Source organism: Thamnophis sirtalis, unplaced genomic scaffold (genome assembly GCF_051295495.1).
Source record: "Thamnophis sirtalis isolate CommonGarterSnake01/CBP01778 unplaced genomic scaffold, rThaSir2_p1.2 scaffold_7, whole genome shotgun sequence".
NCBI classification, from domain to species: domain Eukaryota; kingdom Metazoa; phylum Chordata; class Lepidosauria; order Squamata; family Natricidae; genus Thamnophis; species Thamnophis sirtalis.
Genome location: NW_028261387.1, coordinates 45414568 through 45547179, shown reverse-complemented (window position 1 = coordinate 45547179; position 132612 = coordinate 45414568). Strand labels below are relative to the sequence as shown.

The window sequence follows — 132612 nt, the reverse complement described above, 5'->3', positions numbered from 1 at the left end:
CCTCCTAGAAGCTCAGAGAGTATTTTGATTAGAAACTACTCTAGTAGTCATTACTGGACTCATGAGAATGTATGATTTGGCTGAGGGAATTTAGACAAAATTGGTAATTATTTCTCAAACATCATCAATATTCTATGACTATTATTTCTTTAACTGGATATTCCTGAATTTATTTGAATGGTAATTTCAACTCTATACATTAGTATCATTTCCCCATAGTATCATTGTCAGGGTGTTAACATCCACATTTTAAAAAAACCAGTCTGATATCTATATTATCAATGTTATACTGTAATTTTCACCAAGTTAGGACCAAGCTACTCCTATATAAAGATAATGCTGGAAAAGAAGGAGGGAGGGAAGGAAGGAAGGAAGGACTGTATTTTACAAAATAAATTAGCAGATCTTGATCAAATTTATCAAGTGGTGAAAGCACAGAGATGTATTCTAGTCAATGTTGTTAATCTTATTTAAGTTTAGTTGCAAATGTATTTTTAGTTATTATTCCACCTTGCTTTCCAAGAATGTCAAGAGGAGAGCATAGTACTGCAGATACATTATACATCATTTGGAAGTAGGGAAGTCTCCCTCACTATTTAGCCACCTGTTGTTTAATGCATAACTGATAACTTCCATCCTACAATCTTCACACCTTCAGACCAAACTATTTCTTCATTGAAATAGACAGTCAAAAGTAGCAGAAAGCTCCAGTGGAAGACTAAGTTGTTGCAGGAAGTACTTAGTAACAATGACTCAAAAGGTGTGGCCCTCTTTGTGAATCATAGTGTGGCACTTCACAAGAGTATCGATGAGGGGTGTTATGCCTGCTCTTTCTTTTCCAAAGCCTTCACATGAGTCTTGCATTCCTGGGGGGCTCATTTGGTGGAGTTGCCTGAAAATGGAGGTCCTTAAATTTGAGTAGAACATCTAAGGTACTTAAGCCATCAACAGAATTCTTGCTTCATCCAGGGTTAAGTTAGGTAGAGTGAGAGCCTTCACTTCCTGTCCTCATGTGACATTCATGGTTATTACTGTCGGGTGTAGGATGATGCCTTCCAAGTCACCATGAATCATACATGTAGGTGTGGAAGGAAGGCTGGGAGATGTTTTGTACATGTGAGCTGTAATTAATTGTTATTGTTATTCTGATTAATTGTAAAGGGAAAGACACATATAAATCTTGATGGTTTCTGAGGTTTTTCCCCTCCCCCACCTTTATTTAATATGAACCATTGTTATAATAATACAGAAGCCTTTTCTAACCTGGTTTCCTCCAGATATGTTAGGCTATAACTCCTATCATCCTCAGCCAGCCCTTAGCATGACACATTTGAAAAACACTATTCCAGGAAAGGGCAATTTATAGAGAAACGAAGGCACCTGGATGAAAATTGCAATGTTACAGTCAAAGTTTGTTACAGTTTGTGATGACCTCCTACAAGAGGAGTGTAAGAATATTATTCAGATAAGTACAAATGTACTGCAGCAACTCAGAACATAAGAAGTAAACAGATCACCCATACAACATCTGCCAACAAAATGGATACTCTCACAACTTTATTTAAAAAATACCTGATCACTCAACCACTACAGTACAACCAACACAAGCTATGAAATGGATAATGCTACCATACTTCAGAAAAATCTGCAAACTATTGCAACTACCTGGCATTACTGTAGCATACAAACCATCTAAAACCCTCCAAAACATCTTAAGTAAACCAAAAGACCCAGTAGCCCAAAAACAAAAATCAAGAGTTACCTACAACATACTGTGTAAGAACTGTAGTAACCACTATGTAGGGCAGAGAAGCAGAAGACGAGCACCGTGCATCCAAACAGCAACCAGAAGACATAATGAAAACTCTTTAACTTCACAATACTTGGACAAACTCAACCGTCATTTAACTGGGGAACTGTGGGCATCCCAGATGAAACCAAATCCAAAAAGCTAGATTCCTTAAAGCTTGACATTCAGACAATCAGCCACCAATAGACACAGAGAAATCACATTTACACTCCATTCAAAAGAAATAATAAAAAAGTTAAGAAGGAAACACAAATCACCAGATCTTATCCCCTCCAATAAGAATAGATTAACACCAGACAAACAAGCAGAAAACAATGCCATAATCCAGAAATTACCAAGGAGAAAACCATACACCCTCCAACACTGGCAGGGCAAGCTACAGGGAGAAAGCCCCACACTCACCATCACTGATGATGGTACCTATTTGAGTAATGAAATGTCTGCAAACAAACAAGCAAGTTCAGAGAGTACCAAAGACTCCATAGTTCAACCGTAAGCTACTTATATTATCTTGTTTGTAATGAAGTATTCGATAAGTACATTTGTCTTGGGTCATTAGTCCCCATAAGCAATTACTTTTGAAACTGTCTGTTATGTAATTTTTGAAAAATTATCACATTTTAAGGCTACATCCAAGACAAGAGATTGACCCAATGGAGAAAGCATTCAAACTCCATGATACCTAAAAGCAAAACATGAAAAAAATCAATGGAAAAATGTCCTTCTATGAATTAACTTCTTCACAGTCAGACATCGTAGTGGTCCATCATTAATAACATGATTAGCTCTCTTCAATCTGACATAATTTATCAAAGAGAACCATTGGAAGAGAACCTTGTCAGGTGTGAAAAATCAGGTACACACTGTGAAAGTCCAATTAAATTGATTTATTACTACTCATGCCTATGCACAGGAATATTCTCAACTAATAGTTAGCACCTAACAGGAGTTAGATAAGAGCCAACAGAATTCAAGGGGGAGGGGGTCTTAGTTTGTTGGACTTAGTTTGCTTGTGGCAATGTAGAGATTCTTGGCTCTTTTAATTCTACCTCCAGGTTCTGGTACTCCGTCCCCTACAAACCCTGAAGTTGCCCAACAATAATTTTATTAGCACCAATAGTGCCATGAACAAATTCTTCAGCAGTTTTTTTTTCTCCAGCAGTTCTCATTCAATTTGATAAAAGTGGATTTGTTTTTGAAATTTCCTGCAAAGGTTAAAAGAATGTTAATTGATTTCTCATGGATCGTGTGTGTGTGTGTGTGTGTGTGTGTGTGTGTGTGTGTGTGTGTGTGTGTGTGTGTGTGGTGTGTGTGTGTGTGTGTTATTTGTTGTTGTTTTTTTAAAAAAGTTTATGAAAGAGTTTTCCAAGCAATACAAGACGAGTTGCAAAGAAAAAAGAAGTGAAGATAAAAAGAGCAGAAAACAAAAGAACAAAAAAGAAAGGATAAAAAAAATAAAAGTAGAAAAAAATGAATGACTTCCAACCTTCTTTGCAATAGAAATTAGCAAATCCAGCCTCCCTCAAAATTACAAAAATCCTTCAACCCCCTTTAGTCTTTTCCAATAAATTAAATCCATACATCATCACTTTACTTTGTTTTCAGCAAAAAAAATAAAAATAAAAAATCAATAAAAGGCTTCCAGTCTATTTTTTTAAAGTACTTATTGTTTTATTCTGACTAAACAGGTCAGTTTTGAAATTTCTGACAATTCCAACATCTTCACAACTCATTTCTCCATTGTGGGAATTTCAGTATTCCTCCCCTGTTGTGCAGATAATAGCCTTGCTGGAATAACCAGGTGTGAAATTAGTCTTCCATGAATTTTTCAAGCATCTATAAATTCCAACAAGAAAACATCTGGCTTTTTCTCAATATTTTTCAGTATTAACTTTTATGACTTTTTATATCATTGTATGTATTTGTATCCAGAATTTTCTAGATTTTTCATAAATCCACCATGCTTAATAAAATGTCCCTTCATGCTCTTAGCATTTCTAACATTGATTTGAGGTACCTTGATATAGCTTTGATCCTTTCCCTGGTGTCATATGTCAATAATAACGTTTTATTTTAAAAAAACTTCTCTTCAGTTATAACAAAATGTGAATGTTACTCCATTTATCTACATTCTTTTCTGTGTATCCATTTATATAACGAAAATTCACAATCCTTTTTATCATGTAATTGTAATACTTAGCTTGTTCTTTCTCGGTTTCAAACCTTAATAAAACCTTGTACACTTTTTAAATCACATGTTCATCATTTGTGAATAATTCAGTTTCCAATTCCAATTTAAATTGATTAATTCCAGTTACTTTCAACCTATATTACATATTTTTTTTAATTGAGCACGTGAAAACCATTGGAAAGTATATTCTCCTGCTGTCATTTCTTTTCTTGACTTTGTCTTAAATTCTCCTACCTGTGTTAGCAAGTCTTGATATATTACCCATTTTTCTCTATATTTGTATAGGTAGTCCTCAACTTACAACATTTTGTTTTGTGATTATTCAAAGTTACAATGGCACTAAAAAAATGCTTATGACTGTTTTTCACATGACCGTTGCAGCATCCCTATGGTCATGTGATCAAAATTCAGATGCTTGGCAACCAGTGGTGGATTCCGGATCGCGTTGCAACCGGTACGCTGCAATGGGGCCCGGCACCCACCACGTGAACGTGCGTGCATGCATACTTACTGCCCGCGACGCTCCAGCTGCTCGGCAGAGCACCGTGCAGGCGCCATATGTTCCGTGCGCGTAAGCCCCAATTGGCTCAAATAGTGATAAGAAGAGCGGATGGGCAGGTGGGTGGGCCCTCCGGAGCATCATACCGGAACGGTACCTGTGCTTCCAGCAGGCACTGGTATGCCCATACTGGGGCATACTGGCCGTATCCCACCACTGTTGGCAACTGACTTGATATTTATGATGGTTGCAATATCCTGGGGTCATGTGATCACCTTTTGCAGCATTCTGAGAAGCAAAGTTAATGGGAAAGCCAGATTCACTTAACAACCGTGTTATTAACTTACCAATTGCAGCTATTCACTTAACAACTGTGGCAAAAAAGGTTGTAAAATGGGGCAAAATTCACTTAACAAATGTCTCACTTAGCAACATAAATGTTGGGCTCAATTGTGGTCATAGGTCGAGGACTACCTGTATTTTATAAGTTGCTCAGAGTCTACTGGAGTAGATGGCCATAAGAAACCTGAAAAACAATAATGGTTATAACTTGAATGCACTGGGCATTGACAACATCACCATAAATAAATTGCAAAAGGCATTTTATATGGAACAGCTTACATCATACAGTGATATTTTTTATACCATCAAACAACATCTGCCTATCGCCAGTTCTGGGAAGGACTCAATAGGTGCATAAAAATGCCAAATCCACCCTAGACATCCGGCTGACTGCAACAAGCCATAATAATTTTTAAAGTCACAAGTCAAAAAGGTTAAACCTTTCCAAAAGATATCAAAGTATGCACATTAAAATGAGTAAGTTTTTTCATGTTTACCTGGCACCTGAATAATTTCAAATTAATCTCTTTGGGGTTTACATGATCAGGTATCATTGCCAAGCAATTCTTTCTGTGACCATGGGACATAGCTCATCTTCCCTTTGATGAAAGCATTTCTTAGAGAAATGTTTCAGGAAACGTTCTTAGAACAAAGGCAGAAACAGATTCTGTCCCTGTAAAATCTTAAAAGGATATTGCAAAAATTTGCCAGGAGGAACTCAAGATCCAATCAGTCCTAAATACTCCTAGTTTTCTACTACGTCTTCTCTCCTCAAATAGGTGCAGTGGAGATCACCTATTTGCCTAGTATAGTTTTTTCACCTTTACTTAAGTGTTAGGACAGAGATGATTTGTCAAACCGAACAACCCTGAAAATATATTAAAATCGTTTGAAACAGTGTTGTGTCCTCCAGGTAGAAATGTTCCATTAGATACATTAATTAAGCATATTAGGATTATGCATGGCAAAGAAATATATCCGATCATCTCTAAAAATGATACCTGTTCTATACTGACAACACAGGCATATTAGGTTTGCAGAAATCGCAAACAGAGTTGCAGTGGTTGAAGAGGCATAAAGATCTTGATAAATAAATAAATGATAAAAGACATTTTCCTTTTCTTGCGGTTTACTTTTAAATTCATTCCACAATAAAGCTTCAATAGTCTTCCCTAAATCTCCTGGCGATTAAAATATCTTTCTGCTTTGTGGGAGTGGCTTGCCAGCCATGTGACTGAGTGGGAATGGCTTGGCAGTCATGTGACTGGGTGGGCATGACCAACTTGTAAAATGTGGTGAAACTCACTTAATGACGCTCTTTCTTAGCAATCATAATGTTGGCTCAGAAACTCATTTGAAGCACGCAAGACTTAAAGCTGTCAAGTTACAAGACCCTTGCACCCCTATCCCTTTAGAAAAAAACCCCTAGGGGTGTTCAAACTTGACAGCTTTAAGACTTGTGGGTTTCAACTCCCAGAATTCCTCCTCTCACTCTTCATCTTGATGATGTGCGGACGGGCGGGGGGAGGGAGCTGGAACCGGTTCTAAATGGCACTGTAGATTTGTGGAACCTCTTCTATAGAAGAGGTTAGAACTGGCAGGAACCCACCCTTGGTCTGGTACCATGAGAGCCACTGGTGTGGCTGGTGATAAATCTAGCAGGACCTCTTCACAAACTTTGGTTCACACAAACAAATATGCTAATAAAATTTCTGGTGATAACCCAAGAAGTTGGGAGGGAAGTTTTCTGAAGAACAAACAACCAAATACAAACCTTTTCTGAATGCCTGAATGAAAGTAACAAAAGAGAATAAGACTGCTTCCTTTCCTTATATAGCCCACTCTGTATATCTGATCTCCTGGCATCATGGAAGCTACTTCCTGCACTCCCTGCAGATGGCAGTTTCAAAACTTCAACAACTGAAGATTGCAGGGGTAAGAACCTTTAGGGTGAAGATTCACATAAGAAACAAGGACAAGAAAATTCTTGCTCTTGGACAACGTGAAATATATACTACATCTTTGCCCTCAAAGTCTTCAAATTAACAAACACAGACAAAATGTGTTTATCAAATGAAAAGCAAGGAAGAAAAAGAAAACATGTTGTTAAATATCCCAAACAGTGACTATGACCAGTATATGTTGAATAAAATATTAAATACTTCAGTAATTAATGCTTATGTAAGAGTAACAGTAAAATATATACACAGGTCACATAATAAATACAGGAAACAAAAATTAAATTTGGTTTCTTTGATTGTTGAGTTCTCAGAATCACTGTATTCTGTTCAGTAAGTCTAGATGTGATTATTTTTTAATTGAAAAGTATATATGGTATCAATAATTAGCAGAGTTTCATTAACACATACTCTTACACATCACTCTTGCACAGTCCATGGAAATACAATGCCATGAAGAGAAATTTTGGGAATCTCTGTATTAAAGTAATATAAACTTTAATGTAAATATAATACAATATATGTATTATAGTGCTATGTTTCCTCCTTGCTCAAACATTTGATACATTTTTTTGAGACTCCAGTCTCTTCTGTTGCACAGAATGGCTTTTACCAGGTAGATCAACATAAATCTATCTGGAGCCATATTCCTATATTCCTCACTCCCATCTTATGAGGACTGAGCCTTGATTTACTGACCTTCATCAACATATAACCATGGTCAACATATAACCATGGTCAGAAAATATGATGAAAAATCATGACAGCTGATTACACTGAACTTAATATTTGAATAAACTCATTCAGATATTTTGGATGTTGAATGTCCTGTAGTACAAAACTGAACCAGTGCTACAATAATTGATATTGCACTATTTCAGAGTATATTCCACCATAATCCCATACTAATTGAACAGAAACCTATCATTTCTGATTTCTGAAAAAAGCTGTTTTTTTATAGACCTGGTTATAAATACTGTTTACATCACTGTTCTATCTACTCTAAATTAGAAATCTCCTCAAAAGGATGTCATGGTCAATGGGACTGGAAGCACAGCCCAGAAGAATCAACAAAATTTGAAATTTTTACATTTTGTCATACTGCATATCACACTAAACCATGTTTAATTATTTCATTGTATGTACTTATGGCAAAAAGATTCCATTGATGACGTAGATATGGTACGTAGAACTAGTTTGGTCTAGTGGTTAAGACACCAAGCTGGAAAGCAGGACACCATGAGTTCAAGTCCCACCTTAGCCATGAAAGCCAGCTGGGTGACTTTGGGCCAGTCACTCAGTTTCTCACAGCCCAACCCATCTCACGGGGTTGTGGTTGTGGGAAAAATAGAAGGAGGAAGATGTGTTGGATATGTTCTCCACCTTGAGTTATTTGTAAAAATAATAAATGCGGGATACAAATTAAATAAACAAATAAACTCAGAAAAGTACTACGGTAAATAATAGAAACTCTAACTACATTGGAAACTAACAGACATTCAACAGGATAATTAGATGGAAATGACTTTGGTATAGAAAATCAATCTAGCCCTTAAGAAAAAAGTTGAAAATAAATTATGAATATATTTTTTAGTGTTCCTGTCAAAGGGGCAAAAGGATGCCTATGTGTTTTTGGGCCAGTAACAAATAGATGACTCTGAGAACAATCACCAGAAACCTGTTATTATGACACCTCCAGCCCACTCAGCTAAGTGGCTGATTAAGGTGATGATTTCAAGATCCAGTGCAAGCTGTTAAACTAGCAATAGTCCAGTCCATCCAAAGAGCTCAAGGTTGATACAAGCTGAACTACCATAGGTTTTTGTACATCACATTTATGCTGATGCGCAGAAAAATGTATAACCCAAATACCCAAATATCTTGAGCAAGTTAAGATGATTAAGTGTGTTCCTTTAGAGTGTCCTGGGGGGTACATATGAATCCGTTCGGCAAGTTAACAAAACCTCTTCTTCCCTATTTCATTCACTAACATCATTTGCCAAAATGATTTATGTGGGTGCTGGCTTGATATGCAAAAAGGCCAACAAAGATGTTGGTTCAGGTTTGTTGCCATTGACAATAAGGAACAAGATAGTCTTTGTTGATTCACAAGCCATTCAAATGTTTCTAATATGGTACCTTTGAATCCTTCTTCCTATACTAATATAAAGTCTATGTTTACTGCAGTTAGTAATTTCCCTTCTGTCCTTAAGCACTAACATCATAGTATAGCAATGTATTATGACTCATTACAAAATACAGTGCAAAATGTGTATATTTACATAAACACCGCTTTGTCTATTAGGGATCACCCTCTACTAAGAGTATTTAGAATTGAAGTCTTAGGGCATTTATTCATAGCAGCCCTTAAGCTTCTTATATAATCTGGAAATGAAGTTGGCATAAGATGCTGGTGCCCAGATTTCAAGCTTTGGCAACAGTGCTGGCAAGGTAATTCTATGCAGATGGTGGTTACTATGGCTCCTGATTGGTGGATTATTCAGCTTCTTTACTCCTCCCTCCTCTGCTAGTTACTTTCTGTGAGGAGGCCTTTGAGGACACAATTACATGACCGTACAGAGTTCATCTCGTCCAACCTCTTCTTCAATGCATGTGTTGCTCATTCAGTGAGCAATTTACCAGTTTACCGTTGGACTGGGGAAAAACATCCTCTGGCCCACACACACATAATGTTGTAATTCTTGTTCTCCTTTGAACAAGAAAGGGAAAATGGCAAATCCTTCTCTGAGTGATGTTGAGTTTGCAATATCCACCAAGACAGCTTCAATAAGCCAGAAATATTACTGAATTTAAGTCCAGGCTGGTGTGGCACTTGGACTAGGGAGCATATCTGTATTGGAGGAGAAAAGGGAAGTGCATTTTTAAATTTTCCATTTCTTTATAATTATCAGGAAAAATTAGCAGTTTACTTGCTTCTTTGTTGTTCTTACCAGCTTGAATGTACACACACACACTTCACAGTTTCACCTTGTCTTCTTCTTGCAGCCTTCCTTGCCCCACCATTCCTTGCCCCACCAGACACTCCCAGCTTCCTGTCCCTCCTCCATGTTCTTGCTTTTAATTCTCTACTGGCCAGTTTAAATTGGAAAGAAAGAGATGAGGAGAGGGAAGGGGAGAGGAGGAGTTAACAATGTACCATACCAAAACTACAGTAAAGATAAAATCAACATCAGTTATATTGACAAAAATCCAAATTGAAACTGAAGTTTGAATTGAAAATAATTTAAATGAGGCAGAATTATATCTGCAGCTGTTTTAGGCAGAAAAATGTGCATATGATAGATAAATTAGGTGGTGCAATGGTTAGAATACAGTATTGCAGGCTAATTCTGCCGACTTCCAAGAATTCAATCCTGACCAGCTGCCTGTCTCCAGTTGTTTCCTATTATCTAGTATGTTCAAACTGAGCAAATGCTCTCCAGATCCCTTCCATTAAATTTATGGTTTTAAAAAATCCCTTCTCGCCCCTGTGGGTGGTATGTGACTTCCTCAATCTTTGGTCCTCTACTAAAGGACTGGGAATTTGAAGGTTCTGTGAAGTGTCTTAGCAGTTCCTAACACTGAACCTTTCTGGACAAAGAGCCCTGATGTAGTTCCTGGGATGTGTTGGTCCATTCTACCAGTTTAGGAGTCATAGCCCAGTGATGGGTTGCAGGCGGTATGGAGCCTCCCCAGAGCACCGGGTACCGCTCCAGTACGGTGCTCCAGAGGGCCCACCTACCCTCCTTACCTGTCTTTAAAGTCTTCGGCACTTCCACGCATGCGCACAGTGCATACAACACCTGCACGACGCTCCACCGGGCAGCTGGTTCCCATTGCGTGTGTCCATGTGGACAACCATGGGCCAGTTCCAACCATACCGATTGGAACAGGATCTGGAACCCACCACTGTCATAGCCCCAAGTGCTCTTACCACCACTTTAGCCTTTTCTTTCCACATCCTCTCTCATTCCTCCTTCAAGACCTGGTACTTCTTCAGCTTCCCATACCCATCTTTCTGCTATCACTACATCTATTATCACTGCTGTCTTCTAGTTGTTATCTACTTCCACAATGCCTGATTTATTGACCAATACCTTCCTGGAGATCTGGATCTGGAAGTCTTATAAGATCTTATTCTCCACGGCCTCCTGTGGAATCTCTCATCTGGAATTGAGAAGACCTAGTCCAGGGGTAGTCAACCTTTTTATACCTACCGCCCACTTTTGTATCTCTGTTAGTAGTAAAAGTTTCTAACCGCCCACCAGTTCCACAATAATGGTGATTTATAAAGTAGGGAAAGTGCTTCAGTATCAGACAAAACCCCTACCACCCACCATGAAAGCTGGAACGCCCACAAGTGGGCGGCAGGGACCAGGTTGACTACCACTGATCTAGTCCATACATTGTGCAGATGTTCCTATATATAGTGCCAGTTACTTGGTGGTAGTGTATGCTGTTCCTGACTGCATCTTACACCCTGCCACTTTATGTTGGACTGTCTCTGAGGCCTCGCTGAGTGTGTAGTAAAACAAAAAAAAATAAAGATAAAATCAAAATCAGTCAAACCAAATGTACCAGGTTCATTGTAATGGCGGTTATTTCATTGCTTAACAGAGGTAAAACTGGAAGCTCAAAGATCCATTCACCACAAGGCTGTGTTCACATTTATCCTAACCCCGTGATGGCGAACCTGTGGCATGTGTCTCACTGGTGGCACGCAGTGCCTTCTCTGTGGGCACCTGAGCCGTCGCCCTAGTTCAGCTCCAGCACGCATGCACACATGCCTCCCGCCGGCCAGCTGGTCATCGGATCTCTGCTGTCATATGTGTGAAGGGCATTGTATTTTGAGGGTTTGGCCACAAGTGCGCTCGCGCTTTGGGCACTCAGTCCGGAAAAGGGTAGCCATCACTGCCCTACTCTATGGTCACTCAGTTATTTAAATGAAATATAACTGTTTGGGTTTGTACAATGCATTGAGCTATAAACTAGTCATCTATGCTTTAACATAGGGGGCCCTAACCTCCAGCCCACAGCCTGCTAGTGTGTCAGCCTATTAGGAACCAGGCTGCTGAAGCAGCAGGTGAGGGTGGAATTTAGATTGTGTGTGCAAAACTATTCTCCACCACCACCAAAGCCACTTAACTGCAGCCACCGGTCCAGAGAACCAAAAAGGTTGGGGACTCCTGCCTTAGCATACAATGTTTTATAAGCACTGCCGTAGCTGAAGAGTGGAAGGCTTCTATGCATTGGAATTGATGTCACCTACGCAAGCTGCCTGTTGGCTTCTCGGGGCCAGAAACTAAGAATTGTTGTCTGGCAAACTTTCGGTTTTGAGTTCAAGTGGTTTCTGAACTGCACCATTGTGGGTTATGACTCTTGTCCCCTGAGTTTTTGGTGATTACCCTAAACCAAGCTCTGACAATATGTCATGATAGAGATTGGGTCATTTCCTTTTTGAAAGATTAGAAAAAAAGCTATTTGTAATATATTTAAGTACAGGATGCTTTGCCTCAGAAAAAGATTTGAATTAGATAAGTGGTTACTAAATCATGATTTGCTGATCAAGATGGTAATAAGATTCTGCCACAAATGCAAAATATATAATTTTGACCATGTTAGTGGTAAGCTCTAAGTCTGACAATAGGGCTTCATGTATTATTTTTGGAAGAAAGTATCTGCAGCAAAAAGAAATGTTTGATTTTTCATTAGTATTAATACCAAGTCATCACAAACTATATTTATTTTTCTGGGCTAGGCTAAAAGAAGAATCTATATTTACTGGTAATTTTCTGGATGAATTTGTTATCAATCAGCAAAAAAATCTTGACAGTCAGTAATCCCAAATGGTCTCGGTGTGAAAGGAGAGAAAACTTTGGTCAATTGAGTATTGAAAACAGTATTTTCTATACAAACTTTAGTCTGGGTGGTGGATCTCACGTTTTAATAAAGGCAAATCAAAAAGAAAAGTAAGCCCAATGATCCTTTTTCCTTCTTCTATACAAAACTTTAAAATAAAGTCTCCCTTAAATTAAGCTCACTTTTAGGACACTACAGCAGGGAGACATCCATATCAGAGGTGGGTTTCTGCCGGTTTGCCCCAGATTAGGCGAACCGGTAACGGCAGTGGTGGGAGGCTCCGCCCACCCACCCGGATGCTTCTGAGCATGTGTAGAAGTGTCGCGCATGCATGCACAAGTGGACCAGTAGTAAAATAAATTGAAACCCACCACTGATCCATACGGTGTACTGGTTTGCGATACAAATATCAAACAGGTCTGACCTTGATAGCTTTTTCACTATCCACCAAGGCTTATTAATATTAATTGCCAATATATATATTTGCATTTACCAGCCTGATAATTTCTTCATCTGAAATTCCTTGTTGTAAGCCCATTTGGGGAGTCTTTTGATGAGAAAGAAGTCAAACCTTAAGTACTCATTAACTTCAGCTCTCAGTCATAATTTCATCAAAACCAAGACTTACCCAGAGATAACTGAAGTTCTAGAGACAGGGGTTCAGGAGTGATTGTTTGCAAGTAAAACTTTATTAAGTGCTTGGTGCTCTCTGAACTTGATTGTTTTCTTGCAGACATTGGATCTATCTACCCTCCTCCTCCTCCTCCACCTCCTCCTCCTTCCTCCTCCTCCATCTATTGGACTTAAAATATGTGTACATACATATATATACTGAGTAGCTCCCCTTTTTTCTTTTGTTTTTCTTCCTATTTTGTTTTTCTTTTTAATTCTTAATTGTTTTGCTTTTTGTATTATTTCTTCAATAGATGCATATGTGATCTTAAGCAGAAATGCAAACATTTGAAATGTTCATATTTTAAATATCTATTCTGAATAATTAAGAAAAAAATAATTTCAGGGGAAATTGATAAACAATGATGTACACATAAATATCTTTCATTTTAATTTTTTGTTATGTTAACTTTCTAGCCAAAGCGATGACCCATTTTAAAATGCCACTGATCCAATGAATCACGGAACAGTATCTGATTTCGGCCAAGCTACTTTGCTGTTGCTCAGCTTCTACTGTTTGGATTCCTTTGTTCCTGATCTCCTAGACCTAATCCTTCTTGGAACATCACCTGGTATTATTAGCTTAATTTCTCTTAGATTTCCTGACCTTTGTACTCTTGCTTGACCTAAATTGCCTGTTGGTCATCTTGAACTATAGTGGAACAAGCACATACAGCTATCTAAGTTAGAAGTGATGCTCACATAAAGTCAGATGCAAAACGAACAAAACTCCAATAAAGTAATTGCTCGACCTTTTAAACTAACTTCCTATTCTATGGGAGGAGGGAATTGAAAACCATTTTAAAAAAATAGAACATCTATCTGTTCCCTTTGAAACTCAGTTATTACTATTTTTTCTACCTCATTTACTATATTGTTTTCGGATGTTAAAAGTATTAGAAACCTCACTTTTTAATTTGATTTTAGTTTCTTTAAACCTTACAGGTTGTTTTAGGCCCTCTGTTAGCTGAGATGGCAATGCTATTGCAGGTTTCAGTCTATCTGCTTTGCATATCTTTATTCTTACAAGCTGTGACAATAGGGCTGACCTGGTTTCTTCTCTCACCTTGTTGTGCTCATGTCTCCCCTAACCACACCCTCTCTTTCACTCACTCATTGCAGCTTTGATGCCACTTCTTTTTTTACAAGAATCCCAAAGCTTCTATTTTCAAAGCTCAAAGCACAAAGACAAAAAGTGCTATCAACTGCTTTTGAATTCAGATGGTATATTAAAATCATATTAAACACAATGATGATTCATACATTGTAGTATGCCATGATTTCCTAAACTATGACTTAAAAACTATAAGCCAGATTTCCACATTTGGATTTCCAAAATTATGGTTTACTAAGGGGAATGGATGGATTCATACCAGGGGTGGGTTGCTGCTGGCTTTACCACCGGTTCGGTGTGCAAAAAATTTTAGCGCAAAAAAAAAAAAAGATTGTTCTGTGCATGCGCAGAAATAAAAATCAAGATGGCGGCCAATGTTCCCTCTAATTTTTTTTCAGTGTGTGCAGAAAAGTATAGTGTTTGAGAGGCACATTTTCATGCCTGAGTACCTGAATTTTTTTCACAGATGTTTCACAGAGCAATTGATTTATAGGATCCGAATTGGAATGGAGAAAAATGGTTTTGTGCATGTGTGAGTGTGTGTGTGTGTGTGTGTGTGTTTGTGTGTGTGTATGTGTGTGTGTGTTTGAGTGAGCGAGGGATCCGGTAAGGGAACTGCACCTATTTAGAAAAGGTAAATTATTGCAAACATGATCAGTCGAAGATAAGTATGGGGACAGATTGGGTGGTAGAGAGAAAGTGATAAAAGAGTGGGAGAGAGGAAGAGAGGAAGAAAAAAGAGGGAAGAGAGACAGAAAGAGACAAAGAAGGAGAGAGAAAGTGACAGAAGAGTGGGAAAGAAGGAGAGAGAAGGAGAGACAAAGAGAAAGAGGGTGAGAGAGACAGAAAGAGACAAAGAGGAGACAGAAGGGAGAAGGAGAGAGAAAGTGAAGGAAGAATGGAAAAGAGAAAGAGAAGAGAGACAAAGAGAAAGAGAATGAAAGAGACAGAGAGAGAAGAGAGGAAGAGGAAAGAGTAAGAGAGAACATCTCATTTCAACCCTGAGGTGCAAATATTCTCTTTGATTGGTAATTTTATTTGTCCATTTACTACCCAATACTCTCATTTCTCCTTAAGTTCATCAAGAATTTCCTTTTTATTGAATTTATCACAATACCTTGATAACAACTTTTTCAGCATAGCTTTACAGCTATTTAAAATATATAGTAATTTAGGTCAGGTTTTCAGAACATTAGTCTATTTATAAGTCACTAAGTGCAAAGAAACGTAATTCAGAAAGTTGGCTTCCCTTTTTGTAATTGCCTATTGTCTGCTTAATTTTCTACCTACATTTTTGATAACTGATATTCACTGTTGACCCAAGAAGCCCATCGTAGAAAGAAACCCTCCCTATGAACTTTGTTGGGTTTCCATGGAATGAAGTTTGATCTTTTTCTCAACCATACAGTAGCATATTCTTTCTAAGGAGGATATAATCAAGAAAGTCCATAATTGCCTATCAATCTAACAGTATGGCGATTGTCAATCTGTTTATATTTCAACTCTAACTCTTTCAGTCTTAAAGGTTTGGTGAGGAGAAATCTAAAAATTCTTTTAAAGAGGAAAAAAAATGCTTGCACAATTGCACCCATTGAGACATGTATATATACACCACACAGAGAAACAAACTTAACAAAGTGCTAAGTCTGCCCACTAACTAACTAACTAACTAACTAACTAACTAACTAACTAACTAACTAACTAACTAACTAACTAACTAACTCTATCTCTTTTAATGAGAGAGAGAGAGAGAGAGAGAGAGAGGGAGGGAGGGAGGGAGGGAGGGAGAGAGAGAGAGAGGGAGAGAGAATCCCTCCTTCCTTCAGCCCAACACTCTCGCTGGCATCCCGGCCGGATGAGAGGGACTGTAGAGGGTCTCCCACATCTAGGGCCGTGAGACATTCGATGGGAAACTTGCCTCTTAGAAGGAATGACCTGGCTTGGCTCCCACTTTCGATCTGCCGCCCAACGACCAAACAGAGAAGTGAAGAGGCAGGAGAGATGAGGCAGGAGAGACAAAACAGGAGCCAAGCCAGATCATTCCTTCCAAGAGGCAACTTTCCCATCAAATGACTCGCTGCCCTAGACTCAAGGAGACCCTCTGCAGTCCCTCTCATCTGGCCGGGATGCCAGCGAGAGTGTTGGGCTGAAGGAAGAAGGGATACACACGCTGGCGCTCTCTCCGTCCCTCCCCCCTCTCTCTCTCGCAAATGGCAAATCCGAGCAGCCGCTGCTGGGAGCCCGTCCCATATCTTCTCCCAACCCCCAAACCCCTTCTCTCAGCTACTTTCTGCCTTGTGAACCTAGAACTGATTGCTGTCTCCAGCAATCAGGAGAGGCTCTCCTCTCCTATTATTGTGGAAGGCGTCTCACAAAAACCACTGCGAGGCAGTTGGAAACTGCTGCACGGTGTTTTGTTGCCACGTGCGCGGCTGTGCACCCGCGCAGCTTAGAGGGAACATTAATGGCGGCGCTGACAATAGAACCAGTTCAGGGGTGTGGCAGGCTGAGTTACTATTTACTTGGCAGAACTGGTCTGAATCGGTAGGAACCCACCTCTGGTTCATACCTTGTATACCTAAACCAGAGGTGGGTTCCTACCAGTTCGGACCAATTTAGCCAAGTAGGTAGTAACTCGGCCAGACACACTCCTGAATTGGTTGTATCGGCGGCGTCATAGGTGCTGCCATCTTGTTTTTTGCTTCTGTGCATGCACATGTAGCACGCATCAAGTGTGTCCTCGAGCAAACCGGCAGTAACAGAAGTCGGAACCCTGATGTCAACTCAAATCAACCATAACTTGTTATGAGTTTAGTATGCTGCATGAAATCAAGAACAGTTGGGTTCTCAAAAGAAAAGACAGGTATAAATAATGCTTCTACCTGCCTGACCATAAAAGAACCACAACAACAGTGTTGTTAGAATGGAGTATTGCAGGCTGACTCTGCTCACTTCCAGGAGTTCAATCCCGATGGCTCAGGTTGACTCAGCCTTCCATCCTTCCAAAGCTGGTCAATGAGGACCCAGATTGTTGGAGGCCATACGCTGTCTCTGTTAACTACGGTACTTAAAGAGGGCTGAAAAGCACTGTGAAGCGGTATATAAGTCTAAGTGCTATTGCTAATGCAGATGCAGTATTGCAAATGACCAACTAGCAAAATAAAGATTTATTTTCAGTCAGTCTGATTGGTGAATCTCCTCCCACCTACTAAGGATTGTGAGGGTTTTTCAGCCAGATGGTGTTCCCTCTCCTGAACATACCAAATGTACAAGTGTTTCTCATTTGTTCAGTATTGTTGAGATCTTGTCCTTGAAATCAAAAGTATTGTCACTGAGCTGGTGAAAGCAGCCTTTCCTAGCCTGATGATCTGCAACTCCTTGCAGTCCCACCATCATGTCTTGTCTGGGAGTTGCATTCCTGGCACAACTGGAAAATGTAAGCTGGAGAAAGCAAAGAATTCAAAGCTCAGTAATGTGTAATTGAAAAACACAGTCCTTTCTCAAACAGTGCAACAATTCTGCATGTTTTTTAAAAGTTTTATTTGTCACTTTTAATATTGGATAAGGTAAGAAAAACATGAATATACAGTAACAACCCCCAAACAATATGTCTCAGCATTCAGTCATCAATTACATATATCTGGAGGTGATACGTTACTGTTTTGGCATAATTTATGTCAGCATTCCAGTGGTGGGTTCCTACTGGTTCGGACCATTTCGGCCAAACCGGTAGTAGTTTGGCAGCCTGGGTCGCTGGAACTGGCAGCGATCCAGGCATACCACTCCCCTGAACTGGTTCTCCGGGCGGTGCCATAGGCACCGCCATCTTGTTTTTTGCTTCTGCGCAGAACACTTTTTATTGCACTGCACATGCATGCATCAAGCACATGCACATGCAGCACACATCAAGCACATGCGTGCCAGGGGTGGGTTTCTCGCCCCATTCCAACCGGATCGGTTGGAACGAGGCCGGCGGCGTCCTCACGCACGCACGCAGCGCGTGTGCACGCACGCGGCGCGCGCATGCGTATTAGCGTCTGCGCGATGCTCCAGCTGCTCCTGGAGGATCGCGCAGGCGTTCTGCGCATGCGTGGAAAGCGCGAAATTCAAAAAAACTGGGTAAGGAGCGGGCGCGGGTGTGTGGGCGCGCGTGGGCGCGGGGGGGGGGGGCTTTGCCGTTCCCGGAAGTTACTTACTTCCGGGTTCAGCGACCAACCGGATCGCAGGGACCGGTGCGAACCGGTTGAAACCCAGCCCTGATGCGTGCACACGTACACACACAAGCGAACCAGCAGTAGTGCCTGCTGGAACCCACCCTTGCATCATTCCATTTCTAATAAAAATGCAATTCATCCGCCTGAGAAATGATATACAAATTTTACCAGTAATGTTTCTGCAAGACTGCTGTAGTTGATCATACTTCTAACACAATTATTCAGTGCCAGGGTATCCAAAAATTTCCATTTTTGAGCAATTATTAATTTTGCAGCCAATAAGCTCATTTTTGGTTAGAGTTATGTCACTCAAAAATGTGTAACAAACCTGACTTTGGACCACATTCTGCTTCACGTTTAGGTATAATTCTAATTTCTTTGAATATTGTCTTCCAATAAAGCAGCACTTTCTACAGGTCTGCTCCATAAGAAAAAAAAATTCCTTTCTGATTTCTACCTCTCCAACATTTTGATGAATAATTATGAGATATTTAAGCTAGTCTAGTTATCGTTAAATGACAGGTTAGAAACCAGGAGACCATGAGTTCAAAAGCCACTAGGAGACTTTGGGCCACTTACTCTCTGTCAGGCCAAATCCCTCACAGGCTTGCTGTTGTGGGGGAAATAAGAGAAGGAAGGAGTAGATTTGTTCACCCTCTTGCGTTCTTTATTATTTATTTAATGTTATCTATTAAAACAATAAAGGTGAGATTTAAAAAAATCTCAAAATAAATAAATAAATAAATTCCATCTCTTCCATTTGTTTTCCTAAATCTGCATCTATACAATATTTAATTATGTATTATTTTGATAACCATTAGGTTATTGTGTTTACCAAAAAGGAAAATGACTCTGGTTTAAAAATTCTACTCCGTCTTCTTGATGTTAAAATGAAACTTCTGTTAAAAGATCAAATGATTTGGGAAACAAAAAGTAGTCTATTTCTTTGGGAGGAAAATAATAATTCCAAATGAATATCACTGCTAATTAGCATAGTTTTCTCACTTTGACATTCCCGCGTAGGATCTTTTTATTTAGTTGTGGTTTAAGAGAGTGCAATTTTGGAGTGATGACTTAATGAAGTATTTTCTGTTTCTGCTTTCTTTTATTATATTTTTATTTATTCTATAGTATTTCTATTTTATTTTGTTTTAGTGTATTTTTATTTCATTTCTCCCTTTCTTTGATCTTTAAGCCTTAGTTTTTAGATTTTATAAGACTGCTACACTGTCTTGTTTATATTTAGTCATTACCACTTAAGATTTTTATTTATTTTTCTGGTTATGACCATAATTAAATCTATTTGATTTGATTTGACCTTGGGGGATAAGGTTGTGTGAATACTCGTTATACATTACATATTCTGGAAGTTAATTCTATGTTATGTGGCAAATACATTTTGCCCTGAATCTGTTGTCCATCAGTGTCATTCAAGGATACAAATTACAGATCTGTGAGCAGATTTTTTTTTAAAGAAATCATCATCAATGATCTATTTGCTCCACATATTAATTTATTTCATATACTTTATTGGCACTGCTTTGTTACGTTCTGTAGATAGAGATATCAACTAATCCAAATGATGGGACTTCTAAAGATATATATTAGCCTTTTTCAACATAACTCTTCCAATGTTTTTAGAATTTAATTATATATTAACAGCATTCTCGTCTAGAGTTGCACAAACATGAAATAAATGCTCTAATGCAGTTATGGTTATGCTCCTCTGAAGTGTTGGAAGAAATGACCTTCTGGGTTCGGCTCCAAGTGGGAAAAAAGACACTGGAGACATGGAGGCTGCTTGGAAAGATGGTTTTAATGGTGGACATGACTACACGGCTTGAGTCCTGAACAGAAAAGGTGATCACATGCTTCAATGTTGGGGAAGAGAAGGGAAGGGGAGAAGCTGAGTCCCTGGTTTTATGCTCTCTCTGGCCTTTGATCTTGAGCTAGTATTCTGATTGGTTGTCAGACTCCCATGGGCCCATGCAGGGGTAACTCTCTAGGCTGCATTTTGAATCCAGGTTTGGTTGAGTTCTCAGATGCCATGTGGCAAGTTGGGTAAAGGGCCAATATTATCATGCCTTAATCCCATCACTCTGGAGCTGAAGGGGATAACTCTTTATTATGTAAAGTGGACTAGCTCAGGTTTTAATGGCTCATTGACAAAGGGCAGGAAGCTGCAGGCAGCTATTCTGTCTTTTAAAACATGTTTCTTCCTTTTTCACATCCAGATAAATATTCTGCCTTTTCAATATTTCCTAGGATATATCATTTTTCTGGGAGAGGGCTGGGTGATAACTTCCTACAAAAGGAAGGGCCCATGAGGTTCCATACATTGGGGGAAGAGGCGAGAGGAGAAAAGGAGATGCAGGAAGACAAACACACAAAAAGGACAATTTATGGCAATCGAAGGGGATTATGAATGAAAATCAAGTCATGGGGAGAATGCATATTAGAACAAAACCTGAGGAATTCCTTTTCATGTTCATATGCAGCTATTTCTATGTGGCATTAGTATCAGAGATTCACTCAAGTATGTTCCAGATATTTATAAAACCTGGGGTTTAGCCTGACTTTTAAGAGATTAAGTAAGAATTTTTGTGGGATGCTTCTTTTAAAAATCTGGGTGTGATGCAGAATCAAATTCTTTTCTTTTCGGTACTGTACTTGATTTCCCTTCTACGTTTAAAAAAAAAACTCTGGCAGAACAGAATTCGGAGAAAGCGGCAAAAGCGCGACAGGCAGCTTTTCGGTGTTGTCGGATCCGTTTCCTCCAGCCCTCCCTTGGAGGAAGGGTGGAAGAAAATAAGATTTCAAATGTCTGACCGACTTCCTCTATTGTTGACTGCGGCTTGCTTGATTGCAATTAAGTGGTTTCGAACAAGCTGCGCGGCAAAGATCTATAGGTGGCGCTGCAGCAGGAGGCTCGGCGCGAGGTGTGGAAGGCTTTGTAACGAAACAGGAAACGAGTGCGACCGCTCCTTAGACTGTGACGTCAGCGTCAGAGTGCGGAGCTGAGATTTCGGAGCAGGCTGAGCGGAGGGTGGATAATACACCTTCACTGGAGTTCAGTGCCTGCTAGTTTGTCCTGTTTCTTCTCCAACATAGAGAAGAAACCTTTACCTCTTTAATCGTTACCTCTTTCTCACATATTAGACATAAGACAGGGGTCCCCAAACTTGGCAACTTGAAGACTTGTAGACTTCAACTCCCAGAATTCTCCAGTCAGCTATGCTGGCTGGAGAATTCTGGGAGTTGAAGTCCACAAGTCCTCAAGTTGCCAAGTTTGAAGACCTCTGCTTAAGAAAATGGCCACCCGTCCAACCTGTTCCAGACAGGTTAATCTACCTGTCCAGGTGGGACCTCCCTGCCCAGAGCCCACTCTCTCCAGAGACACAATCGCAATCTAAATCTGCTCGCTTTAGAAGTACTATCTGTAGCAATACAGCTTTACTGCATCGTTTATTGACTTCAAGAACAAAAAACCTTCATTTTATTCTGCCTTCCCATATGAATATCCTAGCATATTTATAACGAAGCAAACGCGGCTGAATTCATTTCATAGGGCTGCGGGCTGTCAAGGAAGTCTTCATATCGTCTTTTGGCAAAACAGGCTTTTGCCTGCTTGCCTGCCTGCCTACAAATCTGATCAGTGTTTATGATTGCTTTTTTTTGTTGCTAACATTTTACCGAAAGACTAGGTAGAAGGGTACCGGAATACTGGAAAGCTTGCACAATCTTTTGAGAAAATTGGTTAGATTTAGGTAATAAAGACATTATCCGACTATAGATTTGGGTTTTTGTTTTTTTGCCTCTTGGACCTCCCCGACTACAATGTTTAAAAATAAATAAATCTCAACCTGTGGAGTGAGTTAAGCAACCAATTTGAGGTTTTGTAGTGATTAATCAGGATTTGAAGTCAGTCTTCCCCTGATTAGATTTTGCGCCAGAATGTGCTTTTGAAAAAAAAAACAACACCAAAAAAGATAGAAGGCGTGTTGCTTTATGTACAGCGCCTTTTGCTATCCCCTCAAAGACGGATGAAACTCTTGACTCCATCAAACTTTTTCATGTACTCCATGCATAGCTTTTCCTCCTGCAAGCAGATCGCCCCCTCCCTTGCCCTCTTCCTCTTCGCTAGAAGTTAGTTTGTTAACGACCCAGCCTTTTCCAGTAAATCCATCCAGTAGCCTCCCAGCCCCCTTTCCGTCCTGCCTGAGGCTGAAACCCCCCCGCCCCCGTCTCCAAGCGAGACTCCTCCACCGAAGGAGGAGGAAGGTCTCCTCCTCCCCCAGCGACTGTGGTGGCGGAGGCTGTCCATCTGCGACAAGGGCGGAGGCTGACTCCTATTCTCCTTCCCTCCCTTCCCTCCTCCTCTTGCTCTCTTTCCAAGTTTCTGCTCCTCCCTCCTTCTCACAAACTTTCCCGTCGCTCTTGCTCGGCTCCCGGCTCGCTCCTCTCGGCTGAGCGGCGGATTCGCTTAGCCTGCCAGCCCGTCCCTTCGACCCTGCCCCGCTGCTCTGTCACGTCCACCCCGCGGACCGAACCGGACCTTCAAACAAGCGACGGCAGCGGCGGCGGCGGCGGGGGGGATTGGCACCCACCGTTTCCCGGACGGAGGATTTGAGTAAGTAAAGCGGCCAGCGAGCGCTCACCCGCTCCGGCCCTGGAAACTCTTTCCTTCGGAAGAGGAAAACGATTCGCTCGTCTCTGTTGCGCCCCCCTGGCTGTCCCGGCCGGTGCAGAGGGAGGCTGCACGGCCCACTTTCTCCGCCTTCTGTCCCTTCCCCTCTTCCCCCCCCCCCGACTAAAACCCCAGCCCTTCTTTCTCCCGCCCATAATGGTAGACAGGAAGAGGGGAAGGGGAAACCCCTTTTTCTTTTTACACCCCCCCCCGGGGTCCATCTCCCCCTCTCGGTTGCTGCTGAGTTGTGGGTTTTTTGGGGGGGGGAGGGGACTCTCCGGCCTTTATTCGCGGGCTCTTTTGGGCAACTCCTTCGACAAGTTTCGGTCTGCTCAGCAAACGTCGGGAGGTGGGGCGGGGGGCAGTTAAATGACTTTAAAACAAAAACCTCTAGTTTTTTCTTGGAAGGCGGCCAGTGATGTGCTGCTAAGATTCCTTACTTTCTGCCACGATCGCCTCTCTGTGCTTTTAAGTTTTGAAAATTTAGTGTGTAACTTGATTTAGATTAATTTTTTACCTACCCTTTGTCCATCCCGTTGGGATGTAGCTGTGGTGGTAGCCCATTGCATTTCTTGAGACGGTTTTCTTGTGAACTAGATTGTATATTCCGGAGAACTCAGGAAAGCATATTTTATGTATACAAGTATTGCGGTTCAATATGTATTTTTTTCCTTATCTCTCAGGTGGCCTTATTTTCCTTGGTTTATAGAGGGTTTGGAGAGTTTATATATTATAGAGAGTTTGGCCTTATAGAGAGTTTGGTGGAAGTGAGTGTTAAAATTATTTTTTATCATCATTCAGATTTGAAAAGATTTTTTAAAAATCAAAACAGTTTTGCTTCCTGCGTGACTGTGTGTGCTGGCAGCTTGTACATAGGCCATAGGGGCAGTGTTGACAACTCACCAATTGCATAAACACATTTCCTCAATTAATTACCTTTGTGTGTTATTGGCATAATGCCATATCTCTCACTCCTGGGTCACATGCACAAAAATAAGTGTTTTTGTAAACTTAGTGTGTACAGAAATTATACCGTTCTAACCCAAGTTATAATTGACATCGTATCATTCAGGTGGTTATGTTTCTGTGTGAATGGGAGAAGAACAAGCACTAGCTGTTTTGGGAAAGGAGAAGATCTTAAAAGACAGATTAAGGAAACAAGATGTATCAATCATAAGCAGGAATGTGGGGCTGAGATTGATTACGGTAGTTCTGGGCAGTTGACCTCCAGTGTTAATGAATCAACAAAGAGAACAAGACTATGAAACTAAAGAGCAAAGATCTAAAAATGAGATTCCAGAAGGGTGTCCTATTGTTTTTCAAGAATAAAACCCACACTACATTGAGAGTTACATTAGGATAGGATCAAGACAAACTCCTCCCTTTTCTTGATGGATTTTCCAAGACCATTTTCTCATGGTGGACCCTTTCAGGAGGGTTGTTGTTTGATCACAGTTTGCAGGGTTGGATATATGGTTGATTGTACATGTCCATACATGTAAATGCACTGTTTGAGGAAATAGCTGTCTAGAAAATATCACCTGGATTGCATGTTGTATTGCTGAAGAACACCTGATCTTTCAAATGCATTTCTTTGAAGAAATTAATTTAGATACTCTCTAAATAAATTACATTTGAATCACAGCCAATGTAAAAATAGTGCAGCTTTACCTTTAGGTTTACATCTCCTTAATTGTATATGGGGAAATTGGTGGACATGGTTTCAACATATTAATGATAATCCAATAGAGCACACTAAAAAGCTAGAAACAAGAAATTAAGTATTACTCCATAGATCTTAACTTTCTTCAAATTCAATCCAGAAATTCCCAGATTGTAATTTTGAGAATGAATTTATATATTCATTTGGGAGTAAATCATATTGTGCACAGTGGGAATTTATATAAACATATGGTATTTAAGATTGCACTGAAGTGGCCAGTATTAAAAATGTCAATGATACGCACATATCACTTACCAATTTTCATGAGACTAATCTAAAGAGCAATTAAACTTAGTGGTATTATAGAAAATAATTGTATTGTGGAAGAAAGTGTTCCTTAGATACCATCTAAGCCAAACTTAATTTGACAAGAATATGTTTGTAATCCATTTCCTATTGTTTCAGTTTAATAATTTAAATGTAATGCCAACCCATTCTGGTATGCTATGTCTGTAGCTTTGTCTTCAGCTTAATGATATCTGTATGTGAATATGTAAGTATAAATAGTTATTATTGGATCATTTACCAGTCCTATTTTTATATGCTTGAATATCTTGTTAGAATAGGTCCCTCTTCATAAGGATACACATGCATGTGTCTTCCTAACAAGTTTCTCTAAATGGGAGGTTAATACCTGTTGTGTGGATTCAAAATCTGTCTGATTTCCATTGAAGTCCAATTTTCGAACAGATGATTGCAGTTTTTCTGGGATGCAGGACCACTTTTAAATTTGGTGAATAAAAGTGTTTAATATTGTGAAAAAGATTTTGATGCAGTTATTAAATCTGCCGGCATGAAATATGCATATGGCTTTTTACATAGGATTTGCAAGACTTTGGAGTCAGAAGCAAAAAGGTACTGCACATAGCAACAGACCACAACACTTTAAATTAAATACATCTTCATAGAAATGACATTTTTGGTTTACAGTTGTAGATTGGTTCTACATTCATACCCTCATGGGCTCTGGAGTGTCTTTATAGCTTCAAATCCAAAATGTTACATACTCATATTTTTCGGAGTATAAGACGCACTGGAGTATAAGACACACCAAGGTTTTGAAGAGGCTTTTTTTTAAAAAAAAGTAGATAGGTAGATAGAGGGATAGAGAGGGAGAGAAAGAGAGAGGAATACAGTAGGGAAGGAGGGAGAGAGAGTAGGTTGGTTGGTAGAGGTAGAGGGATAGAGAGAGAAAAAGAGAGAGAAATATAGTAGGTGGGGGAGAGAGAGAGTAGGTAGATAGGTACATAGGTAGATGGGGGAGAGAGAGAGAAATACAGTAGATAGGGAGAGAGAGAGAGAGAAATACAGTAGGTAGGTAGGGAGAGAGAGTAGGTAGGTAAGTAGATGTTTCCAGGTGTATATCCATGTGCTGGAGAAGGAAATCGCTGACAATCTACAGCACCTAAGACTTTGTTTCTGTTGGCACAGCACTTGATCAATGTAATTCTCATCAATCAGTTAAAGAGCTTTCCAAAAGGGGGAAAAAGTTTTTGCACTCTGCAAATCTCCCAAAAGCAGCCCGTTTTTCATGAAAATGGCCCCATGGTTTTTTTTTAAAAGGCATGAATAGCTTTGGGGAGGCTTGCAGAGTGCTCCTGGGGGGGGGCAAAAATGAGCAAAAAATGGCCCATTTTTCATGAAAATGTGCCCATTTTTTGTCAAAAGAATTACATGCATAGCCATACGGAGACTTACAGAGTGCTGCTGGGGGTTGGGGGAGGGGGAAAGGCTTATTTTTGCTTATTTCTATCCTCTTGAGCCCCCAGGAGCTCTCTGAAAGCTTCCATAAGGCTATGCATGGCCATTTTGGTGAAGGGGCGGGGCTTCAGGAGGCAAAAAATGCTGTATTCGCTATATAAGACACACCCAGATTTTCAGCCTCTTTTTTGAGGGAAAAAGGTACATCTTATACTCCGAAAAATACAGTAGTTGAAATCTATATTTTCTGTTTGAATGCTTTCACTTCAGTTGTATTTAACACATACACTTGGCTCAAAAGGCTCATGTTTTGCTAGATGATAATTGTAACAGTGTAGCATACTGTCTAAAATTGATATTCCTTTCCATTCTGCTACAGAAATAATATCAAATACTACTAGTTTTATATTTTCAAAAGAAAACATCCTTTTTTCTTCTTCTTTTAGTATGGTATAAAATATGAATTAAAATTTGAGTTTCAAATCTCCATTTAGCCATGCAGAATCCAGTACTATTTTACTGAAAATAATTATCTTCAGCAAGGATAATTTTCAAGAAACTTTGCAAAGGATTTTTCCAAATTAAAAATCTATAAGCAAACATTTAAAATGTGAAGTGACCATATTAAGAGACCTTGATTTCAAGTTCTGCATATGTCTTTAGTGACTTCAAACTGAGGTAAACGTAATGGCAGTTGTTACAATCAGATAGCTTTTGTGAAACAAGTTTGACAGTTCTTGGTTCATTTTCTTTATGGAAAGTATGCTTGTCTTGCAGAAATCATCAACCCTACTGATGGTAACAGTTTCTTATTTGTAGTTTCAGTACAGAAAAGTGATCAGAAGTACCATTTTGTTGGGTTAGCATATTCAGAAATATCAGGTGGAAAATTTTTCTCCATGCTTCCTAATGAATTAATGGCTTCTTTCTAGAAGGAGCAAGCCAGAATGTTTGCTTTTCCCAAGTTTAAAACAAAACAATACATCATGCTGTATAATATCTGTACGTTATTAGTTGCAGATGCTTCTAGAAGGAACCAGCAGTCTGACCATTTCTGCAGTTTGAGCATGGTCACCAACATTTAGTACATTGGAGTTGCAATTGCTAAAAACAATTTGCACAACTATGCTAAACTCTGCAGCCATTTCTGTGCCATGGGCCATATTAGTGATACAACATTAGAAAGGGCTACACAAAAACTGAATTGGCTCAGTTTTTGGTCAGGGTTTGCACCTGTGCACTAATTCATAGTTTGGTGCAATAGATCTGTTGGGCTTACAAATATCAGACTATTCTGCTGGTGTGACAATGTAAATGAGCTGAAGTGAGTCACAAACTTGTATCTTCCTCCTGCTGTATTTGAAGACGGATGGTTGCAAATTTTCACCTACTTCTGGTAATGTGCTATTTTTGGTCTCCTCTAACTGGATCAACTGATTAATATTATCTATGGCTAATTTCAAATACACTAATTTCACATAGTAGTTTAAACTCCTCAACAGATTTAGCAAGAATTCTAGTATCTAATGAGATAGCAAATGTAGTAGTTAAATACAAATTTTGAAGGTCCTCTTCTCAGAGAGAGGGGTGCATATAAGACCAAAATGTATTGTTATTTGCTCCTGCTTGGTATTGCAGCTATTGCTAAATCTGCAGTTTAGTTTCACATAAGAAATGTTGTCATTTTTGTAATACTGTTGCTAAAAGATTAGTTGCTGCTTACTTCATATAAACTGCCAGGTACGTCTTTGATTGTGAGTATTGGTAGAGTAACCACTACAAGTATATTGAGATGACAGAAATCAGGGATTTACAAATTAGCATTATGAACTTATTTGCTTAATGAGGCTATGGAGAGTGTGGCTGCTAAATACAGGATAATATTTTGTTTAGCAAAATATTTTTGTTCAGCAAACATACAAAATGTGGCCCCTGTATATGTGTACGCACACAATCTAAATGTCCGCAATTTAAATGTCCACGTTCAATCATACAGCAATTTCTTGTTTTCCTACATTTCTTAATATAGATGTATTGTTTTCTGGCTAAAAGAATTATCTGTTTTGGGACAAGTATACTAAAATCTGGATATGAGTAATTTAAATATACGTATGAAAGATGCTTGTAAATTTCTGCATTATATCTTAAATGAAATACTTTAAAAATGTATGTGCAAACGTGTGCTTGATGTTCACACTTTATATACTGTATATAGAAGAGAAAACTCTGAAGTACTTACGATGTTTTTACAGTATAATGGATAGTACAGATATTTGTCAGTTTCTTTGATGTAGTGTGCTGAAATCTACCATAGAAAATGCATTTGATGGTCTAGTTATAGCAATGTAATATGGTGAATGATTTCCTAATTTATTTGTTCTGGGATATATGTGTGTATGCATATTTCTGCATATTTCTGTGTGAGAGAAATCTACTAATTATTGAATTGGTAAAGAATGCATTCCATTGGGTTGTTGGAGTGTATATGGGCTGTGGTTATATAGAATGCATTCAGTGTTGTTGCTCAGATTCTGTTTCCCATATTGGCAAAACAAAAGTTCCTGATTTAACTTTAATAATGCAATTTATTTCATTGTAATTGTTCTGTGAAGCTCCGTGTGGATTAGCTGTGAATGAATGAAGTAATATGAACATTAATTTCATTCATTCGTTCAATTTCTATAGCTGTGCAACTCAACTCAACCAAGTGACTCAGGGCGGCTTACAATTCTAAAATTATAAAACAATTTAAACAATTTAAAAACATTAAAACAATAAAAACATCCACAAAATAAATAAACAGCAGTCATGATAATTAATAACTGATGGTAAAGCCAAGTAACAGAATATTTAACACATTTCAAACTCCAGGCCCAGGCCCGGATATATTATAGCCAAGTTTTAGAACTTTGCGAAAAGCCAATAGAGTTGGGGCCATTTCCAAATGCTCTTCCAGGGCCCCCATGTAAAAAATGTTGCAGTAATCTTGAGGGGGGGGGGACTTACAAGGGCATGGATGACAGCGAGCAGGGCCTCCCAATCTAGGAATGGGCATAACTGGAGCACTACCTGAAGGTGTGCAAAGGCTCTCCTAGCTGCAGCTGCCACCTGCTCTTCAATTCATTGAGCCTTTTCAAAAGCTTAACCCAGATTTATCTAATGTGGCTTCTCAGGTTGTGATGTATGCTTTACAACATTTTGGCCTCTTACCTTGTGTCAAAGGTGAGCTTTGCTGAGCAATGACAGGCATACCTATTGGACAAAAGAATATTATTGACAAAGGGTTAGAAACTACTGTTCAAGCCTGTGATATACAGAGGTATCACAAATTGTTGAGGGAGAATGAGAGAAAATATTATAATATAATCTAGTCTAATTTTTATATAGAGAAAATAGGTTGTAAGAGTCAATACCAATTTGATGGTACATAGTTACTATTTATGTATTGTACTTAATATTATTTATTGGCCTTATTAGATGTTATGGCTATCCTATTGTTAGTTTACTGCAAGTAATTGTTCTTTGAGGAGTATAATTAGGGAACATAAGTATTAGTTGCACTTTTAATATACTCGATGTATAAGCTTAACACTTGTCAGCCTCATGTTATGTTAAAAATATTTAAAACTGCTGGCTTATACTGGCTGGCTTATGCAGCAGTCTGCAAAATCCTTCAATTACAGTGTAGTTTCCACATAAAGGAAGAGATTGGAAACAGGAACAAACTGGCTTGAGCTAACCTGAACCTGTAAGCTTGTTCTATAGAAGTAACAGGTAAAACCTTTCATGTTGTGGAGCTGGACATTACTGCCTTATCACTTTGTCTACATACTAGGTTTTAAAGACACTAAGAACAGGACCATTAAAATAGCTAACAATTTTTTTTCAGATATCAGGAACTATATACTTATTGCCATGTAAGACAAACCTCTGTTGTCTTACTCCAAGACAAGGTGCTCCAAGACTTCTAGTTTGGGCGCAAAAGACCCAGCACAGCTATGTTTCTGGAAACTGCTGTTATTTGAGAATATATCAGCTCAACAATTATCTAACCTTGATTAATAGGGAAAGGGCTGTGGCCATAATGTACACGGTGTGTGGAAGGGGCAAATGATACTGTATCATTTACACAAATGCTACAAGTATATACAATAATGGTATCTGGATTATTCTGGACTATAATTCCCTGGATTTCCAGGCAGCTGGGTTTACTGGTTTTATTGGGGGGGGGGGGGTGTTTTGGATTTTTAAATGTAGGACAGCTTTTGTCAATGTCTATACCTAGGGCTTATCTACAATCAAGAAAAAAAATCAGACTTAACATTCAATTTTGTCATCTGTGATTTCCAATTTAACTTTTCAGGATAGATAACTTCGGAAATAAAACAGTAACATCATTGAAAAATAGAATGAAATTAGTCAAGCAGTAGACCTAGAGTGTTAAAGCTTTAAAGGTTAAAACCAACACCTTTAATTATACGAAAACAATAATTGGAGACATGCAAATCAATCACTAAGCATAATAGGTTCACATTATGATACCAGATGTAGTAGCCCAGCAGCAATTTAAGTCACTGGACACTGGTAGATATTGTCCTGTAGAATTAAGCATCTTGTGCAACACACAGCTATGGATTATCTCCTTTGATTGGGTCAGTCTCTCTCTCTCTCTAGTCTAATCAAACAAGAGAGGGAAGCTCTTGCTTCTTTATCCTATCCGGATCCCCAATATTTACAAGTTACAAGAATCCAAATTGGATCAATGTTGCATCATCATCATTCCCTTACCCCAATCTTGGAGGCCAAATCTGATAAAAATTTTATCTGCAATGAATTATGGAGATGCTTAACAGAAACCGTCAGTTGCTCTAGCTCTACCAATTCAGGATCCTGGTGTCATATAGTGCAGGAAAAAGTGCCACCCAACTCTGAATGGGCCCAATGGAAACAGATGATGGTGATGGCTCCACTCACAGAAGGGTAGTCCAGGTAGACTTTAAGCCATGCTATGATTTGCCATGAGATTTTCTGCATTTAGCCATAAGATACTGCTCAATTTGCTTCAGTCCTTCATTTCCCTATTTAACTAGATGACAGGTTTTATTCTGCAACTAACAGAATAGTGCTGAAGAATGATGATATCTACTGTCCAGGCAATTGTTTAATCCTACAAATTGGCCAGGTTTCAGCATTACTAACAAGGAAACTGGAAAATCCCCAACTGCATTTGAATCCGTGAAACAATTGCAATGGATTGTTTTAACCAAGCTTCCACCTACAATATTTGTATAATTATGCATAATTCAGATAATTGCACAGATCAATTTTAGGAGAAACACTGCTCATATCTTATAAATGAGAGGATGATTCTGTAAAAATTTATATGTACATAATTAAAAATATTTTTTTAACTATACTATTTGGCTTGCATGTAAAGTTGTGTAAGTTTCATCAATTCATTAGTAATTATGCCTTTTGTTGGATAAGAAATCTGATATGTTATTAGTTATAGGTAGTCCTCATTTAGGCTCCTCATTTGGGACTAGCACTATAGCTGGTAAATGAAGTAGCTGCTAAGCAGAACTTTACTATTTTATTATCTTTCCTTTGCGTTGCTGACCTGTGAAAATCATAATGCAACGAGTAGTTGCAGAGGTACTTTTTCATTACCATCCTAATTTCAAATGGTCTCTAAATGAGGTGGTCACTAAATCAGGAGCACCTGTAAAGGAGAACTATTATAAGGCAAGACGTAGATATCTCCATCTACAATAACAGTATGTAGATTGTGTGTTGACTAAAAATGGTAGTATAATATTGGAGAATGAGTAGTTTGTATAAAAATATCTGTTGTTTTCTTTTAGCATAGTAACTTTAGCATGTTATCCTTTTACACCTTCTCAGTTCAAATCCTTCCACTAAAATGATTGTCTCAATTTTATTCATTTCCTCCATCAACACTTACCTACTGCTTCCTTTCAGCGTCCTCTAACACTAAAGCAGCTGATTCTTCTCCACCTCTACCAAGGTGGGTCCCCCCCTTTTCCATTTACTGAAAACCTGTAGCGCCAACTTAGATTTAAGTGAAATTCTGATCACATAGTATGTTGATTGTTTGGTACTATTATTTCCAAAGTGTTATTTGGCCCTTCTCAGCATTGCAGTTTGTGTGTCACTTAATAAAAGAAAACTCAAGGGAGGAGAAAATATTCAAGAGTTCATGTATTCATTTCTATTCAGACCACCCCAGTCTAGTTTTGCATCTCTCCAGCTGGTATACTTTTCTGACTGCTACCTGTATATTTCCTGTGCAGAGCTAATGTTCATAGGTTTTTCAGTGAAGTTCCAAAGGCATTTACAAAGTTTTAATGTCTCCTTAAAATAGTTAACTGTCAGAATATGTCGTCACTTTATTTTTATTCTTTTTTTCCTTCCCAAACCATTTATTGAATGACAGAAAATGAAAGTAATGTGATTCCAATAGAGAGCGAGCATTTAATTTCCCTCTATGTTTTGAATTGTACTATTGTTTTCTCTCTCTCAAAAATTCCAGCTTACGAAAACCTTTCCTTTTCTCAAATTATTACTTTTTTCCAGAACTGCACTTAAGAATTTAATCACATTTTTTTCAACAAATTTCTATACATTTGGTAAAACATAACTTTGTAATGTAGCTGCTTTTTGCATTCATTTATTATTAACTTAAAAGAAAAGAATCCACAATTTCTATTATTTTGTAATGTTACACATTAGTAGACACATTTCAAATGCTTCCCTTGGTATATGTGAACAAGAGTACTAGGATAACTCTTAATAAAAAATGAAGCCTGACATCTATAATATTTAAGTAATCTTAGCTTAATCTCGGATGCTGTCTGCAACTAATCAGGTCAGACCACCACTAAGAATTATCTATTTCTTTCCTGAGTCTCTGCTTGGGAAAGTTAGAAGGTGCCAGAAAAGTGAAAGAAAAAAAAAAGGAAAAAGAGCTGTCAGAAAGACAAAAAGGGATGTCAAAGAGAGTGAATCACTGCTCACTTTTTGGCTCTGGACTTACCAATGGATAGTGGCAGGCCCACCTTTGATAGGCCCCCCCCCAAAAGATTTTCCCATTTAGAACCAGGTTTAAAAAAAGAGTTTGCATACACCATCATATAAGGACAAGGTATTAGCAAAGTGCAGATATGCCAGAGCAAAAAACAGAGATTAGTTTCTTTTATTTTGAAAGGTTTTATTTCTTAGAATCTGGCATGTATTTTTTCAGAAATGTTCCTGTTCTTTTGAAAATGAAAGTTAAACTAGTGTGTATCAATCATGGTGAGATACCAGATGACTTTTAGCCTTTGCTTTCTCATTGTAAAGGCGATTCATGCCTTGTTTCTAAAATAAGCAGTCCAAGATGTGAAATTGCCCTGGCTCTTTCTTTATAATTCTGACACCAAAGATTTCATGGGTTACATTGAAATTAATATCAATTATAGTATGACTTCTTCTGTCACAGAGAGACCTAATAAACCTATTCTATGATTTTAAACATCCAGTTACCATCAATTAAAAATGCATTTCTGTGCCAGTTCTAATTGAGGCGCAACTTTAAATGACTATTCTACAAATCATTCTTTTCCAAGTGCTTCTAAATGGATTTCAATTCTTATAATTCCCCTAACCATAGTTAGCAATTAGAGTACTAAGATTTCATTGCTTTGTTTTAATTACAGCCTCTGTTAATATCTCTGTTTATAATATATGCTGAAAGGAATATTTACAATACATATTTATAACATATCTTGAGAGATACCATAGCAAGGTGAACTTATAAAACAACAGGTCAAGAGCCAAGCTAATGGACTAAAGCAGTCCAAGCAGCAGGAAGTCAAAGTCCAAGTTTCAGTCACCTGAAATCTATGATCAAGATAAAATGGTTAGAATAATTGATCCACTACAACATAGTCTAGTTTGAGTCTGCTGCAAACGAAAGATGTTATTTATTTTTTATTTTATTTATTATTCAACGTATACACTGGACACCCTGCCTAGAGGCAACTCTAAGTAGCTTACAAAATACTAAAACCAATAAAAACATTAAAACAATAAATAATATTAAATTAGTTTAAAATTAACAAGATGAGAAGGGAAGGGAGCAAAATGCACATGAGGGGGGAGGGGCGTGTCTTATCTAGCCTGTTAACTACCTCCAGAATGATGCACCCCCAGGCTAGTTCACCCAGACTGCAGACTTTTGAGGTATTCCTTTGAGACATACTAAGCACTTCCTCATATTCCAATTCTTTGATTTTGTACTCCAGACATCTAGGCTTCAGGAAGTTTGATAATGTTGGCTGTCAGGTATCCTCCTCCAGGTTCTTTTGAAGGCAGCCCCAGTGTCCCATCCCTTGTTATATTTGAGCTACTGGGTTTAGAGGAAAATTTATCCAGAAGGTTCAGGGATGACTTGGATAATTATAAAACTAATTACAGCATTTGATTAGATTTCTTTTGCATCAAGGCAAGTTTTAGAATGTTTTGTTAGTGTTGTACCACATGCACTGATTTCAGGTGAGTTAGATATACAATCACAAGCATTTATATTGAGCTGAACAATTAGATCATCTTTCTTTAAAAAAAAAACTTGCCTGCTGTGTAAATAAAAAAATTGTTCTGTTAGTTTATCTCAGCCTTCTCAAACCCAGGGTTTTTCCAGGAGTGTTGAAATATTATCCCCAGTCATCCTGGGTATTTAGAATAGCAAAAACTATATTCAATAAATCTGACATCACAACTTTTAGAAAGACTGACCCGTATCTTGTTAATTAACATATGTGAGTTGCATTTTGTTTGTTTTTATTGAAAATTTTAAAAAAGCTTTTACAAATATTTACCTTCCTTCCCCCCCCCCCCGAACCCAACCCCCCCAACCTCCCCCCCCCACTTCCCAGAGCAAATACAGGGTATAAATCTTTAACAGTCATAATCTAAAATAAACTAAAAGAAAGTTAGTATCATCTTTCATTTGTGCTTTAACTCCTCTTTTGTTAGGCTAACTCTAAACAGATTATATCATTCCTCGCTTTTTCAGTCATAAACTATCTGGAATTTCTTCGTCCCGTATTTATTTTGAATATAGTCAATCCATCTTCCCCACTCCAGTTTATATTTCTCATCTGACTGATCCTTAAGATATGCTGATATTTTAGCCATCTCTGCTAAGTTTGTTACTTTTAATGTCCATTCTTGAATAGTAGGCAAATCTTCCTTCTTCCAGTATTGCGCCATCAACAGTCTTGCTGCCGTTGTTAGGTACAAAATCAAGTTAGTCTCTATAACAGTACAATCAGTAGTTATACCTAACAAGAATAACTGAAGGGTAAACTTTATCCTCTTTTTAAAAATATTTTGTATAATCCACCATATTTTTATCCAGAATGCTTTAACCTTTTTACAAGTCCACCATATATGATAATATGTAGCATCAACACAATCACATCTCCAGCATTTAGGTTGTAAATTCAGATACATGCAAGCCAGTTTTTCAGGATCTAAATGCCATCTATAAAACATCTTATAAAAGTTCTCTCTCAGATTTTGGGCTTGTGTGAATTTTACATTTCTTACCCATATCTTTTCCCATGTATCCAGCATTATTGGTTCTTCAAAATTTTGTGCCCACTTTATCATACAGTCTTTAACTAATTCTGTTTCAGAATCCATTTCTATTAATACATTATATAACCTTTTTATATGCATTTGACTTTGATCCCTAATTTGTTTTAGTAGATTGTCCTCATTTTGCGTAATACCAATTTTCTGATCTTTTTTCCATCTGGCCTGTAACTGTCCATACTGAAACCATGTTTGGATTACCTTTTCCTCTTTTAGTACATTCAAGCGTTTTAGCTGTAATACACCTCTTTCTGTAGTATGTGAGTTGCATTTTGACATTGAACAGTGAAAACTATTTGCAAGGCCTTGTCACATGAAGCAGATGACAATTCTCAAAGTCTTCATTAAGAGTTGCTGTGAGTCACTATCTCTCAATTCTAGCCTGTATCGCAGATGTAGATAAAACCCGTAACAAACTTCAGTTTCAGGATATTAACTCATTAGCCTTTTTCTACAATATGGTCCTCCCCGTACCTATGATTTTGGTAGTTATGAACCTCATTAGATACTAGAAATGTCCTATGTAATTATGCATGTATGTTTATTTTTATAAAGGTAAAGATTCCTCTTGCTTATATGTGTTAGTCATTCCTGACTCTAGGGGGCGGTGCTCATCTCCATTTCAAAACCGAAGAGCCAGTGCTGTCTGAAGACATCTCTGTGGTCAAGTGGCTGGCATGACTAAACGCCAAAGGCGCATGGAACACTGTTACTTTCCCACCAAAGGTGGTTCCTATTTTTCTACTTGCATTTTTACATGCTTTCAAACTGCTAGGTTGGCAGAAGCTGGGACAAGTAATGGGAGCTCAATCCATTACGTGGCACTAGGGATTCAAACCGCCGAAATGCCGACCTTTCTGATCGACAAGCTCAGTGTCTTAGCCACTGAGCCACTGTGTCCCTTATGTTTATTTTTATACCCCCTTATTACTTTTTAAGTAACTTAAGATACCAAACATTCATCATAACCCTTTCTCCTCCTCTTTTCCCCCACAAGAACAACACTGATGTGAATTGGGCTGAGAATGAATGATTGGCCCAGTTACCCAGACAGTTTTTATGACTAAAGTGGGACTACGTAACATGTTCTTTAGTATTACAGTATTTCTCCATTCCTATGAGTGTGAAACAGTTACAGATTTCACTGTGAGGCAAATCTTACCCTCTTTTCCCCCCCTACCCACTGTTCCCTGTTCAGATTGCATTCATGGGCACTAACAGTGGTGCGTTACTATTGTGTCAAGTACGAGGAAGATTAGCAGGAAACATCCGTGTGCTATCTTCTTAGGTTCATACAGTGGTTGTTTTTTTAAACCAAAACTCAACATTTCCAGCATGTTTTGCTTGATCAATTCTTGAGGCTTAAACTTACACGAAAGAAACTGCAAGGAAAAATTTCCAAAAGATAGCTTATTACACATTGCCCTGTTAATCAGTCTTTCGCAAACTGTGTTGAAGGGCAAATTTCTCTCAGTTGAATGGTTTATTTAATATAGCATATCACAATTATTAGTATAGATTATATTTACTTTTTATAGAATGAAACAAATTAGCACATGTAACAACATTCTCCATTTTCTTTGGCCATTCACAAATTTCTTCCTGGCCAAACAGTTTGCAGCTGAGTGAAATAGGTCACCTTGCAAAATGTAAATATCCTTATGTACTAATAACACGCCAGAAGTCAAATTATGGGTTGTTGTGCCATGAACAATCGCACTTAGTCTTTTTGGCAATAAGTCCTGGCTTATCTGTACTGTATTCTAAAATTTCTCTAGGATTTCAAGGCATCAGGGTTTTAACACAAGAATATTATATATATATATATATGCTAGCCATACCCTTACTGGGATTAGAACCTGTGCTGTATTGCATCTTAGGCAGATGTGTTAACCATTAAGCCACAGAGTTCTTCTCCTTATCCTTTATATATATATAAAATACACACACACATATCAACTAGTTGTTCTTCAGATGCATTGCTTAGACAGAGGTGCTTTAATCTAAGCTTGTTTCACTTCATTGTAGCTTGACTGATTTACCATCATTATTGGTCTGTGTGGAGGGACGGGGAGTTAGTTATCTCTCTTTCTCTCTTTTCGGATTTTTAGCCAAATTATACTGAGAACATAATATTTTCAATCTCTATATTTCCTGATGTAAGTTTTACATGGACATTATTTGTTATAAGTCTGTGACCTATTCTGTGATAGAATGGGTAGGTGAGAGAACATAAAATAAATGATTTTATTTTTCAAGGTACAAAAATGTCTCCAATCTTCCTTATATAATCTGAGTTGAGACAATCAACTTTCTTTGGTTCAGTTTCCTTTTGAAGGCAACAGTGCCAGAATCAGTCTTTCAGGGGGAACATTGCAAATTCTAAAAGTTTACAAAGAGATATATTATTGTTTCTTGATGACTGTCTCCTCCCCCTCTTTCCAAATTAGTTCCAGCTGTTCACAATAGTTACTAATTTCCAGAAAAGATGCTCCAAGTTCACAGGCTTAGAATGTCTTCCAGTTAATGGAGGATGGGCTCGTACTTGCGTGCCAGCTCATCTAACCACTTTCTTCTCCCCCGCCCCTCCCAGAAGCAGGAAAAGCATAGAGCTGAATAAACTAGAAATCTCAGACAAGGCGAACTCTTTTCCTGCATCTGGGTAGCAGTTCCAGGCTCTGAAACAACTGAGTTATGAAAACACAGTACAGATCATCCTCCTACCAGGGCACCTCGAGAGATCAGATGAGGGAGATTTTCATCTGCTCTCTACAAAACAGGCTAAATGTGTTGTACTTATGTCAAAGAAATAAAATTTGTAGACATCCTAGATCAGAAAAGGGCTTTTTGGAGGAGAGGGTTACATTTCATTTTAAAAAATGCTGTCTGCATTTTTCCCTTAAAGCCATGCAAAGGAACATAATAGGCTATCTGACTGGGTAGGTTTTAAGAGGTGAAAATGAACAGCTTAAAGCTTCTATAAGGCACCCATTTTATCCATCACAGCCAACACACAACTTCCTTGAAAGACTGTCTGAAAATGCTGTTTTGCCCATACTGTGCATGTCCTGCAAAAGAAATACTTGGAATCTGCCTGCAAGCAGATTGCTATAAATGATAAAATCGTCAATCACATAACTGACCAGAGGGATGAGAACTGTGGATGTGATACTGCTATACAATTGCCAAAATAAGTCCAAGATAATGTCACAAATTTAACCCAGAAAACAGGGAATAAATTAAAAGAAAACAGAAAAGAGAAGTCATGAGGTTTTGTGGTTATTCTAAGTGACCATTGCAACATTCATTAGAATGTCTACTGCAATGCACCGCAAACCCTAGAGATGAGATCGTGGTTACTGAGGAGAGTCAAGGAGGGTCCTTGGGAGTCAAAGAAATTGCCTTCAGAAAATTGCTTCAGTGATAAGGACAAAGAGAAACACAAATCTAACCCTAATACAAAAACTGCAAGTTGACTTCATCACAAGATAAAATGTCTTCCGATAAATCAGTAACTGGTTAAAGAACAGAAATGGGAGAGGAAATAGTTTTTAAAAGGAGGGATGTAAGCAATAAGATCACCGAGGGTCTTAATTGTGTCTCTGTTTTCCTTTAAATAATTTAAAGCAGTGTTTCTCAAACTTTTTATTCTCGGGACCCTCTATCTACTTTTAAAAATTATGGAGGATCTCAAAATAGTTTTTGTTTGTATGGTTTATATTTATTTATGTTTACCATATTAAAATTTAAAATTGAGATGTTCGCTGCTGTTACTGTTTCTCATAATTGTTTTATTGATTTGATTTGATTTTTGAAGAAACTCTGAGAAATGACTATTTTGTCTGATTGGGTTGCTCCTAATAAAGAAAATGTCCCACTGTGGGCATTCTGAAATGACTCAAATACATTTGTTATTTCGAAAAACAAGTTAGAATGAGACTGATAGAGAATATAGCATATGAATGATGTAGCAAAAGCATATACCAAGAATGTTTTCTTCTTTTAATCTATTACTGCAAGCCAGTGAAGCTGAATGCTGGGAAGCTAAAAAAAAGAAAATGAATTCACACAGCATAGTAATGTAAATGAAAATTGGTGGTAGGGAAATCAGCCTTGCTCAGCTCTTGATCAGATAAGAACTGCCATTGTGCTAGTTTTCCGTCATGGCAATATAGAAATGCAGAATTTGGCACATCCCAGCTATAAGGAAGAATGCCCTTGCTCTGAATCATAATAGATTGAATATGGAAGCAGCAGGAGGAGACTGAGTATTTTTTGAATAATTACTCCTGGAGCTAATTAAATCCAGCATTTAAGGACAATAGGGAGTCAGCAAGATTTTGGAATAGTGGCACACTGTTCTTCCACCATCTTGTAAATTGTTCTATTCTGAAATTGCTGAAAAACTATTGGGCAATCTAGTAGTGTGCACACTGCATAATAATTTTCCCCAACTTTTATTAGATGGAATTTGTTTGCAGCCTCTCCTCGCCTGCCCACCCTGGCTCCTTAGGGCCTCAACAGGAAGCAGTTGTTGGAGCTAAGCAGCCATCATGAGAAAGAGTTGGCAAAACAGCTGACTCAGTTCAAATTGGATCTGACCGAAAAGGTGACTCAGCAGAAGCACCTCACTGAGGACTACGAGCATAGGCTTTCCAAGGAGAGGGAAGACCTGTGGGAGTGCAAGGCCAGGAACCGGCACCTGGAAGCTCAGCGGGCTGAGATGGTCAGCCAGTTTCAGGCCATGATGCAGTCCCAGAAACAAGGCCCTTTGGCTCTTCGCCACCAGCAGCGCTTCCTTCCAGTCTTCGCCCAAAGCCCCGCACTAGGAGGCTAAAGCAGACCCCCAAGTCAGAATTTCTGCCCCCTTCCAATCTGCACAAAAAGACTGCGAAGGGGAGACACTCTGCAGCTACACAAACATTCATTGCACATATCTGGCCCAGGGGCGTAGTTTGAGTACCCCTGATTTAGTGCAATATAAAAAATGCAAATACTTTTTCTATGAACTACCAAAATTTTCTCAGGGACCACCAGTTGGTGACCACTGTTTTAGAATATATGAGAATACAAATGCCAGTCTCACCAAGACTTTAAGTATATCAGACACAATACACATTTGGTAAAGCATGGACCATTGAACAAGGTTACGCTTGTCTTTCTTGTTTTAGAATCATTGTAATGAAGGATGTTGTTTAAAATATTCCCCTTTAGAAAGCTGGAAGCTAAATTATGTATTATGTAATTATGTCTTATGGAAATACATACTCACTTTAGTCGCTCTATTGCAGTGTTTTTCAACCTTTTTTGTGCAAAGGCACACTTTTTTCATGAAAAAATATCACGAGGCACACCACCATTAGAAAATGTTAAAAAAAATTAACTCTGTGGCTATATTGACTATATATAAAGTAATTTTCCCACGGCACACCTTACACTATGTCACGGCACACTAGTGTGCCGCGGCACAGTGGTTGAAAAACACTGCTCTATTGGAACTCCATTCAGATGTGAAAAAAGATGTGTCCTTTTTGCGATTTCCAAAGCACAACAGTTTTCCTAGATGTATCACTACATGGATACATCAAACTTTATATACATTGCTGGGGTTTTTGTTTAAGACTGTGAAGTGTTTTGTAAGAATTGAATGCGAAAGGTTAGATATGCAATTACTTGGCATACCAATTAAAGCAGGAGTTACTTTTGGTAAGGAATTTTGGAATTTGGATTTGGGCTTGTATTCACATATCTGAGCCGTATGAAGAGGAGTCCTGGTGTTGCAAAATGAGGTGGAAATGCCATATAATCTGGATATATAACTGCCCTAATGTTGCTGAGGCTGTGTGATTGAGAAAGTTTGTTTGGAGAGCGATAGCTGCAGTTAGTCTTTCAATAGTATTTTGCTATCTTGTATCTTGTTTGTTTATGCTTCATCCAAGATAGGCTTTTATAGATTGTAGTACTAAGTATCCTGGTTAGTTTTAGATTTTCACCAGGCCTACTTGTCAAGCCTTGATAGGAATTGCAAAAAATAAAATAAAAAATCAGTTCCTGAGATTCGTATTATCCAGTTGTTTTGTGTAAAAGGAGGGAGAAGAGGCACAGAGCCCAAAACAAAAGGTCTTCACCTCATAGGGGGAGTGTGCAGGCAAGAAGAATATATTTTGATAATTGCTTTTTAAATTGACTGCACAACACTAGCATTGCACGTAATCAGGAGTTAATGTTTTCAGGTTTTCCACTTTTACTCAGAAATTATTTCCAGCCTACTAAGGCATTGGGGTGAAGCATTATGGGGAAGCAGTTGAAGGACAACTGTAATAAACTGAAAGGTGTTTTTTAAAAAACACATTTTAGCTTCTCTTTCATTTAGATAAATTGGTTAACGAATAGTTAAAAACTGGGACTTTTCCCTTCTTGGAAAGGATGGTGTAATCTGTGTTGGGGATTGTGAAGCCAGTTGAAATGAATTTATTCAGAATGAACAATGGTATGCTGTGGTTTTGAGCATGTGGCTGCAATTGTTCACAGAATAAGGTGTGGAATAAAAGCTTTTAAAAGATGGAGTATGAGTTTTAATCCAGGCTAAATCAAAATCAGAGGCCTGGAATTTATTTTGAATTAATTTCCTGAAAACCAGTGATCCCAATATAAACACTGGTAATATGAATGATCTATGCCATAGGGATTTCTCAGAGTTAATGTAACTCTTAAGAGTCGTTTTTCTTTTCTCTTCCTGAATGGGCAACTTTGTTCTGACAGGTGCTATAGCTGTGGCATTTCAAGTTCTCTTTAGTTTTCTTCTCTCATTCACAGATCCACTATTTAAAAGGAACCTCTTACGTAGGTGTTGATTTACAGAACTCTTGAAGCCTGGATTTTATTTCTGAGTCCCAGAATGAAAGGGAATTTGCAGTCCCAATGTATGTAAAGTCTCTCCTGCTAATCCCAAGTATCTTCACTTTGAAAATGTAATTTCATTGTTGATATATCTTTTTAGGGAGATTAAAATAAATTTTAATATAATAAGAAGAGAAGAAGTATTGACTAACTATTATAACTATTTCCTGTCTTTTTACTTTACTCAGCTATTTGTTTTTAGTGCCTACAATGTTCTGGTTATAGCTCTGTAAATTGTTTTTTCCAAATATTGAATGTTTATCCTACTAATCTAAAAATACTATTTGTAGCAATCCTCCTTGACTTTCCTACAAAATGAAATCTTTAGATATTAGACCAGAGCTGATGGGATTCAGGTAGCATATAAATTTAAATAATAATATCAAATATTCTGCCAATTATTTTCCTGTTCTCTTCCAGATGGTACTTCTAGATTTTCCAATTTAGTTATTAGTATCTAAATTTGAATTAATATACTATTCAACTGGTTCCAACCCTTTAGCTCTTCCAAGTGATAAAACCCCTGGACCTAGCAGCAATTTGTGTCTTTCTACTTTCCTCTCCAATTTTAATTACATCAGCCAGCACACAGTTTGTATGTCAAGTTTGCCTTCAACTTATCTCAAACACAATGCAAAAGCCAGTTCATAAAAATTTAAATAATGTTTTTGTTGTATGATTATAAGCTGAGTGGTAGCAAAATTCTCATGCAGTTGTAAATTCAGTGGTAGTTCAACATCTCTGAGATACCTTCTTCAGGATACCACCACAAGATAGCCACAAAATGGGGTTGTCCCTTTTTGTTTGCTTATATTATTGTTTGTTTGTCATACCAGAGTGTGTCATCAAGACATTGCAGTAGATGTCACCTGTTATGATCTAAGGCAAGCATAGATAGAATTGGGTGTTCCTTTTGAAATGATTTCAGAAGGGGAAGTACAGCATTTGGAAGAAAGGTAAGTAATCAAGTTAGTTAAAAAAAATTGAAAGTTTCTTCCTTCTCCATCTCTAAAGATGAAGGCTGCAAGGTCAGTATGCTTTCTGGGCTTGCAATGCCAATTTTAAGTCTCATTTCTGGGCACAATAAAAGATTTTTCACCCATTATTTGATAATAGATGAAAGGCCCAAACTGAAGTTTGGATAGATTGTCTTGGTGGAGTTGATCTCATTCAGCACCAATATAGGCTGGAGGATCAAGTAGGTATGTTCTATTGTTTATAGAAAATCCATTGTCTTCAAGAGATAACTTTTCTACTGTGGCACCAGTTTTGAGGGTGTGTAATTTAGTAAGGGGCCAGAAAGATAATATAGGGTTATTGTTCACTGCACTTCCTGGCAACTTCCTGCATTGAGTGGTTAAGTGTTGGAAAATTGAGTGTTGGGAAAGGAGACTTGAACATCTCTTCATGTTTGTGATCAAGTATAGAGAAGATAATGTATTGCAGTGCACATGTTTCAAGATACTTTTGTTTATGGACAGACCACTTTTTCATAAGAATAAGATTGAAGATTGAAACATCTAACCATTCCTATACAGAAAAGGATCTGTTCAAATAGTTTGCCCCTGATATTTATGAGGTTTCCTGGCTGTTCTGAAAGAGAATTTTCTTTGTTCTTCATCCTAGTATTTTCCATGAGTGCAGGGCCCATTTTGGAATTATGCAGTATGGAATTGTTTTATTTTTTGTTTTCATTTTCTGAAATTATGAGATGAAAATGGATACTAACATGATTGCCCTAAATGCCCTTTATGGTATGTGGAACCTGTAATGAACCTTGCTCATAGGAGCATATTTGTGTGCTGAACAGGTTATAAAACAGCAAGAGAGTGCAGCAGTACAATTCTAAAGATGAATACAGCAGAGTACAATGGAAAATGCTATAATGAACTTGCTATATAACAATGATAAATGCACAAAACTCTTATTAATTTTTCTGCCCTGCACCCCCAACATGTGGTCCAGCAGAACTGTTTCAGGTACAGTTTCTGGGCAGTAACTCTTGAATCTTTGGTTGTCTGCTAAGTGCTTTGCAGAGAACGTTGCTTGCATCTGTCTGTGGGATGGTATGCTGTGGGAATCTGGGAAAAGGTCCAGACTGGTCATGCTTTGTTTTAGGAATAATTTCAGTTTCTAAATCTTAAGAATGTGGTTGAAATACTTGCATCTGTTTGGCCCATCATATGTAGTCACAAACCTTGCTGATATTGTCTATTAAGATCTCACCAATGACAGCTTGTATCCAGAGTGTGGTAAATCTCTTATGTCATCAGGAGGTGTTTTCCCCTATTTAAAAGAGACAGCATTGTTGGCTGCTCCTAAAGAGAGCATCCTTGTATCTGAAGGCACTTGGGAACTGTTGCTTAATTGCAGATATCCCATTCTTAGGCAAGGTGTTTGAGAAAATGGTAGCCATTCAGCTTCATACCTTCCTGAAGGGTATGCAGAACCATCGCAGTCCAGAATTGTTTTGTCACCAACATTGCTTTGATCACCTGATTAATGACTTGTTCCAAGCAAAAATGTAGAAGCACAACCATATTGATCTCCTGGGGCTCAGTGACTTTGAGTAACTGAATCTATGCCTGGACTTTGAAGTAGCCTTGATGAGAGTCAATAAACTGAACTGAATCCCAACAGGACAGAGATATTATGAATTGTATAGTTTCAGAACGTGGAAGGAGTTGCTTTTCTGCTGAAGGAGCCAGGTATGAAGCCTTGATATACTGTTCAATTCATCTCTGTTATTCAAAGAGCAGGAGAGCATCCACATGGCATGGAGTTTATTTAGCTAGCTGTGTATAATCTTGTGGCATTATACACAACTGTTCCTGAACAAGAATGGCCTACCACAGTATTCTGTCCTCTGATTCCTCCCAAATTGATTAGTGCAACGTGTTCTGTTAATATCTATCCTAAGGTGATTGTAAAATTGTAGCTAGGATAGAATGAAAATGTGATATTCTCTGAATAGTGGACGGTCTATACATTTTAAAAATAAATTAGAAAAGTCCCAGGTTACATAAATTTAATCCTAGTTTTTACTTGTATTGATGTCAATTTGATTTCTTGGTGCCATTTTAATTATTTACAGGGTTTGTTTTAATTGTTTTACTATTTGATGTGTTATATTAATTACTGTAACTTTGTTTATGAGAGATTTACCTAAATTAGTGTTCTCTAAACAGCCACCTTCCAGATATGTTGGAGTGAATTCCAGCCAGCATGACTGAAGGTTGTGTTGGTTGGAAAAATATGAGATTGAAGTCCAATACATCTGGAGGACATATGGTTGAAGAAACCTGTTCCAGACTGGAAATATATGTAATATAGGTACCTTTGTGGATATACTGCTTAGAAATTAGTTCAAGAAGGCTACCAAGCCATTGTACCAATGGACAATGATGGATTCTTTGCTTTGCTTTGTAGATAAAGGCGCTGCCATATAGTCTCATCCTATGCATTATTATTAATAGATAACTTTTAAGAAACTGAGTGTGGGTTTCTTCCATTGGCTTTAGTGGGACAGTTTTTAAATATGGGTAGGGCAGAGTTCTGCTTAATTGTTATCTAACAATCTTCCCCTCATTCTCTGCCTAGGAAAAACAGGAAATCCAAAGGTTGGAACTGTACTTTAGATACTCCCTCTGGTGCTCCTGCTCACCTTGATACATAATTGAAAACAAGACTGTTTCTCTAGGTAATCCACTGAGTGAGCAGGATTGTGGGGAGGGAGATATTAAGATACCCTAGTATTAAGATATTGGGATATTATTATTAATAATCTTTTGGAGTAATTTCATGCAGGCTTTGGCCTACCTTCAAAAGTACTCTGCAAATGATCAGTTCAGAAATCTGGTGTTATACAGTGGTACCTTGCTACTCAATTGCTTTGAAACTCATTGAATTTTCCAGAGCAGCTCTCTGCTCTAGCCTGTAAGTAGCTCTACGTAGTTTTCCTTTCTAACCACCAGGGGGTGTTACTTTGTATCCTTGGGATCAGAGAGAGTGCTGAGGTTGCGGCAGCCATTTCTGGCTTTGCCAAGCACGTGGCACCGATCCATGGGGGTTTTTATGCGATCGGGAGGCTAGAGGCTAGGGATTTCCAGCCCAGAGCCTCCCCGATCGCACCAATCTACTGGAAACGGCTTCAGGGGATGGATTTGAGCCGCGGAGAGCACGGAGCACTGGAAAGAGCGCGAAGAAGTTTTTTTGTTTTTGTTTTTGAACTGTGAGCGCGCCGCGGAGCGGAGGAGAGCGCGTGAAGCAATCTGGGCTGAGGCAAGCCTCGGCGGCAGCCCCCAAACACACCATTCTCAATGCTGAGGCAGAGGCTGCCCAGAAGGCGAGAAAGCAGCATTCTTTCAGTTTGTTTTCTCATTAACTGTTGCAGCAGAAGAGAGGGAGAGCCAGGAGGGTGAGTAGTTTTTTCTTTATTTTCCTTATTCCCCCATGTGGCCAGGATGGCGGAGGAGGCAGGAGGGTCTCCTTCTCCCCCATGCTCCCCTGGGGCGGGACCCCCAACCAGGCAGCGACCAACTGCTTCTGCCAGGGCCCTTAAGGCTGCAAACCCCCGCCCCTCTCATGCCACTCAGAAGAACAAACTGAGGAGGCACAAGGCTCTCTCAAAGACTTTTTCCAGGGCTGAAAAACGGAGAGCCTTGCAAGATAGGCTTAGTGCCTCTCCCCCCCGTTCCAGATCCCCATTGGGGGGTGAGTTCCAGCTGTGGATCCACCTGTGGTGGCCCTGGCGTCGCCTGCATCCCTGGTGGCCAAGGACGTCACAGACAACCTTAAGGTAGATGACAGGAAGACGGAGATGACCCTGAGGAAAACATTCCAGTCAGCAGCCTGGGCCATCAAGGCAGCAGTATCGGCTTCATTCTTAAATCATACGGCGATCCTGTGGATGGAGAAGATCCAGGAACGCATTCCTCCAGAGGATATGCGACTGCATCAGGATTTGAACAAGTTAGTGGCAGTGGTGCAATTTTCGGCTGATGCCACACTAAACACGATAAAGTTTGCTTCCAGGGCTATGGCGTCATCTGTGACCTCCCGTCACCTCCTCTGGCTCAGGGGTGGCAGGCGGACAGCAAGTCCAAATGGCAGCTGGCATCGGCCGACTACACGGGGGGGCTCCCTCTTCGCAGCAGCGCTGGAACCACTCCTCTTGGAGGACAAAAACAAGAAAAAAGTCTTATCTCGGCGAAGAAGATGGACCAAAGGTCAACCCCATTTTACCACAAGCCCTCGTACTGGCCCCCAGAACAGGAGGCTTAGCAGAGCAGATACTCTTTTCCCAGGTCAGAGAGGACATTTGACTGCAACTTCAGTAAGGACAGATCCCGCTTCCAGCCTCAGTAAGCAGCCCTTTCGAGGTGCCCCTACCGCCAGGGCAAATAGGTCGAACCCAACCCCACCCATTGGTGATCACTTGGTTCTCTTCTCCGAGGCCTGGGCGAGAATTTCCTCTGGCGCCTGGGTAATCAGCACTGTCTCACACGGGCTTTGGCTAGAGTTCCTCTCCATTCCCCCCCACAACTACTTTTGCACATTTCCCCCGGCGCAAAATCTAGACAAACACAGGCGGATACGTCAGGCCATTAAGCATCTGCTTGACATCGCCGCGATAGAACCAGTCCCCTTGGACCAAGTGGGCTGGGGGTTCTACTCAAATCTGTTCCTCATGCCGAAAGCTTCAGAGGATTGGAGAGCTATTCTCGACTTGAAGCTCTTGAACCAACATCTTGTGTACCGCAGGTTCAAGATGGCCTCGCTTAAATCCATTCTAGCAGGCATATAGGAGGGGGATTACATGGCTTCTATAGATCTCACGGAGGCCTATTTCCATATTCCCATCCTCCCACGACACAGGCAGTACCTGTGGTTCTCCTACCTAGACTGCCACTTCCAATACAGGGCCCTTCCCTTTGGGTTATCCTCTGCACCTAGGTCATTCACCAAGGTACTGGCGGTGGTGGCAGCCTACCTAAGGGGCTTTCCCATTAGGCTACATTGCTACCTGGATGACATCCTCATCCAGGGGGGCATCCCCAGGTCAGATGAGGGCGGACCTCTGACAGGTCGTGGACACCCTTCAGGAGCTAGGGTTCTCCGTCAACTTCGAAAAGAGTTCCCTCACCCAGTCAACTAGAATTCTCCATTTAGGGATGGTCATAGACTCCCGTGCAAGAAAAGTTTTTCTCTCCCCGGACCGCAGGGCCAGTTTGGTTAAGATGATTAAGCAGGTCCGTAGAGACCGTTATGTTCCCATAGCCTTTCTATCCAGCTTGTGGGGGAAACTCATATCCTGCATCGAGGTAGTACCGTGGGCACAATTACATGCCAGGACTCTGCAGTGGCGACTCCTACTGTTCCAGAGAGCCAACACCAGCAGCTCACCAGCCAAGGTCGAGACCACCCCTCAGGTACGGATTTCCCTCAAGTGGTGGCTGTCCCCAGCCTTGCTCAAGGGGTGCGAGTTCAGGGACCAGGAACACCTGGTTCTCACCATGGATGCCAGCCCGTTCGGCTGGGGGACGACCCTTGGGTCTGAGTTGGCGCAGGGCTGGTGGTCCTGGCAGGAGCTCCGACACAACATCAACTGGCTGGAGCTCCAGGCGATCCATCTGGTGCTTCAATATTTCTGGACCGCGGTCGAGGGTAATCACGTCCTGGTACTCACCGACATCGTGGCTGCCAAGGCCCACATCAATCGGCAGTGTGGCACGTGTTCCAGGGCACTGTACACCGAAGCAATGTTGCTGGGCAGCTGGGCAGAGGGACATCTGCAGTCGATCCAGGCGGAGCACATCACGGGGATCGACAACCATCAGGCTGACTGGTTCAGTCAAGAGACAGTGGACAATGGAGAGTGGAGCCTGTCCCAGGAGCTGTTCCAGAGCATCTGCCGGAGGTTCAGATGGCCAGTAGTGGACCTCTTCGCCACTCCGGCCAACACCCAGCTTCCGCGGTTCTCCTCTCGGTTCCCAGCTTGGGGAACGGAAGGAGTCGACGCCCTTCGCGCAAGATGGCCAAGGAGACATCTGTATGCTTTTTCTCCCCTTCCCTCTCCTTCCCAGGGTAATTCAGAAGCTAGTCAGGGAGCAGTCAGAGCTGATCCTGGTGGCTCCTCACTGGCTGAGGAGACCCTGATTCATGGACCTCAAGATCCTGTCAGTCCAGCCTCCATGGCGGATACCGGAGGGGTAACAGAGCTGCACCAAGGGAAGCTGATGCACCCGGAACCACATTGGCTGCAACTAGCTGTGTGGAGATTGAGCTGGAGCGCCTAAAGGGAGCTCCATTTTCCCTGCGGGTGATTAAAACCATAGAGGCCTCTTGCAGAAATGCCACCTCGAGGATCTATGACTCTACGTGGGTGGCTTTTGTTTCCTGGTGCCAGGTAAAACGGATTGAGCCCAGCAGGGCCTCGGTACCGCAGGTCCTGGAATTCATCCAGGGCAGCCTAGACAAGGGTCTCGCTCGGGGGACTATGCGCAGGTAACTAGTCGCCCTTGCCACGATCCTCCCAGGTGAGGGCCCGGTTCCTCTCACCCAACTTCCTGTGCTACGGGCTCTCATGGAGGAGCCTTTTGAGCCATTGAGAACGGTTAGCCTGAAACACCTAACCCTTAAAGTGGTATTCCTAGTCGCCCTCACGTCGGCTAGAAGGGTGTCAGAGCTAGGAGCACTCTCCTCTAGGGAGGACTTGTGCATGTTCCACAACAACAGGGTCGTGTTGAGGTTGGACCCAGCCTTCCTTCCTAAGGTGAATTCAATATTTCACCGTTCCCAGCAGCTTGTTCTCCCCGATTTCTGCCCTAATCCGGCTAGGGAACGGGAACAGCATTGGCACTGTTTGGACATCAGACGGGCCATGCGTATTTACCTGAAGCGGACAGCCTCCTTTCGGAGGTCAGAGGCACTCTTCCTATCTTTCCAACCGTCATCTCTGGGTAGGAGGGTAACGCCTTCCACCATTAGCCGGTGGATCCGCTTAGCCATATCCCTAGCATACGAATCCCAGAGGTTGCTGGTGCTGGCCGGCATCACGGCACACTCGATGAGTAGCGCTACCACCTCGGCGGCTTGGGCCTCCCAGGCTCCCATAGAGGACATTTGCAGAGCGGCTACATGGACATCCCCATCACCGTTTATCCGTCATTACAGGTTGGACGCATTCGCATCAGCTGATGCAGCGTTTGGGCGCAGGGTGCTACAGCAGGTTATTGCAGAGCATGAGTTCCCCGCCCATGGAACTTAGGTTTGGTAGGTCCCATCCACTGGAGCCTCCTGTCCCTCGCTCTGGAAAATGGCAGTTGGTCTTACCTGAACTGCTATTTTCGGGGCTCGGACAGATGGCTCCAGTTTCCGCCCTAGGTAGTATGATAGCTGGGGTGGTAGGAGTTCTCCTTTGTGCCTTGTTTTCAGATCTGAGGGAAGCTCACTTCGATGAAGTGGAGAAGGAAAGGTGGAGCACAGAGGCGTGTCTTCAGCTTCATCCCAGTCTTGTGGCCAAATGGGCATGTCAATATCATCCACTGGAGCCTCCTGTCCGAGCCCCGAAAATAGCAGTTCAGGTAAGACCAACTGCCATTTTGTACTCAACACATTTTGACACAAAAATCTTCTCCCAGTACTCATTTATTTGGTACTCAATGCACAAGCTAGAACTCCTTGGTGTCAGCTGCCTTGTGACCTTATGGGAAAAATTGTTTGGTATTCATTTTTTTGATACTCATCGCATCTTCTGGAACCAATTAACGATGAGTACCGAGGTACCACTGTATAAGTAATCTGTTTTCTTTAGCATCCATTTAGCCTGAAGGAGGAATGGTGAATTGGAAGCTGCTCATAAAAACACAAATAGCCATACAGGCTCAAACCAAAGCCTAATCTAGTACATTGTTCTGTTCTGATATGCTCATGTCCATAAAGATGCTCATGTCCATAAGAGTAAGAATACAAAGTAGTAGAGCAGATTAAATCTCTAAAGAGCACTCCAGGTGAAACACCTCTGCAATAAAATAATCATTTAAATATAGAAAGGAAGAAAAGTTCTTCAGACCGTTGTATAAATGATGAACAATGGCTATTTCTTCCACCCTTCATAGTTCTATTTTTCTGAAGTCATGAATGTATAGTGTCCTTTTTCCTTTGAACTCGTTAGTTTCCACAGCATTAGTATTTAATTCAAAACAACACAAGTGTGTACAAAAAGCCAATTAATCTTTCCAAAACAAAGTTAATTTGTGTGATAATTTCTAGGCAAAAGGGAGCCCTTGTGGCACGAAATAAAAATTAAGCTTCTTGAATCAAGCTCAGTTCCTTGTGATTTCATAATTACATCCATATATTTTCTTGGAAACAGTACAGAAGTAGCTTGTCATTGCCTTCTTCCAGCATAATTTATTCAGTTGCTGCATCTAACTATAGCTTGGATATTCCCAGATGATCTTTTGTACAAGTATTCCTCTGGTTTCACTCTAGTTAGGATTCAGAAGGCAGCCAAGATTTTCTAGAGCACTGGTATGTTTTGACCATCACATCTCCAAAAATCAGCTGAAAGTCTCAATTTCTTCATGAAAAGATATGTAGATATTCAGAATACAATTCTTTTTGTTGAATTAACAATACATTTAAACCTATAGAACTCTGAGAGAGATTAAACTTTATTCCCTTCCCTCCTTTAGCCCCCTACTGAGTTTAGGATAAAGCCTCTCTTATTAGCTTTTTATGATTTTGGTGGAGGACAAACTAAGAACTTTATTGTTTCCAGTAGCAGTAATATTATAACAGAATTGGAAGGGACTCTGCTCAAGTAGGAGATCATATACTTGTGATAGCTAACCTTTTTTGGCGCTGTAATCCGAAAGTGCATGCGCACGCGCTCACATCCATAATACAATGCATGTGCCCCCCCTGCACACATATGCATGCACACACACACCCGCACATGCACTGTGCCCCCCGCACATGCACGGCAGAAACCGAAAAATCAGCTGGTCGGCAAGAGGCATGCGCCCATCCCCATTGGAACTGAGCTGGGGCGACAGCTCACATGCCCGCAGAGAGGGATCTACGTGGCACGCATACCATAGGTTCGCCATCACGGCCTTATACCATTCTTTCAATTCGTGCTTGGTGAGGTAGTATTGAATGTTAAAATAACTGGAAGCTTAAAAACAATCGCTAACAAGGACTTTAAAAAAATGTAGAGGTCATTCTTCAATTTGATGATATATTTAAATAATCATAAAATTATCAGTTATTGTGACTTACAATTTTATGTGGTGATTTATATTTTGTTGATCATGTTTTTGATATTTAATCTTGTTTTTATAATAATTTTAGTCACTAGAAGTACTTGATTATAATTCAGTTATTTATAATTTACTGACAAGAAAAGCTATGGTATTTATTAGGTGAAAGCCTATTATAAAACTAATTTTATTAAGAATATGAGGTGTATTATGCCGACCTTAGTGGTTATATAGAACTTCTTACCCCATTACAAAATACTTTTTATCATTATTTGTGATAAGTAAAAAGGAAAATTATACTTGGCCATAGCTATAATATATAGACATTAATACAATCTTGCAGAAAAATAAGAATGTTGTTAAATAGTAAAATGCAACATACAGATGAGAAGATTATGATTTTAGCCATTCTTTTTTTTTTAATTAAAAAATCACTTTTTGAAACCATGTGCTTCTCTATTGGAGGGGGGAGTATGTTTCCCCCTCCTAATTCAGGGATCAGATATGCTTTACAGGAGTATGTGTTTTATCCATCAAGCAATTTTATTTCCCCAAATAACTTGTAAAGAGAGGTAGGAGGAAGATACGGTGAGCCCTTTGCAGATCCCACTTCAGCAGAAAGAATGTGCCCTTCCCTTTTGAATGGGCAAAGTGAGAAGAAATGTCCTAACAACTTGGAGGAAACACTTGGTTAGATGCCAAACATTTCAGTAAGTTCAAATTTCCACCCACCACTGGCCATCACCTAGTCAGCTGTTCTGAAAAGAAATACCCTGTAAAAAGAAGCAGAAGTTACAATTGCTAAAGTAACTAAGAGAGATAAATTATTATTCCGTTTACTGATAGCAAATAGAATTGGCCCCCACGCTTTGGGGAAAACAGAGGTATGTAACCTGATACCTGCTGAATGTTTGCAATTAGATTTTCCATAACTCTAGCCATTAATCATTATGGCTGTGTCTTCTAGAAGTTACCATCTCTTATACTGTATATTTGAAGACTCTAGATTGTTTAAAGGATAGGATAAATGAAGGACATTTCCATTGTCCTTGCTTCAAATTCAATCTTGATTTCAATTTAGAGCAGAATACCTAAACTTAATAGTAATTCTTTACCCAAATAAAGCAGTTGAATTGCATAGAGACCCAATTACCTTGGAGAAACAAGATAAGGATGACAATCACAAAAACATGCTTTAAGCCCAGGAAACTTTCTCTTCCTACTTCCTAATGAAATTCCTAACTCACTAATGAATCAGGAAAATTCAATCATGCTCTCAAGGTGTTGTTGTTAATAAAGAATTGTTCCAACCAGACTTCTGGAGTCTGTTTCCTGATCTAGCCTACCGCAAAGGGCTGATACCCGAAGACAGCCATTGCCATTTTAAAAGTTTGTCTACAGCTAATATAGGTAGAAATTATCCGGTTTCCCTTGTCTCAAAGTTTTTTTCAGGCTAGGTCTCTTTTCTCTAGGTGGATGTTGGTTAGCAATTCTTGTAAGACTATCATCTGGTATTACAGTGTCTCTTGTGGCTTTCCTGCCACATGGCCTCTTGCGGTTTTCTTATTTGGATTGCTTCCTGAGCTTTGCGCCAGGCCGGAAACAACAGGAAGTGATAAAGGAAAGAGAAATTAAAAGAGGGCTACACACAGGGGAGTATAGGTTGGGCAAACTGAAGGATGCTACAGATTCCATCATTCCTTCAGAACAGGTTTTCTTCCATCTATACTTGAACTGGAACAGTGAGGGGAGATCATGCATTCTGGATCCAGTGAGTTGCAAGTAAGGCTTGATAGATGGACTGTGTTTCTTCTTCTGAGATATTCTACTTCTGTATTAAAGAAGGTGTTTATTTAGCGGTTGTGATTTTGCAATTGCCTAATTATCTGGATACACCTGAAAATTCTGAAAGGCTAAATTTCTTCCTCTGCCAAGCATGACAGTAATTGAGTTTGGGGAACATAAATATTCTTTAGTGATATTTGATCTAATTTTCTGTTAACTTCCGTTATCCCCATTCACTTTAAGGTTCAGTACACACTGTATTAATTATCTCTGAAGATTAAAAGTTTTAGGATAGACATAAATGTTGACACTTTCTACTGTGCAACCAAATAATAGCTGGCTGAAAATAAGTTGACAAAGCTAATCCTCTGGAATCTAACTCAAAGGAGCAAAAATGACTTTAATTATTTTGGGTATGTTATAAATGGGCTCCCAAATCACTTGCCAATAAATCAGTTAAAAAAGAATGAAGTTGGTCATTGTAATCTTGAGTACAGCATTCTGGTTTTTTTTTTAGTATCAAATAGAAAACTAATATTAGCATATTTTGTTCATGATGCCAGCCCTAAAGTAATAGTAACTCAGCAGATTAATTGAAGTGACAATGCTTTCAGGATGCCCAAGAGGAAAACAGTTAAAAAAATGTAACCCACAATTCTTGAGTTCTTGAACAGTTCTTTCTGAATAGATAAAGAATTGAAAAACTAAATCCAAAATGAAATTCTTAAGATAAGTTGTTCATACATATACAATAGATAATATGTTTTATATATTGGAGATGTGGTTCTAATTAGCCAACACTCAAGAAAGCCTTTGCCACTCAATTGTAAGTTAGACATGGAAGCTCATCCTTCCCTCCCTTATTTGAAGCTGCAATCACTTACCTGCATTCTAATTCTTAAAGACCTATGTGAATATTATAACACTCATACATAGCAAACAGTTTGGGATTGGCCATCATTTCCAGCCCCAGCTGCTTTCAGGAAATCTCAGGCAATACTCCGTATATCTCTCCCTGAGTAAGTGTGAAATTATATGCTTGCTCAGCTGAGATAGTGTGCTTTTTGGTCTCTTGCACAAGAGGTTATAAAATTTAATTGTCAGGTTCTTGTGTGCTTTTGACGGGGGGGGGGGCAAGGGTGTTGTGGGGAGGTCCCTGGGATTGTTCTATATTTGATGTTTTCTGTACCAGAAAAGAGACTTCATCGAATGCTCTATAAATATCTGAATACCCTTTATTCACTTGGTATTCATTATTAAGATAAGTATATTTTTAAATCAGTTTTGGGTGATGAGACAAATTTAGAGGTGAAATTGACAGTTCATTAGTCTTAATAAGCTAAGGATGTGGGTGGAAAATAATACAAATATAAATTTCATCCCTAATTATTCATCATTAGTGTCAGCGACAGAACTTTTAAACATTCTATCTATATCTAGAGTCGAGTTCTTGTTTTTAAATTTAGGGTCACATATTTTTGGAGTACTGTGCATTGTTTCTGAGCATCTCATTTTAAGAAAGATCTTGACAATCTAAGGCATGCCCAAAAGAAATCAGCCAGGATGATTGAGGTATTTGGAAAAGAAATTGTGTCAAGAACAGTTATAGCTCTGCATGTTTGTTTAACCTAAAGAAGAAAGAATGACATGACAATTTTTAAGTATCTGCATATGAAGGGGAAAAAACTATCACTCAGAAAATGAGCATTCTTGTTCTTTTATTATTTCAAAGAACATCTTTAAGGCCAATGAGTGGAAATGGCCAGAAAGGCCTGTTTGGCACTGGAAAAGACTTGAGAGGTGCCATAAGCAGAGGCCAGGCCAGGGACGTGCAGTCACTGGAGGCAGGGGAGGCGGGGCCTCACCAGTCTCATGAGGAAAAGGAAAGAATTTTTAAAATAATTAAAAAGGCCAAGGTAGTTGCTGCCAGACTCCCAAGTCACAGTGACTCTGAGTCTGCTTAGTGCTAACTGTAGGGGGAGGCGAGAGAACTATGGGCCTTCTTTGCATAAGGAATTTTTCACCTTTTAAGAGTTAAGCAAGGGTTAAAAAGTGAAAAAATCCTTATGCAAATGAGGCACGTGATTCTCTAGCCTCCTCCTGCAGAGGGCACTTTGTTTAGAGGCTTTTTTTAAACATTTAAGCAGAGTCATCCACGTGGTGACTCTAGCAGCAACTATCCTAGCCTGCCTGGCCCTGGCTAGACCAAATCTTGCATTTTTGACGCAGCTGGAAGGTATGTGGGTCAGATGGAGGGGGCAGGGGGGAGGAATTCAAAATTATTTGTAATGTAAGTAATTGTAATTTGTTTTTATTGTGTGTGCATGTGTGTGTGTCTCTGTGTGTGTGTGTTTACCTGCCTCTGCTGGCGCGGACTGGCACATTTATTTATTTTTTCATTATTTTTTTTTAAGCCATGCCACCTCGGCCTGCCATAGAGCGCAACATGTTCTGGTTTGTGGCGGGAGGCATGCACTTTAAAGTGCCAGCATGCCACCCGGCCACAAACCAGGACATGTTTCACTCTATGGCGGGCCAAGGCGGCATGCACTTTAAAGTGCCGGTATGCCTTCCGGGCCGGCCATTCAGCAGGACATGCTTGATGTGCTCCATCCCGGCAGACGGAGAGGGTGAGGGAGGACTGGAGGCAACAGGCGGGTGGGCGGGTTCAGCAGCACCGCTGCACCGGCAGAGCCAGCCTGAGGGACGAGGGGCGGCTGAGCCTCAGCCGCCCGAGCAGCCTCGCTTCGCTGCCCGCCCGCCCATCACCTCCAGTCCTCCCTTGCCCTCTCTGCCCGCCGGGATGGAGCTGGAAGCCTCGCTGGAGCAGTCGGTGACTGGGGGCATGGCTTTAAAGTGGCGGCAGGGCCCTGGCGGCAGGACTTTAAAGTCCCGGTGCCGTCCGCCATAGAGCGGGTCCCGGTCCTGCTCTATGGCGGACACAGCGCCGGGGCTTCAGCGGGGCTTTCGCGCGTTTGTTTCACCAGCCATGAAGCTCACCGTACGTCACTGGGCCAGGCAGCCATTTCTCAGAGGTTATTGTAGTTGCATCCTGAATAAATGATGACTTAAGCAACAATGATTATGGAGTAGCTTGAATTTTGCCTATTGCCAGTATGCACACTTAACAGTGGAACAAGTTCTTAAGGGAAATGAAGTTGTCCATATTGTCATAAATCTTTTGCCTTTGCCTTGCCACCTAATTTCAAAATACAGCAGATAGCAATTATTGATAGGCTTGGTGTTAATTCTAAAAATCAAATAACTTTTTTTTTCCACTTGTAGGAATAAGTTACACTCAGTAAGATTTTATCAATCAAGGCGTTGTTAGGATAGAGAATGTTCCATTTAATGCGGAGTCTGATTGCAGACTTTGTCATTACTCCTAATCACTGTTTCTCACGTCTGGAATTTGTAAGTAGATCCAAGTTCAGAACAGAATTGGTTATGTCAGACATTTTGAACCTGTCTTCGTTTTTGATTCAGATAGCTTAAAAGTGAATTTTTAAATGTACAGTAATTTTCATTGTTTCTTGTTAGTTTGTATTCCTAACTGAAGGATACAATAATACAATAATACAATAGCAGAATTGGGACCTTGGAGGTCTTCTAGTCCAACCCCCTGCCTAGGCAGGAAACCCTATATTATTTCAGACAGATGGCTATCCAACATCTTCTTAAAGACCTCCAGTGTTGGGCTTTCACAACTTCTGGAGGCAAGTTGTTCCACTGATTGATTGTTCTAACTGTCAGGAAATTTCTCCTCAGTTTTAAGTTTCTTCTCTCCTTGATTAGTTTCCACCCATTGCTTCTTGTTCTGCCCTCAGGTGCCTTGGAGAATAGTTTGACTCCCTCTTCTTTGTGGCAACCCCTGAGATATTGGAACACTGCTATTATGTCTCCCCTAGTCCTTCTTTTCATTAAACTAGTCCTTCTTTTAATTAAACTAGACATACCCAGTTCCTGCAACCGTTCTTCATATGTTTTAGCCTCTAGTCCCCTAATCATCTTTGTTGCTCTTCTCTGCACTCTTTCTAGAGTCTCCACATCTTTTTTACATTGTGGCGACCAAAACTGAATGCTGTATTCCAAGTGTGACCTTACATAGTAGGATAGTAGGTAACATGTTAATATTTGAGAAGTTAGCAATCAAAGTAATGCAAATATCAGCACCTTTTGGTATCCAAGAAATGTCCTTTTGGAGTTATACTTTTCACCAGTGCTGCAATTCAACTTTATATGGCTAAAGAGAGTCACTATAAGGAGCTTTCCCAGCCTGTATTTTGCATGAAATGATCAGCTCACTTCCTAACAGGGCAGCTGTTCCATCTATAAGGTCAGGCTGCTCCTCAAACTGGGATGTTCTTTACATTTTCTGTTTTAACTATATGGCATGGCGGGAATATTAAACAGCCCATGAATTTCATAGTGGAAATAAATCAAACAGTCTGTTTGCTTTGTAAGGAAAGAGGTCCAAGTAATGGTTTATTGTAATGATGGCTTATAAGCAACTGTGGCTTATAATATTATGGTTTGTTAATGGTTAATTAATATTAATTATGGTTTGTTTTGTAAATCTTGATTTGTTTTTCTTACATTTTAACAACTCTTGCTTTACATTTAGCCAGATTAGTTAAGCATTTTGGCAGAACACAAAAACAAACTATAAAATTACAAACAAGCCATATGCTCCCTTTCACACCAAACTCTGCAATCTCCACGAACAAACCATAATTTCAAACTGTTTTATTGCCCTAAAGCAAATGATGACTTATTCATTGATCCCATTCGCACATTAAATGAAACCTTAACATCACTTTGCCCTGAAATTGGTGTGCTGGACTAGCTGTGCTTGATTCTGTGACCAGAAAATGCACTACTTTTTACAGATGCTTTTCCAACCATTTCTTTTTGACCTCCTGAGCTCCCTTACAACCATGAACATAGATGGAAAACATACTAGCATACAGACAAAACAAGCATGCATGAGCTAGGAGCAGAAGAAGTCATGCTCTGTTGGATGTCGCATCATGGAGAATGCCCTGGGCAAACACACTCCTTCCCAAAATTAGAAGCACATTTTGTTGAAGGTCTTTGCATGCCTGCAAATTGATTCCTTGTGTTAAAGTCTATAACCTACATTCAAGACCGTATTTTTCTTGCCTAAATCAGTGCAGAGAGGAGACCTCTTTTTAAAAAATCCATGCAGCCATTATGCCATAGATTCTCTTGGAGAAGAAGTGTATGTTTTTCACACAAACGGATATGTATGTATGTATGTAATTCAGTACTGTTAAATCTGTAAACATCATTGACAATGTTTGCTGAATAGTAGTTTGTCTGTAAGAGAAATGTGCTTTTCAATTGGTACTGCAGGACTTCGTACAGAGGGAAAGAGGTAGAAGATTTGCATGTCTTTAAAATGGACCCATTGCTGAATGCTTTATAGAACTGTATGATGAATGCAGACTGGAATCTGCTTATCATACATTGGTTAGCTTAGCGTTTCTCAACTTCATCAACTTTAAGCTGGGAAATTTGGGAGTTGAAGTCCACATATCTTAAGTTGTTGAGGTTGAGAAACCATGGGCAAAACCAAGATTTTTTTAAATTTTTTGCTCTCAGAACCCCTTCCCGCTTTTAAAAATGATGGAGAAGCACCAAAAGTTTTGTTTGGTTTATATTTATTGACATTTGCCATATTAAAAATTAAAATTGATGCATTCATAGAATATTTATTGAATCATGTAACAATAACTGATATCTATCTATCTATCTATCTATCTATCTATCTATCTATCTATCTATCTATCTATCAATCAATCATCCATCCGTATGTATGTATGTATGTATGTATGTATGTATGTATGTATATATATATATATATATATATATATATATATATATATATATATATATATATATATATATATATATATATATATATATATATATATATATTTGTTATATTTATGCTGATAAATAAATAAAGGGAGACTAGTATAGATCTATTTCAAGCTATTTAGCTCTCATCAGCTAGCCATACCCAAGTTTGGGAATTGAACTGATGAGAGCTAAATAGCTTGAAATAGATCTATACTAGTCTCCCTTTATTTATTTATCAGCATAAATATAACAAATGTAACAAAAAAGGCAACAGTAAAAAATATTGGGTTTCTGTCTGGATGGTCTCTTGTGACGAGCCTAATGACAGAGAGTGGAAGTGTGACCTTCCTCCCATACTTGGGCATACCAGGGGTTGTGACTTTAGGGTCTTTTCCCGTGTAAGATTGAGATTGAGATTGTCTGGGCAATGTTTCGGTGAGGTCTCACTCTTCAGGCTGGGTTTTGGGCTTAAAGCGTGGTCGGAGCTGCCGTCTTTCTATAAATCTTGGTGAGGGTGTGTGGAGTGCTGGCTTTGTTTCAGTAAGTGGATTGATAGGCTGTGTGGTTGTATCATGATTGGTAGATTGGTGCTGATTGGTGCTGGCTGTGTGTCCGTTGTTTTGTGTTGTAACTGCCTGGGTGGTGGGTGGGGCTCATTTGTTGACTAGGGCTGGTTTCCAGATGTCTGGTAGGCAGGAGGTATTGTCACATTTATTCATGTTGTGGGGGTGTTTCTCTATTTCGATAGCTTCCATAATTATTCTCTTGTTGAAGTGTTCAGTTTTGGAGATTAATTTGGTTCCTTCAAAATTAATTTCATGTCCTGTAGCTTTAAGGTGCTGGAAAAGGGAGGAAGTTTTTTCTCTTTTTCTTATTGCGTTCTTGTGTTAGCAAAGAATCATTCCCAGAGAGAAATCTTCCAGATGCCCCAAACTCTATGGCCTCCCCAAGATACACAAAGAAGGAACACTACTCAGACCCATAGTCAGCTCCATAGGCTCACCGCTACAGAATCTTGCCAAATTCCTCGCCAAACAACTCCAACCCTACGCAGAATCCATCACCTCACACTACAAAACTCACTCCACTTCATAGAAACAATAAAGAAACAAAACCTACAACCCAGCGACCTATTCGTGAGCTTCGATGTCATATCCCTCTTCACTCAAGTGCCTATAAAAGAAGCCTTGATCCAGAACAAACACAACCCCCCTAAACCCATCCTGCCATAATGGACAAAGATACAAACAGATAGAAGGAGCACCCATGGGATCACCCCCTCTCACCCATCATCGCAAACCTATACATGGGACATTTTGAAACTAACGCCTTAGATAAATCTGAACACAAACCCAAACTCTGGCTTATATATGTTGATGACACTTTTGTGATTTGGCCACAGGGGAAAGAAAAACTGGACAACTTCCTCACACATCTCAATAGCCTACATTCCTACAAAATACAATTCACTATGGAAATAGAAGCAAACAACCAACTTCCCTTTCTGGATGTCCTAATCTACAAAAAACCCAATGGCTCGCTAGGAAACACCATCTACTGGAAAAAAAACACACACCAATCGCTACTTAAACGCACAATCCCAACATCAACCTGCACAGATCAACTCTGTAGCCAAGAACCTCATCTCCAGAACCAAATGCCTAGCTGACAAAGACCACCTGAAAACTGAATTACACACTCTCACAAACGTATTAATCTCCAACGGATTCCAAAGAAAAACAATTACCAACCTAATCCAAAGGGAGACTCCGCCCAAAAACCAAGACACAGAACAGGACAACGTCATTGCCTTCCTTCCTTACATCAAAGGCACCACAGATAAAATCAGCAAAATTCTCCACAAACACAATATCAAGACAGCCTTCAACATTGACCAAAAAATAGGCAACATTTTAAGAAATCCCAAAGACAAAATCCAGCTAGAAAACCAAGGAGTCTACGAAATACCATGCAAAAACTGCCCTGCAACATACATAGGACAAACGAACAGGAGAATAAATGCACGCATCGCAGAACACAAGAACGCAATAAGAAAAAAAGAAAAGAAAAAACTTCTTCCCTTTTCCAGCACCTTAAAGCTACAGGACATGAAATTAATTTTGAAGGAACCAAATTAATCTCCAAAACTGAACACTTCAACAAGAGAATAATTATGGAAGCTATCGAAATAGAGAAACACCCCCACAACATGAATAAACGTGACAATACCTCCCACTTACCAGACATCTGGAAACCAGCCCTAGTCAACAAACGAGCTCCACCCACCACCCAGGCCGTTGCAATACGAAACAACAATGGACACACAGCCAGCACCAATCTATCAATCATGATACAACTACATAGCCTATCAATCCACTTACTGAAACAAAACCAGCACTCCATACACCTCCACCAAGATTTATAGAAAGATGGCAGCTCCGACCACGCTTTAAGCCGAAAACACCAACCTGAAGATGGCGAGTGAGACCTCACCGAAACATTGCCCAGACAATTGCCCATTTATGTGTGTTTGTGTGTCTGTGTGTGTGTATGTATGTATATAATATGTGTGTATGTATGTATTTATGTGTATATAATATATGTGTGTGTATGTATGTATAATATGTATTCATATGTATGTATGTATAATATATGTGTGTATGTGTATATATAATATGTATTTGTGCTGATATATATATATATATATGAATAATGCTGTTGTTTTAATTTTTTTCAAAAATTTTCAATGTCTGGCAAATAATTTTGATTTTGCAGACCCTAAGAAAGTCTTGAGGGACCCCAGGAATCTTTGTACCATACTTTAAGAAACATTAAATCACTGGACTGAGAGTTTGTCTTGATATATTTTGAATTGTACCCTTTAGGTTGCCTTGATCATATTGTCATTCACTTCAACTGATTAAATGAGGAAAAACTGGGGAATGTCTCACAAATTTTGTATAACTGCAGATACACGATAGTAAAGGAACTACATTTTCAGCAACTTTATGAGAAAAATCACAAGATAAATAACCTGTTGCACTGGGTGCTGCTTAATTGCTGGTTCCACATCTATGTTTCCTTTTCACAGCAATTTTCAGTAGCCTTTTCAAAAGCTCTGATAGAAGTATGTTCTTTATTTCAATACAAGTTTGACAAATGGGCTGGCTGGCTTACTTACCCAGCTCATCTTTCCATATGCTATTTTTGAACCTCTCTCATTGGTGGTCTTCACTTGTAAAAGAACATTAGTGTCCAGCAGTCTGTTACGTAGCCTGCTGCACAGATGGAATGGAGGTGGCTCTGAAAATAAAACATTTTCAACAATATGAAATATCTGACTTTAATGTACGCTGGCTTTTCCAAATTTGAAATTTTGTGGAACAAAGGAATTGAAACCTTACTCTCTTAACTTGTTACTTGTTAAATCTCTGCTTCTACCTTCTAGACAATGAATAACTCAATCTTAATTTTGGTTTGGTTGCTCTGTGGTCTAGTAATTAAACAGTAACAGAGTTGGAAGGGACCTTAGAGGTCATCTAGTCCAACCCCCTGCTCACGTAGGAGGCCTGTACTAGGGATTTGAACCGCTGAACTGCTGACCTTTCTGATCGACAAGCTCAGTGTCTTAGCCACTGAGCCACCTAGTCAGGGTAGGCCTTTTGATGAAAGAAGGCTTCAGATGAAGTTTTATTCTGGGCTTCTTAGGGTCTTCCAGTATGGACTATGTCCATGATGTAAGAACATTCACTATCTTCTCAGGGTGATTATGAGTGCTGCCAGGCATGTTGGCCATTGCAGTTATATTAGAGAACTGGACTTGGCAGTTTATCGTCACATACTGGGTCCCCTTGTGCTATAAATATCTGCAATGCAGGATCCCTGAGAAGAGGGTTGTTGTATTCATTATTAGAGTCTAATTGCATCTTCTAGAATAGGTTCTCTGGACATTATTTTTTGTCATATTTCTTTATGCTCAGAATAAAGAGAAAAAATATTGGATCAAACGGAGAAAGGATATTATATACTTTATTCATTAAACATGAAACTCAGCCAACTGAACATTCAAAAATGTATTAGAAATACCAGTGACTGGTGCTAATGGTTGATACTGTTTGCTGCCAGCGTCCTAGGTATCAACCAAGTACCTTCTTAAAATATAAGATGTTCCGAGTAGCGCAGTTTTTTGCAGTTCCGCTGGTGTTATTGCAGAAAGCTGCAATTTGTTGATGTATCTTGTAAAATTCTTGGACATGGTGCCAAGTGCCCAGATGACAATGGATATCACTGTTACTTGCTTCATCCATAGCCGTGTAGTTTCGATGGCCCAGTCGTTGTTGTTGTTATTGTTATTATTACTGTTGTTGTTGTTATTATTATTATTATTTCATTGACAGGGCTGTTTCTTTGGCTTTTGGGAAATGTTAATCAAGAAGCACAAGGAGATGAATTTCAAATGAATAATTCTACCTACCTCTTGCTGAGTTTTAATTTCAAATTTCACATAGTATCTCTTTAGAGTCTTCAAAAGGATGCCAAATTCATCCTCCTTGAAAAAGGTTTCTGAGTTCCTCAAGATAATGAAAACCACCATCATTGCTACTTTAAAAGATGTGCAGTTTGCTTTTGAAAAGAAAATCTATCTTCTTTTTGGTGAACAGGATACCAACAAAACCCTAGTTTTTATTGGTACCTCCACTTTGAGCAGTATGAACACAGGTTCTATATGTGGTATCACCAGTTGAATAAGACTGGAATCAAATTGATTAAGGAAACAGAAAATGGATAAATGCAGGTGATCAAATAAATGGAATTCTTGCTGTCAGGTTTATAGATAAACTTAGTAAGTGTGCAAGCAAAGTTTGATGTAGAAGATATACACTTTGAATATTTTAGCATAAGAAATAGATTCAGTACACTTCAGCTGTGCAAAAGGGAATCATGAAGAGCTATTGGAAGTGATAAGAGACATTAAAAGTGAAGCAGTAGCCCCTCCCCTCAAAATTTCAAAGAAGAGAGCCAAGTGATTTTTCAAAATAAGCTATCATTGATAAGCCAGAAAAAAGACAGAGGAATAAAAATTGGAGAACACGAGGGGGTATGTAAGATTGTTGAAGGTAGAGATATACAATATAAGCAAGAAAGAACAGATGCTGGAATATAAAATCTCAATAGAGAAAGATGATATGTTTTTCAGAGGTGAAATTTCACTGAAAACTTTACAACTAATGGAGTAGCTGTAAAATCTTATAAAAGCAAATCATTGATGGGAGGACCATAATGAAACATTTTACAAATACAATAGGATTATAAAATTAGAGAAATATTGGTACATAGACTAACTTAACAAATTGATTCCACTGGAAAATGAGTCATGAGAGGCAATAGTTGAATTCTTAAATAAAAAAGGATTAGAAATAAGTCAAATACACACTGAATTGTTTAAAGCTGCAGGAAAAGATATGGGGGCAAATTGAAGGAGAATATTGAACCATTGTACTAATTTCTCATGCAAAAAAATGCTTAAAATCTTCCCAATAGCAGTAGCACTTAGACTTATATTCCTCTTCATCATACTTGTTGAGAGAAATGCCAAATATACAAGCAAGATAAATGACATGAAGTCTGATAGCTAATGCAGATAGGGCAATGATTGGAAATGCCAAAACACCTGACTTACACTTCTGAGCAGACTTTATGGTGGACAAGATCTCGGTTTGGAGAAACAGAATGGTTCTGAAGAGGGAAGGCATAGAGGGAAAGATGCAATTTATCCTAGCATCTGTTTAACATACATTGCAAATACAGGCATACCACTGAGATATTGAAAGTTTAGTTCTAGACTATTGCAATAAAACAAATATCACAAGAGCCACATACATTTCTTTTAGTTTTGTGGTGCATATAAAACTAATGTTTACACTATACTGTGGTCCGTTAAGTAATAGCATTATGTCTAAGAAAAATAATGAACTTACCTTAATTTAAAAACACTTTATTACCAAAAATGCTGATATGTTGGGAAAATGGTACCAATACATTTGATCAATGCAAGTTGCCCCAAACCTTCAATTTGTAAATATAAATACACAAGCGAGAGAGAGAGAGAGAGAGAATGAGAATGAGAATCTGTAAAGCGCAATTAAACTTAATGCAATAAAACAAGGTGTGCCTATATGTTATAAGAGGCTAGATGAAAATAAATGAGAACAAGATTCTAAACTGGAAAAATATATAGAGAACATCACTTGGGCATATCTATGTAGCAATGGTAATATGCCTTTCTCCTGTCCTTGAGATGGGAGAAAAGTTTTTGGTATAAAAATCAGTATCCCCTGCCTATGTTTATTATGTCGGTTGCTTCCCTAAGAAAATATATAAACATGTTATTTTCAAGGCAATAACCGATAGATTCTCTGTGGTTTGTTCTCTATTCAGTTTGCATCACCATCAGCCTCATCCCTGAATACAACACAACACAATAGGCTGTCTACCCTGCTTTCTAAAATGAACACCTTCTTGCAGTTTTTCTTAGCTGAATATTATTACTGGGCCATATCACTGGCAGCTGTCCCTCTAGCTCAGAGGGAAAAAAATCTAGAGAAATAAGGTCCAAAAGCCTTTTTTGAAGAGCTGCTCCAAAGTTTTGAGCTAGTGGCATTTTCTAACCAGATATTTTGCAGAGTGCTGATTGCCTCCTGTTTTGAATGATGTCATGTTATGTTAATATGTCCTCATTTCATATTTCATGAATACAATTCGCATACTTACGAAGTTCATAAAGGAAGTTCTCCCTCATAGGGCAACTGCAGTTTGTACCTTGTATTCAGAAGAAAGCCAAGTCTTTCTGTGAAACATTTTTGTTGTTGTTACTATTAGGAATGTCGACATTTTAGTAGAGCTGCTTTTGTTCTTCCCTGAGATTGATCCTCCTTCCCTCAACCCCCAACCCTCCAAAAGCTGCACAAGTGAAGCGTCCATCTCTCTTGCAACAGGAGCGAAAATGGAAATGAAAAAATAAACAAACAGTTCCACAGTAGACCTTTCTGGCTAGTGGGAGCTCAGCAGATCAGCAGGATCAAAGAATCCTGCATACGCCCAAGGCCTAGAATGTCTGTATAGAAGATCTTCTGCCACAATAGCACGGAATAGATTTCTTTCACACCAGAGCCACAGAGCAGCATAGAGCAGTGATGGCAAATCTTTTTCTTATGCCGTGGCACAATTGTGTATTCGCGCGCTATCGCGCATTCCCACACCAATTTAAACCTCCCTGCCCACCTGCGCATGTGCGTGCAACACCCCCCATCCCCCATGCGCATGTGCACACAACCCCTCCCCAGGCTATGGAGGCGTTCCTGAAGCTGGGGAGGGCGAAAATGGCCTCGCTTGCCCCCCCCCCCGGAAGCTGAAAACGAATTGTTTCCAAACTTCCGATTGGCCCATTGGGGTCGTTTTTCGCCCTTCCCAGGCTTCAGGAAAGCCTCCATAGGCTGGGGAGGGCAAAAACGGCCCCAATGAGCCTACCGGAAGTTCGGAAATGATCCGTTTCTGCCTTCAGGAAAGCCTAGGGAGGACGAAAAACAGGCCAACTGGAAGTTCAGGGACAAACTTCCGGTTGGCCCGTTGGGCCTGGTTTTTGCCCTCCCCAGCCTCCTGAGGCTTTCCTGAAGCCTCAGGAGGGTGAAAAATGGCTTCCCCCAGCCACCGGAAGGCCAAAAATCAGCTGGCCGGCACACACATGTGCGGCGGAGTTGATATCTGGCATGCTCGCAAATATGGCTTTGCGTGCCACAGGTTCGCCATCACGGGCATAGACGTTAGGTTTAGTGTTCATGTCCTTGAGAATCAAGTCCTATCTACACATGTGGATGTCTAAGCTGAAAGTGTTTACATTTTTGTTGGGTTGGTCAACAGGCCTTTGTCACCTGAGGTCAGACCAATTCAGTGCAATTAACTAATGAATTAAACAGTTACTGTACTGTAGAGAAGCGCTCTATTGTACAATACTATTTCACCAAGTTCATTGGCTTGGATTTCTGAATAGGTGTGGATTTTTCAATATTTTATGCAGCTTCTTCCCTTTTCCTATTGATTATGTTTCTTTTGAACATACTTGTAGCTGTTTTAAATATTCTAATCACAAGAGTCATTTCACTGTGCATTATACCAGGGATTTTCAACCCTTAGGCTATGGCCCGGTGCCCGGCTGCAGCCCATTGGGAACCAGGTTGTGCAAGCATCAGGCGAGCATGCATGCGTGAGAAGCTGTATTTGTGCAAGTGGTGTGCACATGTGCAAAGCCATGCCCTCTTCCCCTCCCCCTCCCCTCCCATTGCCACCGGACAACAGAGGCAGAAAGTTGGAGAACGCTCTCTTATAGATATTGTCAGCTTTTCCTTCCTGCATTAAGTGTTCAAGCTCATCTTGTTTCATCCCTTACAGAACATAAATATATACCCCAAAACAGGGTAGATTCCAAAAAATCCCTTTTGTAGAATCTGTCCTTGTGGTTCAAGGAAACCTTAAGGCCTTGCCTATATTTTCTTCACTGTCTTTTTATTGATAAGTTGAGTATAATTCTATCTTCTTGTATCTTGAGATTGACGCCACTTGCCTCCACTTGCAGAATCAGAATTTAATTGATGCAAATAGAGTGGTTAAAGTTTTATCATTTGCTATCTCAGTCAGAAATACTAATGCTATTGATATTTTTTGTTAACAGTTCTATTTTATTCTTTTACCCTTTTGGGTTTTTTAAGGCTTTTATTTCTGTCTTCAATTGCATTAATTTTTTATTTCTTCCTAATTTACAAGAGTCATAAGAATGGAAGAAACATTCAGATTTTTGAGCTGTCTTCCAATGTCTTGAAAGTCTTCAGTGATATGGATGCAAGCTGTTTTTGGCAATACCCTTTGACTCCACATAAATTAGCAGGAAGGATAGCTATCAATTAGCTTGATAAGACTTGAAATGCAGTTCTGAAGGTTGTATCCTGGATCTAGAACTCTGACGTGGGACAACTGAATTTCAGGGTAATGCTCAGGAAAACTCAAGAATCCCTGAACTGAAACTGTTCTGTAAACATGGATTTACGCCTTGATTTTCCTTTTGTTCCTTCCTCCCACTCAGTGAGTGATGTCTGGAGCAGAAAATTCTGTGCTGGGGGAGATCACACCCATTTGTAAACTGAAACTTTTCAACTTTGCAGGTGAAAGGCTTAGCTTGCTACTTTAGCTTCAAGCAGCAACCTCTTGTTCAGGCTTGTTGGTGAACCTTTATCCTTTTTCAGATAAAGGCTTCAGGGATAAGAGATGGAAGAGAAAGACCAGTGCCCCTCTGTAGAGCTCGCAAGAATTGATCCAGTCTGGTAGATCCACCACTGAGGGCTGAAGAAAGAGTTACCACTGCCAATCATTGACTCAAATTCCACTCACAAAGAATCCTTTAAGAGAACCATTAACTACTCTGTTGGACGACTGCTGGTTATTTCTGTCATCTCTGCTTTTTTTCTTTGTCATTTTTCTCTAACAAATATAAATTTTGTAGAGAAAATTTGAGTTGGAAGAAGATCCAGATTAAACTGTTTGCATTATCAATTTACGAAGATTAAGGGGTGGTTGTCGGAAAGGCACACAGAGGAGTACTGAGAAAACTTTGAAGGATTGCAAGAAGGATTAAGCAAATATTAATTTAGTCCTCAGAAGGAAGAGGGAATGAGAAAGAGACTCAGGATAACACTGGCTTATTTCTGTTTGGTTTAAGAAATGACAGAAGGAAATTCTGGCAGCCTTTCCAGATTCTGTTGTTATTCCTTATAACAATAGAGTTCCAGCAATCCTATATTGCCTATTCTGTGACCTGTCTTCTTGTGAAGGGGCTGATAAGGTAGCACCTGTTGTTAATTTATTTCCAGTATCAAACAGCAAACAACAGAGTATCCCTTAAAGTCATCTGAATTCAGATTTAAAAATGTCTTTCAGTAGTTATATTGCAAGCATCATATCTATACTGCACATTGATCTTTATCAAGTTGTACTAATTAAATTAAATGGAATGCGGTGGCTCAGTGGCTAAGACGCTGAGCTTGTCGATCAGAAACATCGGCAGTTCGGTGGTGTGAATCCCTAGCACCATGTAACGGAGTGAGCTCCTGTTACTTGTCCCAGCTTCTGCCAAACTAGCAGTTCGAAAGCATGTAAAAATGCAAGTAAAAAAAATAGGGATCACTTTGGTAGAAAGATAACAGCGTTCCGTGTGCCTTTGGTGTTTAGACATGCTGGCCACATGAAGACTCTTAAAGGAGAAGGAAATATGATTTTGGCTCCATCCATCGATAAAAGGAACAGTTGATAAACCAATAAAATCATAATGGAAAAATAATCCTGGCCATAATTAGGTAGAAAATCTGCTTCTTGTCTGAATGGATAGATAATATTCTCTAACTCTCCCATAGTGTTCAGCAAAATCAGTCAGTATGCACACAATAAGAAAGCTATAAAGAATGTGGAGGTACATTTTAGCACATATGTTCAAGCTTAAAAATCCTGATGAAATCATAATGGGCATCTTCACAAGAAGTAATAAAGATATTTTAGAGTGAAATTAGCAAACTATATCACAGGTAACATAAGAATACTGTTTTGAGACACCCCTTCAAATTGCCTTTTCATTTCAAAATTGGATTCAAAATGAGAAAACAGGCTAGCTCAACATGTGCATGTATTTTTGACAGACTTCTGGACAAATATCTTATGTGGTAATAAAACACAGAATGTTTCACTCCCCTCCGTTTACTTCAGTCTTGCCATGCAAAATTGCACACAATTTTTGAATAAGAGAAATATTTCAGAATGCATGTTGGATGACTTATTAAAATGAATGCTTGTTCATGCTACTTAACTCTGGTTTGGAGTACTCCATTTTACTACCAAATAATCTGTGATGTAACGCCCCTAAAGAAGCTGTCTCCTTTCAATAATACAGCAATCAAGTTTGAGCCAAGTCAAAAATTGAGTTTCTCTTGAGAGTTTGAGGGCATTAGAACTAAAACTGATTTTTCACATGTATAGAAAAAATGATGTCTTTGATATATTCTTTTTAGTTTATCCCCTAAGTCATAGACCAATCTTCTTCTACTTTCCCCTGTTGCTTTCCCCAAGCTTATTATTAATCTACCATCTGCTAAATTATTGAAACCATATTGAAAAATGTTGCTAGTTTTTCATTCTTGATGGTTTTCATCCTGTTAGTTAATACTCCTTTTCCTTTATGCTGAAGATTTAAAAATGGAATCCACGAATAAGTGATTGTGTCATCTTCTAAAGTCTTGGCAAGATTTATTTGTTTCTCTTATTTTCAGATGAGAGGCAGTTTAGTGTAGTGGTTAAGGTACCAATCTAGAAATTACAAAACCATGAATTCTAGTTCTGCTTTGGGCACAAAGCCAGCTGAGTGGCCTTGGCCTAGTCAATTTTCTCAGCCCTAGGAAAGAGGCAGTGGCAAACTACTTCTGAAAAACCTTGCCAAGAAAAGTGCAGGGATTGGTCCAGGCAAACTCTGAGAATTGGATGCAATTGAACAAAACGAAAAAAATATATCTCAGAACAGTTATGCTCCACTTAGTTATTGGTTAGATGCTGCAAAACTTTGTAAAACTGGGATGAGTAAAACCACGAGAATGTGATTCTAGAAATGTTTTCCCTTTGTGTTTTTTTCCTTGAAGGAGGTTTGTGTATGCATATTTGTGGGTGGAGCATTTGAGAATTAACAGTATGAGAATAAAGATCTTTTTAAAATAACGGGCAGAGGCTCATGATTATGATGGTAACAGGCTTAACAGATCTGAATTGCAAAAGTCTGGACCACCACCAAAGAGTACTGTAGAGAAAATGTCAAATCCTTGCTGATACCTGCTCGATATCCTATTGTTTGCCGCTTGATTCTACAAAAGAAGCTACAGTTTTAGGAATTGTAGTAATAACCCTACAATTCCCTACAATTATTAAAAAAAATGTCTGAAGGATAGTTTGTTGAAGAAAGCTGCTTAAATGTCAAATCCCCCTGGTGATCATGTGATTCAGATGCTTTTAGTCTTACAGCTTTTCCTTGTTAGCAATAGCAATAGCAGTTAGACTTATATACCGCTTCATAGGGCTTTCAGCCCTCTCTAAGCGGTTTACAGAGTCAGCATATTGCCCCCAACAACAATCCAGGTCCTCATTTTACCGGAAGGATGGAAGGCTGAGTCAACCCTGAGCTGGTGAGATTTGAACAGCAGAACTGCAGTCAGCTGAAGTAGCCTGCAGTGCTGCATTTAACCACTGAGCCACCTCGGCTCTTGTAGAATCAGAATTTGTAACCTATGAAGGACATAAGGCCTTTTGATGTTATTTTTTCTTTTGTTTTTGAATGGTCTAAGGCCTTATGAAACAGCTTCTTCAGAAATGATTGTAGACTTAATGATAATTTTATTCACTCTGAATTATCTGACTTTCAATTCACATTTTAATGATTTAGATTCCATCTTGTGTAGTTCTAAGCCTTTGTCTACATAGGTTACAAGTTGAAAGATCAATGAATTCTACCTCCTGAGTAACTGAAGTTGAATAAAGCTGCCAGCAGCTTTATGAAACATGAACTAACTTGATTGATAACTATTCATATATGAGTCTCTCAGGCAAATGAAAACCATACTTAATACATACATGTACATGATCACATACATGTTTTCCATTCAACACATTCCCAGGTTCCGTCCTTGGAAGTTCCAGATAGAATTAGAAAATATTTCTTTTTTTTTTCTTTTTTTTTCTTTTTAAAAAAAGATTTTATTGGTAAAAAGAAAATACAACATCCATAACTTGTAAAAAACAATACAACTACATTTCAAGATATTCCCATACTATCAAATCATTATAAACATCAAAGGTTAGGTATCTTATTCCTTCCCTCCCTCTTCTCTTCCCTCATTTCTTCTTTTCCATACCCTTTTCTTCCCTCCCCCTCTTACTTCCTTCTCCCCTGCCTTCCCTCCTTTTTTTCTCCTTTCCTCCTTTCCTTCCCCCTCCTTTCCCTCCCTCGATCCCCCCTCCTTCTCACATACCTTCCCTCCCTCCCTTCCTCTTTCCCTCCTCCTTTCTTTTCTCTTAATCTCCCTCCTTTCCTCCCTCCTTCCTTCCTTCCTTTCAACACTCCTTCTCTCTTTCTTTCTCTTTCCCTCTTTACTACCCTCTCTTCTTCCCTCCCTCCTTCCTCCCCCAGATTCTTCTCTTTCTTCTCTCCTTCTTTCTTCCCACCTTCTTTCCCTTCTCTTCTTTCTCTTCCTCCTCTTTATCCTTCCCCCTTCTTCTGCCTTTCCTATTCCTCTCCTTTCTCCTCTCCATCCTGACTTCCCTACTGTCCTCCTTCCCTCCCTTCTAACCTATTTCTTTTTATAGTCCTGAAAAGCACATCAATTCGGACCAGATATAGAGAATCTGCTGCTGATACTTCTTCAAATGTTCTGCATGAATTGCCACCCACGTCTCCTTTTTTATCCCCTAATCAGGAGTTCATTGCTTAGACCAAAATGGGTTTAACATTCTAATGCAGACAGTACTAAACTGGAAGATAAGTCTGAATGGACATTAAAAATGCTACTTCCGTCCTTTCTCAACTAATTCTGCTCAGCGGCATGTTACAAAACACTGACTATATTTCACAGAATTGGTTTTCAGGTTTAACAAGAAAAGTGTTCACTCAAGAACAAATCTGTGGTGTCTGTACAGTTTTAATGAAAGTTGGGGTTCAATATTGAAACATAACTAAGAAATGTCTTTGAACATATACTGGGCACCACTTTTCAACACTGATGTAGAACATTGTGGAATATGAAATTAAGCAGCCCTTTCTGGTCAAGTAATTAATCAGATCATGTAACACATGTAATCCATGGGGTGTGCAAGATGAGAAGATACATCCTTTGTGTATATGGAAAATACTTCAGAACATGGTCAGAAAGAATAACCACAGGAAGATATTTCTCTTAAAACAAACCATAAGTAAATAAACCTTTCTGGCATGCAGAAGTGATGCAGACAGTGATGCAACATTGAGTGCTGATGTCAGATGATATAGCATTTTCTTGATTTTTCGTTCTGCATCAGTGGGTGCAAAGCAAAATAAAAAGAACTGGGATAAATGACACATCTTCACACATATGAACATAGTTCTAGTGAAAGAGGTTTTCTTGCAGCTATCTGACAAGTGTATTACTTAAATTTTCAAAAATTACAACTTTTGCCATTCCAGGTACCAAATGAGAAGCTCAAAGAAAAAAAAATCTATATCACAATATTAAAGAATAAGAGAATATTCCCTTTATATTGGCTTTCCTGTCTATGCCAGTAGTGCATAGCATGAGGACAGCTTGCCCTTCCCAGAGTCTTATGGGTAGCTGGTCAGAGAGATATATCAAAATATGCCTCTGACCTATAACTTAAGTGACAAAATAAGAATATTATTAAATACATGGGTATTATCTAAAGTTCAAGTCACATTTTTTTGTTTTCCTAATCTTCGTTACTTTTTGGAACATTCTAGTATGCCTCTCAAAGACCAATCAACTTCATGAAAAAACTTACATTGAAGTGGCTGTCATTGGCATTCTTGTTTTAAGGTACTTAGAAAAAAATCTTAGTGGTATGCTTTCAAGTCTGAACAGTTTATAGTTGTTATTAACTGGTTTATACACTGCAGGAATACAATAACATAATTTGGAAGATATGAGGGGAAAAAATCTCTTAATTTATTTTTTGTCTAGATGTAAATCTGAGCTGATAATGGCACTGCTTTGTATATTTGGGGCTTTCATCCTTGGAAATAGTTTGTTTTTGGAAAGTGGACAGACTGGCGGATAGAGTTTCATGATGCCTTAACTTAAATGAAAAGAGTTTGTTGGGTGGGGAGGAACATTCCTCCAGCTTCCTACATAGTTAGCTCACTGAAATACAACAGGCAAAGTTCATCCTATTAACCAATCTCTCTATTAAGATCTAAAGCAGGGCTGTCAAACTCCCAGCCCATGGATTGGATGCATCATGTGCTGGCCATGCAAATGCTTGGTTTAGCAAAGGGGGGGGGAGTCCTGATACGACACGTGATGCCACTGTGTTGACATGAGTTTGACACCCCTGGTCTAAAGGATGGCATATTAAGAGAGAGAGACTGTGGCCAGCACGTGACATGTAATAATGATGAAAGTGGAACAAGAAGCAAGGGCAGAATGAGAATGAACAAAAAACCTGTGAAGTTTTGTGAAGTTTGGAAGAGACAGCTGGGTACAAGACCCTGTTGCAAGGGTTTGGTTATGGAAGAGGCTTGTACTTAATTGAATTAAGAGATTTAAACCAAATAAACATTTGATTCAGAGAGACCTTCATTAAGAGAAATGTAGGACTATAATCTCCATTTATGTAATTTTTGTTTACTACAGTAGGGCTGTTAAACTCTCGGTCCATTAGCCGGATGCGTCATGCGCTGGCCATGCCACTGCCCAGTTTAGCAAAGGGGGATAAAGTTCTGATACGTCATGTGACGACAGAAGTTTGACACCCCTCTACTACAGTGTTTTTTCAAACCTGGAACTCTTAAGATGTGTGGACTTCATCTCCCAGAATTCCCAGCAGCATTATGGGAGTTTAAATTCACACGTATTAAAAGTTGACAAGTTTGAAAAGCAATGTTTTGTGCAACAAAAACTCACCTTAATCAGGTCACAGTTGCATCTTCTTATCTACCTTTTCCCCAGCACAAGCTACATTTAGTCCACCATTTAAGAACACGTTCTGAACCCAAGATCTGTCCTTAAATTGAATTTATATGTAAATTGGGTGGAATATGGTGGCCCAGTGGCTAAAATGCTAAGTTTGTCAATCAGAAAGGTCAGCAATTCGATGGTTCGTGTAACGGAGTGAGCTCCCATCCAGCTTCTGCCAACCTAGCAGTTTGAAAGCACATAAAAATGCAAGTAGAAAAATAGGGACCACCTATGGTGGGAAGGTAACAGCATTCCATGTGTCTTCGGCATTTAGTCATGCCAGCCACATGACCACGAAGACTTCTTCAGACAGCGCTGGCTCTTTGACTTTGAAATGGAGATGAGCACTGTCCCCTAGAGTCGGGAACGACTAGCACATATGTGCGAGGGGAACCTTTACCTTTACCTATGTAAATTGGAACAGTATTATTGTATAACTAGCATTATATAATGAACAATCACCTTTGTGTATTTGAACCATTATGTATTTAACTCAAAATTTGCTGCAATAGGTAGGATCGCCCTTAAATTAGTGCATTCTTAACCTGACATCTTTCTATATATTTTTTATTAATAGTTTGGAAATCTCTGAAAATTTTTTTGTGGGCTGTACATTTTACTACACATACAAATTAATTAGATATACATAAGATAATGGAATATGAATATTGTATTAAATGGTCAGATTCCCTGGGCTTCAATTCCCAGTGGAATAAAGTTTAGCATGTCAAAATATTGAAGCTAAGTGAAATGTTGAAAAATTCCTCAGGGGCGGCTGTAGTTTTGCTCTGTATTGATTTAAAAATAGTCAGCATTCTACTGTTGAAACAAAACCCGCCCAGCATTATTAGCTTCCATCTTGGTTTCTGTTGTTGCTTTGTAAAAGTTGGGTGGAGTAGCTGTGGGTTAATCTCTATTAGATTTTTAGTCAAATTCCTGATTTGCCTGCTTGCTAGCACTCTCCCTGCAAAAACCAGAAATTTTGGACCAACATTATTGCCCGACAGATACTCTATGTTCTGCAACAAATCTAATCATCCATAGCTAGCATAATTAGGGGAAATTTGAATCCTGCACATCTGAAAGGTTCTAACATTGGGAAAGACTATTGTATAGAAATTGCAACACGTTTCAAACTGCTCTGTGATTTTTCTACATGTACACCTTAATTATAAGAGGAGCGCAACCATTGCTGACTATTTAGAGCCATGCTTTGCAACAATGATGGTTTATTTGGTGGCATCTCTCATTAAAAGGAAGCTTGCCCTTTTGGTTTAGCTTTAAGATCTTTCCTTCTGTGGAAGTTTGAAGATTGAAGTCCTGATTTTTTTTAAACTCATGGAAAGATAAAGGATATGTAGTATATGCATAAGGGACGCGGTGGCTCAGTGGCTAAGACTTGTCGCTGAGCTTGTCGATCAGAAAGGTCAGCAGTTTGGCGGTTTGAATCCCTAGTGCCGTGTGCGCTCCCATTACTTGTCCCAACTTCTGCCAACCTAGCAGTTTGAAAGCATGTAAAAATGCAAGTAGAAAAATAGGGACCACTTTGGGAAGGTAGCAGTGTTCCCTGCGCATTCAGCATTTAGTCATGCTGGCCACATGACCATCAAGACGTGTTTGGATAGCTTCGGCTTTGAAATGGAGATGAGCACTGCCCCCTAGAGTCAGGAACAACTAGCATATATGTCCAAGGGGAACTTTTACATTTACCTTTTAATATATGCATCTCGCTTAATGATAATATGATGCTAATTAGAGTAATATTTTGTGCTAGGAACTGTTGGAAAGCTATTAGGAACCTAATTGGAATTGCTTTGAAGGTTTGATTAACCCATCTATTTATTGAGTGTTCAGCATTAGAAGCCTTTTCCTAATAGGTGTCATTGAAGTAGGATATAGTTTTGTAAAGTACAAACAATTCAAGGTTAACAAGACTGTTTTATATTAATAACATTTATTTTAAACTCATTTCACACACATACTTGGCCTCATACCACTGTGTCGCTCAGTGTTAGCTGACTGTAGCTTATTTGCTTTCTTTGATTCCATTAATTATCCAGAGAAAAGCTGGGATACTATTTGCTCATGTGGAATAACTTACAGAAAGAGATCCATATATAAATGGACATGGCATAATTGTCTCTTTTTATTTAGCTTTACAATATTCCCTGATATTGTTCTCCTAACCCGTGAATGAGAAAGGCTTTGGATATACTGGCATTAAAGTAGTATTTCCCCCCTTATTTTGACACTCTCCAAGGGCAGCCTCAACTTTGTTAAGTCTTGTTACCTATTATGTTGGAGAGAAGCCAGGTTATTACAGTGATTGGTTGCATATGCAATTGTGCAGTGTTTTTCAAACTTGGCAATTTTAAAACATGTGGACTTCAGCTCCCAGAGTTCCTCAGCCAGTTTTTGAAAAACACTGCAATAGAGGATAAGGATCAGTAAGGGGACAGCACATTTCAAATACAGTTTTCTACCTAGATCTGGATGGGCAGAGAGCATTTCAGATCAGCATTGGTTTAAAAAAAATAGAAACTGGGCTTTGTTTTGCTGTTACTTTTGTGTTTCAGTGTTTATCATTTTGGTAACTGTTGTGAAATAGGACACTATGAATATATATTTAATATACATATTCCAAAATAAAATTATGTCATGGGATCTGAGTTGGCAGATAGGAGTAAGTTTAGTGGCAATGCATGTTGCTTAATTGAATATATTTATTACAAATAGTTTGTTTGCAAGATACGTTGAATAGAGAATAGAATACTTTATTGTAACTTTGAATGTACACTAATCAGCATACATTAAAATGAAATTGTAAAGCTGAATTGTAGTTTGATTTAGCAAAGCATCAAAATATTTAGTGATATATCTGTATTATTTTTTTTAGTGTTAATTTGTGTAGCTATGCCTTGTTCTGGGTTCAGAATTGCAAATTAAAAATCCTTCTTCAGCACTCATAATCTCCGCATTAAGGCCAGGTTTAGCTCTCATCTAACTGACTGATTCTTAGGAGTCATTTCCTAGCAATTGGATATAAAATTTTGGATTATCCTGCTAATTATCAGCGATAGTGCTTAGAAATATTTTCCTGCTCTCTTTGATCTCAACAGGGTAATACAAAATATTCCAAGGATGAGCTCTCTTACATGAATTGTTGGAAGTAGTTAAATTCTGAGATCTTCTGAGTCCAGTTTCTACCAACCTCCCATGCTGCCACAATTCTTGGAGTTTACAAAGAAAGATCCTTTCATTATCATTCACACACACACACACACACACACACACACACACACACTGCTCAAAAAAATAAAGGGAACACTTAACACAATGTAACTCCCAAGTCAATCACAGTTCTGTGAAATCAAACTGTCCACTTAGGTAGCAACACTGATTGACAATCAATTTCACATGCTGTTGTGCAAATGGAATAGACAACAGGTGGAAAGCATAGGCAGTTAGCAAGACATCCCCAATAAAGGAGTGGATCCGCAGGTGGTGACCACAGACCACTTCTCAGTTCCTATGCTTTCTGGATGATGGTTTGGTTACTTTTGAATGCTGGCGGTGCTTTCACTCTAGTGGTAGCATGAGACGGCATCTACAACCCACACAAGTGGCTCAGGTAGTGCAGCCCATCCAGGATGGCACATCAATGAGAGCTGTGGCAAGAAAGTTTGCTGTGTCTGTCAGCGTAGTGTCCAGAGCATGGAGGCGCTACCAGGAGACAGACCAGTACATCAGGAGACATGGAGGAGGCCGTAGGAAGGCAACAACCCAGTATCAGGACCACTACCTCCGCCTTTGTACAAGGAGGGACAGGAGGAACACTGCCAGAGGCCTGCAAAACGACCTCCAGATGGCCATAAATGTGCATGTGGCTGCTCAAATGAGTAAAAAATGGCCTGTTTTTCACAAAAATGGGCCCGTTTTTTGTCAAAAAAGGGGGGGCATTAGGAAGTGCTCCAGGGGAAGCAAAATTGAGCAAAAAACAGCCCATTTTTTGCTCATTTCGGCTCTCCCTAGCCCCCATGACCTCTCTGAAAGCCTCCTACAAGATATGCACAGCCATTTTGGTGAAGGGGCAGGGTTTCAGGAGGCAAAAAATGCTGTATTCAGTGTATAAGACGCATCCAGATTTTCAGCCTCTTTTTGAGGGAAAAGGGCGTTGGTACTTACCTGATACGCCTCTTCTCATAGTGGGGGGAGGAGTATCCAGGATGGGTGTTGACTTTGTCCTCTCATGATTGGATGAGTCAGATAAGCTCTTTGGGTAACGCCCCCTGGCCAGCAGGACTACCCATTCTTTTGACGAAGAGCTCCATCCGACTCGTTGCACCATTCACTCCAGACTCTTAATTCAGTTCTTAGCTTTTATCGTCTTCAACATCAATATTTATATAACTTCATAAAACTGTGAACATAAAACTTAGTCATACAAACATAGTCAGGGAGGGACTGGATACTCCTCCCCCCACTATGAGAAGAGGCGTATCAGGTAAGTACCAACGCCCTTTCTCCATAGTGAGGGGGGAGGAGTATCCAGGATGGGACGTACCAAAGCCTGCACGTCCCTAGGGAGGGAGACCCCAGAGGCCCCATGTCCCCCGCTTGTGCCAGTTGAGGCGTGGGCTCCGCCCTGTGAACCACCTGCAACGCCCTGCGTCCAAGAGGCCCTGCGTCCAGGAGGCTTTTGCCCTGCGGGGTAAAAGAGTCCAGTTTATGGTTCCTAGCAAAGGGAGAGGGGGAAGCCCACGTGGCTGCCCTGCAGATTCCGGCCAGGGCTGTCTGCGTGGCCCAGGCCCTGGATGTGGCTGCGCTCCGCGTGGAGTGAGCTGTGATATGATTGGTGTCTGAAAGCCCTGTGATTGGTATGCAGTGGCAACGCAGGTTTGCAACCACCTACCTATTGTGGTGGAAGTCACCCTGTTACCCAGGCCCCTATTGGAAGGAAACAAACAGAGCTTCGGATTTCCTGACTGGCCTGGTTCTCCTGAGATAATCCTCAGGGCCCTCCTTATGCCCAGAGTGAGCCCCTTCTTTCCCCCCCGTCTGGACAGAAGTTGGGCAAATCAGTTCCTGGGTTTGATGGAAGCAGAAGCCCACCTTGGGATGAAGGGCGTAACCCCACTCTGTCTTAGTGGGGGAAGCAGAGACCCTCCCCGGTGGAGAGCTTGCAGTTCATATATCTGCCTGGCGGGGGGGGATGGCCACCAGAAAGGCCACCGTGAGAATCAGGAACTTAAGGGAAGCTGTTCGTAAAGGCTCAGATGGAGCACCTATTGGAGCGTCCCCTACCCTGTGTAAGTCCCAGGAATGGTACTTGAACGCTGCGTGCGGTTTGGGGTTGGAAGCCCCCTTGAGGAATTGTCAGGAAGGTGAGTCGAGCTCTGGTTCCTGCCACGCAGGACAACTGGCGAGAAGTCTGGGACCTGTCTCCTAATTGTGTTAGAAGCTAACCCTCTGTCCCGGCCTGCCTGGAAGAGGTCCAGAATCTGAGGCACTGAGGCCTGGCTAGGATTGTGCCCCAGGGAATTACACCATGAGGCAGAGGCCTGCCACATGGAGCCATATATACGCTCTGTGGAAGGTGTGCGGGCAGTCTGGAGTCTGCATCACCCTGGGGGGGGGGAGGGTCTTTCCCCAGGATGCTCCGTTCCAAGAGCTAAGCGGTCAGCTGGAGCCATTGACGGTCTGGGTGCTCCAGCGACCCCTGGTTAAGGGATATTCCCTCCAGGGGGAATCTCCATGGCCTCTCCGTTGAAGGCGACTGGAGCTCTGCAACCACAGTCTCCGGGGCCAGAGAGGCACCAAGAGAACCCCTTCTGCCCCCTCCCGAAGGGTTTCCCATATGACCCTGGGGATCAGGGGTAAGGGCGAAAGGCATACCGACAACCCCTGGTCCAGGGGCTTCGCAGATCGTCCGCCCCTTCTGCCCCCCCCCCCATGTCTGGTACCTGGAGATGACCCTCAGGAGCTGAGCGTTGAGGGCGTGGCGGATAAGTCGATCTCCGGGTGTCCGAAGCACTCTGCCATTTCCTTGAAGATTGCTGGCTGCAGCTTCCGCTCCAAACTGTCCCCTTGGTCCGGCTGAGCCAGTCGGCTCTGATGTATCCCACCCCTGCTATATGTTCTGCCCTCAGCGAAAGTTGTCTAAATTCATAGGCTATCTGAGGTGCTTCTGCGATCTCTCATAGTCGGGCATCCCATTCTGAGTTTGTGGTGGGTTCTGGCATGGGGACCAGCCTATCTGACCCTTTTTTCCCCCCCGGCCATAAGGGTGCTATGATTCTATGGCTAGGATTAGCGCAGAGATATTCTGAATGTAAACACCGATGGAGTTTAATGGGCGGCCACTAGAGTGTGTGTAACGATGAAGAGAGGGAAGCTAAGGCTCACAATAAGGCCTGCCACAAAGGTAAAATAATAATAATAACAAGAATCACAACAACAATAATAATAATAAAATGAAATACAAAAAGGGGGGGCATCTTCCCGCCTGATAAAACCAAGAAAGATTAAGGAAACAATTGGTCCCTTGCTGGGAGAAAGTGGCCCGAAGGTGACAGGCAGCAGGGGTAGAGCCGAACTATTTAACTCGTGCTTGGCATCTGTCTTTACCAGCAGGGATAAACTATCCAACCTATCAAAAACAGCACCCCAAATTCAGATTAGGGACCCAAGATGAGATAGGGAAGAAATGGTAGCCTGTCTATCTTAGGCAAGGTCCAATTCCCAGGACCGGGTTACACCCCAGGGATCTGAAGGAGCTGGCGGATGAGATCTCCAAACAACTGAAACTATATCTATCAGAGCTCCTGGAGTACCGGAGAACCACTATAGAATTGCTGATGTGATTCCCCCCCTTCAGAAAGTGAGAAAACCGGCTCGAGAGCCCAAAGCCAACATGGGTTTGTCAAAAACAGATCATACTAGACTAGCCATAATGAATGTTGTGTTTTATAGTTAATTTTTTATTCACGTTTCTTTTATGTCTTGTTTTGCACTCCCTTCCCCCATTGTTGTAAGCCACCCTGAGTCCCTTCAGGGAAAAGGGCGGCCTATAAATGTTCAATAAATCTAAATCTACAAATCTTCTTAGATTACGGTGACAACCCTAGTGGACCATAGGAATGCCATTGATATAGTTAACTTGGACTTCAGCAAGTCCTGATAAGGTAGACCATAACCTGCTACTAGATAAAGTAGAAGACTGAGGATTAGACCTAGTCACACCAGGTGCCTTGGTAACTGGTGCACACACCTATACTCCTCAATGGGACTGCCTCTTCATGGAGGGAAGAGTGCAGTGAGTCCCCCAAGGCTCAGGTTGAGCCCAGTACTCTTCAACATCTTCATCAGTGATTTGAATGAGGGTGTTAGGTGTGTAAGCTAACATTTGGGATAGCAAAATAAATGCCATGATAGTAGTACTGTTTCTTTAAGAACTGCTGTTATCTCAAGCGGTCATGAGAAGGAGCCAGAATGACTGTTAGCTCTCTGTTTGTTAAATGCTGATGGGGGGGGGGGTCATCAGGTTAGCAGGTGACCCCAAGCTGGCAGGAATAGCCAACACTTCAGAATACAGGCTAAAGATACAGAAGGATCTTGGTACCCTTGAGCATTGGGCACTACTTAGGGAAATGGGATTCAAAGAGGTAAGGTTCTACCTTTAGGCAAGGAAGGTGAAGTGCACAGGTACAGAATACCTTGCTCCACAGTAGTAACTGTGAAGGGGATCTTGGAGTCCTGGTGGACCACCCTTTAATATGAGCCAGCGGTGTGCAATAGCTGCCAGAAAACCTAGCACAGTTTTTGGCTGCATAAACAGAGGAATAGAATCAAGCTCCCGTGAAGTGTTCATTCCACCTTATAAGGCCTTGGAAAGGCCAGATTGGAATTCTGCATTCAGTTTGGTCACCATGATGTAGAAAGGATGTGGGGGTTCTAGGGAGAGTGCAGAGAAGAGCAACAGAGGGATCAGGCTGGAGGCTAAGGCCTATGAAGAACGGTTGCAGGAATTGGGCAGGTCTAGTTTACTGAAAGGAAAGACTAGTGGAGACGTGATAGTAGTGTTCCAATATCTCAGGGGTTGCCACAGGGAAGAGGCAACCTGATTATCCTCCAAGGCATCTGAGTGCAGAATTAGAAGTAATGGGTGGAATCTAATAAGGAGAGAAGCAACTTAGAACTGGGGAGAAATTTCCTGACAGTTAGACAATTAATCAGTGGAACAACCTGCCTCCGGACGTTGTGAATGCCCCAACAGTGGAAGATTTTTAAGCAGCTGTTGGATGGTAATAGCAATAGCAGTTAGAATTATATACTGCTTCATAGGTCTTTCAGCCCTCTCTAAGTGGTTTACAGAGTCAGCTGTTAACCATTGAGCTACAGGGCTGACTAGTAATGATAGCCATTTGTCTGAAATGGTGTAGGAATTTCTGCTTAGGCGAGGGGTTGGGCTAGAAGACCTACCAGGTTCCTGCCCCTTCTGCTATTGTATTGCATAGTATTGTATTGTATAGCATTTGCTCTTTGCCTATTCACCCCCACCCTTGGAAAGCCTTGGGGGAGGGGGGTAATCTCTAACCTGATTGGAGGTTCTTCTGTCTCTTCCTGGGGGCTGAATACTCTTCCTTACGTGGGGCCCCTCCCCCCTTCTTTCCAAATGGTTTTGCAAGGCAATTGCCATCGCCCTGCCCTCAGAACTTAGCCACAAAAAACAGCTTTTGTTTTGCCTCCTACTCAGGGACTTCCCGCCCCTCCCCCCTCCTTCTCCTACTCAAGGAGAATTTTCTTAAGGGTGAAGGAGACTTAGCCCCCCCCCCAAAAAACACAGCTCTTGCTGGAAGCCTTTTTCTGATGGCATTCTCGCCAAGTCTCTTTCTCCTCCTTAAAGGAGTGTGTCCTTAAGGGTGGGGGGGGGCTTTTCCTGTTACTATGCAGTTAGAAAGGGAGAGAACGGGCTTTTAGGCAGGATTTCTGAAGCACCAAGCCGAAGGGAATCCTCCTCTGGGAGGTGAGGAGTTCTCAGGTTGGGGGGGGGGGTTCGTGCAGTCTTGATTCATCTAGGAAGTAGGGGGGGGGGATCCACCGCCTGCCTCTAACTCCCTTAACAAGCCTCCTGTTGGCCCTTTGCTGCATCCCCCGCCCTTGGCTAATGCCTCTGCGATGGTTTCTCACCTTTCAAGGGCTCCACAAGCCTCCGGTTGTGGCTGGAGGGCTGAGAGTTGAGGCTCTGAGCTGCTGGGGGCAGCCATCTTGGACCATGTGGTTTCAAGATGGCCCCGGCTCCAAATTCAAACGGCTCCTCCTTGCTGGAGCACATGGAAATGGCTTTTGCCTTTGCAGGCTTGCCATGGCTGCAGCTCTCTCCCCTGCCTCCCAGGCAGCTCTTTCTAAGCCTTTCCGGCTCTCACCTTGTCGGCTGCCAGCACAGGTGTTCCAGGGTATTTTAGCCAGCTTCGTGGCTCAACCCGAGGGGAGCAGAGGAGCGCTTCTGCTCCTGATTAGCCTCTGCATTAAGGGCTGCTTCTAGGAAGCATATTGCCCTCTCCTCCTGCCTGCCCGGCAATTGTCCTCCCTGAGTGACTCCGTCTCACTCAGTGGCCAGGGCAGCGTGCCGCCCCAGGGGGCTTGTGGCAGTCCAGTCCTTGCAGGAGGAGGCTGTGTTCGATGAAGGGAGGCAGGATTCGCCGGATCCAAGTTTATTTTCCTTACTCCTTTGTAAATTACTGGAGTTACTGAGTAGTGCAACTTTTCCTTGAGGAGATGAGTCAGAAGAATGGGTAGTCCTGCTGGCCAGGGGGCGTTACCCAAAGAGCTTATCTGACTCATCCAATCATGAGAGGACAAAGTCAACACCCATCCTGGATACTCCTCCCCCCTCACTATGGAGAAAAGGTGTTTCTTATACTCCGAAAAATGCGGTATTCTATGCCTTTGGGACAGAAAGAAAAAGATCTTTAGGATAACAATTGCCATTTCAAATCTGTTGATAATAAAAAAGATTTGAAACATGAACAGACTTCTAAAATGTCTAAGATGTGAAAAGACGTTCTAAAATTTGCAAAACATCTTTTCACATTTGATTGCGTCCATAGCTAGCTCTTCATTATTGATGGTTTTCCTGACTGACATTGGCATTCCTGAATTTCTGGAAAACTGAAGCAAGGCAGGGAAGATGGTCTTTTGCGAAAACAAGTAACATCATTTTTTTTTCATGGTACACTCTTGATTCCGGGGCAAGAACAAGATGTTCCAATGTCCTTCCTCAGTGAAGGATGAATCTCAGGTGGGGAACTGCACAAAGTGGATCACAGCTTGAGAAAAATTCCTTACTATTTTAATACTCCAGTTAGAAGATTTCTCAACAGAGCCAATACTGCCAGCTGGAGTTGCTGGGCATCTGCTCAAGGCCCTTTACTGAAATTCCCTGATCCTGTTGCTGCTTCATCCATTGCTTATCCACTCTGTCTCTCTTCCTTTTCTGAACAGCTGAGTAAAGTGGCAGTTGCAAGAGCCTGGCAGGAGTGCAGCTGTCACTACCAGTGCCCTTCCCTAACTTGCCTTCTTCTTCTGGGCACTAGTAAGAATTGAGCTCAGAAACAGCAAGCAAATGGGCAACAGAGACAGAAAAGAATGTATTCCTTTGAAAGGATCCAAACATGGAGCTTTTGGCTGGTTTATCCCCTGGGTAGCAATAGAGGTTTCTTGTTGTGCTCCTTATCTAAGATCTGTCCATCTGTATGGGAGAAAGAGAAGGAAAATAAGGTGGGAACTATCTTGAAACATAGAAAACTGGCATCAGAAAAAGACTTAGTGGTCCATTGAGTCTATCCTTTGAGCCTTTTTTTAAAAACTATTTATTTATTTATTTATTTTTATTTGGATTATTTTTTTTAATTTTTGTGAGATGATGAACACATGTTTATCCCAAGCATGTTCAAACTCAGTTACTGATGATTGACCCACTACCTCTACTGGCAATTGGTTCCAAGCTTCCACTACTCTTTCTGTGAAATAATACCTTCTAACATTACTTTTAAATTTCCCTCTTAACAGTTTAAGGTTATATTCCTGTGTTCTTAATCTTTGCTTACTGTTGCAAATATTGCCGCCTAGAGCCTTATTCATATGCTTCATATATTTAAAGGTTTCAATCATGTTGTTCCTTCCCTTCTCCAGGCTGTACATATTCAGTTCCTACAGTCTCTTCAGATATGTTTTATCCAGGGGTGGGTTCTGGCTTCTGTTACTGCTGGTTTGCTCAGGTTCACTTGATGCACGCTATGCGCATATGCGCAGAAGCAAAAAACAAGATGGTGGCGCCTATGGTGCCACCGATAGAACCAGTTCAGGGGCGTGGCCAGCCAAGTTACTACTTGACCGAACTGGTCCAAACAAGTAGGAATCCACCTCCGGTTTTGTCCCTCAGACCTTGTACTATTTTTGTTGCCTGTCTCTGGACATGTTCAATCTTATCAATATTTTTTGTATATTTGAGGGGGGAGGGCGAAAGAGACACAGAGGCTGATTTTCAGAAAAAGAACTTTTATTCAAGATTATTAGAATCAGGCCCACCCTTCCTTCATAGTCTTCATAGGCTCTTCGAAAGTTGTTCAGGACTGCATACTTTTACATCCGGCTCTTGAAATTCTTGTTGCACCCTATGCTGTCAGAATGTTCTCTGAGAGTCTGAGAATCCCTGATTATTTTGTACAGTTGTGTGACATGTTGCATGGTGTGTATATGTCCGAGAGAGGGAACAAACGTAGGAAAGAGACTGAGAGTGTGTTGGAGCCTTGTGTGGACTGCAATCTCCCCTTCATCCCTCCCCTTCTCTTTGGCTAGTTGCTGTGATTCTGATCTCCTTATTTGGCTACGCTGTTTCCAAAGAAGGGGTGGGGTGGGGTGGGTGAAAGGGGAGGGGGAAGCAAGAGGGAGATTAGGTGACATCATAGAGAAGCAGAGAAGAGGTTCCTTTAAAAAAAAAAAAGCCCGTTGTCTCTACAGTTTCTTTAAAAGGAGATATCTGCATTGGACACCTTAGTTGTGTTCTCTCCCGGAAGCCTCCGGCCGGAGAAGACACCTCTCTGCTCTCATCACCCCAGCTAGTGGTGGTGCTGCAGCCCCCAAACAAGTTATTGCAAAACACCCAGCTGCCTTTGGAGTAATGTGTAGGAAGAAACCAGCACAATTTCCAGGCTTACAGAAATCACTGAATTGCAAACAGGGGTCTGGATCTTTGCAGAATCTTTCTGAAAATTATTTTTAAAAACTAGAAAAAAAATCCTGTGATTTCTTAGGACTTTCAACATAAGGACCAATGTATACCCAATTTTCTCTCCGAATGATGTCCAACCATTGTCTCAAAAGATTATTTCAAATCACTGAGAAACTTATATATTTCTTCTAAACATTAAAACTATAACGAGATGGCCTGATTTGCTACAAAAACTACTCTATATAATTTAGGAGTGGAATTCAATATTTTTAACCATGCAGTTTTGGGTAGTTTTTATCAGCATAGAAATAATGTTGCATTCCTCTCTGGCTGAACAATTTTATATTTTCAAAAGCACATCAACATGTTCAGTAGCACACAAAGAATTTATCAATTGGACAAAATAGGATTTACTTCTAAATAAAACATGCATTACACCAGGCTGTAAGTAAAATTTATCAGCCTGCCATTGAACAAGATAGTGTTTCTCTGAAAAAGGAAATATGAAGGTAAATGCTTAGATTTAACTAATCATTACCAGTGCTGAATATTTGAAAAATGTGCATCAAATAATAGACATAGAATAAATATAGAACTGTAAGATACAAACTCCCATTGCTCTAATCTTTTTCTGTTAGGAAATCTACAGTAGATGACATTGCTGTTTATAATTTTTAAATTCAGAAGGCTTTTTTCTTCAATTTTTTTTGTATAACATATAAAAAGATTCTTAAGAACTGTTCAGTGCAAGAGTCACTCATTCCTATCTGTATCTTCTGAAAAACATTTGTCTGAGACTCATCTGAATTATCTGAAGGAGGAAATTGACCAAAATTAAATTAAGACACCTATGTAATAAAGCTATGAATTTTTGAACAATTCCCTCTTTTCAACTCAATCGCATTCAAGAAGGCTCCATAATTTTAGAGAGACATTTCAGGGTTGAGAGGATTACATTAAAGGAAGTATAAGAAAATACCCTTCCGACCACATAAGATTTAGTGTTTTGACAGTATTTAATAGATGCTTCTGATTCAGTTCTAAGAAAGGTGTATCCTTTTAACATGCCGAATTAATTTTATTTTTGTAATGTTATGTTCAAACTAAAAGTTTTACTTACACTATTTTTAAATATTTACGTGATTTAGGCGGTATAGTTTCAGTGAAATACTTCCACTGCCTAATTAAAATTATACAGATTAAAAATCAAAATAAAATGAAGGCATTAAAATCTGTTAATATAGTATTATTTTTATTACAATCTGTGAATTACAGATTATTACAACACACAAAATGGTAGGATTTTCAACTTGACGAAACATTAGATCCTTAATTAGATTGTTTGATTTTTCTTAATTCATTATGTTATCAATTAATTTTATAACACAGTGTTTTTCTTAAACAAAAGTATATTGTGCTGATGAAAATCTTTCCAAACCACACCACTGTTAAAAAATGTTTAATGTCTTTCTCCAATAGTCAACAGTATAGTTTATCATGATGGAATGGATTTAGACAAACTCTGGTTATAGAATTCAGCGTTTGGATATTTGTTTCTTAATGTAAACTAAAATACAACCAAGATAATTAGAAAATAATTAAATCATAATTTCTTAAGATCATATTCCCTGTGTTTGCTACATGTTATGTGGAAGTGGAACAATGGTATATATGTGAGAGATTAAATTTCTGGCACACTTTTGTTTGAAGTTCTATTGCTTAAATAAGTTTTGGAGCCAGAGCTATTTAAATATTCAATATATATGAGAAAATATCTTTTGGTTTCTTTGGATAAGTATTAAAGAGGGCAAAGGGTATGTAAAAGCATTGAAACATTGCTACAATTATGGTCAACAAATTTATAAAGTTAGGACATCAGCTGTAAAAGTGCTTAATGTGTAGGTTTAAAAATACTTACTATGAAACAACTGTTTAAATTTGGGTGTTCACCATATTGAAGTTTATGTGATTCAAAATTTGTTTTTAACTTCAATCTGGAGGTTAAGATTCCATCTATGTTCAATGGCAGTTCATTAATCAACTTTCTTTGCTTGTTTTAGGCTGACGAATTGCCTTTTGGGGCTCAGGGTCAGAGCCCAGAGCAGCCATCACAATAGCGTCCAACAGCTGGAACACCAGCGGCAGCCCTGGGGAGGGGCGAGAAGATGGACAAGAGGGAATGGACAAAAGTCTGGACAATGATGCCGAAGGAGTGTGGAGTCCAGACATTGAACAGAGCTTCCAGGAGGCACTGGCAATATACCCGCCCTGTGGTCGGCGGAAGATTATCCTCTCAGATGAAGGCAAAATGTATGGTGAGTGAGATTTGATTTTATTATGTAAGTAATTGTCTGGATTTCAGACAAGACCCAAGGGCAATAGCTTGATAGATTTTATTTACTATTCACTTAAGCATACTTATCTCCCACCTTCCTTCAAAAAATTCAAGGAGGTATCCTGCTCCACCCTCTCCTTCTATACTCACAACCATCATAGTTGAATAGTGGGTTTCTGTATTCATTTTCAGAAGCTTACATGCTGCTCCAAAACCCTTCTTTGTGGAATGCAATTCCAAAAGCTAATATGTAGATTAAAAAGTACAGTGACAAAATATAGTCACTGTAATAAGTTATACTCAAGAGGTTAAAAATGTAGTACAAACATAAGCAGCAATAGTCACTGTAGCCTCTCATCTCCAAGAGAAACTTATCTTCTGAGGAGCTTGATGGCTAAGAAACATTTGCATTTTTCTAAGTTTAATCTGAAACAAGTACACAGTGGTTAAAGTTTAGAAAGAAAGAAAAAGAAGGGGCTATATTTATCCAGGAAGTACACTGATTTAATTAAATAGGACAGCCAAGCATTGTAGCTTAATAATCCAATACATACTAAGGTGGATCTGTATAGTAAATGGAAAAAAAATAGAAAATTAGGTATAGATACTTCTCGATTTACAAATTGGGAACAGAATCTCAGTCATTGAGTGAAGCGGTCATTAAGTAAGACGCCCACATGACAGTATCATTCAATGACCACAACCCCAGCACTCCCAAATGTGGCAGTTAAGCAGTCTTTTAGGTTGCTAAGCAGATGGAGCAAACAGAACTTCAGAGGAGTTCCCTCTCTAACACATGGAAGGGAGCTGAACTCTGCAGGCAGCCCTTTTGCGCCATCCGCTTAACAACTTAAAAGACTGCTTAACTACCACAATTAGGAGTGCTGGGATTGTGGTCATTGAATGATACTGACATGTAGGCAAACAGAACCCCTGATTTGGGGGATCTGATCTACGTTTCTTTAGCCTGTCAAAGGAGTTCCCCTCCACTCAGCAGGCAGCCCTTTTGCTCTCAAAGGTCTGTCTGGGATGGGGGGAATCACAGCTCTGTGGCACTGAGTTTCTAGGGAGGCAACAGAGAAATTTGTTAATGGAAATCACATGATCACAAGGTGCTTGGCTACCAGTCAGTCATAAGTACAAACAGGTTGCCAAGCACCAACATTGCAATTGTGTGATTTTGCAAGGGTCAGAAGTGCTTTATAGGCCTTAAAGCATACATTCCATGGCTGTTGTAATTCTGAACTGTCATTAAATGAAAAGTCATAAGCCAAGGACTGTCTTTATCTTTGTCACGCAATGAAACTTGCAGGCTGCAGAAGGATAACTTTTGCAGAAAATCTATTTGTCAGATATTGTACAATTATCCCTTTGATAGTTTTATCTGTGGTGTTAGCTTCAGTGCCACCTTAATCTGGCATCCTTTTACTATGAGTCTGTGTTAGAACATCATAAAAGTTCGCCATTGTGTAATGAGCTAGCAGGGATTCACCTTTTATAAATATTCTGAAGTTTAAAGCATGTACTTCTAATGGGCAGACCTCAAAAACTAAAAATGGATTTTGCTCCTGGCCCTTTAATTGGCTGCTTTCTGGATTACTGGGCCCCTAATATATTTTATCTCCCTAGTCAATGGGGGTTGTAGTGAGGACAATGGCCTTCCAGAAGCCATATTGTGAAGCGCTTATGGCTGGTGGGGGTGGTCATATTGAAGTGAATAAACAGAGTGCTGAACTCTTCTTCCCTGGATCCGTGACTCATATTTCCTTTGTAGTTCCCTTAAACTATATATCCCTCCCACTCCCTTATGCCTCACCTCTTTTCTCCCTCCCACTCTTCTTTCTGCCTGACTTGATGAACTGGTTTGGGAAGTTCACTCCTGTCAAAGGAAGATTGATTTTTGTCTGCTTGAGGATCCCACATACCTGCCTTTGGGTGTGAAAGGTGGTAGATCTGGCCTCTAATGCAGGTCACAAACAAAACACCACATTCTTTCCAAGGTCTGCTCACTACCCATTTGTATTTGAATTTTCGTTGTTGCCACATCTGTATTTTTCTTTCTAACTATGGAGCACTCATTTGAATTACCATTTTAAACTCCGTAAAGAATGGGCTGCAATTTTTCTAAGGGGGATAGCCTCTTCCATCTTGATTTTTTTAATTGATCTATTAAATGTGTCTTTAAGTTAAAACAACCAAGTGTTTTCAGAAAAATCTTAAAGCAGAGTTCTCCAGGCTAACAAAAGGCATTCTGGCAGGGGAAGTCTATAGTTCAGTAGGGCATCCAGTCTACCTTTAAAGGCTAACTCATTGATTGTGGCCAGGCCTTGAGATAAAAAGGCTGCGTTTGTTTGCTCCAATATCATGCAAATCTTAAACCTATTCAAAACACTATAAAAAAACCTTACGTGGTTGTGTTTTCTTTTTAATGCATACATATTATGCAGGAAATCACAAACTCCCATGTCTCCAAATAGTATGCCTCACAGACATAGGACTTCATTCATGTTGGGCCCTGCACCTCTTCAGAACCAACACTAACTTCAAAGTGGTTCGGCTTCAGCAGTGGGGGAATGATAATATTTTATCAATTATTCTTGTGACATGATAGTATGAGACATAACACATAAGACATTAACACGAGACATTTGTGATGTGAAGGACAGCCAAACATATCTTTTATACTACAAAACAGAGAGCTCAGGATCTAAAAATCCCTACATTCATTTTTTCTTTAAAAGCTGGTGTTGGGGGAAAAATACAGTATTTTCCCTAGATCTTTTATTGTTGTTGGTTAGATCTTTATATGTATCCCATAAAATTTTGAAAACCCAAAAAAAGAAAAAGGAGAAAATGAAGCTTCCCCATTTTGATTTGATTTGAATATAAAAAATTGATATACTTCCATATCCTAAATTTACTTATTGGAGAAGTTTTTAAATGAACAAATTTCCCTTTGTACTAATACTAGTATTTGTTTTTTTTTCTTTCTCTTGAAGGCTTTAATCCTGGGTACATCAGAACTGCATCCTATAAAATAAAGTATAAACAATCATTGCATTGCTCCTTCCCACTTATCTGTTCTACCAGTGTTCCTTTTGTGATGTCATAATCCTATACTTGTGACCTCAAAGGAATATTTCCATGGGAATGATTGTTCTGTTAGCAACACCAAGTTAATAATCTTGCCAAATGAATCAGGGCTAGGGAGGTAACTGCCTGTTGCTTTAAGCACAACATTGTTTTTGTCAAAGCCTGCTTAATTGAGCTTGTTTAAGTCAAGGTTTGAGCTTCCTTAAGCATAACAATGTATTTTTTTTTCTCTGATAATGCAAGCTTATTTTGTCCTTAATTTGGGGATAGGAGATAAGCAGCTATGAGTTAAAGCAGTGGTCTCCAACCTTGGCAACTTTAAGACCTGTGGACTTCAACTCCCAGAGTTCCTCAGCCAGCTTAGCTTAGCTGGCTGAGGAACTCTGGGAGTTGAAGTCCACAGGTCTTAAAGTTGCCAAGGTTGGAGACCACTGAGTTAAAGGATCATATGAAAATGGGTACATACATTTTCCTCTATTTTTATGATACTTTAAAATCTAAGATATAGCTCTTTTACCTTACTTTTATTGCACAGATGAGGCCATGATACATTAATCTTTCCTTTATGATTGGAATGGCGGTTGCCAATTTCTTGGGAAGGACTCACCCAGATGGGATCATTTAATGGGATCACCCAGATGGGATCAATATCCCAGGCCACTCTTCAACTAAGTAATTGGTTCGGATGCTGATATGAAATATGGCTGCTGAAAATGATTGGCAAAAGTTGTGGTGCTTACTTAGCTCTCCCTTTAAATTAAATTATACTGTAGGTTGTTATTCTAATGGTTATTCCGTAAGCATGATGAGGGCCTCCATACTGTGATTACCCTACTGATGACCATTGTATAGTAAACTAACTATTTGTTGCTTTGAAGTTGTCTATCCAGCTCTGTTAATACTCTAAAAATAAAAATACTATTACATGAAAAGCCTGTCCCTAAATGGGCTATATATTTCCATGTTGTGGAAATTAATCAGTTTTGCAAATATACTTGGTTTTATTTCATTTGCTTGTAAGGCCAACTAAAGGAATTGGTTAGATACCTGGCCTAGGTATTTCTTTTAAGGACTTGTTTTTCTGATTGAAGTACTCCTGTTTTGCATCATTCTGTAATTAAGAAGAGAGACTGCAAAAGGAACTGGACTTTTCTATTTCATACGAAGATAGACTTAAGAAGCTGCCACATTGCACCTTAGCTTCCTTTAGCCAACTCCTCTGAGCACAATTTAGCAGAGCAACACAAGCTGAGAACTCTTGAAAGGAATGGAAGATTTCTGGACAGACGGTTTAAAAAAGATTTCTCTAGAAATATCTGGAGTACTGCTGGGAAGTTTGCCCTTTGTTCTTCAAACCAAGCATACAAACTGGTTTTTCCAGCCACTTGGAGGCATCTGGCAATCACTTAAAGAAACAGCAACCCTGCTCTGCCTTTGCTTTTCTAACCTGACAACTTAAGAACTGGTATTTTAGATTTGGCTTCATACTAACTCGTTTTTTCTCTTACTCAGTAGCACTTTAGTCCGTACTTTGCTTGCAATAAGTAGAATGGAGTCATGCTTTCTTGTTGGCTACCCTCTGAAAATATTTGGAGGAAGGAACTACTCAATTAATACGCTTATCTTTTTATGTAAGATGGGAGAAGATGCTTGATTAATGGGTTCCAATGTAGGCATCCTGTTTCTTTAAACCCTGTTCTGTTTGCAAGAGGCTGCCTTGGAAGAGGGTCCCTAATCTCTTTGATTAGAAGGAAGCTTGAAGTACTAGATCATGGGTGTCAAACTCGGGGCATCACATTGTCATCACATGATGTTTTGTAATGTTTTCCCAATTCATGGAGTTGAGGTGGGTGTGGCCTGCGCGTGATGCATCCGGCCCACAGGCCGCCAGTTTGATACCCCTGCACTAAATACTCCGTTAAGTATTCTGTTAAGGTTCCCAGATAGGGCTTTGGGTACTGCACTGCTCCCTTGTAGCAAGTAAACTGCAGTGCTGTTTTGAACAGTGTGGGTTGTAATAACAACAGTGGCAGCACCAATTGCTGAAGTACTGACTGAAATGGGCTTTAGGATTTCTGTCCATAACATTTTATGCTTAACTTTGATTTATATGGCAGCAATGATTGCCCATAATGGCCACTGATTCAAGCTGACCGTTTGAGAAAGACTAAACAAGTCAGAAGCTGATAGCTCACTCTGCAAATATTTTTGGATAACAAAGTTGCATGTTAGTCATCAGAATCTCTTGCACACTTCCAGTTTAATGATAGATTGGATAATGGACTAAAAGTGCTCTTTAAAATAATAAATGCCTTATAGCTTTGTCTTTACTCTTCCACTGTTGTGAGAGAAACCTTTGACATAGTAGGTCTGGGTCAGGCATCCATGAAGAGATCTCCTCTCTGGATTTATTCCTGGGCACACACAGACATCTAGATCTTGGATTCATCAGAAAATACTTTTCTGCTTTACTCTGCAGGAGTAGCTTCTGGACACACATATGCATAGGAAGTAGATTTTGGGAATGCCTTGAAGTAGCCATGCATAGCAAAGAAGCTGCAGCTACTTCACTTTGTGTAGAGCACAGGTGTCAAACTTGCAGTGTCACGTGACATTTCTCGATGTTTTGCCCTTTCGCGGAGCTGGGCTGTGTGTGGCCCGTGCGTGAAGCATCCAGCCCCATGGGCTGCTAGTTTGACAACTCTGGTGTAGAGGATTCAGAAGGATGCTTTTCACAATGCCTCATAAATCATTTTCACAGGCCTGGTATATTGTCATTCTCTGAAATGCTTCAGATGCCAATTTGTTAATACTTGGATTTTAAGAAACAAGCTTTTTTTGTGAGGTGCTCAGGTCCTCAATCACGCAAGCAACATAAGCTCTCAGCCCCACTTGCGTGAGCAACGGGTGCTCGTGTGCACAGACGTGTCCACCCATTCCCACAAAACCATCCCCTCTCCCACCTCCAGGCCTCCAACCAAGAAAGGGCTGCTGAACCTTAGTTCATGTGTTATATTTCTACAAGACATGTAGTAATGAATATTGTAAATGATCAGATGAAGAAAAGAAGTTATGTGAAACTAGAAATAATATTTCATTTTTCAAGAAATGATACAGTGCACTCTAGAATTGTATTTTCATATGAAAAAACATGTAGGGCAGGTGATCATTTTTTAGAGTGTGTGCCAATGATCATAGACATGTAATCTCTGCCTAAATAACCATGGATTGTTCTGGAATAGTGATGCTGTAGAATGAATTCTTTTCTGTGTCTAGTGTATGCTAGGCTCTGCAAACAATACACTGGGTGCACTTCTATAATAATAATAATAATTGTAAGTATAATATCTAACCTTGCATATCAGCATGCCAATCTGGAGTATTTTGCCCATTACCTTAAAAAACCCATTTGCACCTGGATGTTCCCAGCAAAGCCAGCCTGCAGCAACTCGAACCAAGCCCATGTTGTTTGTTGGAAATACACAAAGCTGTGCGCCGAACATCTAACAATTGACTGGTAAAACCTTATATGAGGCTGTTCTTGGAAAAGTACTCTCAGCTGTAGAGAGATTGATTTTGGTAGGACGTTTCCTTCCATAACGTTCTAACCATGGGTGAGTCCAAAGGCAGTTGGAGAACGAGCTTCTGCAGAATCATAGGCAGCTTTATTCAGGGCAGATGCTAGAAGTAGGATGCCTCAGGAATCTCAGACCACTATCTAAATGCCTACGATAAATGTCTCATACTTGGCTAAAGGGTGGGCCCAACTATTGACACAGGAACTGATCTCCCAGCTGCTGTGAGGAGTGACTGAGGAGAAGGAGGGAGAGCTGCTGACCTGTGGTAACCTGGAGCCCTTGAACGATGGCCAGTGTGCAAGTGTGAGGAGAGAGTCTGGGCCGTGTATAGCAAGGGGCATTTCTTTCTCCTCTGGTGGGGCAGAGAGCTTAGGCAGCTCACAGGAAACTGGCTCTGCACTTGACTTGCCCCAGACAGCAGGTGTAACTTGAGTTGTGCACCACCAAGGCTGGTATGCTACTAAAGGCTGATTGGCTGGAAGGCTGCCCCACTAGGTTATTTTTAACAGAGCTGTCCAACTGGTTCACGTGGTGGTGTCAGGGAAGAGGAATTTGCGGAATGTAGTAATTTGGAGGAGGACGTGCCCTCCGAGAGGGAATGGCACAGCCTCTGGTGAATCACGGGACTGGGACAGCTGAGCAGAGGCAGGCCTGCAGTGTCTGCCTGCCGGTAACTGGAAGAGACAGTTAGCCATGGCAGGTGCCCAGGAAAGGGAAGAGCTGCTCTGACACTTTTTACTATCATCAGCACAATAGATATTGGATAGCCTAGAGAGGGGGAGGATTTCCACAAGGGTGTATTTCTGTGCTTGCACTCCTATCTTAATATTCTTCCTTTCGAAAAATCCTCTTGACATTTTACTTTGGATTTGCAGAATGCCAAACACTTTTAGATTGTTTACTTTGCAACAATTCCTGTGAGGTATATTATGTTTGTAGATTCACAACAATTCCAAAAAATATAAAAGTTGTCTGAGGATCACAATGCTTGATTGTTTTAATGAAAAGCAGTCAGTGAAGGCTAGTAGTTAATCAAAAGAGCAGGAAAATGGAAAATAGCTAGTTAATTCCATCCCCTCCAAATGTTTAGTGCCAGCAAGTTATTCTCTTCTTCTGTCAACTGGAGAAGGGACTCCTAGCCCTTGGATCTTCAAGCCATCCCTTCCCTTGCTCTTAACTGTTTCTATTCTTTCAGTTACTATCTGTTATAGCTATATTTTATTTTTTAAACAGGTGGCTGCAAATGTTTCCCAGGTGAAAACCATCATGTCTCATCTTCATTAATCACTAAGGCTCAGGAACGATGAGTTAACTTTTCTTTGCAGGACTTCCGATATCAAATCATGTAATCATGGGCAACTTTTCTCAATAAACCTTGTCAGATTTGATTTGAAAGAAAGTTACATGTGGATTGGAGGCATGTATTATTAATGTTCATTATTTTTATTTGTTAAATATGTAACCTTTTTTTTCACTGAACAAAACTATCCTTTTCAAACTTTCCTAACATAGCCGTGAAAGCCACCCAGATGACCTTGGGCCAGTCACTCTCTCACCCCAACTCAGTGTGGTTGTTGTGCGGAAAATATGAGGAGAAAAGCATGTTGGATATGTTCAGCACCTTAAGTTATTTGTAAGATAACTTACATTCCATCATTTCTAATATCCTGTAGCAACTTAAACTAGCCTATTTCCAATGGGGCCCTTACTGGTCTCATCTGAAGATGTTCAGAAGGGGGGAATCAAATGTGAAAAGATAGAACCATGAAGTAAATGAGTTGAATCTTTCTTAAGTCAAACATATTGAATGAAATTAGGATTCAATGTATAGCAGATGATTTGCAGTGTGGAACAGAGGTGGTATTCAGCAGGTTCTAACCAGTTCTGGAGAACCGGTAGCGGAAATTCTGAGCAGTTCGGAGAACCGGTAAACACCACCTCTGACTGGTCCCATCCCCATCTATTCTCTGCCTCCTGGGTCCTAGCTGATTGGGAGGAAATGGGGATTTTGCGCTAACCTTACCCTGGAGTAGGGAGGGAATAAAGATTTTACAGCATCCTTCCCCTGCCATGCCCACCAAGCCACAGCCACAGAACCAGTAATAAAATTTCTTGAATCCCACCACTTGTGTGGAACATAGTTTTAATTCAAAAATGTTAACTTTGATCAGGGACAAGGTTTATCAAGAAACATCATGGTTTGGATTATTAAGAAATGGCTGTTCTGCTACTAGGGTGTTAATGGTTGTGAAAGTACAGACAAGAGAGACTTTGAGACTAGGTATATCATTCTTCTTATGTAGCAGAATTCTTGTAGTGTTCTTAAACTACATATTTTAGAGCACACATTCCCTTCAACTAAAGGAGATAACAGGCATTCTGCTTTAAAATATTTTGTTTTCTTTATCCAGGATTTTAGATTTTTTCCCCTTATTACGTCTTGATTAACATTTCCTACACTGGAGATCTCATCCTGTGACAGAAGAATTTTTGTAGAGTTTTTTTTGTTCTTAAAACCCAGTGAATCCTTTAAAAAGTACAGAAAGTAATAAATATTACATCTGTTCTTCCTTTCAAACAGTTGTTTGCTTCCACATTTGAATTGTTCTCTCTTTTGCCAGTTCTCCTGCATATTCCATACAGTACAGAGTATGCAATTCAGTCGTTTAACAGAAGTTGAATAATATGGGAGCTCTGAATAGGAAGGTGCTTCTTTCATTCTATATTCTGGCATCTATCAGCTGAGGCAAGCGAAGATGTTACCTATAACCATGGTGGCACAATGCTTAGAACTCAGTATTGCAGGCAATTTCTGCTGACTGCCAGCGGTTCGGCAGTTCAATTCTCACAGACTCAAGGTTGACTCAGTCTTCCATCCTTCCAAGGTCAATAAAATGAGGACCCAGATTGTTGGTGGCAAAACCGCTTAGATAGGGCTGTAAAGTGGTATATAAGTCTAAGTGCTATTGTTATTGCTGTAGAAGGATCACTTCTATGTATATGATCAGTAGATGATCAGTAGATAATCATCAGTAGAAGAGCAACAAAAACTGGAGGCCAAAACTGGAGGCTAAAACATAAAGAACGGTTGGTGGAATTGAGTACTTCTAGTTTAATAAAAAGACGGACCAGGAATGAGTGACATGATAGGAGCATTCCAATATCTAAGAGATTGCCACAAAGTACAGGGAGTCAACCTATTCTCCAAAGCACCTGAAGGCAAGACAGTGGATGGAAACTAATCAAGGAGAGAACAATTTCCTGACAGTTAGAACAGTTAATCAGTGGAACAACTTGTGTGGGTGCTCCAACATTGGCGGTTTTTAAGAAGACATTTGACAATTTGTCTGAAATGGTACAGGGCAGTGATGGTGAACCTTTTTGTAAAGATGTGCCAAAATTGTGTGTGCGTGCTGTTGCGCATGCATGCATGCCCACACCCGCAATCCAATGCGCCCCACCCACCTGTGCACGTGTACGCAACTCCCCCATGGGGGGGGAGTTTTCATCCTCCCCGGTCTCCAGAGGCTTTCCTGAAGCCTGGGGAGGATGAAAATGGTCACACACACACACACACACACACACACACACACACACACACCGGAAGCCCTCCAGAAGCCAGAAACGGATCATTTCTGAAGTTCTGTTGGGCCAGTTTTTCGCCCTCCCCAGGCTCCAGAGTCTTTCCTGAAGCCTGGGGAGGGCAAAAACAGCCTCCCTCGGCCCTCTGAAAAATCAGTTGGCCGGCAAATATGGCTCCTCGTGCCACCTGGGGCATACATGCCATAGATTAGCCATCACAGGTATAGGGCTTTCTGCCTGAGCAGGGGGTTGGACTAGAAGATCTCCAAGGTCCCTTCCAACTCTTTTATTCTGTTAGTCTCTTTTTGGTGAGCTGGGTCCTGCATTCCAAGGGTCACTCCTCTTGTAATTCTGAAGCTTATCTGTGTGCTGAACTTAATCAGTAAATGGATGAGAATGAAACATCATTTGTATTAGAGTATATCTTATTACAGCTACTGAGGCAGTTTATTATAGAATAGAATAGAATAGAATAGAATAGAATAGAATAGAATAGAATAATTTATTTGCCAAGTGTGATTGGATACACAAGGAATTTGTCTTTGGTGCATATGCTCTCCATGTACATAAAAAGACAAGATACATTCGTCAAGAATCATAAGGTACAACACTTAATCACAGTCATAGGATACACATTTTGCTGATTGTTTTCCAGTTTTTCAGTATCAGAATAATGCTACAATTGTAACTAGTAGTCTCATAATAATCAGGTCTGTTTGCCCCTCACTACCTTCATATGTAGTGAAATGGTGAGTCATTTTGTATGTCTTGATCTTTATTAAGATTGAAGGTGTGCGTATTTCTGTGTCTGTGTGTATTTGGCTATGTACCGGAAACACTAATATTTCTTATTTTCCAAGAAGTACAACTGCAAATTTCAGTTTACTTTTGCTGCTGTTCTGGCAAGTCAGGAAGGTACGAAATAGGAAATGAAGCAGCAGTAAACTAGGAAATCAATCACAACAGCAGAGAAGAACAGCCTTCTATTTAAACATCAGTTCAGTTCTCAGTCTTACTGTCAATGGCAACTTCATTTCCTTCCTTTCAAACTTTAACTCAGGAGTTACATCTTGATCATAACATGAGAGAGTCTTCTTTAACCCAAGACTTTTTGGATGTGTTGGATTAAAATGTCCATGATGTTCAGCCAGCATAATTGTGTTGGTTGAAGATAATGGAATAGATGGACTAACATTTTTAGAAGGCTCCACACTGAGAAAGGCTTCAAAGGATGAACAAGGCAGCATTTGCTGGCAGTGCTCCTATAGAAAATATCAAAAAACAAATTCTGAGGCAAGAAATTTGTCCCACAACTGTCCTGGATGAATTCTGCAGAAAGGAAAAATGCCCTTATCTTCTGAAAGTAGAAATGGGATTGAATAATCCTTTCGTACAGCAAGTATGGTCTGTTGAGAAAGGAAGGAAGTCGTCTCCTCACCAAAAAGTCAATGCAAACTTCAGATTTTGGCACATCTATGTTATATGAAATGTAAGACTTTTATAGAACAATAGAAAGAATGGAGGCATATTTTAAACAAATATTTAAAAGATACCAAAATAGACAGACATGGGATTTTTATCTAATATACTGACTTGGCACATTTTTCAGATGTTGAATGTTATAAACCAGGAGGAAAATTTTCCATAAACAAAGTATTAAGTTGCCTAAATCAAAGAAGTTAGAGCATTAGAAAGTCATAAGTTTTTTATCCCAGGTGGTGGGCACGCAGCTCACATTCATGGAAACAATGATTCAGTCAGTACAGGAACTGGACATCCTGAGTCAATTAAAGCACCCCTCCTTTCCCCAAAAAGAAACATTTATTTGATGTACTGTGATGTCAGATCCCACGTGGGTGACAGCCAGTTGAAAGCAATTGTTTGAAAATGTCTGGTTAAAGATCAGCTAGTGAACATGCATATGTAGTGTAAGGAAATAAGCAGGAGGGGGCGGGGGGCGGATGCCAATTGAATGTTACTCAGACAAAGAAGTTGCAATTTGAGATTATTTTACCAAGCTGTTTGTTAGGAAGGCCTCAGCAGCAAGGCACAATTGTAGCACAACTGAAAAAGAGCAAGAGGGCTTGGAAGTATGGTGGAAGGATTGACCCACAACTATTCAGCCTTATTCAGTTCTGCTGCCTATATTATTTCGTGAGACAAGATGCCCAGTTTCAGGTAGACTCAAGGGCAGAAGCAGTATGGTTGCATTTTCCGAAACTGATGGGTCATGATAAATGGCTATTTTTAAATAGGTCACACATGCATTTAAAAATCATAACCTTTTGAATCAGTGCAATTTTCAGATGATAACTTTGGATTGTAAAAATTGCTACAGAATTGCTGTAAAGGTAAAGGTTCCTCCGCACATGCATGCTAGTCATTTCCAACTCTAGGGGGCGGTGCTCATCTCCATTTCTAAGCTGAAGAGCCAGCACTGTACGAAGACGTCTCCCTGGTCATGTGGCCAGTATAATTAAATGTCAAAGGCGCACAGAGCACTGTTATTTTCCCACCAAAGTGGCCCCTATTTTTCTACTTGAATTTTTTATGTGCTTTCGAACTGCTAGGTTGGAAGAAGCTGGGACAAGTAACTGGAGCTCACTCCGTTACGTGGCACTAGGGATTCGAACCACTGAACTGCCAACCTTTCTGATTGACAAGCTCAGGGTCTTAGCCACTGAGCCACCGTATCCCACTATTGCTGTATTTTGCTGTAATGGCTGTAGCCATAGACAATTGCTATGCTTGTTCATAGCATAGCTGTATTTCAGATTTTACCACTGAATATTAGTAGATTTTTTTATGTACCTAATAAAATATCAAGTTCTAAGAGAAGAAATAAACTTAAAATTAGGCATTTGTTTCATTACTTATTTCATGAACAAAGTAATTAACATAGTGTGAAAAAGTTATTGCCCTGCTAGTTAGCTGGAAGATTACATAATTGAAAAAAATCAGGGTTAACCCTGCCCAAATAAATCTCCCAACCCGTGGTTCTTCTTATCATTGTGGAGTTTTCATTGCACAGATTCAGAGGCAGTTTATGCTAAGTTATTAATGCCTATCAATCTGGAAGCTGTTTCAAGGTCATTTCTTAAGCTTGAGATTCCAATAATAAGTAAGATGCAATATTGAAATGGAAAATCTGCTGGGACAATAGTGAATGTTCCCAAAAGCAACTGTCCTGTCAAAAATCACTTTAAAAGTTCAACATAAAATAATCCAGGGATCTGAAATCATATTTTTTTTGTATTGGCTAAAATTAAGCGTACATGATCTCACAGCCAGAAAAGTACCATGTTTCCCCAGAAATAAGACCAGGTCTTATATTACTTTTGCTACAAAAGATGCATTAGGGCTTATATTCTGGTTAGGTCTTCTTTTGGGGGAAATACAGTACTAATTGCATCCGTCTGGCTGATGATCTTAACTGGGGCTTTTTTGGGGATAGGGCTTATATTACAAGCATCCTAAAAAATCATGCTAGAGTTTATTTTCTGGTTGGGTCTTATTTTTCGGGGAAACAGGATAGCAATGTGGAAATCATGGCTGACCAGGAAGTACAATGAAGCTGATCTTAGGTTTGGCAAAAACTATGTGAATGTTCAAGTGGACCTTTGGAGAGATGAATCAAAAGTGGACTTTGTGGCTATATAGATTACACTATATCTAGCAAAGACAAAACACTGTGATTTATTGTAAAAGGTAATACCAAGCCCAGCAACTTTGTGATATGAGCATAACTTTGCTTGTTAAGACCCTGATGATGTGCCATAGTTGAAGGAAGCATGAATTCTGTTAGATAAAGCAATTTTTCAGGAAGAATTAAACCCTTTCTCCTCTTAAGTGGGACATGCAGCAAGAAAAAGATCCCAGGTTTATAAGCAACATTGTGGAGGGAAAAAATCATAATTTTGGAATGGCCAGAGCTAAGTCCAGGTTTAAAACTCCACGGAAGTATAATGCCAGGGTCTGAAATAAGCAGTTAATGTAGAAAACTTCCAAATATTATTGAATCGATACAAATAACCATGAATGAATGGATCCAAATTCCTACACAACAATGTGAGAGACTTGATAATTACAGGAAGCATTTGATTGCAGTTATTGCAGATAAACTAGTACAACCAGTCATTAAATCCAAGAAGGCAATTCTTTTTTTCCCCCGCACTGTCATTTTGCATGTTAGATGGCTTTTGTGCTTAACTTCATTTAAATCATCATCAACTATTTGTTCATTTAGGTTCCCTTCATATATTAAGAGAATCAACATTAAACTATGATAATATTCAGTGGTGAAAAAAATCAGAAAATGTAAAAGGGGCAAATATTTTTTTTCACAAAACTGTACATGAGTAGAATACAGTAGTAATACCAGGCTGCGGAACGCTGGGTAAAACTTTGAATAGGCCCCAATAGAAATGTGTATGCATGCGGACAACTCCTAAGTGGAACCAACTCTTATATTACATGTAGTCCAACTGACTTTCTTTCTCAGCCACCAAATGAAATAGAGCTAGTCTTCTGTTATTTTTTTTAAAAAAAACCAATGACAGGAACTGCATATATCAAGGGATATGCGCTGAGCCAGATGGCTTTTATGAAGGTATTGTTACTCTAGTATTCGGTATCATCCTTCTCTTTCCCTCTGATATGGGGCTGTTTGACTGGACGTAGCACCTGGTCTTGTCTGTAAAAAACTATGGTGATGGGGAGGGGAGAGAAGAGAAGAGACATGGTTGAGGGACTGTGATGTGACCTCATTTAAGACTTCTGTCCCCAAGGCTGAAAACCAAAGCTTTCCTTGAAAGGAAAACAGGACTCTGGCTTTGCCAGAAAAACCACACTTGCTTCAGCCTTAAACTTCTCTGTCTCTCTCTCTGTTCTAAGTTAGCTGCAAGGGCATTTCAGCCAGCTTTAGCCAATACCATCTGGTCCATCAAAATAAATCTGGCATGCTTCCCCAAACTATTCTTCTTCCATGTTGAGGGGGGGGAGGGAGACGAGGGAAAAGAAAGCTCCCAGCTGCTCTGACGTTTGAATTTAGATTGGCCACAGCTGGCCTGTAAAATGTGGAGCAAAAGCTCTTCTGCTTCAAATTAGGACAAAGAGGAGGTTGGGAAGGGCTCCTTTCAGAAGCCAGTGCCACTTAAAACATCCCAGTAGGTTGCACATCCTGTTGACTGTCACATATCAGACCTCAAACTCTGAGTATCCATACCTTCATATTTTACAGCTTTTTTTTAACATCCTCTTTTCTTCTCTATTATGAAAGTTCCATGGAGTCATGCATGAAACTAGGAAAGAGGGAAGGATGGTCCAAGCATGCTGTGATAGCTGAATTAAACATGGCAGAATAGGGCAAGAAATATTCTGGGTTCCCAGATTAGGCTACAAATCCTGGTCCTCAGAAATCCTATAATTTGTTTAAAGGGAACAATGACTTCCTAGGACCTAGGTAAATCTCTATGTGTCCCATGTTTGCATTGTTTTCTGAGTGTCCAGCTTAAGAATCAGGTTGTTTTCTTTTTTTGACAACATTATGGACAGATATGCACTATGGATATCTGGTTCAATGCATAAACAACCAGAGCCTCAAGCAGAGTTTTTTTTCAGGCCATCTTGTTCATTTAGAGAAGAGTTGCGTTAGTGCCATCTTCTGGTAAAATGTCATAACTGAGTTAGGAACAGGAATTTAGTTGTTTGTCAGCTTGAAGGATGTAAGGAAGGTAGATCAGAGGGCAGTCTTTTATTTCTAAGAAGTGGGACAAGAGAGGCTCTGCATTCATCATATTACATCTTTGCCTTTTCTGCTTTAGGACGCAATGAACTGATAGCAAGATACATCAAGCTACGGACAGGGAAGACAAGGACTAGAAAACAGGTAAAAATGCATTTCATGCTTGTCCCTTCAAAAAATGTGAAGAATAAATACACACACACACACGGACACAGACACACACACTGTAAATACTGTATATGTATATATGCATGTTTTTGATATATGCATGCTCCAGTGCTGTGATCTGGTATACTGTTAACTTATATAGTGGATATCTTAACTGACAAAAGTTTTGCCAAGATTAGAATGCAGTACTACTTCTGCTGACTGCCGGCTGCCTGCAATTTGGCAGTTCAAATCTCACCAGACTCAAGGTTGACTCAGCCTTCCATCTTTCTGAGGTTGGTAAAATGAGAACCCAGATTGTTGGATGCAATATGCTGACTCTGTAAACCGCTTAGAGAGGGCTGTAAAAGCACTATGAAGCGGTATGTAAGTCTAAGTGCTATTGCTATATATGTGATCTTTAAATTCTCATTTTGACTCAACCACTGGTTCCCTGTGAGATTTCTGTTTCATTTCTCTTAACATAGGTTTCTTATGGATGACAGCTATTTATCTCACACACAAAAATAGAATATCTTCAATCATTTGATTTCATATGGCTGGATTTATGTTTGAGAAACACTTTGTTTATTGCAAAATTTAATGTTTAGGAATTAAGAATGGCAACTCTAGTTACTAAGTCCGCTTGTCAGAGTTTTCCCAATATAGGTGATTTCCTGATATGTGGCCTTTAGCTTTCTTATTTCTGCAGTCAGCTATTGCTGAATATTCTAGAGGTGTAGTCTACACATCTGGAAGTTGCTGAGCTTTGGAAACACTGTTTCACACAATAAAAATTGACACTGGCTTTTAGCAAACCTTCCTTTTAGATTAGGCAGATTTGGAGACCTACTTAAGGACCATTTGATCCTGTAACAAAGCTGGAAAGAATCCTCAAGCAGAAGACCTGTTTAGCATACCAGTGAATGCAAACATGTCAGTGGAAACGATGAAGGGGTTTTATTAAAAATTAACAATTACTCTGTTTCCCTGAAAATAAGACCTCCCTGGATAATAAGCCCAATGGGACTTTTGAGCATGTGCGCTAAAATAAACCCTCCCCCCAAAATAAGCCCTCTCCAAAAATATTGCAACACAGCAACAGCCATGAGGTAACCACATTCGCCACCTCCTGCACCTCAAAAATAATAACCTCCCCCAAAATAAGGCCAACTGCTTATTTTGGGGGTCAAAAGAAAATAAGACCTTGTCTTATTTTTGGGAAAACACGGTATTATTAAGTTTTAATTTGGTAAAAGCTAAAGTTTCATATAAGTACTTTTACTTTACTTTATTTCATTTCACTTTTTCATTCTTAATTCCTTTGCCCCCTTAATATCACTCTTCCTCATTAATTTAACTTGGTGGAAATTTTTAAAAACAGGGGTGGAGGGAAGGGTTCTGACTAGCCAAGTTCTGGATTGTGAGAATTTGAAATCTACAGCCATAAGTAAAGAAAAACAACTACAAGAATGGGAAATATAAGAGAAAGATGAAAGGGGTTTTCTATTTCAGGGAGGGAGCGTTTATGCCAGTAAGAAATTTTGAACAAACAGTAAGAAATCTGTAATTCTTCCTTGTACGTGAGATTGCATACCACATTGTGAACAGTCTCGAGATGACTACTGGATCGTGACTGTTATTGCTAGGTGTGCCTAATTGAATCAGAAACTTTCATTCTTCTGGTCAATTTCAATCAAATTGAAGTGCAGTATAAAAAACAGAATCGGGATGGGAAATGTACCATGTGTATACCTATCCGATGGTCTTCTAGGTAATTTTATGAATGGAAAAAGAGTAGACATGTCACATGTGTTGCAAAAGCTGTCATGCTTGAAACTTCATTCTAACCTTTGTTTCCATTTTCTTCCTCTTCAAACATATAGGAGTAGCTTTTAGAATAATTACGGTTCATTAGTGGAGAGCGGCAGAAGGCTTTAATGGAACTCAGTGTTCGCTATGTTAAACTGCCGTGTGTGACATTAATGAAAGCTGTCTATTTGGAATAGGAAAATGATTGTTTCTAGAGTTCCAATCAATTCCTCCTATTTTAACTGTGGTTTATGTCCTTCCACAGTACAGTGAAATTGGAAATGCCAGTCCTACATCTGGGCTGATTTATCTAGGAATCTTTATTGGGCTGCCTAAAAGAACATCTTTCATGTTGAGCTATTTATCTTTACAGATATGATTCTCAGCTCCGAAGCTAACAGTCTATAACTTCCTGCTGAAACTGAAATCATATATAGCCAGGAAATGGTTTATAAGATAATTCTAAGCATATTTAAGGGGACTGCAAACTGTCCCGAGAGATTGGAGTGGATTGCAAACTATGTCACTATAAAACAGAACAGATTTCTTTTGGGTTTTTTTCCCTATTGCCTGGCTTATTGTATTTCATCAGCTCTCCCAATCATTGGAGATGTGCTCTGTATAGAGCTGTGTCTGTACAGAAATGTAACGTTTAAAATAAAATAAATGAATGTATATAGAGCAGTGTTTCTCAACCTTGGCAACTTGAAGATGTCTGGACTTCAACTCCCAGAATTCCCCAGCCAGCATTTGCTGGCTGGGGAATTCTGGGAGTTGAAGTCCAGACATCTTCAAGTTGCCAAGGTTGAGAAACACTGATATAGAGTGAGAAAAAAGACATTTCCATTGTCTGTTTTAAACACAGATTAAAGTTAATGGAGCTGTTAGGTAACAGAATTTACCTAACAGAATTCCTTCACCTATCCTTTGTATATAATATTCAATATTTTGTTAATGGAAAACTATGTGTTATGACTTCCTGAAAATATTATTTCATTATTCAGATATAATCAACCATAAATGTAATTTTTATTCAAAATATTGAACCAGTTTTCAAAGCCATAAACTCATATTTAATTTATATTCTGAAGAAGAACTTTATGTCTACCATTTTGCTCCCTAAAAGCAGTTTTGCAAACAGCTGAGAAATGTTTCACATTTTCTAGGTATCAGTATTTATCGTATCAAGAACTAATATTTTGAAGAACATTCCCATAAACAGTTTTGATTGTGTGAAAGGTAGTTCAGTTACCTGATTAAGAAAAATCAAATAAGTAAACAGGGGATTGCATAGTTGAGGAGAGTAGATGGGCCCGAAGCAGCAAAATAAATCAGAATTTCAGTAATTTCTGAAACCAATAAGATTAATAATGTATAGAAGTCCATGAGAAATAATAAAATTGAAAGTACTTGTTGCTGCCAAGAAACCTAAAAATGGTATTTCCTGGGAATATTTCCAAATGCTTCATTCAGCAAAATTACAGCAACTTCCTTCAACTGAATCTTTCAGTAAGCATTAACCGCGGTTTACCCTGCAAGCCGATATTATTCCGTCAGAACTTCAACTGGCTTAGGAGGCCAGTGAGTTTCACATGGGTGCTTAAAGCACTGTTGTCGATATGGGGTCATACCTTCATTCTTTTTGTGTTTTCCTTTTTGAATGACTTGGCGGGGCCTAGGTGTCCAGCCATATACAGGTTCTAGCTCGGAAGAAGGTGCGAGAGTACCAGGTTGGCATAAAGGTACGTTGGAGACCCTGCCCATGCATTCCATGGTATGTGAGCATGGGCAGCCCCCTCTCCTTCCTCTCCTTTCCTCTGGTTGACGGCTCTGCTGTTTTTCCCCCTCTCCTTCTGCTTTTCTCTCTGCAGGTCTCTAGCCACTTGCAGGTTCTAGCCAGACGGAAATCTCGTGAGATTCAGTCCAAGCTGAAGGTACGCGCTTCCCCAGCTTTCTCACCTTTAAGCCATGGCCCTGCTGCAGCTAACATACTGCATTCTGTTATTGCCACTCTGTTCCTTTTATGTCCTTGCCCCTTTTCCTTTGATCCTGGGATCAGATCAAAGCTAGAAATCTTGGAAGAGAGAGAGAGATGGTTGGTAGATGACATGGGGCATCTCTATGTGGCAGGATTTGAATAGGGCTGTGATCTAAAACAATTCATTTGGTGTCAAGTCAGTGAAAAAAACTGGAGAGTAAATGTCCAGTAAGAATTTTCCAGATTGGACTTTCAACCACTAGCTGTTGTTTTTCCATAAACACCTAGTGATACTATTAATCCTATCAGGTGATATTTGTTAATATGCCTTCCCCCGAACTCTTAACTATACAACCCTAAAAGTCTTAACAAAGCTAGCTATATAGAATGAATAATGGCCTATGATATGATGTGACAATTGCACACAGATAGTCCTCAACTTTCAACCACAACTGAGACCAACATTTCTCTGGCTGAGTGAGGTAGTTGAGTTTTGCCCCTTTTACAACCTTTCCTGCCATAGTTGTTAAGTGAATAACTGCAATTGGTAAATTAGTAACACAGTTGTTAAATGAATCTGGCTTCTCCATCGTCTTTGCTCTCAGAAGGTGGCAAAAGGAGATCACAAGACCTCAAGACACTGTAACCCTCAATAAATGCATTCCAGTTGCCAAGTGCTGGAAGTTTGATCACGTGACGATGGGGGTGCTGCAACGATTGTAAGTGTGAAAAACAGTTATGAGTCACTTTTTTCTGTTGTCACTTTGAACTATCACTAAATGAGCGGTTGTAAGTCAAGGACTACCTGTAGAGGGGTCTATAGGTGATAACCAGCACATTGAATTGCACTTGGAAGTCAAATGGTCACCAAGGCAGCTCACAAAGCAGCAAGATCATGCATGCATAACACAGTGCTGCTTTTACTGTCCACATTGCTATATAGATAGTCCTCAACATACAACCGTTCATTTAGTGATCATTCAAAGTTACAATAGCATTGGGGAAAAAGTGACTTATGGCCGTTTTTTACACTTACGGCTATTGTAGCGTCCCTGTGGTCATGTGATCAAAATTTAGATACTCGGCAACCGGTTCATATTTATGACAGCTGCACTGTCCCGGGGTCACATGATCCCCTTTTGTGTCCTTCTGACAAGTAAAGTCAATTGGGGGGGGGTGTCAGATTCAATTAACAGCCCTGTCACTAACTTAACAACTGCAGTGATTCACTTAACAACTGGGGCAAGAAAGGTCATAACATGGCGGCAAAACTCAATAAATGTGTCACCTAGCAATAGAAATTTTGGACTCAATTGTGGTCGTATGTTCGGGGCTACCTGTCTTCTGGACCAACCGTAGCTTCTGGGAGGACACCTCCCAAGTAGAAAATACACTGCCGTAATCCAGTGACGAAGTGACAAAAGGCATAAGCCACTCTGTTCAGGATGTACAATTGAGCATCATCTGCATATTGATGATGCCCAACTCCAGACAGTGGATAATCTTAACCAGCAATTGCGTGTTAAAATTAAATAAGAGGGAGCGTTGAGCCCTGCTATTATTATTAATTATATAACAATTATCTATAATGGCAATATGCGGTTATTAAGTTATTAGCTTGAATTTAGTTATTAAGTTATTAATGCGAGTGGGTTAGGCTTGAGTTAATTTACTTTTTACCATGGCAGGTACAGAAAGAAACAAAGGAAACAGTTGTTTCGCTAACTCTCTTACGGAAACTATTGTGTGATGTGTTTAAGAACCTAATACGTTATTTGGCAAGGAGGCCTATGCCGTGGTTGCAACCGAGATGCACAGAACCAGAAAGGGACATAAGATGGCTGTGGCTGAATCAGGATATGTAGAACAAGTTCACGAAACCAGGAACTAAGGGAGCTGGGCAAGGATGCAACTGGAGAGCTTTATCCTGTGATTGCCTTTCCTTTTCTTCTGTGGTTGGCTTTTTTTCTCCTTATTCTGTAACTGAAGATTGACTAACTTGATCCCTTTCCCTCTGTGTGTTCTGTGTACTGTGATTTGCTGAATAAAATGTCTGAAGATGGAGCAGAAGATGGGATGGTTCTAAAGGAAGCCAGAGAGTATTCTAAACTGATCTGGATTATCTTTTCATTTTTGTTGGTGAATATACTGAATGTCTTGGAAAGAACTGAAAAAATTTACAAAATGGCCTCTCTCTTCCCTTTCTAGATTCCCCAAGATAGAATATATATTTAAATAGGATTGGGAAAGTTGCCAATGGTTGTCTCTGCATCTTTTGACCCAAAAAGAAAGAGAATCTTGACTATTTACAAACAGACTACATTCCCTATATTTACATTGTCAAAGCCCTGGTTTCCATAGAATTCAGTAAATACTTCCAGTTGAAGACTGGCATAGAACAGTAAAAAGATATAGAAGTGTATTTCATGCAGTAATTGGATATAATTCTAGAGCATCTTTATTTTCATTCTGACCCTGTAGGAAATCTTCCACAAAAGTTAGAAAATACATTACCCCAGAAATGAGGTTGATGTGCTAGTCCATTGATGTCAAGGAATATTTTTGTCAAGAAATGCCACTATTTACAGCACATTTTAACTTTTTCTTATTTGTAAGCAAGGAAAGGACAAATTTCCCTTTAAGCTCTGTATTCAGAGTAAACCTTAGCTACTTGCTGTGAATGTTGTCGCCAGTGACAAAGCTCTTCCATGTGCCCAAGTGAAACACGGAAGATCAATTTTCAAATTATTCCTCAAGTTGAAACTTGATGTTATACTGACATCTGTGGTTATTCTGAACTCAGTGCAATTGGCTTCTGAGTGGATATGCTAGGTAGTTCATTAAAAGGCAAGTTGTGTACACACAGTGAACCTGGCCTGCATCCCAAGGTTATTGTAAGACTAAAATGGGAAGAGTATACATAGAGCCACAGTGGTGCAGTGGTTAGAGTGCAGTACTGCAGGTTATTTCAGCTGACTGCTAGCTGCAGTTCAGCAGTTCAAATCTTACCGGCTCAAGGTTGACTCAGCCTTCCATCCTTCCGAAGTGGGTAAAATGAGGACCCAGATTGTTTTGGGGGGGGGGGGTATGCTGACTCTGTAAACCGCTTAGAGAGGGCTGTAAAAGCACTATGAAGCGGTATATAAGTCTAAGTGCTATTGCTATACTACAATGGAAGCTCCTTACACAAAAGATAAGTGAGAATTATGAATTGCTTCATAATAACAATTATTATTTAATCTTTTGAATACATATCGAACAATAGATCTAGTATCTCAATTGGTTTTTTTTTAATTGCCGTTGTAACCCTACGGTTTGAGATATACTTGACAACTTTTTTATAGGATGCATGCCCTTGATATCAGGAGGATACTTGGAAGGAAATGCTGTGCCTTGAGTGTGCAGCAATGCAGTCACATTACTAAGCCATGTTGTTTCTGCATGTGCCTCTGAATGCCCATAACTGGGGCTGTATGTGTGTGTTCTTATACCGAAACAAGGCTTTTGTAGCCTGCTTTAATAAATAGTTGTCCACAATTCTGCATTTCTGATTTGTTTTGAAATGTTATATGATGAACAAAAGTATATTCACTTGCAACAGACTTACAAAGTGATTAACAATGAAGCCCTGTATATATCCCACTTCATGACAAAATGACCTTTTTCAGACTCTGGAATTAGCCAAACTCATTAGGCACCACTGCTAGCAACTTGTGCCTTGGGGTGAGGGAGAATATTCAGAAAATAAATCCTCCTTTTGTAGCTGAATTGTGACATTGGAATCTATTTGATCTTTAATTCTGTCCCTGTAAGTTCAGGATTGAGATGTTGAGACTGGTTTGATATCAAGTTTACATTGATAAACCTCTCTTAGCTTCAGTTCTGAATTGCTAATGATGTTTCAAGGCATCTTTAAAAGAGGGACTGAAAGGAGAAATGACTTCACAGCCAGTTAGTCTTTAAACTTTAAGGAGAGAGACAAAGAAAATTTAAAAACAATGCAGAAGATGTAATGATTCACACAATTGTCTGCGTGCAAGCAGTGTATTCTTAAAATACCAAATATTAATGTTAGAACACATTGCTATTCTTTAATATATAGCATAAAATTTATAATTATTTCTATTCTTCTTATATATGGCCTGCAAAAATCCTGGATACGTTTCCTGTATGTTTATGCTGCCATCTAGTGGTCATCCAGAGTATTGCAGTCCTAATTTACCTTTCCTGTGTAATTGTGCAAGGAGGTGATAGAAGAGAACCTTGAGCATTGTTTTTCATTTGTATCTGTCTAGTGTGCAAAATAGTGCTGCCATCCATACATAGACCTAGACTAATTTGCAGAAGAGCAAAACTGGAGAGCCTGCTCAATTTTTGACTAAAAAAAACCCTTGCTTATTGTTCACTTCATTTGTGAACACGAAGAAGATATCCATCTGAGATCAGCATCCTGCCAGGTGGGACTTTCCACCCATTCCTTTTTTAGCCAAAGTTCCCAGGATTCTGTGAAGTAGGATACATTGGAAACTGGCCTTGCTCAGGGGTAATTTATTTCCAAAGCAAAGGTAGAGATGTCTATGGAGATTCTCAGTCATCCAGGTCATGGTTGTCCCAAAGGATTTTCAAAAGGCAGCTGGACGTCATTTTTCCTTGAAGACGTTTCACTTCTCATCCAAGAAACTGAAGAACTTCGAGAACTGAAGAAGCTTCTTGTATGAGGAAGCTTAAGGAAAAACAAAGCCCGGTTGCCTTTTGAAATAGTACCTTTGGGACAAAGTAAAGGTAGATTATCGCAATACCTTGAAATCCCATTATGATTATAGATACTATGCAGATTTTCCTCAGCCTTCACCCATACCTGAGTTCTAATCATATTTCTCTTTTTCTTTTTCCCTTCATGCAGGCTATGAACCTGGTAAGTACCACCCAGACCTCTCTTTATTCCATTAGCTGTAGATACCGTATAGGTCCCGACAAGAGTTTAAAAATCCTTAACCTCAGGGAAACCCGAAATGATTTCTGATACTGCTAGAAAGAGAAAATTAGAAGCTGCTGTTTGGAGAATTTGAATATTATTCTAAGACGCTGCCTGTGGTTTGCTTCTCTGTCTCTGCTTAAGTTGTACAAAACCAAAGAATTTGACTGTCTCTGATTAACAAGGTACCTTTCTAAAAGTAGTGGCAACTATTTCATTACTTTTCAGAAACAACTTGGATGAATGGTTTATAGTTAGTGTACAGTAGTTGAAGCTCAGAGAGAAAATGGTTTTGTTGTAACTAACAAAGACCATAACAACTATCCCTTAATTTCAGACGGCTTGTTATTTTTGTGTGCTCTCAAGGTATGGATTAGCAAGCCCTCCTTCTGTTTCATTTTTATCCTATTTTGAAGGATCAAGTCTCAAAGGACAAGGCTTTGCAGAGTATGGCTTCAATGTCTTCAGCACAGATTGTGTCTGCTAGTGTCCTGCAGAACAAGCTGAGTCCTCCTCATCCACTCCCTCAGGCTGTCTTCTCTGCTGCTCCCAGGGTAAGAAATGCCCCGCATATGGATGTAGGGTCATGAGCAGAAAGGATTCTTAGGAGAGATGCTCTTGGCTTATTTGAAACATGTTAGGTATTTTATACCAACCTGCATCTCTGTCTTTTTAATTCAAGTGCCATGTTTAATTACTAAACAAAGAAGTTTTGTGTGGCTTATAAGCATGATGGTGGGCTGGGGGTTGCTGCTGCCAATACAGGAGGGTTTGTCAGTAGGCACCACAGTAGTATGGCTGGGTGATTGGGCATGTACTTCAGACTACAGGTGGGCACATGCTATAGAGTAGTATGGGATCTTATTCTTCATAGCCAGATTCCCCAGGAGAAAAAGCAGCAGGAATGGGAGTTACTTACTGGAGTGACTTGTGATCTTCCTTTCTAGCTTCCCCATTCACTTTGCTTGTGGGAAGCTGGCACGGAAGGTTGCAAATGGTGATTACATGACCACATGAACCATCATGGGATCATGATCATGTGACGGGGGAGTCATAACTTCTGACAGTTGTTGAACAAATGGTCATTACCCAAGGACTACCTATGGCAATTTTGAGATTGTGAATTTTAAAGGTGTAAATAGTACTGGTTTACCCCTCAAAAGCCTCCCCCCCAATTCTCATCCCTTCTCCCACCATCCCCCCAAAATGGATATAAGTTTCCAGCCTCATTTTTTTTCAGTGATGGTGCTAAGCCCACAGAAGGGCTCCTAAGATTCTTCTAAAGATCAGGAAGCTCAGTCACAGCCACTAATTCCTTCACTGTTGCCCTACATCTATCTAACAATTACTTTACTAAAATTAAGATAATTCTCTGGCTTTGCGTAAAGATTCCCACTGATGTAGTCCCAGTTTTTAACTGCTGGTGGCAGACGTTTCAAACTATTTTATGGAAAATGTATTAAATATTCACCCTTAACATGCTGTGAATCATTGAATGATGATATCAGCTATTGAGAATATCTTTGACTTCATGTTTTGTGTCCTTTTTGCTTTCTCAGTTTTGGAGTGGGCCTATCCCAGGACAGTCTGGACCTTCTCAGGAGTAAGTAGGGACAGATGGAATGGGATGGGATGGGATAGTCTTGAACATGACTTTGTAAAGTAAGTGCTTGAGCTGTATGCTAATGGTACATTTTTAGTGCTGATGCAAGATTATGTTTTTCAAACAAACTTGTTACTATTTTTCTAAAACAGAATAATTGAATCCTGGTTACCAGTTGCACATAGAGATTGCTCCAACTCAAATGTGGAAGATAAATGTGTGAACTCTTCCATTGTTTAGATAATGTTCCACTTCAGAAACCCTGCCCCAGCAAAGCCCACCAATATTTCCTTATCAACTGTATTAAATTTATGATATGATGTAAAAGTACTGGAGAGTCAGTACTTTTAGACATATAATCCCAGAAATCCAGGCTTATGCTGGCTCACATCAAAAGATCCATCAGGTCTAGCACTGTGCTTCCACATTGACTGGCCTGTGACTCTGAGAAGCCCAATGATATAATAATCTAGCACTTGCTGCCTGGTCACATATGCAGCAAATCCCAATGTTGGCAAAATAATGACATGCAACCAAAGACATCATCACACAAATGCTGCAATTTTACACCCGTACCCCAGGGGTGGGTTTCAAAAATTGTTCGAACCTACTCTGTGGGCGTGACCACCTTTGTGGGAGTGGCTTGCTGCCCATGTGACCGGATGGGAGTGGCTTGCCACCCATGTGACCTGGTGGGAGTGGCCAAGACGATGTTATTACTAGATATTACTAATTACTAGATATTATTAATATTACTAGATCATTATTAATGCATAGATAACTGCGGGACATTACACACCCACCCACACCCACAAACTATGACAGTGCTAGGAAAACACCAAAAAAATAAAAATCCCCCCCCCCAAAAGACTGCCAATGAAACCAGTTGTTTTTTTTCCTAAGTCTAAGAACAGGAAAGACAAAGTCACTGGAATAAAAACCATCAAGGCAATGTGGAAAATTATAAAGGACAGGCACTCACAGAACCATCAACCACCTCAGAATTACCTAAACAAGGAGGGTGAAACACACTGCCTTGCAACAAACCTGGCCTGCCCATAGAAAAGCAGCCACTTTGAGACACATAAACCTGGTCTAAACACTTAAAAGCAACATATTGCATCACAAATAAAACATTTGCAAAAAGGAATAACATTTCTTCTTCCCCCTCCCAAGAAGACCGTTTTCTTTTTAAAAATGCCTCTGCAGACGATCTTGAAAACCTGCGAGGGATTCCCCCACCCCATTTCTGCTTGCCTATAGCCTTGTAAGCTTCCACAGAGAAGCTTCTGCAGAGGGGTTTTTAAAAAGAAAACGGTCTTCTTGGGAGGGGGAATGGGCTATGCTCCTGGTTTTGGGGATTCCCCCCCACCAAAGACCAATTGCCAATCTCTCCAAATCCTTTTCAGGATTTTCTTTTTAAAAAACACCTCTCTGCAGACGATCTTAAAAACCTGCGAGGGATTCCCCCACCCCATTTCTGCTTGCCTATAGCCTTGTAAGCTTCCACAGAGAAGCTTCTGCAGAGGGGTTTTTAAAAAGAAAACGGTCTTCTTGGGAGGGGGAATGGGCTATGCTCCTGGTTTTGGGGATTCCCCCCCCACCAAAGACCAATTGCCAATCTCTCCAAATCCTTTTCAGGATTTTCTTTTTAAAAAACACCTCTCTGCAGACGATCTTAAAAACCTGCGAGGGATTCCCCCACCCCATCTCTGGTTGCCTGCAGCCTCGGAAGCTTCCGCAACTTCACAGTAAAAGCAAGTAAGAACTTCTCTTGCTCGTGAGATTTTCTTTACTGTGCAAAGGCTTGCTTTAAAACTGCAGGCTCCCAGGGAGGGGGGCAGGGGGAAATGCTGCCCATATGTCCCCTTCCAAAGCAACCTTGCAGGTTTTCAAGATCATCCAGAGAGGCGTTTTTTAAAAAGAAAAACCCTGCAGGCACCCAGCGACAGGGGCTAGGAGCTAGGAACCCGGAAGTTAATTACTTCCGGGTTCACTGACGAACCGGATCGCAAGAACCGGTTCGAACCAGCAGGAACCCACCCCTGCCGTACCCCAACATCTGACGTAAATATGTAATACATGATATTTATATTATGGTACCATCACACATTTCATCGTTTCCCTCATCCTTCCACCTTTTGCTATTGCTCGTATTGCCTGGCATTTAGTATTCAGAGTAAAGCTTGTAGCTGAGATACGCAGATTAGAGGAAAGTTTGTCAAAATAATTTAATCTATTTGATGTTATTTTGTTTTTCAGCATTAAACCTTTTGCACAACCACCCTACCCCATTCAGCCACCCATGCCTCCATCACTAGCCAGTAAGTGGTCACTTGATTTCTCCAATTTACCCTCTTGATGCTCAACTGTGCAAAAATTTTCTTGTCTCCTGTCTCCTTTACCACCATCTGAATGTGATTCAAATATTTGTTTACACAGTATAGCTCTCTTTTCCCATTGCTGCTCCCATGAACTCTTCTTTTTTTACCAACTGCAATATTGAATTTAATTGGAATAATTATCATCTTAATGAAAGTGATAGTGCCACTAGGCTGTGTATTTTATAATTTATATGCAGCATATGAATGCAGGCTGCTCATCCAAGTTACATGTTCTCTAAAATGAATTTTTGCTTGTCCTCAGTTCACTTACCCGTATGCAAAATAAAAGCAGAATCAGCATATAAGACAATATATTCACAATGACATTCATAATACACATACATATGGAAACAGGGCTTTTTGCACTAAAATCAAATTGATGTTGAAGGAATGCTGAGCCAGTAAGTCAAGAGATTACAGAATTATGCTTTAGGGCCATAATTATACTCAGGCTTTGACTAGAATTGTGTTCTGATAGCTGGAACAAAAGCTTCCTTTTTTGTATGTCTTTATATAACTTTTCTAGGTTGCACTTTGATGTCTTGGTTTTGTTCTATAGATACTCTTCTGTAAATGAACTGGTTGAGAGAAGGAAGTGGTGCAATTCAACAGAAAAATCAATTTATGAGAAAATGAGAAAACCCATTTAGTACTTATTCAGATATTAGATTCTTAGAACATTCCATACAGGGAGTACCTCAAGGTTCTGTTTTAGGCCCAGTTACTCTTCACCATTTTCATAAATGATCAGGATGTGGAAATAGAAGGGGAATACATTAAATTTTCAGATGACACCAAGCTAGGAGGAATAGCTAATACTTTGGAAGATAAACACAAGTTTCAGAAGGATCTTGACAGACTTGAACACTGGGTCCTATCCAATAAAATGCATTTTAGTGGTAAGAACAGTAAGGTCCTACACTTAGGTGAGAAAACCCAAATGCACAGTTATATAATAGGTTATACCTGGCTCCATAGGTTATAGCATAGCTGAGAGGAATTTGGTATCCTAATGGACTACAACTTAAATATGAGCCAGCAATATACTACAGCTGCCAAAAAAGTCAATGCAGTCCTAGGCTACATCAAAAGAGGGATAATATGAAGATTATGCAACGTAATAGTGCCGCTTTATACTTCACTGGTGAGACCACACTTGAAATATTGCATCCAGTTCCGATAAAAAATAATGCTGAGACTCTAGAAAGAGTATAACGGAGAGCAATAAAGATAAGAGGTCCGAAGGCTATACCATATAATGAATGGTTGAGAGAACTAGTCTAATGAAGAGGGACTGCGGTGACATGATACTTATGGTGTTGTCACAGAGAAGAGGGGATTGATCTACTTTCCAAAGCACCTGAGGGCAGGACAAGAAATAATGGGTGGAAGATCATTAAAGGAAGATTCAATCTAGAAGTAAGGAGAAATTTCCTGACTGAGAGAACAATCAATCACAAGCTTGCATCCCAAAATTGTGGGTGCTCCATTGCTGGAGGTTTTCAAGAAGAATTTGTCTGGGAGGGCGCATAAGGTCTCCCGCTCAAGCAGGAATTTGGACAAGAAGACCTCCAAGGTCCCTTCCAACCTTGTTATTTCTGTGTTCTATGTTCCTCCAAGGATTCAGTAAAAGCAGAACACTGACTTTTTGTATTATTATAGCAGTAAGTGAAAATTTGTGTTTTACACATGGAAGTTATTTAACTCATAGCACTCTTCATGTTTGTCTTTAAGTCTGAGATTTCTAATTAATACCTCTATTTTGTTCATAAATAACCTTCCCTTAATTTAATTTATTAAATTTATTATGGCTGCTCAGTCGGTTGGATTCTGGTGACTTATACAATTGATTAATAATAAAAGCAATTAACAATTGCAGACACATAAACAGGCAACTTAAACAAAAAAAACAACCCCTAAAACAATAAAATATATAGATACAACAGAGCTCTCACAAATACATCAGTAAACCTGTTAACCTCAGGCTTTGGATAAAGGCAGAGAACATGGGGGCATTCGTATCTTTTGGGGACTGCTGTTCTAGAGGGAAAAGGCAGCAAAGAGAAGGCATGCTTCCTCCGTCCCAGAAGGTGGCAGCCTACAATAGAGAACTTTCTCCATAACCTTCCTGAACAAACTGAATGCTAATTGCCATAATGGAAAGGGCTAATGATGGCCTCTTCATTGTTTAAGAGATAACGTGTTTCATATTGCTATCTCCTTAACTCCACAGACAGCCCATAAATGGGGAAAAACATCTTGATTTTAGAGAATATAATGTAATGCAATATTATTGTGATCAGGATAACAATTAAGGGAATAGTCTTAAATTGCCGGGAAAGATTGACAAATGAACCAAACTGAACTAAACTGGCCCAGTTGTCTATTCTTAAAGATTATTTTTTCCATACTTTTCTCCTGCAACTAAAATTTGGTTCTAAAATGTTCAAGAATGTTTTATCTGCCCATTTTTCTAGGCTATGAGCCCTTGGCTCCTCTTCCACCTTCTGCCTCAGCTGTGCCAGTCTGGCAGGACCGAACAATTGCCTCTGCCAAGTTGCGGCTCCTTGAGTATTCAGCATTCATGGAAGTACAGCGTGACCCTGAAACGGTAATTCTTCAGAAAGGAAATTCATACAAGACGGAGCAGACACTGATAGATCTTGCTTTACTCTACAGAATGCAATGAAGTTGCATTTTAAGACTATCTGAGGGGCGCCTGTTATTTCCATCCCATCCTATCCCAATTTCTGTGGTGACTTTATTACGCAAATGACATAACACACAAGTTAATTTGGTCCATTGCATCAAGATCCACAGAATTGAGTTTTCACTCTAGCGGTATCTTGAGAGATTTGTATCATAATTTCATTCTTACATACTGTCTGAGCTTCCATTTATCTGGTCTTTTGAAAAAGGGATGCACAGAACTTGAGTTCCAAATTCTCTTTACTGGTTTGTGAAATATAAATGTTACTATGGCTCCTTCTGGTCTGCTTTTGCTCAGATGATAGCAATTGGCAAATACAACTCTTGAGTCATCCAGGGCAAATTCATCAAGGGTATCCCAATTATTATTATTATTATTATTTTTGCAATGTTTCAACCTACATAGTGAGCAATGATGCCCTCTGTTTTCTTTCCCATTACAGTATAGCAAACACCTTTTTGTGCATATCGGACAGACGAACCCCTCATACAGTGACCCACTCCTGGAAGCAGTGGACATACGCCAGATTTATGACAAGTTTCCTGAGAAAAAAGGTGGCCTGAAAGAACTTTATGAAAGAGGACCCCAGAACTCCTTCTTCCTTGTCAAGTTTTGGGTAAGAACTTCATGCAGGTTGACGTTAAGCAGTGTCTGTGATTATTAAGTATTTCTTTACATGATAATATGGCAGATGATCTTACTATATTCTTCTTAGCCTATTCCTGTAATAAGTTTTTTCTAGTCTTAGTCTTCCAGAATGTTGGACCAATTCCCATCCAACATTGAAGAAGGCTGATATAATTGGGGGTGTAATATACAACTAGATAGGAGAAGATACCTTATTAAAGCAATATCCATGCAGTATTAAATAATCTTAATTTGGTGCCAATAAAGGAGAATATTTGTAGCTCAGGGTTGAAATGAGGGGTCCTTGGTGCTCTCTGAGCTTACTTGTTTTCTTGCAGACGTTTCATTACCCAAACTATGTAACATCATCAGTGCTCTAGCAAGCCCAAGGACCCCTCAATCTTAATTTGGCTATGGTTTTATTCCTTTTGTACACTAGATGGATTTGACATCTATATTTGAGTGAAAGGTGGACCCCATCCACCTTTTCCCCGTCCAACTGATCAACATGCTCTATTAACTAGCATGAATTAGATCTCTATTCTGAGCCAATAAATCATTCTAATCCATGTTTAATTTGCATTAATCTCTTGCTCTATTCTAGGCGGATCTGAACAGCACTATACAGGATGGTCCTGGTGCTTTTTATGGTGTAAGCAGTCAATATAGCAGTGCTGAAAACATGACCATCACAGTCTCCACTAAAGTGTGCTCCTTTGGAAAACAGGTTGTTGAAAAAGTGGAGGTGAGTCCTATGCTTTCTCTATGGGGAACAAATAGATAATCCATTTGATTATCTTTGCCCATTCTGAGTAGGTATTCTCAGATTCAGCACTGATAGCTTTACACGATCTCTACATGTCTTTCTGCAGACTGAATTTGCTCGGATGGAGAATGGAAGATGTGTCTATCGAATCCATCGGTCTCCTATGTGCGAGTATATGATCAACTTCATCCATAAACTGAAACATCTTCCAGAAAAATACATGATGAATAGTGTCCTGGAGAATTTCACCATCCTACAGGTAAAGAATCTCTTCCTTCTTCTGTTTCATTTCCTAGCTGGCCCCTTCATTTCTCACTGGTGCTCAGTAAAGCACTTCTTAATCATTTCAGTGTTGTTGCTGCCCAGATACTAAAACTAATCTTTATAAAAGGATGAGAAGCACATCAAGATTAATTAAATTCTGTAGGGAATCAGAGTGGTTTGTTCTTGGCTTACAGGTAGTCCTTGTCTCTATTTTACATGACCCCATTTTACTATGTTTTTGCTGAAAACTGGTCCTTACTTTTCAGTTTTCAGCAAAAATACTCTATAGCAGTGGTAGTCAACCTTTTTCTACCTACCGCCCACTAATGGATCTTTCTTGATGGGAAAATTTCCTTACTGCCCACCAGTTTTTGCGCAAGTTTGGAACATGAGCATATTTCTTTTTTTCAGACATGGGTTCTAAATTTGTTTCACAATTTAACAACTACTTTTACTCTTACGTTTTGATCTGCAGTCCACACAGTGCTTTTTCCCTCCTCTTTTCCCTTTTATTACAAACACCAAAAACAATGCTGTATTAGGTGCCAATTTTTATTAAGTGTCACCATCAAAACAAAATTCCTTTTCCTGCCTTCTTCTTCTTTACCTTTCTTATAGTATTTCACTATATCAACGATCTCTTTTTCCCTTTTTTATTTTCTCCTTCTTCTTCCTTTACTTATTTCTTTCTTTTATTTTATAAGATAACAAAACTTAATTTATGAGCCAGACTAAACATTGCTTACTCTCCTCCTTTATTTTATCCCCTTTTCTCTATTTTTCTTCCCTTTTTTTGTTAATTTTTTTTAATCTTTTCCTTTTTATCTCCTTTTTTTACCTTCCTTAGGGCAATGTACAAAAGTAAGTCTGAGCTAGTTAGCCCACTTATTATTATTAGCCAACAACAATTCTCTCCTGTCTATAACTTTTCTTTCTCCTATTTTGCAACTGCTCTGCTCCGCTTTATTTTATAAGATAACAAAACTTATCTGCCTGTCCCTGCTATCAGTTTCCACTCCTCCCCTTACTCTTCCCACGTGTTTGCTTGTTTGCGTGCACACGCACATTGGTTTATTGATGTGTGCGCTCGCGCTTGCCCACTCGCTCAAAAGGAGGTTTTAACCTCCAAAGTCCCTACCACCCACCTGGAATCCCAAAACGCCCACTAGTGGGCGGTAGAGACCAGGTTGACGACCCATGCTCTAGCATACAATGGGTTTGTTTAATGGCCAAGACATTCACTATACAACCACCATGTTTGTTTAATAGCCACCACAAAAAATATTGTAAAATCAGGTCAGCTGTGTGGGTAACTCATTTTATGACTCTCACAGTTTAGAACTGTAACAGGCAAGCTCCATTACAGTCAAGGATTACCAGTATAAATAATAGTTTCATTCCTTTCCTCTCAGAGTTTTCTTCTTTTAGCACTCATTATTTATTTTTGTTTTTTTTTAAAGGATGGCTTAATGATTGGTAAGTTACTTGATTACCTCCTAGGATTATGTAGCCATTGAGATTCAGAAGATGATGGAGTAATCCCATGACCTCTGACAGCACCTCCTAACATGTTTTGAAACACTTTTCCCTGTTTGAAACAGGATGTTATGAATTTATTGATAACAAGTCCTTTTTTTCCTGGATTTTTGCACATTTAAAGTGCAGGTGTGCATCTGCTATGTGTTAGCTAATCTAATGAAAGCCACTAGCTCTGCAACTCTTATAACAATCTATGATTGTTCTGTAAATTATATTACTTCTCATCCACCCATATCTTTTTTTTAAACTGATTTTCAAAATCAATTTAAAAAAATCAGCCTCTGCCTGTGAGTTTACAATGTAAAAACATTATTCAAAAGAGAAAAAGACTGGCAGGAAAAAGGGGAAAAAAGTAAACTTGGGCAACAATTCCTAAAATAAAATAGCTCCTCATATTCAGTCCTAAATGGATAACAGTTCAGAAAATCGACTAATTAGTAGGGATAATTAGGGTTCCACTATAATGTAATAAGAGCCAAGGTGGCGCAGTGGTTAAATGCAGCACTGCAGGCTACTTCAGCTGAGTGCAGTTCTGCAGTTCGGCTGTTCAAATCTCACCGGCTCAAGGTTGACTCAGCCTTCCATCCTTCCGAGGTGGGTAAAATGAGGACCCGGATTGTTGTTGGGGGCAATATGCTGACTCTGTAAACCGCTTAGAGAGGGCTGAAAGCCCTATGAAGCGGTATATAAGTCTAACTGCTATTGCTATTGCTATGTAGCATTTTTCATATACATTAAGCCTTAAGCTGTTCACAAGAAAACATGAAACCCAAATAAAAGGTCCTGCCCACATAAAATAGCACTGAAGGGACATGAGATCCTATAAATAAGAAATAAGTGTCTAGTAAAATTGTGGAAAACATCATCCTAATGCCATCATTTATATTGAGTTCTCTAACTTAATCCAAATTTATTGAGTTAGATAGAAGAATTCCTGCATAAATTTCAGTGGTTGTTTTTTATGCAAAATATGTTACTCTTTCTCTGAATTTATAACTTGACTTTTTCATTCGGTTTGACTTTCCCTGATCTCCCTAAATGTGTTTCTTTTTTAACTAGGTTGTTACAAACAGAGATACCCAGGAAACATTACTTTGCATAGCGTTTGTTTTCGAGGTATCAACCAGTGAGCATGGAGCTCAGCATCATGTGTACAAGTTGGTCAAAGACTAAAGGCCCCTCTGGGTTGACTGGACAATTTAAAAAAGAGGGAGGAAAGAGAAGTCTTGTCAGAGAAGCCACCTCTGTAGGATGCCTTGACACACATCCTTTGAAAATGAACAAAGAAAAAATATGCCAAAAAAATGACTCACACTCACAGATGTTTTCTACTTAGGAACATTTTGAACAAACAAACAGAAAAAAGCATTACAAGAAAGCATAAAGTGAAAGGAGAATTATATCTGGAGGCAGCAGGAAGAACTGATCTTGGGGGCTAGATCATCAGTATTTCAGGAGATGTTGGTGCCAAGGTCTGGTACCTCTTGATGCCTTCCCAGCAACAAAATGCTAACAGCATCTGGTGAAACGAGACTCTTGTTAATATCCATATGTGCCTATGTTTTCCATGCCAAATTCCAGATTCTGTCCTAGTGGCTTTGATCTGCCGAGAACAATGAACATGGGCAGGCTGAAGATGCTTGTTCTAAGAAAGGTTGGGAAATCTGATGCTGCCTTTGAACCGATCGAGTCCCTGAGGAAGATAATGATTTTTTTTTAAAAAGAAAAATATCTCTTGATTCACAAGTCTGTGTGCAGTGCCAAAATAGGGAGTTGGGGCAACATGGGGAGTTGTTGGTTAATTATAAGGAAATAACTTTATTCCCTTAATACCCTGGGCATTTTAAATGCAGGATTGCTGCATTTTCCCACCTCCTACCCAAGCTGAGAAGCTGGTGGAAGGCTTCTGCTGATGATTTATGACAAAAAAGTGTGGCAATTTTGTCCCAGATGCTTGAATAGAAGAGATGAGTAATAGTAGTATGAGCTTGGGGGAGGGGAAGAAGGCAAGGGTATGGATGTGCAAGAAAGAGAGAGACTGGCTGACTGGCTGACTTGGGAAAAAATGAATGAGAACCCCAGCAAGCAAAGGAAGGTCTTGTGGGATATTATAAGTTAGAGTGTGTATTAGAAGAAGGAGGGCACTGGGAGGAAAGCAAATTGGGTAATCATGAAATTAACAGTCTGACTAGGCTAGGGGGATTGCAAGATAGCTGTCTAAGGCAGTGTCTTTCAACCTTAACAACTTTTAAGATTTTGCAGACAGCTGGCGGGGAAATCTGGGAGTTGAAGTCCACACATCTTAAAGTTGCCAAGGTTGAGAAACATTGGTATAATGGTCTAGGGAAATGTTTGGGCTGGCTAAGGCTGAGTAATTTGGACATGTTTCCATACGTCTGTGGGAATTTAACAACTCTCATAAGAAGCTATTTTCTTATGTTTTTACTTTTTTCTTTGTTTGTATATTTGCCTTGCCAAAAACATTATGGGAAAAGCATAGACCAAAGCATTATTCTGGTGAGGTATTAATTTTTCTGCTTCTGTGCTAGTCACAGAAAAAGGGGCAGAATCTAATTGTCCAGATACTTTTTACCCCCTCTGTATTACGTATCTTTCCCTAGCAAATCCTTGCAGGGTTTGCTAGCATCAAACTAATTAAGGAGATACTGAAAGACAAAATGCAGTCCCACGTCACTTGAAAGCTGTATTGTTTCTTGCTGAAAATGCTGATGTTTAAGTCTAAACACAGGCCTCTGGTTTTAAGCATAGAGTTTAACATAGTTGCCTTCTAATTTAGATTGGTGCTTTTAGGAATTCTGTTACAGAAATAGCGTCAATATCATCATGCATGGCATCTACTGGACTGAGGCCCAGGAGATTTCAACTATACCCTGTCTTAACTATTAGCACGTAGTTTTGAGTAGTAGAGGATTTAACAGAATGTATGATTTTTGCCTGTCCCTACCATTGAGTCTCTATCACTGAGCTTTTCCTATCTTGTCCTACGGGTTTTTTTACTGAAACAAAAACCACCTCTTCTTGTCCAATTCCTTCTGATCAACCCAGCAAGACTAACCCCTAGACCATTGACCTTTCCCAAAGCGAGTAGAATTCTGATGGAGGAACTCCCAAGCAGGTACTTGGGAAAGGGGCACACTAGAAGGTAAAGATGTGATTGTTGGAAAAGGGAGCACAGGAGGTTACTCCTTTCTAGAACAATTTGGAATGCACAGGTCAAAGCCTGCCACTATTACATTTTCATGCTTGGGTATCTGTCCCACTTTAAATGGATGTTTTTTTTAAGGTGCTGTAAAGGAGACATTTCATCACAATGAAATGTTATTTTCCCCATAGTATTATTAGCATATAGGAGGACAGCCCCCAAAGAGACTGTGAAAAGTAGATGGGAAATTTCAGAATAAAAATATGTTAAAACAGATGAGTTGTGAATTTAGTTCATGGCACTGGGTCGCATAATATTCAGGTTAAACTTCTGCCTTAACATTGGTTATTCCTTCTTTTTCAAGGGGTTTTGTGCTTTGGGGGGGTGTCGTTTTTGCCACTGTCTGTCTGTCTCTCTCTCTGAGAGGGTAGATAGTAGTTTTGTTTTCGTAAAATCATGCTCTCTTTTTCATAACTGACGTGGGCCTCATTTTCACTATTGGCCTGTATGACCACTACATTACTGATCTAGTACCGTTTTCACTACCTGAATTGTCAGCTTTTGCTGGAAGGACCAGATACAAAGGCACTGGCTAATTCAGTGTTTGATCAGAAGAGTAAGAATGTTCCTAAGAGCCTTTGGACTGTTGTTTGAGTGACACATGCAACTCCAAGGTGGCAACATAAGAAAAACTGACAGAGTCGTTTCCCAACCCTTTGAAGGATGTTTTAAATTCAAGTAAGATTGTGTGTCGTCCCCCACCCCCGTATTAATTGATTGTAATTGATTCCACCCAAGAACTTCTGGATAACTCCATGACAATGTTAGAACAAACACTCCTTTCTGTATTAAGGAGTTCCCAAGGTGATCATACTAATGGAATGGTACACAGAAATGGAATTTGTAGAGAACCAAGTCACAATTTGCTCAGAACTGTGCCTTATTTTGCAACGTGTTGTGTTCTGGAGAGATGAGCAACATAACATGTGCTGAAAATTCTTATCAAGCCATGCCAAGTGGAAATTGTGCTTCTCCTTTCCTCCTTGCCTCATGTTAATTCTGCTCCACTGTCCTTATAAATTGAATGTTCCAAGCACAACCTCATGTGTTGTTTGGGCAAACTGGGTCACTGTGATGTCACAATCTTCAGTCCTAAATGTTATCCTTAGGAAGAATTGACTGGACAGTAAATGCCAGCTTTGACATTCAGGTACGTTTTGAGATTCCTCAAGCCTTTGGGGAAAGAGGTACAGCATCCTTGGTATAAAATAATAGCTATTACAGCTATTAATATGGGAGAAGGCAAAATCAATAGAGCCTGGGATGTTGAATTCCTTTTTGTTTCAGCCCTCAGCATCTATAAGGACAGGAGTGCTGGCTGATTTATATGTAGCATTTTTCATTCCTAAATGAAAAATTCTAGGAATTAAGATTAAACTTTCCCTATTCTCATTAGCTCATGTATAATAAAATAACCTTTTGTTAAAAAAAGATGTGGGGAGAACAAAGGTCTTTATGTAAATGCAGGTTCTTGTATTACATTGACAATCATCAGCTAAAGCCTTTCAAATAGGCCGCCTCTTAAACCGGACTGTTACATTTCTCTTCCTTTTTAGTCCTCCCATGCCATAATATTAGATTTTCTATCCTCAGCTTTCCTCTTCAGATTCCCCTCCACCCCTGGCCTCAACTTTCAGGTCGATTTATACTTTTAAGTGCCTATTTGGTATCCTCAGATAGCGACAGCAAGCTTAAGGAAAGAATGTCAAGAATGCTTCATGAATGTTTCTTAGTTGGATATACCACAAATCTCAACAATCAACTCTCCCCCACATCCTATGTATTTATGAATTTCACATGAAGTACTGTTTTATTTTTTTAAAGACTTTGTAAAACCTACCAGGGTTATGGTCACCTTTTTTTTAGAGCTCTGTCAGTCCACAATGTAAAACCATTTTTATGTATTATATTTTGTGTATTTTTTTTAATCCAGTTGTGATGGGTTGTATCATATATTATTGTGTTTACTGTATGTCCATCTTCAACTAGATGAGACAGTGGAGCTTCTAGAAAGCTATGGTCTGCTGAAAACTATTAAACTTATTGTTCATGGGTTGGCTCAAAAACCTTTTTGCATTTGTATTTTTTGCTTTCTTGTTTATTCACAGCATATTTTCAAGAAGCAGTTTTGGTCTGACTCTTGATTTGATCCACATTTAGGCATATCATAATTTAACTTTGTGTTTTATATGTTCCACTGATTTCAGTGGGTTTGCTTTGATATATAAGTCTCAAGCTACTATTTTGTCCATAATGTTCTACCAGGCACATTCTGTAAAATTCTGTATGAATCCCATATAAGCTTCCATTTCCTGCACAAGAGGAAAATGCACTGCATTCAGAATTCTTGTAAATATTTACTTGTAACAAAAATGTATATGATAACTTGTGTGAAGAGATTATTGCTACAGTATTCAAGTGAAGTTTTCATTTTCTGAGCATAGAGTTATTTAACTCTATTTGGAAGCAGCCTTAAAACTCAAATATTCTTTCCTTTCTAGCATCAGGCCGTGATAAAATTGTCTGTGAAGTTTGCTGCAAAAGCAAAGTACTGGCTGACAAGCATCTAATTGTTTCATGTCCCTCCCATCCCCAAATTTTCAAACCAAATACAATTTACATTATTAAAGTTTCTGAATCTTGTTTTATTAACATGACAATTACTGAATAAATGTTCTTTACAATTTAACTGACAAGTAGAGGAAGCAGAGCACGGAAGAACACATACAATACTGAACTTCTTATGAATTTTTGACATATGGTATATTCCATAAGGGTAACAACATTAATCTATTGCAGCAAAACTAACAAAGAATATTTTAACATTTTAAGTTTTAATAATAAATTTGTTGATTATGGCATCACTTCATCAGTTGCAAGATATTTCACACATACACATAGACACAAACACACACTTGTATATGACGGCAAGAATACAGTGGTAATTGCATT

General features: G+C 39.7%; 1 protein-coding gene across 3 annotated transcripts; it reads left to right on the top strand.

Moving 5' to 3' along the window:
• Positions 1-23049: 23049 nt before the first annotated feature.
• On the top strand, positions 23050-131726 carry TEAD3 (TEA domain transcription factor 3). Of its 3 annotated transcripts, XM_087719896.1 has the most exons (14): positions 23050-23289; positions 91362-91616; positions 107712-107776; positions 111271-111333; positions 111463-111525; positions 116473-116484; positions 116961-117098; positions 118104-118147; positions 120410-120471; positions 123009-123142; positions 123684-123857; positions 124473-124613; positions 124741-124893; positions 127497-131726. In XM_087719896.1, the coding sequence occupies exons 2-14, from the start codon at positions 91481-91483 to the stop codon at positions 127608-127610; spliced, it is 1299 nt and encodes a 432-aa protein (XP_087576022.1). In that variant the 5' UTR covers positions 23050-23289; positions 91362-91480; the 3' UTR covers positions 127611-131726. The 3 variants fall into 3 exon arrangements, with proteins under 3 accessions (XP_087576022.1, XP_087576023.1, XP_087576024.1); XM_087719897.1 differs by lacking the exon at positions 111271-111333 and having other exon boundaries at positions 23051-23289; XM_087719898.1 differs by lacking the exon at positions 111463-111525 and having other exon boundaries at positions 23051-23289.
• Positions 131727-132612: the final 886 nt, after the last annotated feature.

Excerpts from the sequence above, each read along its gene's own strand:
- TEAD3 (XM_087719896.1), top strand. The coding sequence starts at position 91,481 with ATGGACAAAAGTCTGGACAATGATGCCGAAGGAGTGTGGAGTCCAGAC. Across the intron at positions 118,148-120,409 it reads CAGTCTGGACCTTCTCAGGA|CATTAAACCTTTTGCACAAC; the intron begins GTAAGTAGGGAC and ends TTTGTTTTTCAG. Across the intron at positions 120,472-123,008 it reads CATGCCTCCATCACTAGCCA|GCTATGAGCCCTTGGCTCCT; the intron begins GTAAGTGGTCAC and ends CCATTTTTCTAG.